We start from the raw sequence: 144,179 nt of genomic DNA, 5'->3' as shown, positions 1-144,179 counted from the left end.
TCTACTCCTGTGGGGGCGAGGGGAGAATTCCACACGTGAGAGATTCTGTCTTGATTTACTTTTGAGTTACCTGTGCAATGTAAAATTGCTACTTCAAAATACTAGATGAGTATTGCAACGATGACCTGCATGTAATGGAAATTTGCAGAGGCAGGTATAAATATGCAGGGGACAATCAGTCTGGAGATAACGAGGTTAGTTCAATCAGGGAGGGTGAGGCCCTCTTCTAGATGAGGTGTTCCTCCTGGAAGCATGTCTTCCATTTTTTCAGTAAAAAATGTCCTCCCACCCTATCAGTGCCAAACAATCAATAGGAATAAAATGATGACCTGTAGAGATTGAGAATAGCACAGGCAGACCTGGCTGATTAAGAGAAAAAGAGAAGAAAATAGAATCTGATATCTCAATATTGTTTAGAAAACTGTTACTTTGATGAAACGTATATGCTTTGTACTTACATTTTCATGGTAAATTAGGGATGCTAATTTACTGTGTTTATAATTTCAATCCACTATTCCTTCCACATGATGCTGGGGCTCATTAATGGGCCCAGTTACTTTCAGTCATCATTAAGCAGAATACTTTCAGTGAAATGCCTCCTTAAGAAATCATATTATATATATGAAAAAAATAAATGTAAAGGCCTCTTATTGTCACTCTTTAAAATAGTCTTCCATTTTGAAATGTTCTTCTGGTCTGAATATCTCCTGCAGCTAAAATAAGGAATACCACTGGAATTGGTAAGATTTCACAAAACAGAAGTCACTTAGTAGGTGTGAGTTTTTGTCATGATCAAAGAAATTGTGCTAGTGCTCTAGCACTCTCTTGCTATGGTGTACAGTTACTCTTTGTGCATGTGTTTCTCACCCTCTTTTGTTAAACACAAAAAATTCCAACATAGATTCCAGCACATAGACTATTAGACAACCAGATTATGCCCTCTCCTTTAATGTGGGAAGCAAGAAAGGATGATACCATAGGTAAGACACAGGAATGAGAGTCAGGAGCCAACTCCTTGCTCTGCCACTTACTTTGTGACCTTGGGTAAGTAACTAGGCAACCTCTGTGCTTGAGTTTCCTCATCTGTAAAAGGGGGGGTAATAATACCCAGCATACAGGATGGGTTTCAGGATAAATTGGGGTTTCTTGTTCTTTGAGATCCCCTGATGGAAGCAGCTACAGAAGTGCAAAGTATTATTATTACTACTAATACTGAGGTGAAGAGAATAGAAAATGGGCATGCATAGTGGAAACCCTACAAAAAAATGGCAGAACTTTCTTCAGAAAGAAAAGTGTGTCGGGGAGGTTGAATCAAAGTAACATCAACAACCATCCTTCCCTGTTTCTCTAGACTTTGTGCAATATCTAAGAACTTGGGGCACTGCCATTACAAGAGGCATAGCTAGGCCAGGTGGGCAAGAGTTGCTGTCAACAGTAACTCATCACTACATATGGGAATTATCCCATGTAAGCTAATGCTGAGACTGTCTTACGTGGACTCTTGCTGTGTATTCCCCAACAATTCACCAGCTCCAAAGGAGAAAGGGGCGTTCACAGAGAGAGTAAACCCATGGGAGCACAGTTCATGAAAGAAACATGCTGTCATGGGTGATGGGGCCCCAGGCAGTATGGAAACACTTTGAACTCTTGGTGCTTTCAGAATGTCTACATGTTAGGAGGGCCATATTCCCTCACAGTTCTACAAAGTGACAAACTTCAGGATCAGAGGGGTAGCCGTGTTAGTCTGGATCTGTAAAAAGCAACAAAGAGTCCTGTGGCACCTTATAGACTAACAGATGTATTGGAGCATAAGCTTTCATGGGTGAATACCGACTTCGTCAGATGCATGTAATGGAAATTTGCAGAGGCAGGTATAAATATGCAGGGGACAATCAGTCTGGAGATAACGAGGTTAGTTCAATCAGGGAGGGTGAGACCCTCTTCTAGCAGTTGAGGTGTGAACACCAAGGGAGGAGAAACTGCTTTTGTAGTTGGCTAGCCATTCACAACTTCAGGATGATTCAAAAGAAACTCTACAGCCCCAAGGCATGGGAAATTCTGCCTTACTTTTGCCCACCACAAGAGAGCATGATTTGGCCCAGAGGTATGATTAGATTATGATTATGATTAGAGATGGTTGGGGAATTTTTTGGTGAAATGGATTTTTGTCTGAAAATGCTGATTCGTCAAAACCAAAACTTTTTAGTCTCAAAGAAACTTTTGTTGGGAAGATTTCTCAGTCCAGGATGAAATTTCTGTTAAAAAAAAATAAGAGAGATCAGAATAACCAGGATCCCAGAGGTTAGGAAAGTGGGAGACCCAGGTTTTGAGTGCTTGCTTTGCCTTATTCTTAAGGACTTATCACTAAGGCACTAGCTATTATGGGGTTGGTCTCTCTAACTTCAGAAAAAGCTTCAAGAGGTCTCAGTTTCATTCCAATATAGGACAGGATAATTTTTGAAATCACAAAAATTTTTGCAGAAGAGGAAAAATGTTTCCCGCACAGCTCTAGTTGTGAGATCTGTTTTTACAAACACAGGAATGCTCAGCATGCTAAGAGGCTGGGGAGTTTTTGATGGATGAACCTACTATAAAAGCATGATAACATTCTGCGAGTGGGCACATGGGGTTAAGCAAGATATCAGCCCACTTCGGTAAGGTCAGGCTGTGCTTGGAATCCAAAAGGATATAATATTAATGTCTATCTAATTGGTGGATTTATCAATGCAGAATGCCAGTAAACAGCCAGGCCATCTGGACCCAGAGGTTTATGTGATCACATCTGATTGTCAAAACAATGGCATTTCACTGACCTTAAGAAATTTAATTAAAATGTTGTATTGTATGCCACACAGGTGTACAGACTGTTAGCAAAGACTAAGATTCCTGCACAGGCAAAGGCTGCAATCTAAAATAATTCTGCATAGACATAAATTCCAAGTAAATGTGAAATGACACAGGCAAGTGCACACTTAGAACACTTCACATTTTCTCTCTCTCTCAAAAAAAATAATCTATTAAGTGTTTTTTCTGGGAAGTAACATTTGATAGGTTTTGTTGTTGTTGTTCTTTTTACTTTACTTTTTCTCTAGTACTTTAGTTATTGGATACAGCACTGAAGCCTGAATTTTTCTATTAATCCAGACAATAGACAATGCATAAATAACAGCAGTGCCACCTTCCTTAATAGCTCTCTGCCAAATGTGCCATGAACTGGAAGGAATCATCTCGAAAGGTGAGAGGAACAGAAGTACTTGTGGCATCTTAGAGACTAACAAATTTATTTGAGCATAAGCTTTCGTGGGCTACAGCCCACTTCATCGGATGCATGTAGTGGAAAGTACAGTAGGAAGGTATATATATATACACAGAGAACATGAAACAATGCGTGTTACCATATACACTATAAGGAGAGTGATCAGTGATAGTGTTATCCTGCTGATAAAAGCTCACCTTGACTGATCACTCTCCTTATAGTGTGTATGGTAACACCCATTGTTTTATGTTCTCTGTGTATCTATATATCTTCCTACTGTACTTTCCACTACATGCATCCGATGAAGTGGGCTGTAGTCCACGAAAGCTTATGCTCAAATAAATTTGTTAGTCTCTAAGGTGCCACAAGTACTCCTGTTCTTTTTGCAGATACAGACTAGCATGACTGCTACTGTGAAAGGTGAGAGGGTAATTCATATCCATTCTGTCGTTAGTCACTCTGCTGTCTAGGGTGTTAGTTACTATAAACTGTGGTGGTGGGTTTTGTGATAGGGACAGCTATCCCTTAGGAACTGGTCTGAGACCACATACTCTTCACAGAGGACTTAAAACATACTACTGACTACTTGGATTAGTTCATATTTTAACTGGTGATCTGGTTGTGAAAGGCTCTGTATCCCACAAGACAGCAAGTCCTCCTAATGGTGGGCCAGAAAATGGCTGCCCTCAGTCTGTGGGGGACTGAGAGGCCACAAGGAGCTTTCCCTGTCTTGCAGAGGCTACAAAAGAGCCAACCACAGTTACAGCCCCTGAGCTCAGGGCAGGTCAGGAACTGCTCTCTCCATATGTCATATGTAGCACAATACATTCCAAAGGGGCGGGGAGGCTCTGGTAGGATGTGGAATCAGGGCTTGCTCCTCTCCCTTGCACTCACCTAATGAATGGTTCAATCTACACCCCACATGAAAACCAGAAAGCCCAATGAGGAATTGTGACAGTTGTTGGGGAATTCAGGACTGTGAGTTACCTTGTTACCTCCTGGCTCCCATGTGAGGGAGTTTGTTTGTAGTAACTGGGTATTAGCTCCTTAATACCACCAGCCTTTCAGCCACTCAAGCCCCCTCCTCCAGGCTATGCCAGCCCTATCTTTGCCTAGTAGATTAACAAAAGGTACCCCCAGTCCTCAAGCCCCATTGAAGCATTTCCCTGTGATATCCAACTCCTAACGCAGGCTACTCACAGAAACTCCATACTCAAGTTTACCAGTTTCACCTTAAACCACTGCTCCTGTATAACTCACGGCACTCATAATGAAACAAAGGAGGGTTTATTTAAGAAAGAATAGAGATTCCACTAGAAACAAGACAAAGTGATGGAAACAAGTGGTTACAATACAAAACAAAATCATAAAATGCACACAAGGGCCTAAACTTATGTATAGGTTACCTTTCCTAGTTAATAAAGTAGGACTTCCCTGCAGCATTCTGGCTGGCTTCACGAGATGGATCAACTCTTTCATGAAAACCCCCTGCTCAACAAGGTATCTCCTCAGTGAGTGGCTACAGAGTGCCTATCCCCACTCAGTTATACTGACACAGTCTTTTGTCTTTATTCACACACAGGGTGATTTTCTGCCTGTTTTAATGTTCCTTTTCTACCTCCGGGTGGTTTTGATTTGTTTACAGTTGTTGTTGATGGTTTCCATTGACTATTCCGTGATGGGGCAATGGCAGATGTATCATCCTCCTGCCTGAATAAGCCATCACTGAGTAATAGCACTCCCTGATGATTCTTTTTAGCCTTAAAACCATCAGGGAATAAACTTCAATATAGTTACATTATTCCTTAAATATACCCCTAAATACATTATGCCATGATTGTGAACTTTGATAAATTGCACACTTTCAGTAGAGACCTGACATGTTGCTCTTTATGGACAAATACCCTGTAAATAATGTATTTGATGTAGTAAGTTTATCAGGTTTGAGACAAGAGTTGTTTGCAAAGGATGGTGGACTCTTTGCAAAGGAGCCTTTTTGTCACAGGGGTTACACATTGTTAAGGCACAATGCCCCTGGGCATTTCCCTATGGGTGGGTAGTCCCACACTGCTCCTTAGTGAGGCCAGTACCTGTTAGACATAATTTGTCCCATACTTGTCCCAAATGTTTTCCATGATATGGTAAGAGCTGAGAGTTCTCTTATTCAGACATTTTCCCTCTTCTTTCACTAGAGTGAATTGACATCAACTAAATAATTATGAATTGATGGACAGAGATTCACTTCATTCACCTAATTTCACTTCATGTTTCAGAAGGCTTATGAATTTATCCCTTTAGGACTTACGTAGGAAAAGCAATGACTGCATGCCAACAGGAGATGCATTAGATAGATATTTATTGTGTGAGAACTAGTATGTTCCACTATTACAAAATTCAAGGCAAGGTTAAAAATGTATGAGGGAACAAAACTTTTTTAAATCCTTTGGTGTTTAGATTGCATCAAGACTTAATAAAACTGCACTTAAAAAAATATGGAGCTGGCACAAATTTCTACAGAATGTGTCACAAGCATGACACATGTGTTAATGCTACTGTAAAGTTTGCAGTAACAGAGAGTCTTTTTGCAACTACTGTTGCAGACATTGGGATTGTCACATTATGTATGACGTACTGAAGCCAAGAGCCGCTTATGCAGGTTTTGTAATGTATGTGGCATATAGAGAAAGCATGATGGTGTGGTTTTATTGGCAGTCATTTGTAATGATCTTCATGACTTACTTGTTGCTTTACTACTTGTGATTTGAGCTAGATAGTGATTGGATTTTGTTGTTCACTGGAAATTCTGAAAAATCAAAAATAAATCATTTGGGGTCAAACCAAACATGAAATCTTTCAAAAATTTTGGCAATTTAAAAAGTTTAAAAAAAAATCATTTTGGGCTGAACTCAATGCTTTGTTTGATCTAAAACAAAACTTTTCATTTTTATTCCAAACTTTTCAAAAATATTTAAATAAAAAAGACATTTTGAATAAAAAATTGAAATGTTTCATTTAGAAAGTGTCAAAACAAAACATTTCATTTTTTAAATGTTTTATGTTTGTTTACCAAAACCATTTTTTGTTTGTTTGGCAAAATCAACACACATTCACAGTATTCTTCAGTGTCATTGAATCTGCATTTTTCACTCCAAAAAGTTTGGGTCAAAATGTTTCACCCAGCTCTATTTGTGAGTAAAGATCCATCTAAAACTTATAATGATAATAGCTTCATTCCACTGAGTGCTGATCTTTCAAAGACAAAGCAGTTGCAGCAAAATGAATCTTCAAGATTTTGTCTTTACCTGTCCTTTAGTTACTACCCATATTGCACTATCAATATGTGCATCTACTGTATGTATTAGAAAGAATCCTTCTTCATACTGTATCTTAACAAGGTATTAGACATGCTCACCTTTTAAATATTGTTAAATACTCTCCTGGTTACAAAATGTCAGCATTGTTTCAATCCAGTAGTTCATTCCTGCACATTTATAATCTGCAATTGTTAGAATGTGACAAAGCAAATTGAAGTCAGACACTAATTACAATTCCTGACCACACACTGGAAATGTTATTAGTGAGCACAAACTTCCCTCTACTAATAATCCTTCTGCAAAGCTGAATACCTGAAGGTCGGTTGCATTGTATTTTTTTTTTATCCTGGACCACCAAGAATGAATTACAGACACACTTCTCATCTGCAAACTAATTACCCTGTGAAGACCAGTCAGTGATTACCAGAACATGCCATTTAACAGCCTTTGGGGAATTGGAACCTTTCTACATTCACATGGGCTCTTTGTTAAAATGGAGATAGGGTGGGGGTGGTTTTCTGCTAAAGGTCAGAATTGCTCATTAGAAAGGTAAACAAGACATGGTAACATGGACAGTTCTTACTTGATAACAACACACTAAATGAAAAATACCCACATATTTATATTTTGCATAATGCTGAAAGAGGAGAAAAAGTGTATGATGTTGTGAATGTATGTAACTCTCAAAAGAATAATATTATCAGAATATCTTGGGCTAAGTCCTCCAGTACCATATGGCCAGCCCATTTTGCACCACCCTGCTTATATGATCTGGCTCTAAAACTGGTTTAACTAGCCAAAGGAGGATTTTAAAAATAATTAACAAAAAGAGGGGACACAATTTTAATGAAAATGTTCACACATAAAAAATGTGTCCTGGTTTCCTAGTAGCCAGCTTTGAGTGCTGGGAAAGGGTAATAACACTGCTGACTTTCATGAAATGAGGGGTATGCAGATGGGGAGCCTGGGTTCTTCAGTTCCTCTGCTGGTAGATAGGTCACACAAGACAGGAAATAACAAATGATTAAGGACTTGTCCTTTAAGCGTATGCTAAGTCTAAGATATTTTATTCTTGCTCTTATTGGCATAACCTAGTATAGAATCTTGGAAACACCCAAATCTCACAGTGATCTTGGTCTGGACTCAGGCTGCTGAATGCAAGGTCAGTGGGTTATACAGTTGCCACTGTTCATGATTTGATTAAAGATGAAACCCTTGACTTTGTCTAGCTGAGTCTCAATTACACATGCAAAGTGCTAGCAATGATGGTTGGGGCCAGACTAGTTCTCACTGCGTACTAGACTCAGCATGAATATATAAGGGAGGACTACGTAACGTTTTGCTTTTTGCATCCAGTGTCAGATGCAGGAAAATACCTGCTCCAAAACTGAATCTAACTAAGTATGTCTATCTAAAGTATGAACCCTGGAATGAGGTAAAGTTGTGTTTAAGATAGGTGTCCAGGTCATGCTCCAACATCACATTGACCCTGAATGAGTTTCTCAGATTCCTCGTTGTGGTGGCATTGGATGGAGGCATTGAGGCTGATAATGCTCAGTGACTTCAGTGTCCATGCAAATGATGATTCTTTAGGATTGGCTAAGGAGTTCATGGCTATTGTGACAACTATGGGGCTTGCCAGGGTTTTTTTTTTTTACTTTACACGTACAGCTGGCAGCACTCTGGATATATGTTTGCAATAGGGTCAGAGGCTGACCTTACTAAGGGATTAATATGATTGGGGCTAAGGAGAGAATGAATCTAACACCTTGGGACCAGATGTTCAGCTGATGCAAACTGGGGTTATCACCATTAGTTTACCTCTACTGAAAATATGGACCTTAGCAACTAAACTCCTAAGAAAGAAATACCTTGCCAGTTTCAAAATCCAAGTACTAATGGGGATTCTGTCCAAGGGAATGCTGTCAGACCTGCTCCTTTACTGAACTCAGCCTTTAGGCAAGAGAGAGTTAAGCTTCCATTCCCTGAACTATCAAAAGTACAAACATTCTCATGCTAGAACTGTGTTTTAATAAAAGAAAAAAAAATTTGCAAAGGCCCAAAAGATGGACTCCTGAGTAAAGAAAGAGCCATTCAGACTAGAAGGATCTGTTTCATGGTATACTCCCAATCCTGCAACTCTTAGGCATGTGAGTAGACTTTACTTACATTAATAAATTCACTGACTTCAACTGAACTACTCAACTGAGGAAAATTTACTCACATGATCAAGGGTTGTTGGACGGAGTCCATTTCTCAGTACTATATCTTTATTCTAATTCTACATGGCAGCCCTTCAACATCTTCTCCCTTAAATTTGTATCAGCATTTGAGAATTCATTTGGAAAAAGAATCAGGTGACCAAAGCACTTAGTGTAAACAATAGAATGCAGTCTCTAATTGTGAATTATATTGAAATCTCAGCCAGAAGTGGAACTACAGGTCAGAAGACAGCCCATTTGTATGTTCATTAAAATGTATTAAAATGTATTAGATTTCTAAATACAGTAAAGCATAGAAAATGTGATTGGCATTGTAGAAGATTAAGTTGCCTAAGTCAACTGGCAAGTCTGAACAGATGATTGAATAATTTTTGCCTGGAGTTTTCTGGTGTCATTTTAATATCTTACACAGATCTTTGTATTCCATATACGCTCTCCCAATGAATAGGAGTCACTTGGGTCCATTGAGTTTCCTCTCATATCCAGAAAGTCATCTTCACTGAATATGAATATAAATGACTCACAATATAAGACAATGTTGCTCTGTTTCTGTGCAATATTAAAGACAAAACTTTTTTAAACATTCAAAATTTCAACCAATTTTTTTGCTTTATTCTTAGGGGGATTGGGGAGAGGGGGTTGTTTTGGGTTTGGGGGTTTTGGTGGTGGTAGTGGCTTTGTTTGTTTGTCTAGTCCACCTAAATTTAAGTTAGCAGGTTGGCTTTATGATTTTGAGGTAGGATTGGCAATTCTGTCCACGAGCTTCCATTCTCAAAGAGATTTCCTTTATCAAGGAAAATCTCTAGGTCTTCCTAATGTAACAGCTATGAGTCAAAAGTGTAGCTTTAAAGTTTCCCTGAAAGACCGTTGGGTCCTTATTCTCAAGACTTTTCCTGGTTTCTTTACAATGTTAGGTAACTAGGAAGCCAGAATGGTCTTGATTCAGAGAAATGTTCTCTTTGTTGTTGTTTTACAGTCTTCTTGAGCTTTTCATACATTTACAGCAATAGCAAAGCAAATACTCCAGAGTACTTCAATTAGGAGAGAAATTCAATAACACATAATGCTAACCTTTCATATCACCAGGTAAGAAATGCAGAAAGACAAGGCAAATCCACAGTTCATGGCCCAGGATTGATCCATTGCTCTTTGAAGTGGTTTCTGTAGTTGTGCATCTCCAAGTCAGGGAGTGGCCTAGATAAATTGCAGGAGCCAGGATCCCCCTGCACATTTTTGGGATTCCATACAGCTGGACATTCACTCTCTGCTTCTCCTCCCCTCCTCCATCCAGGTGCACTGTGCCACTGATTCAGTATCTGCCCACCCACTCCACATTTCACATGCATGCATTCTACAGGTGGCAGTCATTTATTACACTAGATGTAGTGGAAGTTAGGAGGTAGTTCCTGAGGAACAGTCAGGACTGACCAGTTGTTCTCCTCATCTTCCCCTTTACCATGCAGAGCTGTGAAGAGATGTGTGAGGTCCATTCAATAATGGAAGAGCAGGGCAATGGTGCAAGTGATCCTACTATACACCCAAAGAAAAAAGCTTGCCTCAGAAACTGCACATTCAGTGACAACTGGCTAAATGAAACAGACTACAAAGACGGGCTCACAAAATGTGCTGATAAAAAGAATGCCTATTTGTTAGCAATGATGTTATCAATCTTATTGAGATGTGTTATTTATCTCGCTACTATAAGCGGCTGTTGAAGGGGTGGAGGTTGTGGAGTTCCCTTGTGGTTAGGGGTTGGGGTTGTGGCAGGCTTGCCTTGGGGCAGGGGTGTGCCTTTTTTTTGCATTTCAAAGGTGGTAAACTCAGGGCAGGATCCCAAGGCTTACTGTCCCCCTAGAATGCCTCCTTGTCCCTAGTCACCTCCCTTTCTTCCTAGGAAGTGACTTCAGCGTTTCTCCCTGCAACCCCTTCCTGCTCTCTACTTCCTGGCTTTATACAAGCCCAACCTGCCTCTGACCAGCTGGGCTGCATCTCCAGTTAGTCTTTTTCAGTTCCTGGCTCTCCTCCAGTTACATCCTATAAGGTTAATTGGCCCTTTATAACCTGCTCGGGCCTTGTGTGGGGTGGGCGCAGGAAGGCTTGTGAGACTGATGTCTTGATATTATGATATAAAGTAATGGCCATCTAAGTAAGATGCCATCAGATGGAGAATCTCTACCCACTAAAAAATACTGTTTACCAGAAGAGCACCTGCATATGCAGAGCTGCTAGATATCTGCAGATTGAACTCAAAATAATGAGTTCAACATTGATAGCCACTTCCCCAAAAAAATCATCCTATACAATCAGTCCTGGTAATTTTCTGCAGGGAAGAGGAACTTTGGCCTCATTTTTCTTTTCAGCAACAGTGCCAGCTGAAACGTTCTTATTTTGAGATCTCTGGCCGACAGCTCTAGATAAGAGCTACATTTTATTGCTTCCTGAGCAATCCATCTTGTTGAATATTGGAGCACCCTATTACCCATCACAAATACACAACAAAATTCTTGTTTTCTTATGTCTTATTTTTAAGCCAATTGTATTTACATAAAAAAACCATTCACTGTAATGTGGGGGGGGGAACCTTTAAACTTTGTGTCCTTTGTCTAAAAGGATTAGGGTGCACAGTTTTCGACCTCTTGTTCAGCAGGACCATCACTAGAACATTGCCTTTTACAAGCCCTGGGTTGTAACTCCAGGCATTTGGCTGGGCAAAATCTCCATGTTCCATGTCAAAAACAATTATCTTTGTGCGTACATCAAAATATTGAACTGGAAATACTCATTAACTTTCAGCTGTGATAACAATTAACAGTATTTTAGGGCTGACGCAAAGCTCACTAAAGTCAAGGGAATCTTGCCTCTGACTTCAATGGGCTTTAGATCAGGCCCTTAAAGTTTGACAAGTCCAGAGCTAAAGAAAATATCATTTTAAAATGTCTTGACCCTGCACCCATTCTTTTCAAAAAGCCTTACTTCAGGCTTGCTCATGCTCCTCTTAGAATCTGATGTCCCTCTTGATGTTTTACTTCCATTCATTTTTGATAGCAGTAGCCTCCATTTCTGCATGTGCAACTTTGTAAACATCCTCTTTTGAGCACCACCACTTGTATGATCAGGTGATATATTAAAACGCCTCCACCATCACCTGAATGGGCAGATGCACGGGTATTTGCACATACAAAGCTATGAATGCACAAATGGAGAGTGCATTGAAGCCCCTTTGAAAACTTTCAGAAGTTCTGGTGATTAAAGAAATTTCTGTTCACTGATACAGAGTGTGTACAGAGTCATTGTGTTTTGTGAAGTATGTCTGAGGCTTCTTTTAGTACTAAAACTTATTCAGAATATGCCTGACTCAAAATAGCTTTATATCTAAGTGTTGTGCCCTTTACAATTCACTAGGATTTTAAGTTGTTGCGGAACAGTTATTACCATTCCTAGCATTTACGCAGAGCCTTTTATCATTTTGTTCCATTAATTGGAGTGACTGACTCCTTATCTGTAGCTTTCTCTGGCTATACTTCTTTTGCTTCCCAATTATATTCAGTCACTACGATGATCTCCCCTTTATATAAAATGCTCAGCTCAATGACATCCTTCAGACATGCTAAACTCTCACTCTTTGCAAGTGAAGCTTTTTCATGGAGGAGGAGGGCTAAGTGGATAGGACTGACTGGCGAGAGTTTTGTTTTGGAGGCTCAGGGAGGATTTTTAACTTGGAACATTGGCCTTAATGTACTTAGTGCATGGATTTGTTCTTAATTAATTTTAAATAGGACCAGAGCTTTTGTACACTTAGAAACCTTTAAAATAGGTCAGAATAAATATTAAAAGTTAAGGGAAAGTCTAAATAGCACAATTAGTATTAATTTAGAAAATACCTCAAACTGAAACTACAAAACTATAGGGAAAGGATAGCAAAAGATCATAATCAAAGGACAGAAACAAGAAGAACTACATAAAAAAAAAAGCAGAAAAACAATTACAGGTACAGAAATTAATAGAACTGGCTGAAAAGGGTTCAGAGTAAAAGCACTTTAATGATTTCAGAGCCCAAGTCACTTTTGAAAATGAGGCTTATGTTCCTAAGTCACTAGGCACTTCTGAACATTTTAACAATAGTGCTTAAGTGTGTTAATTCTATCCCTGCTGTGACTAGACAGCTGAAGATGTGAAATGGTATATACTCACCGATTAAAATCTACTCACCTGTCCTTTGGAGTATTAAACAAACACCTGACACTATAGTGGTTTCTATGCCTAACAGTATAGCAAGGCAATGTAATAACTCCCATTAACACAAAGAGAAAAATACAGTTCTATTCAGTCTCTCTTTTATACTTCTTGTCCACAACATATTATGAAGTAATTTAGACTCTGCCCCTTTTCCTCCTTCCACAAAACACACACACCGCAGGTATATGGTATATCTCAACTGTCCTTGGGACATCCTGAATTTGGGGCTGTTTTTCTGGAGGAGGAACTATTATTGATGGGAGGAAGGATTCCCAAGGGAGTGCCTTTATAAAAGTTCTGGCACCAGTGTGAAGGTAGTGTTGAGTACTTTCCTTCATTTTGATGGAATTCACTTCCTCTCTAGGTAGTGCTAAATCATTCTTGGTTTATTGCATTGTGTGAGGTGTTGTATTTTTCAAACACATGTGTCTTGTTGCCCATATATAGTCAGAGTCAGTTTCCTACAGTTGTTTCTTTGAGTCTTTCTCACAACAGGGGAGAGAATTATTTTTCTTTTGAAATGGGTAAATGTAATTACAAAACAATAAGAAATGGTAGAGGAACTCACAGGGGAGGTCTAGGACCTGAAACTAGTATTGTATTTTGTTTTACAAGTCTAGTTTTTAAATGGAAATTGTCCTTTTAATTTTCAAAACAAATGTCCTTTCGATATAAACAATAGCTGGTAGTATTTTGTGCAGCTCAGTGGGGATCAGTGGAATGGTGATGCGTCTGTATTTTTTATGCTTCTAACGTGATGTGCAAGTGACCTCACATCCCAAATCTGGATTGAATACAGGCCCCGATTCTCTGTTGAACCATTGTCTGGTAGATTTAGCAGACTTTATCTGTTCAGCCCCAAATAAGGTTAGAGCTCGCTGGGGACTGCTTTAACATGCACCACATGGGAATAGTCAGAGCACAGCATGTTCTAGCCTACCTGCTCCCCATCCTTCCTGATACATCCACACCCTTGAGCAAAGTAGTTAAGCCAACCTAACCCCTAGTGTAGACTGCTCTAAATCAATGGAGGAATTCTTTCATCAGCCTCGCTACCACCTCTCAGGGAGTGGATTACCTACGCCCACAGGAGAACCCCTCCCATCAGCATAGATAGTGACTACACTGAAGCACTACAGTTATGCAGTGACAGTGCTACCGCTGTGCTGCTGTAGCATTTCCAGTGTGGACAAGCCCGATGTTGTGCTTTCTCTATTTGCATCTCCTTGTTCCAGCCAGCTATTGCTCACTCTTTTGGCATGACTGCTGTACTTGCTGAATTCCATAGAGGAACCTAGATTGTTGTGGGGGAGGGGTCATCAGTAATGTTAAATCAAAGCTCTCTATTTAGATTTTGTCATAGAAAATCAAAGTTTAAAGAGGAGTAGACTCCCCTGAGAACTTACCAAAGTAGAAGGGGAGCCATTTGCAATCAGCATTTCCCTTTGAAATGTTCATGCCCAGGAACCATGTTCCAGGGTATTTTTAGAGCTGGTGAGGCTACTTTCAGATTTCAGCTTGTTCAAAAGCTCAGTCAAGATCAGTTTTGTTGTTTTAATTGAAACCGAATACAGAAAGGAGCCCAGCTACTTTCCATTGAGCATAGCAGCAGAGAGGATAAAAGAGCAAAGGAGTTGAGAAATAGCAATGCTGTTAAAAGGAAAAGTGCTTTAGGGATTTAGACTGCACTTGTTGCTGCTGCTAAGTATATCTTTTAAATGATCTGCCACCATAGATGAAAAGAGTTTTAAACTGACTTTTCCCACTATTTTTTTTTATCTATTTATATAGCGGGTATGTGGACTCTTATTATATAAATGAAATCTGGTAATAAGCTTGTCAATGTTGCCACTATTTATTATTAGACGTTTCCATGCCTTGTGACACATGAGTCAACCCAGTCTTTCCACCTCCGTCTGTCTCATGCCATGTTTCTTGCTCTGTTAGAATCTGTTTCCATGACAGCGGCATCTTTCTCAATGGTTTTCTTATATGTCATCTGTTGTCCTCCTCTTTTCCGTCTTCCACCAGGTGGTACCTAATGAAGAGCTTGTCTAAGAATACAGTTTTGTGATATCTGTACAACATGTCCAAACCACTTCACCCTTCCATCTTGAATCATCATGGATGGAGACACTAATGAGACCAAAGATAAGCCAAAACCTGGAACATCAAATACTAACTCTTTTGAACTTTGAAGTGATTTGGCACTGATGAACTAGAGAGGGCTTGTGGGGACACAAGAGAGTCTCTTATTAACAAAGACAGCCTTAGATCCCATGAAGGATATTCTGAACTTTCATTAAAACTGTAAGGTTTGAGTCTTTTTCCTTGCAAAGATGGCCTTGAAACTGATATTACCTAATTGCTAAGATTAAAAAAAAAAGTCCATTGGGTTCCTCTTCTGCAACAGGAGGCTGCGGGGGGAAGGGGGTTTAAAAACACCCTGCTACAAAAACACACTGTTTATGGGGGCTCATTCACCTGCACATCTACCAATGTGATATATGCCATCATGTGCCAGAAATACCCTTCTGCCATATACATTGGCCAAACTAGACAGTCTCTACGCAAAAGAATAAATGGACACAAATCTGACATCAGGAATCATTACATTCAAAAACCAATAGGAGAACACTTCAATCTCCCTGGTCACCCAATAACAGACCTAAAAGTGGCAATTCTTCAACAAAAATACTTCAAAAACTGACTCCAACGTGAAACTGCAGAACTGGAATTAATTTGCAAACTGGACACCATCAGTTTAGGTCTGAATAAAGACTGGGAATGGTTGGGTCGTTACAAAACCTAAACCTAATTTCCCCAATACTAATTTCCCCCTACTGTTACTCACACGTTCTTGTCAACTGTATGAAATGGGCCACTATCATTACCACTTCAAAAGTTATTTTTCCTCCCTTGGTATCCTGCTGTCAATTGAATCGTCTCATTAGACAGACCTCACACTTGGTAAGGCAACTCACGTCTTTTCATGTATTTATACCTACTCCTGTATTTTCCATTCCATGCATCTGATGAAGTGGATCCTAGCCCACGAAAGCTTATGCCCAAATAAATTTGTTAGTCTCTAAGGTGCCACAAGGACTCCTCGTTGTTTTTGCTGATACAGACTAACACTGCTCCCACTCTGAACCTTATTTATGTAAAGTGAATCCATTCAAAGAGGGGTTTATAACAAAAAATCCACTAACTAACCCTCCCCAGAAATCTTTAGGTCCACCCTGTGACATGGATATGACATTTTCTGTGTATGCAAATACATGATTAAGAATGGTAAAAACTGGAGAATAATAAATGGTTTGAAAAGACATAGTCTTGGATTGTGCTATGACATAGAAATTGAGAACTGAATGTTGTGATTAAGAAAATATTGAGATTAATAAGAAATATAGGCACAAATGCATTGCAATAACATAAGCATTAGGTAAGATACATTAGATATTAAAACAACTGCTGATTGATGACCTAAGATTTATATAGATTGGGCCAATGTATTCAACTTTGTATATATGTTGACTTACAACAATTGTCTCAAAATAAGTAACTTACAATAATTTAAGAGCAACATAGAGTCATCTGCATACTTACATCACATCAGTTGCCCACAACAAATTATAAATTATGAATTATATATTTTTTCTTTTATATACTGCTTTGTAAATCCAACTGATGTTTTCTTGAAGGCTTTCATGTCTCTGGTATGTGGAGTTGATTGTGCACAACAAGTTGTCAAACTTGCCTTGTTCTATGCCAGTAAAGCAAGGAGAACTGAGGACACAACTGTTTGCATCCTCATCAACTTCACTGCATACTTATTTAAATAAAAAACACTTCACCCTTCATTGTGTAAAGAAGTTAGATAGCATTTCACCATAGAAAAAGTGATCTTCAAAAAGTTAGTAGTTGTTTTAATGAATCATGGGAAAATATATAGTACTATTTAAGGGCTCACATTGTTCTTTTAAAACATAGGCTTGTGTTGGGAGCTGGGCAGAGGTGGTGCTGTAGATCTGTCTGTGGAACAGGGAGCTGAGGATTGTAGATCTGTCTCTTCAAGAAGTTTCTAGATGGATCCACACTCCTTTGCACACAGCCGATGTTCAGCCAAAAGATAACAAGCTAGAATTGGGCAGAAAATTGTCATCAAAACCCAACTTCAGTGAATATTGGAGGGGGAAAACTTCTGGCTTAAATTTTGAAGTAAACCTTTTTCTGCTTTACTACTAGCTCTATCCATCACTGTAGCTAGATTTAAGAATGGCTCTTGCTTCAGGGTTTACATTTCTCCTAGGATAAAGACTTTGCTCTTCATTTCTCCACCTAAATATATAGACTATCATCCTAACCCGGACTAATATTTTCTTAATTATATTGATGCCTCTGCTAAAACACCAGTTTCAAAACCATTTAAAAAATTGCCAAGTTACATCTTTTCTGGAAATGTTATATATCAGCGACCTCACACAAGCCAAAGATCATGTAAGTGCCATCAATTGTCAGGTTATGTTTACTATCACCAAGAGGATAAGTCACAAAATAAAGCAGTTTGGGGCTGTGGCATTTGTTTGCCATGTAACATACATACCAGTAAAATGAGAAGAATGTGACCCTCTTTGCGGGTATCTGCAATATGCCAGTCAGGCTCCTCCATGTTAGCTGCTCACAGTGAAGTTTTTGTGTTTAGAATCCTCACAATTCAGCTCTGTCCTATTCCTTTCAATTCACTGATATATATGCTCCATTTATCAAAAAAAAAAGGCTGGAAACTGTCATGCTTTGGAATTTGGATTGCTGGTGGCGTCTCAGTACCTCTGAGTTTTTTCATACTGAAATATTCTCTCTCTTGACTGATGATGTGAGGAGCATGGATGCAATTTCCTATCATTTCACATGAAACATGTTAAGCAAGAATGACATCTTCCATAAACTGTCTACCCAGTTTTGCAGGAATTTAGAAAACATATCCTTCAGGGAGTATCCATAACCAGCTAGAAATTACAGATTGCTATTATTTGCTATGTGACCTTTATATTAACAGATCTACTGTGTAGGTGGAGTTAGACATATGCCCATACTAGCTAGAAGTTACAGACTACTAATATCTGCTATGTGACCTTTATCTTAACCTATCTACAGTATAGGTGGAGTTAGACATATGCCCATCTATCAACACAGCGTTTCCAGATATAATGTGATTGCTTGAGCTATTATTCCATTTAAAAAAAAAATCTGTTCTACCAGAGAGAGTTCCACTGGAACAAATTTCCAGACACTGGGCCAAATTCTAATATCAGCCTCATTTCTAGTAAATGAGTGGCGTTCCAGGCTGAGAGCTTCCACTGATCATAATTGTGGTAATTGTTGTTCAATTTCTTTCAGCAAATTGAAACTGAGATTTCACTACTCCTCAGTGAGACTTTCTGACGCAAAGGAAATCTCAGATTGTCCTGATAGTCAGACAACATTTCTAAATTTAATATAGTTTCCTGTATTCATACCCTTGTGTGTTACCCTAAGTATACACAGACACACACTTTTGTCTTCTCTTAGCGGAGATAAGCTCAGCCTTTTCCCATCTTTCTTCATAAGTGATTGTAGCATTAGGTACACTACAGTCCATTGTTCAAGATTGCATTAGGGGCTTAGCTCAAAGACAATGGGAGTCTTTCCACTGAGTTGAGTGGGCTTTAGATCATGCCACTGTTGAAAAATATCAGGCTTTTCTTTAAAGAAAGTATTTTACTTTATATTTCTATTTTACTAAGTTTGTAGATAATTGATATATTTAAACTGTTCATGCTATTTTAGGCCCCAATTCAAGAAAACATCTCTAAGCAAGAAAGCATGTAAGTATGTGCTTTAATTTAAGTATGTGCTTAAGTGCTTTCCTGAACTGGAGATTTAGTTTGTGTGGGTTTAAAAATGTGAAGCTATCGAATCTTTTTTGACATTGTTGATATCTGTTATGGTGTCCATTTTCCTATAAATATCATCTAGAATATGATGGAAGCAATGGCATTCTTGTTACATCTTGTCCATGAGCTTCCCAATGAAATTACTTTGGGGTGGGGGAAGTATTCTACTTTAGATACCTACTATTAGTTGAAAAAGAGCATCATTCCAGAAGTTTGGCAGATTTCTAGCAAGTTAAATAATAAGTAATGCTTTCTTTCCAGTTTACTCATTTTAAAAAGTACATTCCATATGAATGGAAAATATTTAAAATGATATTTTTAATATTTTTCTATCATGTATTTTTAAATTTTATAAAGAGTGCATCCCTATTTGTACTGAGTAAGAAGTTCAGATGTTAAAGACTTTAGACTGATTCTGACCTTACTAATACCAGTTTTATACCCATGTAACTATATTTATTTCATTGCACTTACTCTTGGTTTCACACTGGTGTAAGAGAAAGCCAACTCAGACACATAGAATTCTAAGAAAGAAAGAGAAAACAGAGGTCTGAGAGAAGAGAGAAAAAATATTCTGCCCACTTTCAGAGAGTAGACTACAAGAATGAATTGTATATGCTTTGTTCTGTTACCTTCAGGTCTCCAGTGAAGAGCTGATCATATATCAGGAATGTTTTGGCCAATTTAGTCTGTGGATAGTTCATATTTTACTGTCTTTGGTGTTTTAAGACAAAATCATACTAGAGCACAGAGCAGACAATGTGAGCCTTAGACTAATGGGGAATTCACACAAGATATCAGAGAGGAGCTAAACTCACATAATTCAAATAGAATATTAAAGGGGAACCCCTAGAATTCTAGGGACACATAATCCTTTAATCTGCTCCATTTACCACAGATTTACACACACACACAACTCTTTTGGTGTTATGTGGAGCATATTTAATTTGTTCAAAATTCATTTCAGCTATTTTTATCCCTGTGATGGGGTGTCCATCCCACACAGGATAGGAAGGGGTTAAAGTGGCCAGTTAGGCCTATTAACCGCCCTGGCTGCACCTGGAGGAGAAGCCAGAGAGGGCTGAGACCTAATTGCTGACAGCCCCCAGCTAAGGAGGAAGAGGCGGGGCTTATAAAGCCAGGAGGCTGACAACAGACAAGGGTGGAAGCCACTCTCTGGAAAGAGGGTTTGGAGCTAGTACTCCCACAGAAGGGGGTGGGGAGAATCTGAAGAGTCAGAAGCAGTCCAGGAAGGAGCAGTGAGGGCTGGGAGAGTAAAGGCCAGGACTGCTGGGTTTGATGGTTCCTGGACTGGAATTGTGAGTAGAGGGTGGGCCTGAAGGAGTGGCACCAGAAGCAGTGAATGGGAAGACTGCCCAGGATTGCTGATGAAAAGGCTTTGAAATACCCTGGAAGGGGGCAACACTGAGTGACGTGGCCGGAGGGCTGAGTCACTAAGAGGACTCTGCGGTTCCTGGGCCAAGAGAGGAGCTGCAGACCCAAGAGAGATGGCATGATGGCATGTGAATCTACCATGGGATCTAGCATGGGAAGGTGCTTCAACCTCGAGAGCTAATCCACAGACAGAGACAAACACCTACAAGATCTTTATCAAGCATTCCTAAAACTACAATACCCACCTGGGGAAGTGAGGAAAAAGATTGACAGAGAGAGATGGGTACCCAGAAATCATCTATTACAGGACAGGCCCAACAAGGAAAATAACAGAACACCATTGGCCATCACGTACAGCCCCCAGCTAAAACCTCTCCAGCACATTATCAATGATCTACAACCTATCCTGGAAAATGATCCCTCACTCTCACAGACCTTGGGAGGCAGGCCAGTCCTCGCTTACAGACAGCCCTCCAACCTAAAGCAAATACTCACCAGCAACTACACACCACACCACAGAAACACTAACCCAGGAACCAATCCTTGTAGCAAACCTCGTTGCCTACTCTGTCCCCATATCTACTCTAGCGACACCATCAGAGGACCCAACCACATCAGCCACAGGTCATTCACCTGCACATCTACTAATGTTATATATGCCATCATGTGCCAGCAATGCCCCTCTGCCATGTACATTGGCCAAACCGGACAGTCCTTACGTAAAAGAATAAATGGACACAAATCGGACATCAGGAATGGTAACATACAAAAGCCAGTAGGAGAACACTTCAATCTCCCTGGACATTCTATAACAGATTTTAAAGTAGCTATACTTGAACAAAAAAATTTCAGAAACAGACTTCAAAGCGAAACAGCAGAACTGAAATTCATTTGCAAATTTAATACCGTTAATTTGGGCTTGAATAGGGACTGGGAGTGGCTGGCTCATTACAAAAGAAGCTTTGCCTCTCCTGGAATTGACACCTCCTCATCTATTATTGGGAGTGGACTACATCCACCCTGATCGAATTGGCCCTGTCAACACTGGTTCTCCACTTGTGAGGTAACTCCCTTCTCTTCATGTGTCATTATATAATACCTGCATCTGTAATTTTCACTCCATGCATCTTATGAAGTGTTTTTTTTTTATCCACAAAAGCTTATGCCCAAATAAATCTGTTAGTCTTTAAGGTGCCACCGGACTCCTGGTTCTTTTTGTGGATACAGACTAACATGACTACCCCCAATACTTACTCCCCAGAGTGACCAGGAGGAGGGGGCAGACAAGTGGTTAGTGGTGCACCCTGTGTAGCCACCTTATTAAGCCTTGCCTGGTAGATCAATCACTTAGAAGCTTTGACATTAGGATGAACTCTATGCATAAAACAGCTCCCTCAAGAGCTACCACCAAGGCCACTCAGCACTGATAAAAATGATGTGCATAAAAGAATTCCTTGAGCTATACCACTGCCTGTACTTACTGATGTATGTGCATTGTATGATGTATGTGGGCATAAGAGAGAGAGAGAGGGAGGGAGACTTTTGTTCTACTTTGCTTTCTCCTTTTATAAGATAAAAATGGAACTGCCAATGCTCAAGGTTCATTCTCTGCATATAATTTATGTTGATATTAGGACTGGCAGTGATTTTTTGAGTATTATGAACTATAAAGACTTTGACAATGATCAGCTGCCTTATTACAATAAAGTAATATGACGGAATTACAAGAGAATGTAGCAAGTAGGATGACTGCGCATCTCTTACCCACTGATAAATGAGCTTTGTTGAATCCATCCCCTTTGAACGCGTCATTCACAATCTCCTTTTCTTCCTACAAACTCTGTACCTATCTCTTGCTAACAGCATACACACTGTTTACCTGGTATATTAAAAGACAACCAGCAAAACGGAAAGAGGTAAAATTTTAGTTTGCATTGCCTGGAAAGCCAGTTTGCATAAATCTATCAGAAATACAGGGCCTGATCGAAAGCACATTGACTCCTATGAGAGTCTTTCCAGTGATTTTAGTGGACTATGGACCAAGCCCACAGATTGCAACCTCCATTAAAGAATCATACATACATCTTAATCCATCTTAATGTAAAATAAATTCAACCAGATTTATTTATTGTAAAAATGTAGTTTTATGTATAGTAAAGTTTGATTGTTGATTTCAAGTCAATAGAAAGAATTTGACTCATTCTGTGCATGGTCTCATAAAAAGATCTTCTGAACCCACACTAGTGTAGGGATAGAACAGGTTATTTAAGTAGTTCACCTTAGCAAAATATATTTAGCACATATCAATGTAGTTATGTTTATGTTTTACGTACTATGTAGCTTTATGAAAGAGATACTATGATGTATTTTAACAGTTTTGTCCTACATATTTAAGTTGTCTTAATGTTATGCATTGCAGTTTGTAAAGAGCCTTTGATATTAGGCATCCCTAGAAACTATGGAAAGTAGGAAGTGTTCCAATGAAGTCAAATGTATACATTACATAGCACATGTACTCCTACACACGTACAAAAATATGACTAACATGGGGAAAAGAAGACAGTACACATCTGAAATCTGAAATTATAATTAGATAAAAGTGGCCATTAACTTTTCCAGCAGCCACCATGATGGAATGAAAAGGGCAATTTTATTTAGAATCGAACTGATCATGAGCACTATTTCCATGGGATACATTTTCAATGTGTTATGCTGAATGTTCAGAATTCTAATAATCATCAAAGGAGTATCACCGACAAAACTGAGGAATCATTTGAAAGTTTAGGGAGTATACCAGCATGTCTAAATTATTTCTCTTTAACATACACTGATGTAAAGCACAGGCATAAAAGGCCAAGTCAACATTTTAATCCAGTATGAAGACTGTAAAGGAATAGCTGTATTGAGTATTGCAATTTTTGCTATATTAAATCAGGAAAGCAATTTAATTTGGAAAGATATTAAATAGACTCAATGTTATGCATTCTTTTCCTCTTCTTTATTTATTTTTTTATTCTATAGGTATGTAATCTATATTTCTCATCTATCTGTCTAATGTATCACCCATCACTCTGTATTACCCTCTCATCCCAAATAAACATTATATTGTTTTGTGTTTATGAATCTGTTGGTGATGTGAAATGGCAATATAGTAACTTTGCTTTTCCTGATCTAGGAAATGAAAACAAAAATAAAAATAATTTTCCAAGTTGAAAACATGCTTAAGCAATAACTTCTGAGGGTGCACTAATAAATAATATATATGTTGGACCTTATTCTCCCTTACACCAGTTTAAATCCTGAGTAACTCCACTGGCATTAACCAGTATGAATAAGAGGAGAATCAGGGCCCTTATGTGCATATGAATTCTTTATTACTTGTAAGCACGTTTTTAATATTTTGCACAACTCTGCACTGCTGAGTTCCAGCATGGACACGAATGAATAACAATGAGATATTACAAAACTGACTTCATTCTTTGGATAGAGATCAGAATTTTTTCGTGCCAGTCTGAACCAAACCTGAACTCTGAGGGGGCCAGATCATCAGCTCATATAAACTGGTATTGAAGTCAATCGGCCTACACCAGTTTGCACCAGCTGAGGATCTGACCATGATTTTTTAAGGTTTGTCCATTTAAGTGATTTGTATGAGCTGTGAGAATATTTGAATATTCACTTACCTATCCCATAAAGGAAAAACAGGAGGTTCAGCCTCCAAACTCTGCAGATATGGGGAGAGCCTCATGGATCTCTGGGGATCACATTATAGCACCTATGTGAAGTCATGTCCCTTAGCACTGCCTCCCTGCAGCTCTACCTGAGCTACTTGGCTGAGTGGCTTCATTGGAACCCCTGTAAAGGGATGTTCTGCAGCAGAGTGGAGCCAGTGGAGAGTTCAGAGTTAAACAGGGAGGCTGTATGAATTTTCCGAGTATGTGTTTTCTCTGGTATACGGTGAAGCAATGTATATTTCCCCTGTCCCAGTCCTCCTCCTGTGCAGACAGCTACACCTACAGGAAGTACTCTGTGGATCTCGAGACAAAGAGGGACAGTGGCACAGAGTTAAGAGCTGACACCCCTTTCCAGGGGGTGGTTCTGAGTCTGTCTCACAGCTAGTAGAATAGAGAATGGGTTCCAGAAGATTCTAAATCAACCATCTATCCACTGGATTGGGAGCTCTTTCCTAGCAATGATCAGTATCTTTGTTGATCTCCTTTAAATAATTAAAAATAGTTGATAATGAAATCCTATATGGATTGCACTGGAAATGATCTATCTTCTTTGCTGAGCTAACAAGTTTCTCAAAGTAAGAGGGGAGGGGAAATTAGCTGAGTTGCTTCCTGATGGAAAATCAGCTCAAACGAAAATTGTTCTTCATTAACCCTCTTCTTCATTTTGACTATAGCTAAATTGAATTATTAGTAAATTGAAAGTTAGGCTATTGATTGTCTCCATTGACAGTGGAGCATATCCAACAGCCTCTTGTTATGAAATATTATGGTTAGTATGAAGTACTTAGAAATTTAACTTGAAACTCATCAGTTTTAACAGTGCTATTATATCGTCTGATACAGTGTGAGATTTGTCCAATCCCCTGAGCAGACTAATTCAATTCAATTAACATATTTTTGCAGAGTCACTGTGTCAGATTCTGACCTGTGTAACAGCAGTGTGAATCTAGAATAAATCTGTGAATTCAGTAGAGTTCCTCCTAATTTATTTTGGTGTAAATCAATCCAAATTTGGGTCACTATGCATGTGATATGCACAATACTAGAATGAAGTGTTGGAGATTTTTAAGAACAGGTTAGACAAACATATGTCAGGGATAGTCTAGGTATACTTAATCCTGCCTCAGCATGAGGGGACTGGACTAGATGACCTCTCAAGGTCATTTCCAGATCTACATTTCTTATGGTCCTCAGAAATCAGTTTTATAGGTGAATAAATGGCAATCTTCCTTTGGTTAAACCAATAGGCGCTGGACTTTCTTGGGTGAAAGTTACTTTTGAATGCATTGCTGTGCTACCATTCATTATCTCCTTTTGTGCTTTCTAGGCAAAAAAATACTACTTTGAACAATTTTCACTGGGGGCAGAATCAAGGAAAAATTGCCAGTCACCCATCTATTTAACTGCTCATTGACTCATTTGTATGCAACTCCTAAGTTTCCATACTTTTCAGGGTAACTAATATAATTTACACAACCAAAGAGGTTTATTCAGAGTTGGCTTGATTATTTACAGACAAACCTTTCAAAAGTAAAAAGTGAGCATTTCATCAGAACACCCTCCCAATTCTCGATGACTTCTGTGAGACTCTACTTATTGAATCCAATCAGACTAATGAAAACGTAAAAAAAGGAATAGTGCTTTCAACATCAAAACGGAAACAATAAGAAGGCACCTGGGGTAGGTAGCATTTATGTTTACATAGAATCCAGTAATAATTAATAATAATGTAAAACACTGACTGCTCTTTTTTTAATTTTATAGATCAGAATTTGAATCTTAGCATAAACCATGTTTCTGATAATAATAGCTCTTATATGGTGGTTTTCATATGTAGAGCTCAAACCATTCGACAAAGGAAGGTAGGTATTATCTCCATTTTGCAGATGGGGAAACTGAGGCAAAGGGCAATGAAGTGGTGTACAAGAAGTTATACAACAGGTCAGTGGAAGACACAGGAATAAAATTTAAGTCTCCTGATTTCCAGTCAAGTGCCTTCTCAGCAGCACCACACTGATAATATGATGTCTTATAGACATCTCAGGTTTGGCCATATGTGTAGGTCTTTAGAACTAATTTAAGCAGTTTTATCCCAGATGAACTGAGAATGACCTATCATATACATTAGAGTGACATCAAGGAACCAGTTAAATATATTGTAAAGTACTGAAATATGAATAGGCATCGGAAGTTGGTTGGATAAACAGTTCAGATGATACTCCAAATCTGCCCAAAAAAGCTGCATATGAATTTGAGTTCAGCAAACAAAATTGCAAATGCCATCCTAAAAGCCTGTGCCCTGAGACCTCTTCTCTCAGGCACAGACAGCAGCACAAGGCTGGTTGCAGTAGTGAAGTGGCTAGCAAAGATCTTGATCTCTGAGAACAAGCACAGATAGAAAAGGCCAGATGCAGAAGAGCAGCTGGACAAGAACAGTTGACACTCCAGGATCCCGTCCTAAGGAGAAAACCAGCTGCCTGAGACTGGCTCAGCAACCCCATCAGTGCCACCTGGACAGCATTACCAAGCTATCTATGGGGAAGCACAGACTTTACAAAGCTGCAGGAGGCAGATCCAGCAGCACACAGTTCAAAACACTTGTGTGCAGATGAGTGGAAGGCACCCTTCCAAGCTTTATGTTTATTAATGCAAGGGGAAGGAGACGTGGGGGAAAAAGAGAGGTGAAGTAAGGAGTTGGAGATAGGAAAAGGAAAGAAAGAAGTGTTATTACACCTTTAAACATTATGTGGTGGCCACATTGCCACACCATTGTTAACATTAAGTAGAAGTGTCCTATTCAAAGGCGTTTTTTTCAAGTGCTATATTTCTGTTATTTTCAACAGTTCAGTTCAGGGCTTGTCAAGTTCTTATTTTTGAAGAACTTAATGGACTTTATATGTAAATCTATAAACAAGTCTCGTGTATAGGGGGAAGCGGTAGATGTGATTTATCTCACCTTCAGTAAGGCTTTTGATACTGTATCACATGACCTTCTCATAAACAAACCAGAGCACTATAGCCTAGATGAACCTGCTGTAAGGTGGGTGCACAAACTGGCAGGAAAAGTGTACTTGGAGAGTAGTTATCAATGGTTCACAATCGAGTTGGAAGGGCATATCGAATCTGGTCCAGCAGGAATCTGTCCACGTCCGGCTCTATTCAATATGTTCATAAACGATTTAGATAATGGCATAGAGAGTACACTTAAACAATTGGTAGATGATACCAAGCTGGGAGGGGTTACAAGCGCTTTGGAGGACAGGGTTAGAATTCAAAATTATCTTGACAAATGGGAGAAATAGTCTGAGGCCTTGGCTACACTTACCCGCTAGTTCGACGGCTGGAAATCGAACTTCTGGGTTCGACTTATCGCGTCTAGTCTGGACGCGATAAGTCGAACCCGGAAGTGCTCGCCGTCGACTGCGGTACTCCCGCTCGGCGAGAGGAGTACCGCGGAGTCGACGGGGGAGCCTGCCTGCCGAGTGTGGACCAAGGTAAGTTCGAACTAAGGTACTTCGACTTCAGCTACGTTATTCACGTAGCTGACGTTGCGTACCTTAGTTCGAATTAGGGGGGTAGTGTAGACCAAGCCTGAATTAAACAAGATGAAATTCAATAAGGACAAATGCAAAGTACTCCACGGAGGAAGGGATAATCAGTTGCACACATACAAAATGGGAATTGACTGCCTAGGAAGGAGTACTAAAGAAAAGGATCTGGAGGTTACAGTGGATCACAAACTAAATAGGGGTCAACAATGTTATACTGTTCCAAAACAAAGTGAACATCATTCTGGGATGTATTAGCAGAAGTGTTATAAGCAAGACACAAGAAGTAATTCTTCCACTGATAAGGCCTCAACTGAAATATTGTATCCAGTTCTGGCACTGCACTTCAAGAAAAATGTGTACAAATTGGAGAAAGTCCAGAGGAGAGGAACAAAAATGATTAAAGGTGACCTATGAGGAATGATTGAAAAAAACCTGGGTTTGTTCAGAAGACTGAGTGGGGGACATGATAACAATCTTCAAGTAAGTAAGAGGATATTATAAAGAGTAGAGTGATAAACTGTTCTTCTTAACCACTGAGGACAGAACAAGAAGTAATGGGCTTAAATTGCAGCAAGGGAGATTTCGATTAGACATTAGGAAAATCTTCCTAACTGTCAGGGTAGTTAAGCACTGGAACAAATGACCTAGGGAGGTTATGAAATTTCCCTCATTGGAGGTTTTCAAGAACAGATTAGACAAACACTTGTCAGGGATGATCTAGATAATACTTAAGTCTTGCCTCAGTGTAGGGGACTTGACTGGACTGTCGAGGTCCCTTCCAATCCTACATTTCTATGATTCCAAGACTCTATGATAACAACAGAACCTAATCCAGAACACAAATGACTTGTGGTTCTTCTACATCTTTCAGTGGATACCTTGATGGGCTAATGAAAGTGCAGCATATACCCGCATTTTCAACTCTTGTGATTTTAGCATGAGTATCACAATATTTAGTTTCAGAGTAGCAGCCGTGTTAGTCTGTATCTGCAAAAAGAACAGGAGTACTTGTGGCACCTTAGAGACTAACAAATTTAAAATTTAAAATTTAAAATTAAATTTAAAATTTAAAATTTCTTAGTCTCTAAGATGCCACAAGTACTCCTGTTCTTTTTACAATATTTAGTGTTTTTCTTATAAACCCCACCACCTGGAGTGAAGTGATTACATGACAATCTTATCTGTGTTTATTTTTTTTAAAAAGGGTTCTAGCCCCCATCATTTGGTAGAAAAGCTTGAAAACATGAGTTTCGATGACTCGTAATTTCTGAACACTCAGGGTTGGCAGTGTTGGAGATCTGATTTTGACTCCTAAGTTTGCTCCTGACCTTGCTGGATCAGCAGGGGTTGAGAGCAATGTGGAGGAAGCATTCTCACTCACGTAGCAGGTGGGAAAGCATCTCATGACATTCTCAGCTTTGCCCACTGCTGCTGCTATAATGACTTGAATTGATGAGCTTCTGGAAGGAGAAGCATGTCGGCTGCCTCAGAGAGGGGGCTGGTCAGCACAAGTGAGCCTTTAAAGGGGCAGGGGAAGTAAATAGGGGAAAACAGAGGGATCTTGTCATAATTACTTCCCTCTTTCTTAACCTTCTCCCTAACCCCCATGCCACCTCCCACTTGAAATAAAAAATAATCCAGTGTTCTTTGTATTTCATGTCTCAAGATATGTCTGCACAGCATTTTTGAGCAAACAGGGGTTAGCCTCCAATCCCAGGTCAACACACTTGGGCTCACACAGCACTCTAGAAATAGCAGTGTAGACACACTTTGAAGTTGCAGCTCAGGCTGGAGCTCAGACCCTGAAACCCAAACCCTTCTCTAGAGTTCAGAGCCCGAGTTTCAACCCGAGCCACAACTTCAAAGTACTGTCTATACAGCTATTTCGAGAATGCTGTGTGAACCCGACTAGCCCGAGTCTGTTGACACAGGCTCGGAGGCTTCCTCCCACAGGCTCCAAAATGCTGTGTAGACATACCTTCAAAGGCTGAGGGAGAGAAATGGTTTGTCTTTTAGAATAAAGGAAGAAAAGGAGTCTTGTGAATTTGCTTAAAGTCTCTGTTCTTCAAAGCTGCCCACACAAGCTCAGAATAATCCTAACTGAATAGCTTCAATTACAAATGAACTCTGCAGAAATGCTACATTTGTTCCAAACTAATTTAACCAGTAGGTTTCTACTCACATTCCAGTCTGATAGTAAAATAACACCAAGTATATGTGAAAAGTATGTGTCTCAAAACCATGCAGTCAATATAGTTAAAAAAACAAATTCCAGTAACTCTTCTTAGACATCGTCTTTGGGGAGAGTTCATTATTTCTGTTTTCATCACTTTAAGAAACAGGCTTTGGGAACTGTTGTTAGGGAGCTTACAAAACTGCCTTTAAGAAGAAACCGATAAACTCTGACAGTGTAATCACTGATAAAAGAGAGACTTTTCAACCTGTTCCCTTCATAACTTAGCTTATGAGACTTGCTGCCATTACAGAACCTGCTGAGGGATTAGTTAGCAGTGGCTTTATAGTAGCCTTTTCTTAGTCAACTAACAGGAATTCTTCATAGTGGTACATTTCTCCTTGTGTTATTTTAATGTCTCTCTCATTTACCTGCATGCACACTCACCACCAGATCAAATGAATTCTTAATCAGTTCAGTTTCTTAAGGACAGGCAAAACTGTCAGGTTCACATTTAAAATATATATATATAAAGACAGTATCTAGAGTGCTGCACTATGCTGCTTTGCAAGCCATTAAAAACAGATGGTTGAGCATTTTCTGTCAGAATGTTTTTCTGATGGGAAATGCAATTTCTTTGGGAAATTTTTGATTTTTCATCAGGACAATCAATATGAAATATTTAGTTCCAGGTCAGTTTGATCCAGATTGGAATATTTTGTTGTGTTGAACTGACCCAAATGTTTCATTTCACATCAGTTGAAAAAAAATATTAAACTGCATTTTCCTATCAGTTTATTGCCTTATGGGAGTTGTAGGTCAGGGCCCATTCTCTCCTATAGGCCAGGCTCCTGAGAGGATTACATCTCCCATAATGTAATATGGATTTCTCTCTAACACATCTGTGTGGTGTATTGTGGGAGTCCTGTGACTCGGGGTGCATCATGAGAACTATAGTCTGGCCAGAGAGCCTGGCCCATAGAGGATGGGCCATAGAAGCCCATCAACTCCATGAGATGATGTGCCACTATGGGAAAATGTGGTTTAATATTGAACTGACTTGAAGCAAATTGAAATGAAACATTTTGATATCAAAAGTACCAAAAAAATCATTTTGGAAATGTCAAAGTGAAACATTTTGGCTCAGTTCAACAATGAAACTGCATCCACTCGATCTGCCACAGAGCCTCATTGGAGTAATAGTTTGGGTGCCTCGTGCCACCATTTTTCTTTGTGGGCTGGGCTCTCTGGCCAGACTACATCTCCCATGCTTCACCACAGTCATGGAATTCCCATCTGCAAGCAATGGTTCAACCAGAGGGAAGTTGTAGTGAATGATGGGATATGTAGTCCAGCCATGGAGGATGGCCAGTAGAGGAGAATAGGGGCATGTGGCACCTAAACATGAACTCCCATGAGGCACCATAGCTGGTCAGGTGAACACAAATTAATGTCAAACTGACAAATGACCAAAATGAAACATTTAAATTCATTTCAATGAACTGAAGTGTTTCAATTTAGGTCAACCTGACCCAAAATAAAATATTTCATTTTGAGTATCCTGACAGAAAATCAAAGCATTTCAACAAAATTGAAATTGTCCCACAGAAAATTTTGATTTGTGGAAAGTGAATTTTCTGTCAGAAATAATTTGGAAGATAATTGCTAACCAACTGCTTCTTGGCCCTACTGACTTTCCATCTGCCCTGAGCAGTCTCTCTGGACCCACAGAGATGAGCTCCAGATGGCCCCCAGCAACAGCCACCCCTTTGGCCTATGGAAAGGAGGGCTGGGCTGGGAACCAAAAGAAAACCATAAGCTCTAGACTCAGCTCTTTCTCTGATTTCTGTGAATAACTCTGTGGACTTCACAGAGTAAAGCCTCATACCCATACCTTGGCAGGCAGACAAGTAACATTCACTCACTTTTATAGATGGGGTAACTGAAAGATTGCACAAGGTCACTTCAGGCAGAATCATGAATACAAGCCTGCTTCTAATGCCCCAGAACTAAATCTGATCCGCAGCCACACTGCCTTTCAGACTGAATGTGCCAAATCTACATGCTTGGTTGAGCTGTCTGTAATCACTGGACACCACTCTTTTCCAGTGCCAAGAATAGAAGCCAGAAATTGTAACTTCCCAACATTCCACTGCTGTATAACAAGTAGTTATGTAAGCCACTGGCAAAAGTGCGTCACATCCCCTCCCAGCAGCTGGTCCACTTTGACGATAACAGATTACTACTGCTAGGAATGAATCCTTTAGCTCAAATGGCCGTGTCGTCTGTCTAAAGTCCCTGGGTTCCAACCCTACATATAGGTGCATTACCTATATTGGTTACCTATATATAGGTGAATATGGTTCCATGTACTGAAATTTCTTTTTTCAGTATGATTTTTTTTTAAAACTAGAAAAGTATTTTTTATAAAAGAATGTTAAAAGAACATTAAGGCTACAAAGTCAAGCCCTCAAACAGTAGGAAATGCCAGAATTAAGGATGTCCACACAACCTTAATTCAGCCCCCTTGTGCATTATGATACAGTCTTTGGTGACATGAACGCATAGTATTTGTCATTCAGGTCATAGAATGGATAGAATGAAGAGGCAAAGGGTTGTAAGAAGAGCAAGGATGTTCTTTTGTTTCTAAGGCATTGAGCTGGAACCCAGCAGACTGAGGTTTATTCCTGTCTGCCACAGACATACAATGGGTTGCTGTGCAAGACTATCACAGTGCATAGGTACAAACCGCCAAATTAAGATTACACAGGCAATCTTCCATCTGACACTTCCTAACTTTTGAGTGCTTGACTTTGCATCTCCACATTTTTTAGTGTCATTATTTATTATGTTTGTTATCATAGTGCCTAGAGGGCCAGCCGAGAATAGGAACCCATTTTACTAGGCACTGAACAAACTTAATTTGTAGTATACAGTTGATGCAGGGTTTATTAGCTGAATGTTTTTCTGACTCACTTTTTCTTTTCTTTTAATTCTTTGCCTCTGTGGACTTTCCATTACAACTTTCCTGCCCTTTTCCATACTTTAGCTAGTCTTTGGCTCAGTTGGCAGATGACAGAGCTTTATTGTGGCTAGAATTGCATTTGTCATTGCTGTATCATCACTACCATGTCTCTTAGGACTGGTGTATCCTTGTTTCTAAGTGAAACTACCTGTCTTATGTTCCCCACTGAGTGAGATTTATGACTGCAAGCCTTAGAATTGCTTGTCTGTCTCTATTTCAATCACAGTGTCTGACTCCAAAAGATCTCATAACTTTTTCTCTGTGAGGCTCAGATCTTTTCTTCTGCTTATTCTTTCACTATTCTGGTCTCATACAACTAGCTGGAAGTGTCGTGGTATTGAAAGGTTTGGATTTGGATTTAAGGAGTAGCCACAAGCCTTCAACACGAAACTATCCAGAACCTAGATTTACATACAGAATATCTCATTATTCTCCAAGTAGCTTTTGAAAACATTTGGTAAATTACCCTCACTTCAGTAACATGGGCTCTGATTCAAAACCCTTTGAAGTCAACAGAAGTGGCCCTTCCCACCCTACAGCACTAAACTGGCATTTTTGAGAGCAGGAGAGCTCCTTTTAGTCATTTCAGGATGCCACAGCAGTCATTTCAAATGGTGCATTATGAACTCCCCTTCGTTCCAGGCCATCTCTGCTGTCCGGAAGGTGTGGCCCTGCCCTCACCCTAGATTCTTTTGGGTGACGAGCAACTACTAGGGTGGTTGTGCCTTTCCCCGACACAGAAGCACACAGGAAGGTGAAGACTCTTTGTGCACTTGGGCAAGGCTGGCTACAATAGAACCCTTAATGAACTTGATTCTGTTTTTAGAATTTGAATGTATGTCTACTCTACAGTGTACTTGTAGAGGGTAGTACTGATATACTGCATAGTATTTAGGGGAAACCACTGCACATGGTAACAGAGGTGCTGGAACAATTTGTGTAGTGGGGGTGCTGAGAACCATTGAACCAAACTGCAATCCCTGTATATGATGGAAATCATTTCAAGCCAGGGGGGTCAGCAGCATCCTCAGCACCCTTAGTTCAAGCATCTATGCATGGTAAATTATGCAACACATTCTTTGGAAACAATCACTACACAGCAATCTGCCTTACTGCTCTCATATTACCTCATTCTCCCTGTGCACATAATTCTTATCACATTGCAGAGTTCTCTCATGGCTGCAAGGAGAACAACACAGTCCAGAGAAAAGAGTGGGTGCTTAATGTACCTTGCCTCTACTTTACAGTTTATGGAACAAATAGCATTTGGAAACAAGGCTTCTGAATATTTAAAATGGAAGGGAATGCAGTGGAGACAGGGCCAAACCAGAATCTAGGATTGGAACTCTCTGAAACTGGGGGAAAATTCAGATCTGGGTCTGTTGGTGCTTTGCTGTAGGACTTCTTATCATGTGACTGCTTCATTGACTTCTTAGAGCATTGTGTAATTGACACTGCATGCTGAAATTGTTCTCCGAGAGAGAGTAACAGTTTTCATGTACATGTCCTGAGGTGAACTGGAGGCACCCCACAAAGACAACATGGACTAATGACATCCAGTCCTGTTGACAGTGAACAGACAACACCAAAGAAAAGGTCATTATCAGCCTGACTGAAGGATCCAGGGTCCTCCTACATGTTGCCCATCATCATCTAGTGGAACAAGGATTACAGCAGCAACACTGGTCTCATTTTCATAGTTTTGGTTGCTTTGGTGGAGTTATTGGTGAGGACATTTCTCAGCTGTGGCCTCCTTGTGGTCATGTGTTGTTGAGTAATTTCACTTAAAATGGTGGGATTTATGAACATTCTTACAGCACTTTCTCCGCCCTCTAAATATGACACACTTGTGTTGCAGCAGATTCATTACTTTGTGGTACAAAGCATTTCCCTGAAGGTTTTTTGTAGTAGACATTAATTATTTTATTCTCCCATGTGACATTCTCTGAGATAATAGAGGCCTCTAAAATGATTGTACAATACACTTGAAAACCACTGAGGACTGTATATTCTCCATTCAATCAGCAGGGCTTTAGCTTCATGTTCTTACCAGTTATAATGGGATTTATGAAGTTAAAGTCTCATACAATGCATTGAGAGTACTTCCCTGTGTTTTGCACTGTCCCGTATAATCAGCAGACCTAAGAAATAGAGTGATATGGATCACTGAGAATAACAAAGAAAAAAAGCTGATATACATTCCTCTCTGCATGGTTAAATGTATGTAGTCTGGATGCCATGTGGGAAATGTTGATGCATTGATCTACTCATATAAAATTTTGGATCTAGTTAAAGCTGCTCTGACATGCTCAGTGTTCTATTACTGTTTTAAAGTTTCATAAATATTTTTAAAGTGTAGAGCAAGCTTTCTGGCACCAGTTTCAGTTGAATTTGTGCAGTTTCATTCCACTTGCAAATGTCTTGCATTATTGATGCAACCATGATTTAAAATTCAGGTGTGATAAAATATTGTAGTAAACATCGCAATACTGGAGGGAGCTAGGGATGTGATGGTTCAGCATACAGCTGATTATGGGGACTTGAGCTTTTCAATCCCTGTGCTGGTTGGCACAGGAAGATATAGCAAAAGACTTTTTAAGAGAACCTACATCAAGATTCTTGTCTTCATTCCACTGTCTTTGCCTTATGTTTCCCCTGACTGGCTGTTCTCGGTGACATCCATGTCCATACTAATTCTTCTGGGATTAGCTCAGAATCTCTGAGCTGGCCACTATGACAATCATGGGACTATCCAAATGATTCATGGCTCATCTTCCAAAGGCAAATCTGTTATTTTGGTCTGGAATTGGAAGTGGAGATAGAGTATTGCCCTTGGCATAGACCAAACATATTTTGTTCAGTGTGAGGCATACCTTTTCCATCAGAACAAAAAACTTCTTCCAATGGTCTGTGAGTGACCATTGATGGAATCATTGCATGTTTGGATTAGTCTGAGGAGAATACTATTCAGACGAAAGCCCTCTCTACTAAATACTATTCAGCTATTAATATTCTGGCTATTAAGTATTCTCTCCCTCTTGCTTTTTCCCTGCAGTATACAGACATCCCTGGGATGGGCACAATCTAAATGTCTGGGTAGTTAGACTGAGACAGTTGGAGCTAAAGGGAAAAGAGCAAAAGCAACCATTGTAGAAGTCTCATTCCAAGACCATAAAAAGTTTTTAAAAAACCTTATGCCATTACTGTGCAAGCATAGTTTCTTCACCTTCCTCAAAGGCCAGAGAAATGCAGCTATTTTGGGTAGTATACAGGTTAATCCAGGTTGTTTCTGCTTGGCTGCAAGTTGGAGCTTTTCCTGCTGTGGTGAATTTTCATGTTATTTGGCAGACAACCTTATTCTAGTCTCAATTGACCTGCCTCCCTCAGCTGTGGTGCATCAGTGTCTTGGGGCAGGGAAGCAATACATGTGTCTTTTTGTTTGAGTTTTAGACACTGTAATTCACTGATGTTTTAGAGGTGTTGGCAGAACTTTAAGCTACAATTGGTGAGCCGAACCCATGTCCTCCCAGGCTGGCAAAGATCAGTGGAGAAGTGCAGAACCTGTTTTGATTAAGATTATCAATGGTTGTAGACAAAGGCATTTTCCTTGCTATGTTTGTTTTGTGTTTGATGTACAGTTTTGGCAGGCTTGAAACTTACTTTTGCTAGCTGTTTAACACTGCTTTAAAAAACAAAGACTGAAGTATGACTCACTGTTAGCACAGCAGAATAGATTTTGTCAGGAATGGTTATAAGGGACTGTGGTGCAGGCAGTCTTGCCTAGTAGCCACAGCTGGGCTGAGTCTGCCCATCAGGGATGGGAGTCACCAGGTCAGAGTTAGAGGAGTTGCAAGACCAGGTCCCATAAACCATAGTCAGGGTTAGAGTCAAGCTGGGGTCAGAGACCAGTGCCAGTGCCAGGCTAACATCCAGAGGCAGGAATTGGGGTCGAAGTCAGGCTAGAGTCAGAGACCAGAGATCAGGAGACAAGGCAAAGTCTGGCATTGCAGTAGGCCAAAGTCTTTCTGGCTACCCAGACAACCTCCTGGGCCAACCCCTGGGTTAAGGAGAGCCACTTGGCCAATCAGAGGGCTGCACAATACTGTCACTCTGTGGGACTGATTTCTTCAATACCAATCATGTGGTCATTAAAGCTGGGTGAGATTTGGCCACAAAGGTTGTGAAGGCTCCAAAAGAATATGTGAAATGTTATACAACCCCTCCACAAGGATTGCTTTAATAGGGGCCAGATTGTGCAAACTACACAGGGCCCTGAATAAGGCCAGTTGGCAGACACATCACCATAGCAAAACTCTAGTCAGGATTTTGCCTCAGCCTCTTAAAATGATTCAGCCTGCTACCTACTCCACAGGCTAGTGTGTGGGGTCAAGACCATGGCTCTGCCTCCAAGGGGTGGATTACCACCCACCCAGGGGAATCCCCTGTGCTCCTTCAAAGTAAGAGGCTGTCATTGTTTCTTTCCCTTGTCTGGAAAGCATGGGAGTGGAAATGGGAAAAGGTCTCCTTTTGCCTTCACCTCTTGCAAACCCACATGAGGGCAAAGGGCAACCTAGCCCTAGTAGTAATGCTATTATTTTGTCTTAGAGAAGATTTATGCCTGTCTGACTTCACTCCGTAAAATTCTGCACTTGAGAGTCTTAGCTACCGTATTTCCTTTAGCTACTGTACATCACGGATATAAGGCAATCCTATGTGTCTATGTCATACTAAAAAAAGATTTTCAAACTCCTATCTAGCATTTTCATTTTAGCCCACTGTTACCTGTTCCATTCTGCATTGTTTATATAAGAAGGATTTTAATCAATTCTGATCTATTGGTTTTCCTTTTAGGCAAAACAATTGTACTGTTATCCCTTCTAAAACAACATCCTGAAGCTTCTACGGTATGGAAAGTTACTCAAAGCACTTATGAAAGAGAGAACCAGAGAGCCTGTAAAAGCTGGAAACAGAAAATGCTAGATGTGTGCTCCGTTACACACCAAACATTCAGTTAACAGTTATTCTGTATTAGAAATAGCTTACTAAGTAAATCTATATTGAAATCTCGATATCCTGCTGACTGTGTTATAATGAAGTAAATGTTATCAAGAGGATGCAACACACAGATTGATAGGGAAAAGAAGTTTGCAGGGATGACAAGTAATTCTTAAGACTTTCATTCTTAACCTGCATTGTATGAGAATGTATTTAGAATAGCTCCTCTGTTGTTTGAAGATAACAGACCTCATTCATATCTGTAAAACTGCTGGGAAATCATCATTCTAACATCTCTACCATCTAGAATATAGATTTCCAAATAGCTTCTTCAGAATGGAAAATGTAAAACTAGGAGTTAACGACTAGAAAGCCAAGAACATTTAGGTCTTTCCGTGTCACATCAACCAGTGCCTCCTGCATTGCAACTTCTTCAATCTGCTTTTCTGCTTGCGTACGGAGTTAAAAACATGCATAAGCACTTCAGCACCTTCTGGGGCATTTTACTTGTCATTGTCTATTGCTCAAAGATGTGAGAACCCCCCTCAGAATGAAGTTACTATGACATTTCTGTAAATGTTAAGCTCCCAGATAAGGATATGTTCTTTCCACAAGTGCTAAAATCACTGAATGGGCAGCTTGAGGCTTCCCCTGGCATGAAGGAATCCCAGAGCGGCATAAAACAGCATAGCTAATTCTATGCCACCCCCTCTTCATTGCCCCCTACACACACACATAGAGCACAGGGGGTAGGCACAAAGGTTTGAATGTAGAGCTTTGGTGATCCCCAGCAGCAAAACATTCCCTAGGCAGCTATTACAAGCTATCATAAATTAGAGCAGCCCCAGAAAATAGAAGAGCATAAATGTTTACAGCCTTAGCTTCCCTGCCCTGAAAGCCAAGCAGAGGTCGTACAGCCTATATAGCTGAAATATGTCAGGATAGTATAGTTTTGTCAATGTAGTAAAACAATTGATTATAATTAAAGTATTGCTACACTTTATAAAACATTCATAAATAACTTGGACAAAATTCTTCTTCCATTGTGCACCTCCAGTTGACCTCATCAGGGATTACATGCAGCTATCTGAGGGCAGAAAATTTTGTTGTCTTTCATGAAAGCTGGCCAATTAGTACTATTTTTAGAATACTTTATATACGTTAAATATTACTGCAATGGAAATATGGTTTAATTTTCAAACATCCACTCTTTCACTGTTCCCATAAAATATGTACAAATAGGTAAATATGTGTGACTACTTGTGCATGCAATTGTCTCTTTTGCACATTCAGTTTCCTGTTTGCTTGTTTGAGTTTCTGCATTTTTGTGGGTCAGTCTTAAGAGTGAATGTTTGAAAATGTAATCCATATGGTATAGGTACATACAGAGCCTGAGCCTTCTCTCATGTACACCCATATAAATCAGGTGTCTGTGGATTTTTACTTAAGTGAGAGGAAAATCAGGTAGACTTGTAATTTTTCCACATAAGAAATCCCACTGAACAACAATCTCTGTTCTGCTGCTTTTACTCATATTGAGCAGGGACTACTCGTGGAGTAAGATGGTACTCAATACAGGTAAGGGTGATAGAATTTTCCCCATTGTGAATTAAAAGGACTGAGAAGAAAATATTCTGTAAAAGAAGAAATGATCCACTTCAGAGAGGCATAAAAGAGACTAATGTAATTTAAAACACAAATGCTTCACAAGAGGTTTTTTGTTTGTTTTACATATCATAGTTCTATTATGAATCCCAAGAAAAGATTTAGAGAATTTCAAGCACAAACTGGCTATAAATGTATACAGTGAGATTGTCTGGCTTTTACTTTAGTTGTTGTAGAAGTGTGAAAAATGGAAGCTGTTTTTTGTTTTCCAAATGGTAAAGGTCAGTATTGACTGGATGCAAACTTATTAATGCTCAAGTCGATACTTGATTCACCTCAGGATTTTCCTTGATTCTGTTCATTTGAAAGGATGTCAGTCATGGTTTAAACTGGGCAATTAGTTTAATAAATACCAGCAGTAACCTATGCAATATTCATGTTTATCTAGCAGCTGTAAGAAGTGTGGCATTTAGAGCAGTGGTCCTCAAACTTTTGAGGGTTGTGCTCCTCTTACCCCATCCGCATCTCCCCACACCCTCTCCAAGAGCCAGGACCAGGAGCGGGGACAAGGCTCTGAGGGTAGAGCGGGAGACACGGACAGGGGTGTCGGAGAATAACAGAGTTCTCACTCTTTTTGGTTGGGTACAGCAAAGTCAGATACTTTATTCTCTCAAGCAGCTGCGTAAAGGGAAAGAGTGCACTAGGACACAGGGTCTCCCCCTCCTAGGCAGGTCTCTCAACAGGTAAACAATTACAACAAGCATTTATACCTTTTGTTACAGACAATAAAAAGCAACAGCTGCATTTTGTTTATACATAGGTCATTCTGATATCTTGTTTTTCTCACTTATGTAGACTCTTAGTCTACATTCCATATTGTCTGCACATTATCTACACAAGGTCGCAACAACTTCTCACACAGTTCTTTCCCACTCGCCTCACACAATCCTCGCTTCTACAAATCTCGCGTTATTAGGGTTACAGTTAGCCTGACTCTTACAAACAAACTGTCATGCATTGCAATCCCCTTCCTGTCAGTTCTTTCTCTGTTTCCACAGGGGTAATGGGACCGAGGCTGGGGCCGCAGTTGGAAGTGGGGCTGGGAGCAGGAGCGGAGATGGAGCCACAGCCAGGGGCCAAGCCTAGGAGTGGGGATGGAGCCGGGAGCAGAGCCATGCCGAGTCTGGAAGTGGGACTGGGAGCAGAGCTGGGGGTGAGGAGGGGCTGGGTGGAGCTTCCTCCCTGCCCCCCCCCCCATAGGGGCTGGCACAGGCCCTGCTGTGCCCCACCACCAAACATTGTTCAGCACAGTTTGGGGACCTCTGCCTTAGAGGATGACCTGATCACAGGCACTTGAGCAAGTCTGACTTTCCTGCAGAGGGTGTTGGTACACAGCCACACTGTGGGAGAAGAGATAGACATATTGTTGTAGCACATCATGAAAAACCCTGATGTTGGTGGAATTGTGACATAAGAAGTATCTTGATGTCCTCCTTCTCTTCTTATTCCCTTCTTCCCTGGCTCATTTATCCCTATCTTCATACTCTCTTTTTTCTCCTTTTCATGTATCCCACCCCAATTCCTTTTTCTCCTGCTTATCCTTTTCTATTTATCTATCCTTACTCCTCCCTATATTTCTGTCCTCCTGTCCTTTTCTCTTCTATCTCTGTCTTTCTTATATTCTTCATTCACTGAAATGCAACATGATTAACCTTGACCAGATGTGACAATAACATTCCATCCAGTAGTGAGAACTGATTGGGAGAACAGTCCCATGTGCAAACTTATATTCATACAGTTATACACTGTATACAGAGAAAAGACAGAAAAGAAAGGGTATATGTTTGTTTGTTAAATACTTTACCATTCTAATTTATTATGTACAATTTAGGTACAGAAAAATCAAGTCAGACTCAGTCTTTCATAATGGAAGGAAAATTACTGCCCAGAAATTATTTTGATTCATTATTTGTAAATGCAATTTTTGAAAAGGTTGGACTGAGCACATTTTTAAATGCCTTAATATTTAGTATCATATAATCACTTATGTAAAATCAGGTGCATCATCCTGCAGACCAAAACAATGCAGACTTGAAGAAAAGCCCAGATTCACATGTTTAGAGAGCAAGCTTTTGAAAAAGACAGGTTTGTCTCATTAAGGGCTAGATGTTTAAGTCACATCACAATCTACCCTGAGTAAAGACCTCACACCACTGTACTACTCCTATAGAAGACAGGCTGCAATGAATATAGAAGTGGATCAATAGCCATTGCAGAACTTGAAATAGTCCTATGATGTGGTGCACTTTTGTCTGCCACTCCACATATAGCACTAATCAGGCTGCTGTGGTGGAACCATTTGTAATCTCTTTGGGTATGTCTGCACTGCGCAAAAAAACAAACAAAAAAAAAGCCACGGTGGCTGCATGTATCAAGGCCCAGGTCTACAGACTCAGACTCGCGGGGCTCTCACTATCGTGCTAAAAATAGCAGTGTAGACATTCATGCTTGGGCTAGTGCTCGGGCTCTGAAACATGGGTGGGGGGGTGGTCTGCCAGAGAGTTGAACATAGAGTGTGCTGCTGTTGTCTAGACATGAAATGTGGATAAGGCCAACATCTGAGAGGTAAGCTGCAGTTTCCTTGCCAACAGAGATGAAAAAAAGCATTTCCATCCACTGCTACTACATGTGAGCATCTATGAATAGTAATGAGTCCAAAAGGACTAGAGTGGCACACCTCCTTGAAAATTGGCAGGCAGATGTCGTCTGCTGAGGGTCGATCACGGCTCCTGCTAGTTTCTCAAAGTGCTTTCTTCTGACAACTACTATCACCTCAATCATATCTCAACTGAACTTGAGTCAGCTGTTTTACAATCTCAATTGATTGGCCTCTTACAGTTGGTATGGCTACTTCCACCTTTTCATGTTCTCTGTATGTATAAATATCTTCTGTCTGTGTGTTCCATTCTATGCATCTGATGAAATGGGCTGTAGCCCACGAAAGCTTATGCTCAAATAAATTTGTTAGTCTCTAAGGTGCCACAAGTACTCCTGTTTTTCACCGAGCTCCCCAACCAATTTCTCTCTGCAGGGAGACATCACTGGCAGTGCGCATGACAAAGGCATTTTGCATGTTCACATTAACTATATCAAAGAAGAATTGGCAAAAATACACTGATATCAGACCCTATCCATAATCATTCAGTATCCATAATTACAAATTACTAAAATATAGCTATCAGAGTTTTTAATTTCACCATTTAATAAGTCTTCATTTTTATAGGTCAATATGATGTTCAGTATGTGTAACCCTATTCTACCCTTTAATCTATTGGGAGGGAGGTGTTATCTTCTTTAAACAAAGGTTTTCAAAGTCCTTTTTCATTCAAAGTCCAGTTTCATTTGTGAGTCATGACAAAAAAAAGTCATCAGAAATTTTCCTTTATAGCATTTTGAGGGATTTCTCAATTTTAGGACCCTGATATTTAATTTTTTTAATGGTACCCAAACAGAGATCATCTTTTTTCCTCTTAAGATTCCTTTCCTTTACTGCAGCATTCTCCATCACACTGGGCAAATGGCAGACAAAGCTTAGGACCCTTCACTTGAATGAGCAGCAGAAGCCATGCATCTCTGCAATCCTTGTAGCCACATACAACTCCACTGACTCTTTGGCCCACATCACATGCACACACCTGGCCTGCAAACTACAGTGTAATTCTGGATTTCCTGTCTATTTTCCATCCTATTCCAGTTCTGTCAGACCAGAGCAGGGACAGAATTACCCAACTGCCTTTCTTCCCTCCCTATTTGGCAAGCTGGGCTTCAGTTCCACTTCCTGGCTTCAAGGTCGATGTGGTGAAGGATGTCAGAATAGACAATGGGCTAGTGGATAGGGCACTGCACAGGGACACGAGAGAGCCGGGGTCACGTCCTAGCTTAGTCACAGACTTCCTGTGCCACCTTCTGTAAATCACTCTAATCCATCTCTGATTCCCACATGTAAATAGGAACAATACTTCCTTACTTCATAGGGGTGTTGTAAGGATAAAATCCATTCGTGTATGTGAGACTGTGAGACAGTGAGACTCTACCATGATGTTACTAGTGTAACTAAGCAAACAAAATGGGAGCTGGTCAGTGCTTCAAGAAATAAGACCATTCGTTTTGATAAATTTATGAACAGGATTATATGACTGTTGCTGGCAACTGTGTGATCCACAAGGTCCCTTCATGTCCTGTGTCCTATGTTCCTATGTACAATAAAGGTTGGAACTATGTGCAGAGCAGGGTTTGCAAAATCCTGGGCAGGTTTACAAGGAGGCAGGAGGTAGTCTCAGTTTATGAGATTTGTCATGGTTGCAGAGAGGCAGAGCGGATCCATTCATAGATGTTGTTTATGCAGATTATGAAGAGTGAAGATCAGTTTATTCTATATTTGCTTACAGTGTATACTGTTTTTGAGGGGTGGGGAGAAGTGTAGAAATGAAAGCTCACATGAAACACTTTGATCAGGTAGGTCCCAAATAGTTGCCCTATTCTTCCATTTTATACTATCTATAATCTTCACATAGCATACAATGATGCTATTTATCAGCACATCCAAGGAATTTGGTCTGCCTCTCCCTTGCCCACCCAGTGGCATTTTTTATTTATTTCCTTGTTGTGAAATAATGAGCCAGATGAAGTTATGTCATTTGCACCAGACAGGAACATTGTTTGACACTCGGATAACCTCCAAGAAGGAAACAAATATTACTTTTTGATTTTTCTTGAGTCTTAGTAAGCAACTTCATTTGTAATCATATATGAAACTGTCTCAAGGCGTTATTTAGTATGAAGAAGTGGCTATACTGATTTATTAGTGAAAATTATTAATGAGCTTCCTCAGAGAACACTTAGTAGCCTACAGTTCATTTGTAAATATTTTGCCATGAATTTTGGCCGTTCATGCAGAGTTAAATGAAACCATATAATTTAATGATTATGTATTATCATAATACATAATTGGATGGCTTATGTAACTAACCATCAGACTGGAAATTGTGACACTTACATTCAAATCTATAGTTGGGTGCTCAAGTATTTGAGGAAAGTGAATACAAAAGAGTCCTGAATATGATTTAAATTGAATTTCCAGTATTTCCTCAAATCTAGACTTGGAAATCGTCATTAATGTCCATAAGACACAGACAACATCAAAGTGTATTTAGCTAACAATGATCATATATTTTCTTATGTTACATAAACTTAAAATGTATTTCTGAAATCAAGGTAAAAAAATAGAAGAAAGAAAAACATCCCTTGCAGCATAAATATAACCCGTTAATCTTCTACATACACAGAAGCCATAACTGTGCTTCCTCTTTTTTCAGTTACAAGTAGAAAAAGCTTGTTGTGTAGATATTTTCCAAGAGTTCTGTGAGCACCAGAGTTTTCAAGTGGATGGTAATTTAGCAGATTTCCTGTGAACAAAGGGATTTGGGGCAAAACCACTCACTTCCCTGCACTTTAAGCATGGGGGTGTTGTCTGGTTGGCCGGGAGAAGAAGGTGATGCTTTCTGGCTTGGGGGAGAAGGGGAGATGTAAAACTGCTGGAAGAGCTGTCAGCGTGGTGAATGACTCACCACCTAGGAATGAGGGGTTTAAAAAGGTCAGCCTAGGCCTGACCCCTCCCCTCATTCACTTGGAACAGGCTGGGCAGCACTCACCCGCCCTCCCTATTTAGGTCACAAATATGCTGGGTGTTTAGCTATATCTGCTGTGAGCATGACGCTAGCTGCCCCACTAAGGGGGACTGGGAAGGAATTTTTCCCTTACGACCATATTGGCCAGGTGCAGTGGGGGGATTTTCGCCTTCCACGCAGCAGGTTCAGGTGGGCTCTGTTCATGCATAGCATGACGGGCGGTAGACTATATGTCGCAACTCTTTATTTAACTGTATAGCGGATGTTCAGTGCAGGTACTCCATAAATTAAGGCACAAAAGAATGGATAAATGGCTTGGGAAAGGAATTAAGGAGAGGTGCTTGGTAATTGAGCAATCCGGGGGCAGTTGGGGACTCCTTTGATTGGTACAGCAGGGAGATCACCCCCCATCATTATAGTCCACCTTAACCCCTCCTACGGGGGGCGGGGGCGGTAAGGTCCCGGCAAGGGAATTGCTGGAGGGATCGAGATGAAAAGGTGGGGAGCTGGTGGAAGCCCCCCCCCAAAAAAAAATTGGCTGGAATTGGAGCATCCCGGCAGCGGATCTGCTGGAGGGACATACATTTTTCACCTGCACTGCACATTTTATCCGCCAGGTTAGTCCCAGACATCTATCTAATAATAAAGTTGTGGCCTGATTAAACCCCTATCTGTTTCCTGTTATTCTTTCGGCATAGGCAGACAATGCTTATTCTGTGTGGAAGCCCTCCCTGCCAGCCAACCCTTCAAAAGGAAGACTTGGGGAAAACTCTACACTGATACCTCACATTTTCTTTCCTCAAAAGTGGCTCAGTGTGCTGAGGGTTCTGCGTCGGGTCTGGGGAAGAAAATAAACAATAACAATGTATCACAAATAGAAAAAAGGGGAAGTTGATATCAATGAATATAAATTTAAACGCTAGGGATTGTGGAAAATTGATAAAGGAAGCAAAAGGACACAAGGAGAAATCTATGGCTATCAGAATTAAGGACAATAAGGAGCAAAAGAAATCCTAACCCTGGTATTGGTCTACTACTAGATAGAAATAGTAGAATTGCCAATAATAATGCAGAAGTGTTCAATAAATATTTCTGTTCTGTTTTTGGGAAAAAGCTAAATGATGTATTCCTAGCATATTATGAAGAAATACTTTCCACTTCAATAGTAACTCAGGAGGATGTTAAACAGCAGCTATTAAAGTTAGACAATTTAAAATCAGAAGATCTGATAACTTGTATACAATGGTTTTAAAACAGCTGGCCAAAAAGCTCCCTGGATCATTAATGGCAATTTAACAATAAGCCTTGGAACACTGGGGAAGTGCCAGAAATCTGGAAGAAAGCTAACATTGTGCCAATATTTAAAAAGGGTAAACATGATGATCCAGGTAATTATAGGCCTGTCAGTCTGACATAGATACCAGGAAAAAAATTGAATGACTGATATAGGATTCAATTAATGAAGAATTAAAGGAGGGTAATATCATTAATGTCAATCAACATGTGGTTTATGGAACACAGATCCTGTCAAACTAACTTGATATTTTTTGATGAGATTATAAATTTGGTTGATAAAGGTAGTAGTGTGGCTGGAATACACATATACTTCTGTAAGGCATTTGACTTGGTACAGCACGACATTTTGATTAAGAAACTAAAATTATACAAAATCAACATGGCACACATTAAATGGATTAAAACTGGGTAATTGATAAGTCCCAAATTTAATTGTAAATGGGGACTCATCATAAAGCTGATGTATTTCTTTTGAGGTTCTGCAGGGATCGATTCTTGGCACTACACTATTTAACATTTTTATCAGTTACCTGGAAGAAAAAATAAAATCATTACTGATAAAGTTTGTAGATGACACAAAGATTGGGAGAGTTGTGGGGGGGAGAGGAAAGGTCAGTGATACAGAGCTATCTGGATTGCTTGTTAAGCTGGGCTCAAACAAACAATATGCATTTCAATATAGCCAAATGTAAAGTCATACATCTAGGAACAAAGAATATAGGCCATACTTACAATATGGGGGATGCAGTGCTTCTGAAATAGACCTGGGGTCATAGTGGATAATCAGTTGAACATGAGATTCCAGTGGGACAAGATGTCCAAAAGGGTTAATGTGATTCTTGGATGTATATATGACAGATATGGCAAATTTCCTGCAGTATACTTGTATCTTTGGGGTCCATTGTACAAAATGCATAGTTTATGTATTATTGTGGGCCAGGATTGTAAGTAAAGTCTCTGGGGGGAGATGTGATGCAAGACCTGGATGATCAAAGGACTATATTGAACAATGTACCAGACAAGAATAGATATTTGGAAAAAAGTATTAAGTGGGTTTCCTGGGGAGGTGAATGCAAATTCTACACCCCAGATTACACAAAAACCCAGCCTTTTGAAGCTACGCCCTGAGGGTCTTTGTCTGCTGATTATCCGTTATCAGAGGCCAAGCTAAAAGGCCCAAGCTGTATAAAGAAACGGCTGCTCTGTCAAGCCTGTGTGGTATGTTAGTTCTGAGCTAAGGCTGTTGTGGACTTGTAACCACATGAAAAACCCTTGGTGGGGTTTGAAGGACTGACTCCTATCAGCACCCTTGTTGGAGTTGAGGGTGATCGCTGGTAAACTTATTAGCATGTGCGCAGGTTTTTTATTGTTTTTAATATATTTTCTCTGTAATGCTTTCACCTTAAGAATAAATGCACTTGCTTAGAAAGAGCTGTGTGGGAACTTGTAATGCTGGCAATTGCAGCCTAAAGCAGCCACATTACAACAAAGAATGGGCCCAAATACTTTGTCTCATTCAGCCTCTAAAGCCTGGTTGCATGATAGTTTTACAATGACAGCATAATGTATGCTAACACGAATGTGTCTTAATTGTCCTCTGCTTTACAGCCACTGTTAGATTGGACAGTTTACACTCAGATTGCTGCAAATGCTGATTTCAGTCTCTTCCCGTTTAGATAAGCTTTAAACCCTGGAGTCCGAATTTGTTTCTGCATTAACTATTACCCTAAGGCAAAATTCTACAGTCTGCAGCCCTGCTCCAGTTATAGACATACTCTGCAACCATATGACTATCCCCAGATCCAAATACAATACTGTGGTGGAGTTATGGAGGACCCTGTAGGGATTTCTAGAATACCTTGTTGTGACTAGTAAATGAAATAAAACACCACATTAATTCATTTGACCAAATGGAAAGGCCAGACTTGGTGGAAAACATTGACTCCGAGTACTTCTAATCAATAATGAAATAAATATATGTATGTTGTTGTGGTGCATTTGATTCAATAAAGCAAGCAAAACCATAGGCATCATGGCAGAGATATCCCTGATTATGTTCACTATACTAATGGTGATGTATATAGCAGTTCATGGCTATATAATATAGGGACCATTATTCTCACCTATCTGCATGCATAGAGTATGCTATAGGAATTCCTTTGCCCATAGAACAGAGGTTTCAGTTCTGAGGCATAGGTCAGCCAAGGGAAAAATGAACATCTGAACAGAACTGATACATATAATCCACTAGGTTTATTTGTTAATTCTAAAATGTTAAAACAGTAGTAAAAGCACTCTTCTGAAAAAGTGTTTTCTAAATGAACGTTCAATTACAATAGAATTTCCAAAGTGCTATATATTACACTGACATTAACACCGAATGAGTTCGTCCTGGTTAATGTTCTTATAGTGAATGCCAAAGCAATTCATCAGCAGCAGCTACATACAGTAAAGTGCTAACACATCTCATTAGCAAAACATCCTTTGAATGTCATGGCTCCAGTACTGTGGATCAGAGAGGAGTTCAGTGTGAATGTGACACAGACTAGAATCACACATTTTAGGACTCTCTGGCCTTGGCTACACTCGCGGATTCACAGCGCTGCCGCGGGGAAAAGCTTGCAGCGCTGCGAGCGAGCGTGCAGCGCTGCAGGCGCTGATTACACTGGCGCTTTACAGCGCTGCACTCGCTGCGCTCGGGGGGGGGTGTTTTTTCACACCCCTGAGCGCAGCAAGTGCAGCGCTGTGAATTGCCAGTGTAGCCAAGGCCTCTGTTACAAATAGGGAAGTAGTCTGGTGTCCATTAAATAGGCCTGTAAAGATATTCAGATATTATACATACCTCATTTGTAGTGATCAGTTAAATGACAAGTATACACAGGGCCGGCTCCAGGGTTTTGGCCGCCCCAAGCAGCCAAAACCAAAAAAAAAAAAAAAAAAGCCGCGGCCGCAATCACGATCACGATCTGCGGCGGCAATTCGGCGGGAGGTCCTTCACTCCGAGCCGGAGTGAGGGACCGTCCGCCGAATTGCCGCCGAATACCTGGACCTGCCGCCCCTCTCCCAAGCGGCTACCCCAAGCACCTGCTTGAGAAGCTGGTGCCTGGAGCCGGCCCTGAGTATACATCAGTAAATTGTACTAAAGAAATTAAGTAAATAGCCAAATTGTGGGGGCTCTGAGGCTTTTGGTTAAGAATCCACATACAGGGACCTTCTTTGGAACTAATTTCACTCTTCTCAAGGATGTAGGGGTGAGGGGAGGAAAGAAAGGGTCAAGCACCTATATAGTAACTACCCTGATCCCAGACCCCTGAAAGTGCCGATCCAGAACAATGATGCTCAGTGTTGTTTAAGAGTTCTAGGCTGGGGAATAATCCTTATGGAGCAGTTCCAGATGCACTAGCCCCACAGTTCCCTTGGTGCCTCAGGGAAGCCCCAGAGCCCTGTCATTGGCACAGACTATCCAGGTGGATGGTTATTTAGCAGATCTCCTGTAGACAAAGGGGTTTGCAGGCAAAAAGCCACTGAACATTCTGTGGGGGAGCCATACTTGCCAGTCAACCCTTCAACAGGACAACTTGGGGAAATCTCTACACTGATACCTCTCAATATTTTCTTCCCTCTAACATGGCTCAATGTGCAAATTGATGTCCCCATGGAGGGGTCTCCATGGAGCCTGGGGAAGAGAAGAAGGTACAATGGAGGTTACTGTTCCTCACCACTCACATTTCTGAAGAAGGTAATCAGCACATGGAGAGTCTCCAGGCATAGATCTTGGAGAAATGATCTCTTCTCCCCATGTTGCCTTATCAGAATATGCAATATCAGAAGCTCCTGGCAGCTTCTGATATTGGCTTCTTCTCTTGTAATGAAAAGGCACTAGACATCATGACAACTTATTCATGAGCAGAAAATTTAGGCTAACTAACAGGCCAACGGGTTACATCCAGTTGCTCCTGTTTAGTGGATTTGTGCTACACAAGGATAAGGGAGAATGCAAAGTAAACTCTTTGGATTAGACACAGGGGTCGGCAACCTTTCAGAAGTGGTGTGCCGAGTCTTCATTTATTCACTCTAATTTAAGGTTTCGTGTGCCAGTCATACATTTTCACGTTTTTAGAAGGTCTCTTTCTATAAGTCTATAATATATAACTAAACTATTGTTGCACGTAAAGTAAATAAGGTTTTTAAAATGTTTAAGAAGCTTCATTTAAAATTAAATTAAAATGCAGAGCCCCTCTGGACCAGTGGCCAGGACCTGGGCAGTGTGAGTGCCATTGAAAATCAGCTCGCGTGACGCGTGCCATAAGTTGCCTACCCCTGGATTAGAGTATCTGGCCCTAATCTTAGTGTATTTTTACCTAATAATTCTGAAAATCTAACTTCACTACAAATAGATAGGAACTTTGCTAATTTGTGTTTTTCTAATCTGCACACCCAAAAGACAAGCTTTCTCACAACATCTCAGCTGAGATTTAATGAGTGCTATATTCCTATGACTTCATTACTTCAAAAATTATACTAGGTAATAGATACTACTATGCTGTAATGTAGTTTCATAAGTAATTACTGCTTTTTATAAAAACAAATTATGATTTTGTAAGCACATCCGGCAATATAATATCCACACTGCACACAAATTTTCACTTATGTTTGAGTGCTGTAGTTTTCCACTTTCAGTATAAATCATTTTATAAACAAGTCATCAGCATAATGCAACAAAATCATTTAGCAGAAAATGTAAATTAAACTCCAATAACATTACACAAGTGAATGATTAGAGCAATTTAAAACCCAAAACATACAAAAAGCACTCCAGCTTTTGTTTGAAACTAATGTTCCCAGTGACAAGTCTGGGCTAAAAACTTTACAGCAATTAATTCCCCAAAATTTAGTATGTTTCCCAAAATTACTTTTGTTTTCTTGGTATTGGCATGTAAACCTCAATGCAGCAAACAAAAACCTGAGACTAAAAACCTGCACAGCTGATTGTACATGCACAGTTACAGATTTGCACTTATCAGACAAGCTCTAATTAGTTTGAAGACATTGAAGACAGCTAATCGTAGATTCACTGAAGGAGGGGCTCATCCTGCAGCCCTTAGGGCTGGTCTACACTGGGGGGGCGGGTGTCAATCTAAGATACGCAACTTCAGCTATGAGAATAGCGTAGCTGAAGTCGACGTATCTTAGATGGACTTACCTCACATCCTCACGGCGCGGGATCCATGGCCCTGTCAACTCCGCTTCCGCCTCTCGCCCTGGTGGAGTTCCAGAGTCGACGGGGAGTGCGTTCGGGGATCGATTTATCGCGTCTAGACAAGACACGATAAATCAATCCCCGATAGATCGATTACTACCCGCCGATTTGGCGGGTAGTGAAGACATACCCTTACTCAGGGAAAGCTCCCATCCAGTGTTACCAGATCTCACAATTTTATCATTCATCTCACTGATGTGCTTAGTTGAGAAACTCATGTTCCATGTTTATTAAAAATAAGTTTCTGTTCCTCATGGTTGCAAAGAAAAGCTTGAAAGTGTAAATCCTAAAGGCTCAAAAACCATAAAGCAAAGAAAACTAACCCAAAATGTATGTTGTTATTAATCTCATGATTTTAGGTATCTCTCATGATTCTGGCAGGGGGTGGGGGAGGCTGGAGGCTGACTCATAATTTTTGTTTGCACTGGTGTTGTAGCTGTATTAATCCCAGGCTATTAGGGAAACAAGGTGGGTGAGGAAATATGTTTTATTGGGCCAACTTCTGTGGGTGAAAAAGACAAGCTTTAACTGCTTACTTCATGTTGAATGTTTCTTGTGCATGTTAATTCATGCTAAACAATCTGTTCCACCTTGTATTTAGCTATGACACTCTGAGTATGTTTCCCAGCCATGATTGGTTAGAGAGCTGGCAGGAATCCTTATCCCTATTCCCTGCTGCCAGCTTTTCTCCCATTAGAAGATAAGGATGTTCTTTTGAGAAGAGATGGCAGTGCTGCAGTAGAGGCCACAGACTGCTACAGGGACATAGCAGGCCCAAAGCCTGAACTCAGGGGTGGGAGAGAGAGGCCACACAAACAGCCCCAAGCGTGGAAGAGGGGAATAAAGAGAGGAACAAAGCAAGAAGAGTGTTCGAGGGGTGAGATGGGGATCACGAGAATGAAAAAGGAGATGTAGGCGGGACAGAGCCTTAAAAGTCAGCATGTGATTGAACTGTGGTGAGGGCATTCATGCAGTGACCTCACTGCTCTGTCACCATAATGCTGTGAAATATAGCTCTATAGTGACATCATGCAATAGCTTTGACATATAACTCTTATAGGTCTTAAATCTTTCTCTGCATAGCTCTATGTTATAGGGCAAAGTTCTCTCCTTTACTCTCTCCACACACACACATATAAACACTTATAATGAATTATGTTGCAGACTACCAGGGAGACAGACTATGCAGAATAAAGTCTTCCTTGGAGTACAACATATATTTTGGAGAAGGATAGTGACTGAAGGTCCAGACCTCCAGTCCTTACTGAGGCAAACCTCCCATTGAATGTAATGAAGTTTTGCTCCTGCTCTTTCTCCATCACTATTGACAACTCCATTATCTTCTTCATCTTTCAAGCTCTCCATCTTGGGTATAAATAGCTTTGACTCCCTGTCCTTCTCTTCTCACATCAACACTATTGCCATATGTTTTTGCTTATCCCTCTCTAAGATGTATAAAATAGGTCCCCTTCCTATCTGTTGTCACAATCAAAACCTCCTCTCTCTTTTGGCATAAAGTTCTATGAAGTACCCACTTCCCACATCAGCAACAGGCCATGAAGGCTAGTTCTGCCCCTGGAGCCCTGACTGGATAGAGGATGAGCAGACAGAAGGAGCTGGCCTCTCTATCCCATCTGAGCCATGATTGGTTAGAGAGCTGGCAGGAACCCTTATCCCTATTTCCTGCTGCCAGCTTTTCTCCCATTAGAAGATAAAGATGTTCTTTTGAGAAGAGATGGCATTGCTGCAGTAGAGGCCACAGACTGCTACAGGGACATAGCAGGCCCAAAGCCTGAGCTCAGGGGTGGGAGAGAGAGGCCACACAAACAGCCCCTGGATGCATATCCACTAGAGCTTGCACTGCATACAAGGCTCAGTCACTGTTAAAAGAGAACGGGGTGCCCTGATTGGTGAGCAGGATTGGAGGGGCCATTGGGAGGACTGTTTGTTTGCTGATGGAGCCGAGTTCCTTTGTGAAGTGATGAATTTATTATATTCCCATTAAGTGTGCCATTCTTTGACACTGTGTTTCTGTGATAAAGGAGTTGAACTGGATCTGTGTATTGAAGTGATTCCTTGATGAATTCCATCCTGTCCAAAGGCTGTAGGAGGGTTCTTTAACCCAAGGCAAAGAGTAGGAGGAACAATCTACCAGCGGGGCTAGCCCTCACCACAGTTCAATCACATGCTGACTTTTAAGGCTCTGTCCCGCCTACATCTCCTTTTTCATTCTCGTGATCCCCATCTCACCCCTCGAACACTCTTCTTGCTTTGTTCCTCTCTTTATTCCCCTCTTCCACGCTTCATGGCCTGTTGCTGATGTGGGGAGTGGGTACTTCATAGAACTTTATGCCAAAAGAGAGAGGAGGCATGGAAGAAGGCCTGACAACATTAAGAGATCATTTTACCTGATGAATGCAGGGCAAATTGAAAAAAGGAGAGTCAGGCAGGTTGGAGAGGAGGTTGAAGTAGAAAGAGAACTAGGTTTTGATTGTGACAACAGATAGGAAGGGGACCTATTTTATACATCTTAGAGAGGGATAAGCAAAAACATATGGCAATAGTGTTGATGTGAGAAGAGAAGGACAGGGAGTCAAAGCTATTTATACCCAAGATGGAGAGCTTGAAAGATGAAGAAGATAATGGAGTTGTCAATAGTGATGGAGAAAGAGCAGGAGCAAAACTTCATTACATTCAATGGGAGGTTTGCCTCAGTAAGGACTGGAGGTCTGGACCTTCAGTCACTATCCTTCTCCAAAATATATGTTGTACTCCAAGGAAGACTTTATTCTGCATAGTCTGTCTCCCTGGTAGTCTGCAACATAATTCATTATAAGTGTTTATATGTGTGTGTGTGGAGAGAGTAAAGGAGAGAACTTTGCCCTATAACATAGAGCTATGCAGAGAAAGATTTAAGACCTATAAGAGTTATATGTCAAAGCTATTGCATGATGTCACTATAGAGCTATATTTCACAGCATTATGGTGACAGAGCAGTGAGGTCACTGCATGAATGCTACTTCCTAATGTGTAAGAAAAAGCTATAATTTTTGCAGGATTTAACTAACAGTCTTTCAATTTACAAATGAATTAAAGTTAACACCAGAATTTAGACAGTTTCCTTTGATGTCACAATTTTGATGCGATATAAATTCCTACATATGTGATATAATAAAAAAATTGTAGTTAAAATGATCACACAACAGTGAAATATCTGTAATTGTCTTGAAAATAAAATGATTGTATATATGTTTAAATATAAGCATTTCATATTTTCTGTTATCTTTGTTTCTCTTCAAAATAATTATTAAAAATATTAGAAGATTTGGGACATATGAACATTTTGTACTTGTACATTTTTAAACATTTTTCTTAATGAATGTCATGACCTTCATGTGAAGACCTCCAAACAAATAAAACCAAACAGAATAATTATAAGTAAGGTTTGCTCACATATGCCAGAAGTCTCATGACAGAGCAGCGGTTCAATCTTCTCTCTTATTGATACCAAGATGCTTTCAGAATCTGTGACGTGCAGGTACCCTTGCATTTTACACAAAGGCCTACATTTTCAACAGTGTTCCAAACTGGCCTCTCAAACTGGGTGTGTGATTTTGCACATGTACAAATTTGTGCATAACACAATTACAGGTGCAAATTTAGAGGTAGTGTCATACTGAGGCCCCAACTAACCAGAGCACTGCTCAGGATGATATGGTGATTTAGCAGATAGCTGTTAGTGCCAGTACATCTTCTTTTCCTCATATGTAGCAGCTACTTTAACAGGGATGATAGTTGTCAGGAAGAGAGGTGTTATCTTCCTAAATCTGTGCTTCTCATCCCCCCTTTACTAAAGGGCATTGTTCAAGATGCTGGTGCCATGTATCCAACAATTGCTTCTCCTCCCTTCCAGTTAACTACTGACCCCTTGGCTGCTCTACCTACCTCTATGTGGCCGAGTGCAGAGTATGGGTAAGAGTAGAGGATCAGTAGCAGATGGAGATAGTAAAGGTGCCACTTGCCTCACCCAGTAGTAGCGTCTCCCACCCTCCCTTCCATTATAGTGGCCGAAGATAAGGAGCATGATAGACGGGGAAAGAGAGTTGGTATTAATGAGTTCGCCTGTCACTCTCTTTTCACAGACTTCAAGAGATTCCATTTCCTTCAGAAGAGACTTCAAGAGAAATGGCTGTTATCTGGGGGCTGAGAAATTCCAAGAGGAAGGAAGAGGAGAGATCTAAAAAGAGGGGATTGAGAGAGTAAGAGGGACCTCAATGGAACAAGAAAAATAGGTAAAGCCTCAATGGAAGAAGAGAGACAAGAGACCCAGAAAGGTACAGAGATTCCCGGGGTAGAAATTAGAACTGTTCCCGTTGGTTCTCAAACTCACTCAAACTTAAGTTTGAAGTAAGATAGGTTCACAAGCCACAGTCCATGCTCAGAAAAGTTGGGCAAACATGGACTGCGTTTCTTCACACAATGGGGAAGCCAGGAAACCTGCTTTCCAAAAATGACTCTTCCCTTCCCTACAAGCAAGCTCCAGGCTTCTTAAAGTTATTTAAGACAAGAATGTGCCAAACCTGATAGGTTTGTATCCTGGGGTTACTGGATAAGGTACTGGGGCAAGATAGGTCGGCTGTGATAGTTCCCTTTGAAGGCTGAAGTTTGTTGATCATCTCTAGGCATACATTTAATGGTTGGTGCTATAACAATACTTGCAAGTTAAGCTGAAGGATTTGTAGAAGAACCTTCCAGGGCGCAATCAGAGTAAAGTCAATGGAATACAAGGGATATCCAACAGAGAATGGGGAAATGCGAGGATGGAGAGTATTCAGCTGCAAGGACTTGATCACGACTCTTTTTGTAGCCAAAATATTGACTGCAAACTGGGATGGTGATTGTTTAGTCACTACATTTTAAGTCGTTCAGATCTTTCCCAAATACACAATAGTTCTCCTGGCACTAGACCAATATAACACAGTTCTATTTATATAATAGTGATGTTTATAACTGGTTACTTACTCACGGAAACAATTAATTTCCATGTCCCTATTGAGCTAGCATCTTAGAATTTAGTGGCCTCATTCATTATGGGCCACTCACTACAACAGGGGGGGAAAAAACAACCAAATTTGACTCATCCATCTGCAGTCAAGAAAAGGTCAGTTTTTTTTCTTAGATTTCAACCACTGAAGTGCCCCTTACATGCATATTGGGAGGTAGCAAGTTACACAAAATGATATTAATGCCTTCCACAAGGCAGTTATGTGAGACATCCTATTTATATAAATACAAGTAATATGAGGTTTCCATTTCAGATTCGAGCCGTGAACATTTCTATAAATCATGCTAATCAGGTAGATAATTATGAAACTATCTGAATTTCAGTGTGTCAAGGTATAGTAGGATTATTTAATTCCTTTTTTATTATAAATCTAATAGTAGTAAATAATACCACTAGCAGGCTGAAAGTCTCCATATTTATGCATAAGGATTCAGTGATTAATATAAAACATCCCATTATTGAATATTGGCTGCTGTCTTAGACCAAATATTCTCGCAACACCTAAACATCATGGCTCACTGAAGGCACGTGAGTGCTCCACAGACACAGAAGTTGATAGCATCTGCCTCTTGGGAGGTTAAGTTATCAAGTATTGCACAGAGATATCGGCTTGATTCTTTACTCCTCTATACTCATATAGTCACCTACACCTGTGCAAAATGAGTATTTTACAAAATTTGGCAACATTTTACACCCACTTTGCACTAACTTTTGCGGAGATATAAATGACTATATATGGGTCAAGACAGTGGGTAATTAGGCCTGTAGTCTCTCCAGTCCCGATGGCACATACAATTCCTTTATGAAACGTGTGTTTTATCTTGTTAAATCCCTGCAGAACCTTCTTACCATTTAGGCTTTATGTCAGATTCTGGCTCCTCCTCCCATTAAAAAACAAAGACTGATTAATGTATGCACTATAATGTACTAATGTTCCTAAATAATAACAAACCATTTTCCAGTGATCTATATAATTTTTTATCTTCGGCCTCTACCACACGTTAACTGCACTAACTGTATAACTGTTAGGATAATATATGTGGATTACAAAGTCGCCTTGTTATTATGGTTCAGAAATAAAGTGATTATTATTATGTTTCTTTATAAGATTTTATAAAGTTAGTACTTAAAAGTTAAGTTCATTCGTTTTGTTCTTTTGGACTTGGTTGTGGGGAAGTTGAACCTGTGCAATCCTTGCTGAAAATCCTCAGTCACTGAATTCTGGATCTCCAAGTGCTTTTCTATGGGAGTTGGGTTTTCGTAGGCACTGGAGAAGGTCAGTGAAGTAAACTGTAGCCCACCCAAAGGCAGAGACTGTGGGCCTAGTTCTAGTTGAGCCATTGGGCACTATTGAAATAATGAATGATAACAGTAAACCGAGGATAAGTTCATTTAAAACTGCAACACTTGTTAATAATAGGAACTTTGTTCTTTTACTAAGGCTGTTCTTGGCTTCAGTGAGGCTGGAAGAACTGTGGTGGTCGTGATTTGCAAGTGAAGGGAAGCAAACAAAAGGAAAAAGCCCTGTGTGAACAACTTTATTTATAGCCCTTCAGAAAGCATCTGGGGACACTGGGCCTATGCTAGAAATTAACACCTCACATTTAGCAGTGACATTCAGGACTCTTCTATTTTCTTATCTGATTTTCATTTCCTTGCAGGTAAACATCCACCATTCACATTTATTTAAAAAAAGATCCCACACTCTTCCCCTCAGACTTTCATGACTTCTTGCCTTTTTTTTTTTTAAGCAGACTTGAACAAAGGATCAGGTAGGGCCATGAGGTGTCAGCTGAAAATAATGGATACAGTAGAATTGCAGTTAATCCTGCTGAGGTAGATGAGAGTTGACTGCTGAAGACAGCTGCTGTATCATAATAGGGCTGAATGAAACAGGGACTGAGTCCCTGGGAAGAGAGTTCAAGGCAAAAACTGTAGGGGGCAGAGGGTTTTGTTTTGAATAAAGGGACTGCAGAATGTGTATTTAGAAATAAATGTCTTCAGTCGCTATGATTTTAACTCATTAAAAGAAACCTGATATCTCATGAGTGGCACAACCACATGGAACTTCTCAGATCTCTTGGAATATGAGAAGATAAAAGTCATTAAAGACTTGTCATCACATCATTAAATATATTCTCATAGAAACACATTTGTACCATATCATGTTTTACGAAACAAGAACAAACTTTAAAATTACACCATATGCTGTGTGTATAACATTGTCAAAAGAAAATGCGTCAGGGAGTGGATAGCTCAGTGGTTTGAGCATTGGCCTGCTAAACCCAGGGTTGTGAGTCAATCCTTGAGAGAGCCATTTAGGGATCTAGGGCAAAAATCTGTCTGGGGATTAGTCCTGCTTTGAGCAGGGGGTTGGACTAGATGACCTCCTAAGGTCCCTTCCAACCCTGATATTCTATGATCAGGATATATTCAGAAACACAACATGTGTATAAAATATTCACACCGGTGTGTCTATGCTTATGTTTGTACTTCATGCAAAGTTTGAACAACCATGGGAAAATACCTATTAACATCAGCCATTTGTGTATGTACGATGCACAGAGATATGGAGGTGCCTATTACCTTGTCCTGCTCCCCCACCATCAGGAAGTCTAGTAGCACTTTTCATGCAAGTCTCCTGGTGTCCTTGCACTCCTTGAACACAAAGATTGTAATTGTGACTAACCCCTGTTTAAAGAAATAAGTGGAGGACGTTGACCTTCCTTTCACCCTCTTCTCACCATTGTGCATCTGTCCAGGGCTAGTTACAATCCAGCCCACAAGTTTCTGAGGGGAGTACTTCAGCTTGGACTGATTTTTTGTCTGTTGCAGCACTATACATTGACTCTGTCTATGTGAGAAATAAAGCCATAAGTTCTTAGGAGAAACTGTGCACAACATCTAACTATCTCCCCTGGGGCAAACCAGAAAGTGAGAAGCTTCCAGAAGAATCACAAGCAAAGAATGTAACAATCCTTAAACCAAAGCTCACGTTAAAGTGATTTGGAGTAGTGATTGCTTCGTTTTGCATTCTGGCTTTGTCGTGGGAAGGCAGATGAGAGACTTGAGTTTAGCAAACGTAACAGGTTTCATGAGCTTTCTAGCGGGTTAAACAAACTTAATATAAGTACTAATATATTGCAGCTTGTAGATATCAAATGTGAGGAGGACACCAAACCTCTGCAAAGCAGGCACTGGTGTAAAGTGTGTACATTTTCATATCTCAGCCCCATCTATACCCTCTGACAGACTGAGTACTTCTTAGGTGGTCTCCATGGAGCTAGTATGCAACTATACTGAGAAAATAAATCTCTCTCACTTACTTGCTCTCTGAGCAGTAGGAATTGCTAGCAAGTAATGAAGGCACTAGCATGAATATACAATTAATGACTGTGTAAGCAATTTATTTACATCAGATTTCAGCTTCTTCCAGATAGACAACATGAAGCAATCACAACGCTATCAATCACGGGTGACCACACTTCACTCCTATTTCTCTCTTATATTTGTACTCCTATACAAAGATTATTCTTCTTATATTGCACTGACTTTGCACTGCATTCGCAATTGATTGATTGATGATCAGTCCCTGCCTTTTTTATTTGGGGGGACAATGGTGGCTGGTTCAGACAATTATAAATTAAACATTGTTACACTGTTGTAAATTTGATTCAAATCAATGGCTTGTAAGCTAGCAGCCTAATGATATAATATGCTATTAAATATTCATGAAGCAAGCTGGGAGAATATGCAGTCCCCTTCTCATTAATGGATGTAAAAGCACCCAGTGCATTTCACTGATTTATCATGTGCATTTCCTTATTACAAGAGAATATTAGGAAACAGGTCTTTAATCACCAAATGCCTCTACATTTTGATGCTCTCATTCTGGTGCATCTATTTATTAGTAATGGAAAATCAGCAACATAACCTTTCATCTACTTTGTATACAGAAGCATAGACTCGAAATATACACACATATTCCTCATAGTAACTTTTCAGATGGCACCCTTTTAGAGCAAAAGCAATAAATAAAGAACACAAGGAGCTACAAACTGGCAAATCTGTGACATAAGTGAATTGTGTAGTTTATGATGATTTCTGGGTGAAGAGCCAAGGGAGTGCTTGCAAGAGGAAGTATATATACATACAAAAATAATGAGATCCCTACCGTGCTGAAAATCCAGGTGCAGTGAAATATATGGTCCTTTGGGAAAAGTCAGGTATTTTATTCCTGCTTTCTTGAATGGATGGAGGATGTAAGGAGGAAAGACTACATATTAAAAATGTGTAGTTTTCCCCATTTATTTTTTTCAGACAAACAAAAATAATTTAGCTTTCAAACTAAAATGAAATATTTAGAAATGTAGAGAAACTGCAAATCCTAGCAGCTAATCCTCACCACAAAAATGGTACTTGGCTCCCCTCTGGTAACTGACCGACAACTTCTCTTTCTCTGAAAAAGCTGAGCACATGCATTGTGTGAACAGTTAAATTTTGTTGTTTCTACTTTCTAAGCAAAACATTTTTGCCCAGTTGTCATTCAATTTATTCATCATGAATTATTACCATTTAAACATAAGTTCAGAAAAAACACCAAGCAACAAGGTTTGCAAGTAATAAAAATATACTCCCACTCCTTCTAAACTAATTAATATATAAACACACTAAATCTTAGAGGGTTAGAGTGACTAAGCGCTCATAACGGGCCTGATCCTGCAGTCATTATGCAAACAAGTCTCCCACAGAGACCAATAAGAGCATTGCCTGTGTATGTACTTCAGGATCAGGACTCAGCTATGACTCACAGCTATCATCATTCCTTGCTTTCTTTCCTACCTCAAAAAAAAAAAAACCCACAGAGTTTGCTGCAGCCATAATACTGATAGATTTTATACATTCCAGAATTCTTAACCAAAGTTAATTGTTCTCCATTTATGCTACTAAATTTTATCCTGACTGCAAACAATGGCTATCTCTATTTTTTATTCAGTCCTTGTGAGCAAGAAGCAAAAGGCTCAATTCTCAGGTCTAGCTAAGGTGTGCTTAGTGCAGTGGCATTGAGTGCCACTTTTACTTCCCCAAGGCTGCTGAGGGTTGGCTTAGCCAACAGCATAAATTAGAGCAGCCATCGCTATGGGCTAATCCAGAGTATACCATACTACTCTGCCTTCACTGTTTTTTAAGGCCGGCAGTGTTCAGGCACTTTAGGCATGTTCGCCACTTTATAAACATGTCCGCTGCCAGTGACACTTCAATAGAGCTATAGCAGGGATGAATTGGACTCAAGATTTACAGAGAGAACATTTTTCGGGATGTGTTTGTGGCAGATGTGGAGCTGCTATGTAATAATCTAAGAATTCTATAAATAATGAGTCTATGAACACTGTATGTGACCTTGACCTGAGGTAAAGTTATTGTGTATGGATGGGGTCATTAGACTTTCCTGTATGAATGAATTGAACTGACTTAATAGGGGACTATTGGAAAAACAAGCAGGGAAGCAACATAATAACTATAGATAAGCTCTCTCCCAACAAATACTTGGGGGGCTATGACAGGACCTCTGGCTCCACCACCAAGTTTCTCAGCTGTTTTACCAGTATTGAGAACTAACCGATCAAAGGGTATAAGCTGTTAGAGTGAGAAGAGATGTGATCAAAAGATTGGGCAAGACTTAAGGCAATGCTCTGCAAAGTAGGGTGAGAGAGAACTGGTCTGTAAGTTGAGAAAAGACTGGCACCCAGGCCCTAGTGGTCTTGAAAGGGGTCTATAGGAAGCTTAGACCTACCAGGATACCCATGTGGATTGTGGATAGACCCCTGTGTATACCCTGTTTATTGTTTTAAGATATTTTTTTATGAAATGTTTTTATTCTACATAAATAATACTTTGCTTTAAGAAGGCTGTTTGGTCACTGTATTAACCACTGGCCACTGCTGTCAGAGGCAACATAACTGCAAGTACTGAAGAAAAGTCAGGCCTTCTGAGGTAAGCGCAATTAGCACAGGGTGACTTCAACTCCAGGCCTGGTCTGAGAGTGAAAGAATCAGGTGAGTCCACTCCAAGAAAGGTGACAAGTCAAGAGCCAAGACTGCAGAGGGAGTGCATCCCAAGGAGACCAGAGGTGCAGTTAGCCAGGTAACTGTGACAGTGTTCTCTATGGTCTTGGCAAGGATAATTACCTATGCACATAGCATTGTATTCTGTATTCTCTGGGCAGTGGTCACAATGGTGGGGATTTTGTTACCACGTCATCAAGAATCTATTAATATTATCAACTGTTCCTTGCAATTTGTCACATGTTCTGTGTGTGTGTCTGCTGTCTCCCTCAAGTCTCATTTTCAAGTGCTGTTTCCATAAGCTCTCAAAGATAATGAAAATGATTAAATTATTATTGAAAGTTAATGGCCACAGCCAGTATGATAACTTTTAATCCTTAGCACTCTACATGTTCTATAATGTCAGCAAAGAGCTAACTAAAAGGGACATTCTCATGCTATCGCAATTTCTACTGCTGTTTCCAATGTCACTGTAGCATCACTTCATAAACAGCCTCATGTCAGTTCTAACTGTCAAAGAACTTGAACAGATAAAAATAACATAAAAGTTCCCTCTTGCCTTTTTCATAACTGTTAAGAGTCGAAGCTTCTCTAGAGAGTCACCAAGAACTAACAAATATACATCTATCATGTAACTATCCTTCTATCGGTTTTCCATAGCATCCACTGATTGAAGTCATCATTGAAGTCAGTGGGGTTCTACAAGGTGTCAGTCTTGGACAATTTGCCCCACTGATTGTTTCATTATTTCTGCCTATCTAATTTGAGCCAAAAAATAATCATCCACCCAGCAGGCACAGTAAAGACTGTGATAGTGACTCATAGTTGGGCTGAACTAATTTCAGAAGTAGAAGCAACAACATTTGACCTGAAGATGAAGGCACACTTTTCTTTGCTCTAGTCAAAGGGAATTTGTCTAGGGTTTCATTAGAGAGAAATAAGTCCACACGGCACAGCTGGCCTTGTCTACACAGGATGTCATACTGTTTTAACTATACCAGAATAGTTAAAGGGTTATAACCCCTCAGAGTGTGAACATGGTTATACTGCCATAAAAGTGATTATACCAGTAGAGCTTAATCCATATGGGTTGAAGAATAAGCTATTCAGCAAAAGGCACCTTTATGACAGTATATCTGCACCCATATTAGAAGTTTTGCCAATATAAACATTTTGTTTAAAAATCACCCTCCCCCGAACCAACATAATTACAGTGATACAAAACTGTACACAGACCAGGCCTTAGTTTCTTCTCAGTCCCCTTTGTTTACCTTTTCTTTCATGTAGTAATGTACACTTATGAGACAAAGCGTACTTGGCCCAACTCAAAATGAGACATATTTAGTGTGATTATGACATGTAGCAAACAAGCAATCCAAAGCAGGGGGTATTTAATAAGTCAAGTTCCCATCTCCGTTACCCAAAGCAATTTTTTAAAAATTCTGTTTCATCTGCAAAGATAAAATGTAAAGTAAATGGCTTTAATTCATTTACATTCAAAGCATGATTGTACAGAAGAGAAACAAGGTCCCTGATGTGCTGAAGAGTCTAATTAGGTTATATAATTTTAACAATGGACATTAACATAAAGGAAATCTCTCCCACCTCCCAAAAAAATCTGCTTTAAAAAAACTAACTTAAGGGTGTACAATATGCCTACATGTCATCTTTTCAATGTATGGGTTAAAGTAGCTATTTGAAAAAAATAACAAAATAGCAAATATGTTGATCTGCTGATAGTTCTTATATTTAGAGAAAAAAGGTGAAATGTGAAAGAAATCCTTGAATTATGAACATCGTTACATGACCTACCCGTAGAATAAACAATATGTCAAATCAAACTGTAAAGTCAGATCCAGATTCCAAACATTTCAGATTCATGTGATCACCCCATTATAAAGATAATTTTAATTTACTAAAATTAGATTTTGATTCAGATTGTACGAACTTATAAATTCTGGGACATTGAATGATCCTGAAGTTTGTTCTGAGCCCATCTCTACTTATGCACCCAACTGTGCAATATTATACCATAAGAGTTATTGTGGGTGGCTGTGTATGTAATTTATTCCTGACTTTCATGCCCTGAAGCATGAAGGTTGATAGTCTTTATGTTATGCTAGTTAGTTTAACTCCAAACGGCAGTCTTATATGTATATATGTCTAATCTTTTTATGACTATTTACTAACCATGTTGGAGAGTTTCACTCCATTCCTTGGGAGCTGCCACTGAATTCTATTGGTGTCTTTGCCTCAGTGCAAAATGAGATGCAGGTACTGTAGTGTACAATAATGTAGATTAATAGAACAGCACACTACAATAGCTGTACATGTTCCCCCATTGTCTTCATTTACCACAATATGGAAAGACTTGACAGGAAGCTTATCGTGCTCTTCTGTCCTATCCAACCTAAACCTCACTCTGGCTCCACACAACCCAGACTTTTTCTTGGGAGAATGTTTTTCACTCTGTTAAATAAATTCCTTTTCCTTGAAAATAGTACATTTGTTTAATAGACAAAATCAAATTCAGCTCTTCCCTTCATATTGCAAATGTGTTAATTTCATTGCTGTGGTACAATATCAATTTGTAATTTAAGTGTTATTCAATTTGAGACGCACAAAAGATCATTTTCAAGGCCAAATTCTCAGCTGATTACCACATTACAGTCAATGGAAATACACTGCTTTACACCAGTTGAGGATCTGGCCCTCAGTGCACAAAAGGTAACAACAGTAAGTGGAGAGGACCAAGAAGATTAGTATGTCAACTGTGTCAGCAAACATCTCTGGAGCTATACTTAACAAATGTTAGAAGAGCTGACAGACCTGATTCAGTGCTGGTAAAATGTTAGTTTAATTGTTTACCTTAAGTCATTACTGGACCTGGGGGTTAATACTACAAACAGATTCATAAACATTTCCTTGAATAAAAATTGTCAATTTCCTTCTGTAGTATTTGTGCCCCCCTTTTTTTTCCCCATGAACGTTCATCTGAGCTTCTTTTTGTTCACAGGGAAAGTTACCAAAAGAGAAACTGTCACAAATCTTTTTGTGAATCCATTGCAAGTATATTTGTCCTGGAATTGAACACTTGGACATTTTGAAAGGTATTTGTGGTTTTGGGAGTCTTCCCATCAGTGAAAATAAACAATAGAAAGTCAACTTAGGTGACCAATCACACAGTGCAAATAGCCAATGATGAATAGTGAATGCTCATAGAAGTAGTCTCTGACTTGTTACTGAGCAGTCTCATTGATGGAAACTGTTCAAATTAACAATTGGATGAATAATTAAAAAGAAGAAAGCAATTCATATAAAACTCATATGTGTTCACAGACAGTTAATGAACAGAATAAAGAAGATAATTCATCATATTGCTGCAGAAGGTACGCCCAGTCCTAGTTATTAACATTGTCACCATTTCTAGTGTGTCATTATTAAAGGAACTGCTGTCAACCTTGTGATGAATAAACTATTAAAATAATTGCCAGCCAGATAATGATTTAATGGGAAAGAAAAAGTCTGAAACTGATAAAACATTTACACTGAAATAAAGCAGTCAGACAGACCCTAGAGATATTTTGATTAATAGCCTGAAGAGGGTGATAACTGTTGATAACTCAGTGAATTTGATATGTTCGTTTCTTTTCATTCTGTCTTGAATATTGTCTTGTTTTGAAATCCAATACAAGTCTTGTAATTATAGGACTCATACCTCAGAGAAACCTATGTCAAGTGACACTGGAGTCATTTATCATGTCCAAGTCAATAGGCCATATAGGGTTTGTTTTAATCATCGTTATCCTCATAAGGGTTAAGACATAGTACAGTGGCTGATGTCTGACGCACTAGATACTTAGATGCTCAAAATGTTATTTTAAAATAAGTTCATAAAGTGACTATCTGATTCAGAACACATAAGCAAACAACAATAAAAAAGTTGAAGTCTTTGCATCAGATCTCCCTTTGCTGGAACTTTCAGCTTTACTTATGTGCTCTTTCCTAAGGATATTCCCTAGACATACGACTTTGGGAACTCAAAGATCTGTTCCTTCCCAAAAGGTGCGGTGATTTACTCCTTTCATTATTTTTAAGTGTTTGGGGCCAAACATTCAACTAATTACATTTCTTTTTTCAGTTGCCATTAGAGAATGACTTTAGGCGAGAAAAAGAAATAATTCTGGCTAAAAATACATTGGAATTTTGCCTGAACAGATTTCTAGTGCTCTGTTAAGTGGATAATCCATAATGCTATCTTTCATTGACATGGAGGATATAATCCCTTATCACCCAGATGAATATAAGTATTGAAAATCCTGGAGTAATGTTACCATTATTAAGTACACATAGGTCTTCATCCTGCTCCCTCTGAAGTCAGTGCAAAGCTTCCACTGATTTTAATGGTGCAGGATCAAGGCCATATAAGTTCTGAGAAGTTAGTATATTGATGATTGAGCCTAACAGTTAACCAGTAGGCTTTGTTATTCATAAAATGTAGCACATTTTCTATTGGACTGACTGTAAAGAATATAGTGAACAAAATATTTTGCTTTTGATTCATGTGGAACTATGCAACACCTCCTTACCTCTTAAAGTATAGTCACGCCTCTTGTGCTATTGCTCTCCTTTTTATTCCCCATTCCAAATGTGAAGAGTAAAGTATTGCAGAGAAGCCAACAGCTCAGGCTATGTCTACATCTAAACCATTGCACAACAGCAGCCCTGAAGCTGCTCCACTGTAGGCACAGCAGTGTAGCCATTCAGTTTAGTGACAAGAGGGGTTCTCCCATAGCTATAGATAATTCACCTCCCATAGAAGCAGTAGCAAGTGTCATGTTCTTCTGTACCGGATATGACTGGCTACAGAGTTTGCTTATACACACCACACGTGTTCATTCTGGGGTGGGGCCACAAATGAGGGGTTGAGGTTGTGGGAGGTGGCTCTGGGATGGGATTGAGGGGTTCAGAGTGCAGCAGGGGGCTCAGAGCTGGGGCAGAGGGTTGAGGTGAGGGGAGGGTGGGCTCCAGCTGGGGGTGCAGGCTCTGGGGTGGGGCTGAGGATGAGAGGTTTGGGGTGCAGGAGGGGGCTCAGGGCTGGGGAATGGGGTATGGGAGGGGATTCTGGGTGTAGGCTCAGGCCAGGCAGCGCTTACCTCAGGCGGCTCCCAGAAGTAGCTGGTATGTCCAGCTCCTAGGCAGAGAGGCGCCAGAGGGCTCTGCGCACTGTCTGCGCCTGCAGGTGCTGCACCCACAGTTCCCATTGGCCATAGTTCCCAGCCAATGGGAGCTGTGGAGCTGGTGCTCGGGGCAGGGAGCAGCATGATGAGCCCTCATGGCCACCCCTGCGCCTAGGACCTGGACATACTGGGAGCTGTGTTCCCTCTAAGCTGTGTGCTGGGGCGGCCGCCCAGGAATGTTTGAAGTGCTGTGCAATTGATTAACAGAGCTGCTCACATCCAGCCAGCAGCATGTATTCAGGTGTCCCTCCCTGCACTGCTGCATGTTGCTCCTGCCCTCTGCCTTGAAGCCCCTGGAGAGCAGTGTTCATGTCAGGGTGTCCCCCTCCTTCTGCCCCTGTACCCGAACAGGGGAGACAGACAGCCTGGCTCAAGAGGACTCCAAGAAGGAGGGGGTCCGAGGTCTGAATGCTGGGCAGTGAGTGAGTGCCTTTACCTTAAAGAGACAGCGCACGGTCTCTCAGAGACTTCCCCAGCACACACAATGTCTATCTGTCTGTCTCCTCTCTCTCTCATACACACACACACACACACATACAGAGTGTCTACCCACACACACACACACACACACACACACACAGTCTGTGTGTGTCTCCACACACACACACAGTATTCCACACTCACCTCCCAATACATATTGTTGTTACTTCTTGGTAGTTCCTGCAAAGCACATATATTCTCTGTAATTTTATTCTTTCAAAGTGTGCTATATTCGTTTTTTGACTGGTCTATGAATTTCATAATTCTTTTTCTCTCTTACACTTAACTTTAGTTCTTTGAGTAGTGAGTTTTAAAATGCTGACCCTGTCCTGGTTGGAGTAATTATCCCTATGGTAACTTTTTAAAAATATACATTATATCTATGGTTTTTGTTTCTACTGGTGGTGCACATGTACACATTACCTTGGTGCACATAACAAAATTTATTCTGCATGTGGATGGAAAAAAATGAGAGGGAACGTTGGTGTGGAGCCAGGGCAGGCAGGGAGCCTGCCTTACCCCACTGCGCCGCTGACCAGACTATTAATGGCCTGCTCAGCAGTGCTGACTGGAGCCCCCAGAGTCCCTTTTTGATCGGGCCTTTCGATCGAAAACCGGATGCCTGGCAACCCTTGGGTCAGCTTGTTCACTGGCTGCAATAGGGTGATCTGTCCCTTTAAAGGTCTGGGAGCCTGGGGAGACAGTGCCTTTGTTAGAACAGCTGTTTTGGCCTGAGAGAGAGAATTATCAGTCCCAGCTGGGAAGGAGTAAGGCGATTCCTATAAAGGGCTGAAAAAGCTGAGATGAGTGAGAAGCTGCAGGAGGTAGGGTGAATTTTATGGCAGACCCTGGAGCATGGGGAGAGATGCAAAGGGAAAGGGTTTGGGGGCACCAGCACCCTGTTATGGTCAGGGGAATGGCTTTGTTGGGGTATTATCTTGTTGGTCTTCTGCTGAGCCTAGGATGAAGGGCTACATGAAAATTTCACAAAAATTGTGTCCCTCAAAATACATACCAATCTTCAGAATAAAGTGAGTAAATATAGGAATAAGCTCAGGTAACTTATGACTGGAGGTCTCAATTTAAATTAAAAAAAAAAAAGCAAGAACATGAAAGTTTCCTACTACCACAAGAAAAAAAATCAGGCTCAGAACAACAGATTGCATTTAGTGGCATAGAATGGGTGAAGGCATAGTTACACTAATAGCATATACGGAGCAAGTCAATAGAGCCTTCCGCAAAGTATGCAGATGGAGGGAGTGTTGGAGTTGCATCACTTTTTGAAACATTAGAATTCTTACCAATGACAAAAGAGACAACTACTATTTTCACAAATTCTAAGGCCACAAGGGACCAATCGGATTGTGTAGTCTGACTTCCTGTATTGCACAGGCCACAGAACGTTACCAAAAGAATTTTGTCCTCAAAATAATTTGTCCCCACCCTTACCCTAGAACCTGAAAGGACCAGTTTGAGGGGCGAGAAAGGGTAGTTCTGCTTCCCTATTCATTTGGTCCTCAGTCTCTGCAGAAGTTGCCAACAAAGGCATCAATTATAACCAGTTGAAGTGGTGATTTCTGTGATGTGAATACTCTCCCCCTGAACTGACACCAACATAGCACCTCTTGGGGTAGGTCTATACTTACCTCCGGATCTGGCGGTAAGCAATCGATCCTCTGGGATCGATCCCGGAAGTGCTTGCCGTCGACGCCGGTACTCCTGCTCGGCGAGAGGAGTACGCGGCATCGACGAGGGAACCTGCTTGCCACGTCTGGACCCGCGGTAAGTTCGAACTAAGGTACTTCGACTTCAGCTACGTTATTCACGTAGCTGAAGCTGTGTATCTTAGTTTGAAGTGGGGGGTTAGTGTGGGCCAGGCCTTAGTGTGGGGAGGGGTGTTGTTGTTGTTGTTGTTCCCAGACAGGATTTTTCTGAATTTACAATTCACCTTCAATTTTTTTATGAAGGCAACTGATTTTTGGACTTGAATCAGCACACCTGGATTTACCTTTAATCCAAATTCTTTTGTTTAAATCTATATAATGATAAATGATATTTCAGGATAACTTACAAACATTTATCATGAACTTTCATCTATTAAATTCATTTTGGCTTGATATTATGTAAGCTCTGGGCCAAATTAGAACTCTGTCTTTTTCTTCAAATGAAGTAATTACTGAATTTGGATATGGATTTTATTGATTGAATAAAGAATTATTGTTCTTTTATGAGCTACACAGAGTACTTTTTAAAGCCTTTATTCAGATATATCCACTTGATTAATAATCCACAGATTTTGTATTTCATGAATTCTGAGAGCCGAGATCATTATCCAGATACTTAATACTATTGACATACAGACTTTTTTGCAGCTCTTAAATCCTATTAAACACTTAAATCAATTTAGCTGAAATATCCTTCCATCAGAAACAAATCAAATTATATCAATATCACTAGTTTTCTTCAACTCTTTTGTTACTGTTTTGTTCTCTAAAGCTCTGTTGGGCAGAGATGACACTTCATGTGCTATGTATTCCTTTCCTGTATTATTAAGGGCACAGAGAGCCTTTCACTTCTGGTTAATTGATTTGTATTTGGCTCAGGGTGATAGTATACAACCAAAAGTTGTTCCTTTACTTAAGTGGTGAGATCCACTAGATTTAGGGCAAGTTTGTTCCACCAAAGTAGTGCAAACCTGCCATCTTGCCAAGGATCTGGCCAATTTTATTCAGTTACTATGTAGTTTTTATTATCCTTACATACAATATAAAATATTTCACATGGGAAATAGGTGTCAGCCACACTGAGTCGAGATCTTATTTCACAAATTTAGAAAGTGTTCTAATGAGCTCTACTTTACATACACACACACACGCGCGCGCGCGCGTGGGATTTCAGTCACAGGTCAGCTAAGTGGCAGGAGATCACCACCTGGCCAATAGAAATGCACTGTGTGACTCAGCATACTATTTAAACTGTAGGGTGGAGTTAACAAGCTAAGAAATATGTGAAAGGAGGGGAGGCCAGGCAACAAGATCTGATATGCAGAAATAAAGGGAAGGATGCATAGACCTTCAATCAGTTACTGTGATTGGCAGAGTTAGTGGGAAGAGAAGGCAACCTAGAAAGGGGTCTGAGCAACCTCATAAGTTTTGGGAGAGCCAGGCAACAGCAGTAGGGAAAAACAACAGTTTGAGAAGACACCTTGCGTAGCCACTTCAGTCACAACTATGAAATAAGTCCAAGAGAGAAGAAGCCCCTGCAGATAAAACAGTGAGAGAAACTTAAAGAGAAGCCCCTGCAGAATGAACCATCCAGGGTGGCAGCAACATGGCTCTTTGGATGGACTAAGTCCTCCTTACAAGGCCAGTCACATGGAGGATCTAAGGGGCAACCATAAAGAGTTAAGTCAACAGTAGTCAAGCCAAGAAAGAGGGCAGACCATGTAATGTGGGTAGTGGTTCTTCCTTTCTCTTAAAGGAGCAGGGAGGCCTGAGGAGCCTTGATTTAGGGATTACTAGATATCAGATGAAAAGCAGGTCCCAAACTCAGTGAGGAGAAACAGTCAGACTGAACTACAAAGCTCAGAGTATGGGCTACAGGGAACAAAATTATAGAGGGCATTTTTGCAGGCATAAACAGGATATCTGGGCAATTTATGCACAATAATTATCATACTCCTCATCCTGCACTCCAACTTAACTCTTTTCTGAAGCACAGGCTAAAGTGGACTATCCTCTCTCACACAGGGCCATTGTCCTTCAGCCCTGAATATATGTCTAATTAACAGCTCCAAGTAACTGAAAAGAAAAACATCACACAAGTACTTAATAAACATTTACATGTAATATGATAAATAATTTTAAGCAGTGTTTGAAATACTTCTAAATAACTTTGTCAATAATCCTTCAATAAGACTTTCACATTCTTTCTGTTGCTTATACATGGAACATAAGCATGACCTGTAACATTTCATCAGGACATGCACCCTCCTTTGTTTTAGCCCAAACATACGCACACAGTCTTTTCCTATGATATTCTCTGGAGATGATTTTCTAGACTAGTATGGCCTAAAGTGTACATTTATCACCTGACTCCTGAAAAATTGAAATGAAACTATAGTGTCACTCAGTCCACAGCCAAACACTTCTGCCTTGTCAGTAAACAAGAAAATTCAGCACTGTGAATCCCTCAACCTGGCAGTCAGTCCTCTGCAACTGCATGACTCATTCACCTCAGCTTTTTTGGTGTGATAGGAATCATGCCGGTAGCAAAAGATGTCACAGGTTGTGAGACAACAGTGTACCAAATAACCCTTTGCCTGAATTTCAATAGGTCTCCTATAAGTCAGCCGAGTGAGTCAGATAAAGGATTTACAAACTTTCATCTATATAAGTTCTGTCTCTGTTCTTTCATTTATCAACTGAAACACGATCCTATTTAAAACAATTAGCTAATACCAAAATGTACGGTAACTTCCATATTCATTGCAGCCTGTTGGGGTAAAAATGTTTCTATCTGTATGCATGTGGGTGTGCTAAAACAGAGACATGTAGATATGGGTATCTAGCAGTGTAGTATCGCTTCTCGGCTCTCTGTGAGCTGAGGGGTGAAAACATTATCTACTAAAGACGCTCCCTGTTCCCAACAGAATGGCCAAGTAACTCCTGAACAAATGAGTATCATCCATGTCCAGACCTGTAAAACCAGGATCTAAAAAATTCATCTGTCCACCAAGAGAAAGCGATCAGAGCTGTGCAAATAGAGCTGGTTGAAAAGTTTTCAGGAGAAAACCTGAAATGTTTCAAAATTTTGGAAAAGATTTTATATTTTAATTGTGGGGTTTTCCCCAATTTCTGCATCGTTTCCAGCTTTTGCCAGTCGGAAAACTGTCAGAAAATATGCAAAAGTGGAGATAAAAAAAGACGTTTCTACATTTTATTACTGTTTTCTGAGTGTTGTCAGTTGGAAAACAGTAGCGAAGTTTTGAAAGTGCTGCTTTCAAAAAGAAAGTAGCCTTTACACTTTTAGGTGTTATGGTTACACTTGAAAGTGAAAGTGTTCCTCTTAAAAACTGAAACATTGGATTTTGCCCACTTTCAGGAAGTTGGGAACCCGAAAGAGAGGAAAAATACATTTTCACCTGTTTTCAAATTTTCCTGTGGGAAAACCAAAAATTCCTAATAGGAAAATTTCTAAAGGGGATTTTTTTCTCTGAAAATGTTAGGTTTTCTAGCCAATTTTTTACTTGTTTACCTCTTATTTGATTGACCACTAGCAGCTTAATGTACTTTGTTTCCATAATTAACTAAGACTTTATGCCTTTGACATTCACACATTTTCTTTTATACCAAACCTAGTAAAGACTCCTTTCTTATTGTCTAGACATATGTGAGCTCTTATTGGGAAAGCACAATTGTGAATCCTTGGTACCCCCTGCATACACTAACTTAATCCCGTGGGAGAGTCAGAGAACCACAACATTTATGATTGCTGAGTTAGCCCCTCTTAGGGAACGAGTACTAGTTGTAAAGATTTGTAGAACGTAAAATGTGTCTCCCAATGAACATTCTGATCAGTTAAATGTATGTGAAGAAGCATAACTTTGGGGATATGCCAGTACTTGACTCAGATCCGCTGTTTTCAGGATGATGAAAGGTTGCAGATGAGGCTCAGATTGGCACATGGTGTGGTTGTTATCTTACTGGATCCTGAAAACGTTCAAGGCTTCACAGCTTCCATATGATTTAACAGTAAACAGATGGCCAAATTTTGCCCTCATTTACACCTGCTAAATAGGATTCCATGCGCGAAACTGAGAGCATAATTCACCAGACTTGCACGGGTATAGCTTAAAGCAAAATTGGCCTACACACTGTAACATGAGAGGGAATGTCAGGCGTGCAGGTAGCTAGGGTTACCATATTTTGTGCCTCCAAATGGAGGACACTCCACGGGGCCCCGGCCCCAGCCCCGCCCACGCCCACGCCCCAACTCCGCCCCCTCCCCAAAGTCTCCGCCCCCTCCCCTGCTTCCCGCGAACATTTAATTCGCGGGAAGCCTGAAGCAGGTAAGGGGGAGTGTGGGGGGAGGAGGCGCGGCCCAGGCTGGCCCCCCGGCGGCTCCAGCCTGGGTCGGCTCGGGCCCTGGGGTGCCGGCCCCGGCCCCCGGCCGACCACCCCCGGCCCGCCCAGCACTGCCGGCCCCCGGCGGCCCGGCCCCGCGACCCCGGACCGGCTCCCGGCCCCGCGGCCTAGCGCACCCCCCGGCGGCCCAGACCAGCTCCCGGCCTCGCGGCCCCGCGGCCCAGCGCGCCCCCCCGCTACCCCGGACCGGCTCGCGGCCCCACGGCCCAGCGCACCCCCCGGCGGCCCGGACCGGCTTCCGGCCCCGCGGCCCAGCGCACCCCCCCACGACCCCAGCCCGGCACCGCGACCCCGGCCCCACGACCCCGGCCCCGCACCGGCCCCGGCCAAAGAGGCCCCGGCCGAGCCCTCCCTCCCGATTTTCCCGGACATGCCCGGCTTTTGGGGATTTCCCCCCGGACGGGGATTTGAGCCCCCAAAAGCCGGACATGTCCGGGAAAATCCGGACGTATGGTAACCCTAAGGTAGCCAAAAGAGCAAGTGGCACAGCAGAGTTTTCTGCTCAGTTAGCAAAGAACAAGTAGCAGTTGCTACAAAAATTCAGTTCCTGCTTTCCTCAGTGTTTCTCAGCAGTGGGAGTAGCAGCAGTTCCATGATTTAACAGCCATCAGCCTTTGGATAAATCTTGCACAGAGTAATCAATGTCACTTCAGCACATGCTGAATATTCCATTCCTGCAACAGTGTGCTGGTACCTTGGTAAATTTCTTAAAGATACCAAAAACCGGCCATTTGAGCACTGAAGGAGGACCCGGGGGAAGGAACAATCATACTGTCTTGATGCTGACAGTTTTGCTTTTGAGTTGCTAATTTGCCTACCAGCAAGTACTGATTCTGAATGGTTGTGTGTATGGTAGGAAGTATTGTAACAAACCAGAGCTCAAGAGTGTAGAACATGTAACATTTTCCAAAGCGAACCTTCCAAAATTGAATCACCTGGATATGTGGAATTCTTCTGGAGATACTTCACCCCAGTTTCTGCACTGCATGTATCCTACTGCCAATACAAAGTGACCCTAAAGTTGTTGCAGCCAGAGGACGACCACTCCAGTGTAGGGGGATTTTCCGGTGGTAGACAGCTGGCTTCATAGGTGCTGACTTTCTCTCTACCTGAGGGGTCCCTCCCCTCGCCCCTCCGCCTCAGCCCTCCCTTCCCCCACTCCACCCCTTCTTCCAAGCCCCCACCCCCGCCCTGCCTCTTCCCGCCCCTGCTCCACCCCACCCTGCCTCTTCCCACCACCTCCCCTGAGCACACCGCATCCACACTCGTCCCCATGCCTCCCAGTGCCTCCTGCACACTGCAGAACAGCTAATCGCAACATGCAGGAGGCGCTGGGAGGGAGGGAGAGGAGTTGATCAGCAGGGCCGCCAGCAGGCAGGAGGCGTTGGGGGAGGGGAGGAGCTTTGGCTGCTGTGGGTGCTAAGCACTCGCAAAACATTTTCTGTGGGTGTTCCAGCACCATGGAGTCGGCACCTATGGCTGGCTTAATGGTTCCTTTGAGAGCCCCCAGCATTGCTGACAGCACAGGGAAGTGGCCTGCATGAAGTGCACATGACTGGAACTTTCTTGCATCCCAGCTATCCTTAGTTGACATATTGGGCCTTCTCTCCATTAGGAACCAATGCAAGCTAGAGCAGCCTTCAGGCAGCTCTAGTTTATGCCAAGGGACTGGACCAGCACACAGCAGACTCAGAATCATAGAAGTACAAAGGTGGCTTAAAAATTATATTTGCAACCTGCCCTCCAGAGTTGCAGTATGTGTGCTCTTTGACCAAAGCCTTGGTTAAATAAGGTGATAAATATCACATGTTATATGGTATGTTAGTGCTTAAGGGCTCATGCTGTCTGTTCTTTGTTAATCTCATGTAGTTCACATTTTTACTTGCCACCATGCTATCACAATCTGTGGGACAAAGGACTTATGCCCTCCTGTTCGACAAGACTCTGCCTAAAGCTATTTTACAAGACTGATGATTATTCTACTATTCCCTGTCTATTGACAGATTAATAGTTTCTCCAGTATTACAACGAATTAAATGTCCTAAACGCAGATAATTCATTTAGCCTCTTTTCAATGTTAACCACACAGAAGCTTAGGTCACAAAAATGTATTAAATCACATACTATTATAACTGGCAACAAGATAGTGCCTCTCTAGTCAGACATGTTACAGAAGTTGGTTCCATCATGGCGTTGACTAACGTTGCTTGGGGACAAATCTTGCCACCTCCTCTGTGAATGTGGAGGGACTTCTTGTAGTGCAACCATCATGTTGCATTGGGAATAGGAGCAGGGTAGCAGAGCGCTGGCCTCTGAGCACTTGTACAGCCAGCCTCTCTGTTATGGGGCAGAAGCCCTTTGAGCCCAAAGGTGCTGGAAGTTGTAGACTCCAGACAGGGCATATAACCGAGAAGGGTCATAATCATGTGACTGCCTGCTGGAGACCATATAAAGGAACGCTTCTGGCTCAGTCTGGAGAAGATGAAGAAACCCCACAGGAAGGAAGTTCCTTCATAGGGATCTAATAGGAGGCCTAGTCAATAGCCAGGAAAGGCTACCCAGGAGGGAGGGTGTGTCCTCTCCCCTCCCCTTGATGAACCATGGAAAGTGGCTGGGACTAAGTGTTTTCAGTTGCTTTGCTCTTGTTTAAAATTCTTTTGTGATAAAAAGCTGCGGCCCCTGAGGAAAGAGCTTGGGCCTGAATGGTAGTTTGGGTTTTATTTTACCTTCCCCAGCTGGTGTCTCTGACCCCCAGCTTACAGTCAGGATTTGGGAAGGCTGTGCAGGGAGTGGGTATACCTTGTGAGATGCCAATCCTAGCCCTGCAAGTGCTCTCCTATGTGGTGTGGGGAAGTTGAGAATAAGGAAAGAGTGTGTTGGAGGAGGGACCCTATGGATACAGTGGCTGGAGCAGCAGCCACAGATTGGATCCACTGATACTTGATAGCCAGGGGAAGTTTGTTCTCCATCCTGCCCCCTCCACAACCCTTTTCACCCAGTCACTCCCAGCTTCCCATGTACATAAGGGCTTCAAACCCCAAAAGAACATCTCTCCAGCATCCAGCCCAAATGATTTTATCCAATACATTATATTTGTGGCACAATAATTCCCAGTGCATTCCAACTGGCATCCCGTTTCCAACGCAGGTGGACACTAGTCTGGGTTGCTTTATGTTGCTGGATAGAAGAACAGTAGTGCAAAAAAAAAATACTACATGGTTTTCTTTATTCTTTGTGTAATTCAGGTTTCCCATTGGAAAAACGTGATTTCATTGAATTTTCCTTGAAAACACCTTTGGCAGCTTGGCAGCTGGTGTATGTCCACGTAGCTCATTGATTTCAATGGTGCTATGCTGATTTACACTTTCTGGGAATCTAGCCTCTTGTATTTCATTTATGAAATAAAAAGTTTCATAAAACTCCACGTCTTGCAAACTTGCCAAATTTTTGTGAAGGTCACAACATCTTAAACTCCCTTAGATTTGCTAACTTATTAACGTTCGTTACAGATCGGAAGAAAAATCATTGCTGTGTCATTTGGCTTGTGTAAGCCTGGTTTAGCTCAATATTAAAAACATTTAAATTGGAAACAATCCAGGGAATGAATTGTTGTTTGAGATTTTAATATAAACTGGATTAGCCATGGGAATAATAAATAGAAGCGTGTTGTGGCTGTGCTGAATATTAAGTAGGTGATCATATGTCCTCTGAGAATTATTTTGAAAAAGCAGAATTATTGATTAGGATTTGTGACAAAGTAGGAAAGGTTTGGGGTTAAAGCAAACTCAGAGAGCAATCAGTCAGTCCAACCTATTCATAACTGTTACTGCTAAGAAGCTTCTCAAATGGGAATGCTGATGCCATTGCTTACCAGTGAATGCCGTTCAACTAGTCTACAACCAGTAAAATTACTAATCCCAAAGCTTCATGCCTATGCTGAATTCCACTTCTCATCAATGCTAGAGAACTTAAATATGAATATCAAAAAAGGCATTTCAGAATTGGAAAAGGTACAGAGAAGGGCAACCAAAATGATGAGAGGTCTGGAACAGCTTCCATATGAGGAGCGATTAAAAAGACTGGGACAATTCATTGTAGAAAAGAGACAGTTAAGGGGGGATATGATAGAGATCTATAAAATCAGGAATGGATGGAGACTGTGAATTGGAAAATGTTATTTATCCTTTCACATAATACAAGAACTAGAAGTTACCCAATAAACTTAATAGGCAGCAGGTTTAAAACAAACAAAAGGACGTCTTCTTCACACAACACATAGTCAACCTGTGGAACATCCCATCACGGGATGTTGTAAAGGTCAAAAGTATAACTGGGTTCAAAAAAGAATTAGATAAGTTCATGGAGGCTAGGTTCATTAATAGCTATTAGCCAAGATGGTCAGGGATGCAACCCCATGCTCCCAGGTGTCCCTAGATCTCCAACAGCCAGAAACTGGGACCGGACAACAGGAGATGGATCACCTCAACAATTGTCTGCATCTGTTCACTCCCTCTGAAGCATCTGGCACTGGCCATTGTCTGAAGATCTGATACCAGGCTAGATGGACCATAGGTCTGGCCTAATATAGCCATTTTTATGTTCCTATGTTCTTAATTGGCATGGTGCTTTGAAAATAACAAGTATTAAAATACAGACGTGTATGCAGAAACTTACCAGCAATGGGGATACTTTAACAGAGTCCTACAAATTATGTTATAATGGACAAACACTATGAACAAAAGATGGGAATGGAATATTAACAACAAATTCATGTACAGTAATTTTAAGGTTAAGCATTAATAGTTTAGGACAAAACCCAGCACCAAGATCCCAATGCTCAGCTCAAATAGCTAGCCTGGTATCTGGAAGAGAAACAGGGAGAAAACGAAGTTCGGGCATCTTCTTCCCAAGACCACAGAGTGGCTATGAAGCCACTTCACAGAAGTTACTTAAGTTTTATGGATGAAGTAGCCCTGATTATCACTAATTACCCTATCTATCATACATTTGTGGATCCTCAGTTTTGCCCTGTGCATGCTTTGGAGATGAGAACCATGCCATACAATATCCTCTGCATGTCTTCTTGAAATCCAATTGCCTCCCTTACATAACAGAACTTGCCTGTTGCCTGTGGGACTTGCGCTGCTATGGAGATGAGATTGGATTTGCCTTTAAGTGCATATGTGAAATGAGGCCATGTTACAGTTAATGTGGAAACCAGAACTCCAAATCTCGTCACTTCAGTGTGATTAAATCTCAACTTTGACATTCAAGACAGTATGAGAAATTTCAGTCCCACGGGTAATTTTCTAAGACAATTGAAGAGGTATCTCGACTTTAGCTAGCGAGCTAATGCTACAGTTGTGATGAATTTCCCTCCTCATTTTTGTCATTTGCAAAACATGGTGTGCAGCTGCTACACGCCAGCAATTTTGGGACTCTTTTGTATAACACATTCTTGTTTTCCACTTAGTCAGGCTTGTAATTATTCTTGGGGTAAGATGCATAATGTGTGTATCACTGCATGTAGATATAGGAACTAACATGACTGACATGCATGTCCCTATGTACCCATACCTGCCGCCTGTTCAAAGATGCAAAATTTAGTATTATTATATAAATATCCTAGTGTTGTGGCAGCAACTCTGGCTTATTTTATCTCCATCTGCCAATGTCATCAGGTGTCTGACTGTTTGTTAAGATAAGAGCTGCTGGCATTCATACATTAGTGAACATAGTCATTATGTCACATATTAGCATTTATAGATTCCATTGAAGTAATGGCAGCTCATTCTTAACTATAATATCACAAAAGTGAATCTGTATTTTCAAAATCACTAGGGTCTTATTCTGTAACTTTTGCTCACACTGTGTAGGACTTATTCCTGTGAGTAGTCCTATTAAAGTCAATGGGCCTACTCATGTAAGAGTTACTCAACATGAGTAAGAGTTGCAGAGTCAGGCCCAGAGTTAAAATAAATAAGAGAAAGTCAAAACTGATGGATCTGAACTGAGAGCATATTTCGGAAAAAGCTCTGGATGCACACTGGCTTTCGTTTGTCTTTGTTATAATTTCACTAGTAGTAACGGTTGTCCAAGTTCACCTGAGCTCCTGTTCTTCCTCCTCTTTTGAAATATTCTTTTGGACCCCCACCTTCCCCACAGCAGACTCAGAAGAGCTCTTCTGATAGCTCGAAGAGAATTAGAATAGTAGGGGTGAGGGGATTATTTGTCCTTTTTTCAGTACGTAGTGTTGTTGTAGCTGTGTTGGTCCCAGGATATTAGAGAAACAAGGTGGGTGAGGTAATATTTTTTATTGGACCAACTTCTGTCAGTGAGAGAGACAAGCTTCTCTCTCTCACTGAGAGAAGCTGGTCCACTAAAAGATATTACCTCACCCACCTAGGCTCTCTTTTTCTTCAGTGGCAGATACATATCAGCATCGCCATCACTCTCTAAACTGCTATCTTCCAGGGTTGTATTTAAAGGCCTTGACTCAGGAATGCACTTCATCATGTGCTTAACTCTAACATATACCCAGGTCCCATTGAAGTCAATGGACGATGTGCTTCTGAAAATTGAGGTTAACATAAAGCAAAAATGGGAAATAATACAAAATGTTTTGTTCTAACAAAACAAAGCAACAACAACAACAAAATGCACTTGTTTAATGACACTTTATAAAGATTAAAAAAAAAAACCTGTTCTGAACATAGAAAACACAGGAAAGAATTTAGTGCATGCACAGCCACAGTTAAGCCTCCTGGTGTTTTCTCAGAGTTCAGACACAAGCATTATCAGTTATGAAATAGTCATGAGTTAGAAGAATTCTGGCAGTCAAATGAGCCCAGCAAGGCTTCATCAGGTGATAAAGTAATGAACTACATACAATAAGCCAACTATCAGCCTGAAGTGAATTTTAATGGCTAAAATTTAAATCCTTTATCTATAAACAGAAAAGTGTTAAAGCTCTGTAGCGAGGGAGTCTCTAACTCTAAGGCTCACGCTACAAAGAATGGTTGAGGCGGAATCAAGGCTTGATGTGAAAAAATCACTCCATGCTCAAATCATGAGAAACTTAAAGGAAACAAACAAATGCCTAGGCAAAGATTTTCCATGGACTATGGGGCCTATCCTGCCCTCAGACCTTAGACAACTTGCCTTACATCAGTTAGCCAAATTCACTGCTAGCATAGGCAGGCATCATTTCAGTGAAGCCAATGGACTTATGCTTTCGTATGGTTTACACCAGTGTGAATTTGGACCATTGATTTCTAAGTGGTGTGAAGCATTGCAAGAGTTGTAGGTAAAGGCAGAATTTGGTCAAATAAGTTATCAAAATTAAAGCAACGAGCATCAGTGAGGGTCAAAGGCGACTGAATGAAAACAACGGTAATGAAGAGAAACGTTTAAATAATATATATTTGCCTTGACACCCGTTAAGTGTCACCTAGTAGGTATATTTAACCATGTGATCCTAGCACTTTTACTCTTGCCCTACTTTCTCCATCCCCTTCTTTCTTTATTCCTTCTTGCATATTTTTTCTTTCCTTGGGTTTTGTATTTTCCTTTCCTCAGCACAGGACTTGTAGCCCCGTTGCTGATTGAAATGGCCCATGCAAGTAAATCCAGGCACAGATTTAATGCTCTTTATTTGAAGAGCTCCAGCAGACTGCTCCACACTATAACAGCTCTTGCATTAGATTAACTTCCAGTAGAGCGGACATTCTCAGTTTAACAATATGGTAGCCTTAAAGGGATCCATCCGCATCAGGTTCACTAAACATGTTTCATCTTTACTCTATTGTATCTATTCCTGTTTTTACTACTCTACAACAAAAGATCATCCAGGCAAAGTCCTGGGAGTTCTTGGCAACTGCTCAAGCTTACACTGATAAATAGACTGTCAGTTACCCCCTGTAATAGCATAGATATAACTAAATTGAATGTTACACCTACGTACAGAATCCCCACCAAATCCTGCACACACCACTATTCTGTCCTATCTGTGGCCCCGTGGGCAAAGGAGAAAAGAGGGACCTTGAAGCATATCCAAAAGGCTAACAAACTTGGGCTGTTCCGGACCAATGAGGAAACAAGTTCCAAAGGAAGCTGTATGAATTTACTACAATGCTAAGTCACTGACACAGCAACTGCAATGTAAATTAAGTCAAAGCACTGTAATTACTGTTGCTAAAGATGATACAGTCTTTAAGTTGCTTATCAGCATTTTGAAAACGAAAATCACTTGAAAAAAGTGCCTCTCTGAATCTGAAAACCAACACGAAAAAAATCCAAATTCTGCAAAACTAGTGACATCAGTTATTCAAAAGGATATTCGTTTTGCATTGTGCTCTAAACAGCCCCTAAAAAGAACAGAATTTCAAAGCTAGCAACATTTCGAATAGGTGAGTGAGAGGGCCAAATCCTACATTTCTTTTTAGGATTGACTCTTCCCTCATTGCAAGTGTGTAATTCCCTTTAATCTTAATGAAAGTAGTTGCACACACAAGAGAATACAGCCATGGTAAACCTGCTGAAGCCTCATGGGAACATTCCTTGCGTGCCAGTACATCGTGATTGCTGAGAGGAAGGAAAAGGAGGATTTTACATTTAAAAAAGAAATCATCAGGGATACTCACATGTAAACAGAATCTTAGCTTTTTAGGAGATTATCTGTTCCTGCTATTCATATTCATGGTCCTCTCTTTGTGACCCTTAGTTGGTGGCTGGGGACATTATTATGATGTCACTAGCAGACACTTATTACTTAAAGGGAGAAATTAGCAGTAAGAAGAGAGGGTATGTTTAGAAACAAATGTTGCATTTCTATGCAAATATCTTTAGGATTATTTCTATACATAATGTTCAAAATTTTCAATAAAAATGTAGCTTCATTTGGTCTTTAAATGTCTGCAGCCTGTAAGCTTCCTCAGCACTGTTTACGACGCTATAATTGAACATCTATAGGTACTATTATCATCCCAATATCTAACAACTTGTTGAATCTTTGGGATTCCTCCCTATTGTTCCAATTCTCTCTTGAATATTGCTGCATCTGCTCTCATTGATTTTTCAACACAGCTATTTCGGTTGTTGCTTTATGAACAGTATCTAAATACTATATTGATTGATGCCATAGAAATATCTAAACTAGGTAGCCCAATTTAGAAGAGATAGATAAGATATACTATTAGCAATGTTGTAAACCCTTTGTAGAAGGATTTCAGAAGAAGCAAATATTATAGCAGGAAGTAGTGAGTTTTATTGATTTCTTTTTTTGTGCTGACAGGGTATTTAGCATTATAACATGTTATGGGGTCGCTTCTTGTTCAGAAAGGCGCCTCTCGTTTTATAAATCTAAGCAAATAAAATAAATAAATCCTTAGGATTTATATTATTATGTACGGTACAAAAGTGTTATATGGAGTACAAATGCCTCAAGACAAGTGGTCTTATTAACAACATGCATTTCACCCATACTTATACCCCAAAGAATCTGCACGGTTGCAAATGTATTTATATCCTTTCTTTCTCCTTAAATTCCATCTGTATGAGTTACCTAGGTTGGTGTGGTGTCTGATCTGCAGCAATAACCCCTTCCTTTGCATCTTAATAAGGAAATAAATCCAAGGCATAAAAAGCCAGTTTTGAGGCCTGGCTTAGCCCAGACAATTTAATCAAAGTCTTGAATTAGCATTTTTTAGTTGCTAGGAAATGGCAACTCTGAGTTACATCCAACAAGTTGATGCACTAAGACTTGCTGTCTGAGACAAAGACATATTAGAGAGAGGTTAATTTGATTCCAAACACTTTTCAATAAAAATGTGTAACTCTTTGTACTACCATGGCCAGCAACAGCAACACAGACATTCCTCCTCTTAGTGTTTCTTTCAGTGCTTCATTGTCTCTAACTACATAGTAAATGCATATGTAATTAGTATCCAGCTGCAGTTCCACCGCCTTTAAAGCCAAATATAACATGGTCTCAGACTGGGTTATCATTAATCTATATATCACAATGGCTCAGCTCTCAGTGATTACATTTTTTGGATGTAAATGTACTGATTGATTTTCCTCGATATTTGATTTAAATTATATCATTACAATACCTTAAATAATTACCCAAGCATAACATAAGATGGTACATTATTATTTGTTAAATTATATTCAATAATTGTTAGTTTATTATGAAATTGTTTAAAAATTATCATCATTCCTGTATGGTAAAGAAAATAATAGTTGAGGCTTTTGAGAAATGAAACCCAGTCTGGTGGTATCTAATGAATTAACCTCAGGCAGTACAATTTCCCAAAAAATTTATTTTCAAAAATGAGACTGGATGTTAATAAATCAAGACATTGATGCAATAAAGTCACCTGTTAAATTGCCTCTAGAGGCAAACTGTATATAGCCTCTATGAAAAATATTCCAAGACTTGGCTAGATATGTATTGAATGTGTTTGTTAAAGTCAGAAAACCTCCAATAATTTCCTACAGACTTCTATTTGGACTTCAAAGAGCAAGCAATAAATTTGCCCCAGAAAAAAAACCCAAGTAAAATGTATAAAGGAAAGAGAGAACATTTTGAAAGAAAATTGCTTCAGTTCATCCTACAAAAGACTCGATTTTAGAGTTTAGTCTAAAGGGACACTACACAAAGAAAACTTATTTTTATTCCTGAATTAAGAGATGAAACTCAGCTCCATAAATATATAATGAAAATCTAATGAGGGTATGATTTATTGATAAACTTACTGGCTTTTGCCTTTCTGTTTGAAAATAAAAACTTTTAAAAAATTAGAGATTGCCCATAAATACGGCGGCCCTTGGCTGTGTTTAATCTAATACATTTGTGTCCTTTTCACAGTTTAATTACACATTACCACCATGGTGTGGCTACTGTAAATATACGGTACAACATCATGAGAACACCTTCTCATATGAAAAGGAACTCAAACTCTAATTCCTGTGTCCAATTTTTTTTAAACGCAGTAATATATCATTTAAATTCATTTGCCGGAGTTTGCTCATTCCTGCAGATTGTTAGCCAAAAACCAACTGAAAATAACCAGGATGTGTGAGTAAAATAATTTTCATGAAACAATAGGAAAACAATTACAAATGTATTGATACCCCAAATGGAGAATTCCAGTATCCCAGTGTAAAAGTAGAATGAATTATATTGTAAAAATAGAATGGGTTAAAGAAATGCTTTATGTACCTTTAAGCAAAAATAAGAAATGTTGAAATACAGGTGTCAGAAAAAGGAACATTAAGGCATAAACAATAAGTCCACTTAAGCTAATGGTGGAACATTAGCTGGAGATCTGTAAAAGTTAGTAAGAAAATTTAATATGTATGTCTAGCCTCAGGTAAACTTGTTAGTTCTGCTTTCTTTGTCCTCTTGTTAAGTTCGCGCTCTTTTTATCTGTATAAAATAAGGTAGTGTGGGTCTTGCATGGTGCTCACATTATCTAAATGTGTTAGCAGAGCGCTGTGCTAATAAACAGAGTGGTCTAACAAATTGTAAGTCCTGAATCTAACTTTGACACCAGCTACAGCCCAGTCATACTTTTGATTGTTGATTGGTGACTTCAGTGACCACTGTTATCCTTAATGAATTTTTGTGCTTCTAAAAAAAATACAGTAATAAATGCACTGAAGTCAGTGGCAAAACTCACAATGACTTTAAAAAAAAACCTGGCATCATGTGCTGTACTGTCCTAAGCATCACTTGTCTGCTCCCTTGCACTCAGCTCAGCCTTGCGGATGGAAAATACCAATGCATGTCCTATGCATGCTATCAGTAAGTATCGTCTGATGAGTGGGAGAGAGAGAGAGTGTGCAGAGGGAGCCACCAGGAGAGAGGGAGCAAGAGATTAGAGAGAATAATGAATACAAAATAGACAGAAAAAAACTGTGGAAGAGGACAATCAGAAGAGACTAAGAAGAGAAGACTAAGAAGAGAAGGACAGGAGCAGGAGGTATATGTGGAAAAAGAGAGAAATGGACAGGAAGATGGGACAGTAGCAACTGTGCCAGAGCATGGCAAAGAGGACAAAGGAGGGAATCCATTCACTAATTCATCAGTAAGGGAAAAGGGGATCAGTACTGTTAAAGAGTAAGGGACAGATACTCACTCGGAGCAAATCAACACAGCTCCATTGGTTTAGAACAGCTGAGGACCTGGCCTTAGCCCTTTTTAAAATGCCATGCTTGGAGAATAAGACACTGCCAAAAATTAGCCATTGTCCTTGCACATTTCAGAAATACAAAGTGGGTATGAGTAATGTGATTCACATTTTGCCAAAAACACATGCCAGTGACACACCAAAAGAGCAGCAAGTGAAGAGGGCAATGTTAAATTAAATCCCTCAGCAATACATACTGCACAGGAGAAGGTAAAGATCTTCATTATTTTTGTAAATGACCGTTTTGTTTGGCATGGCAGGCAGATCAAGAGGGACAAAGAGTGTCTGGAATGAATTGCACTTGCTCTGAGAAGAAAATATAATTTTATCTGTAGCTATGAGAATTTGATTATGCCCAAGAGGTTGCGGAGAAAGGTATTAATTTCTCATATTCACAAAAGAAAAGGCTGTTTTACCCTGTGAAATAGTTTCCTGCTGTCTATCGACCCTGTGAGGGCTGTCTCAGGCAATTAATGCAGGCGATGGATAGACAGCCTGAATGTTTATTACAAATAATTAAAGTGTGACTTTTTTTTTAATACCTGTAGGTAGAAGCAGATTCCGTAGCATTAGTTCTTTTCATTGCCCTCCTGCTCTCCTGAAAATAACTCTCCAAGGCAATCTTCCTTATAAATCAACTGTCTCTTCAGCAGAAGTCACTGAGGGTATGTCTACACTGCAAAAAAACACCTGCAGCTGGCCCAGGTCTGCTGACTTGTGCTCACAGGGTTTGGTCTGTGGGGCTGTACAACTGGGGTGTAGACAGTTGGGCTTGAGCTGGAGCCTGAGCTCTGAGATTCTGCAAGGGCAGGAGGATCCTAGAGCATGGGCTCCAGCCCAAGCTTGAAAGCCTACACCTCACATTTACAGCCCCGCAGCCCAAACACCATGAGCCTGAGGCAGCTGACATGTGCCAAAGGCAGGTGTTTTATTGCAATGCAGACATCCCATAGGCGTTTAAGGCTTAACTTCCGCAAGCAGAGGGGTTCTACTTCTAACGCATGAGGAAGTGGAGTAGGAAAGCGGTCCAATAACACGATGTGGTGCTTCCTGTCCCCTTTGCTCACTGCAGCTCTTATAGATGAATGGCACAGATTGAAGGCTCCATAGGTATCAGGAGTGTGGAAGTAACAGTTCTATAGAGTATGTTCCCTGGAATGAGGTAGGCAAAATACATGGCAAATTGCAATGGGTGTCGATTGAATATTGGTTTCACCCATCTTACTAGTACCTCCCCCACTAACTTCTTTGTATGCTCATCAGAGACCACATTGAGTTTAGTGGAGTTCCCTACATTGGCCCTAAATAAAGATACCATTATATTGGTAGAGTAGGACAAACATAGCACATAGCCCATTACTAAAAAGGGAAAAATCCCAAGGAGAGGAATTCTCTGAAAAATGGGCATGCTTAACTTTCAGCAGCATCGGTAAGTAGACTTGTGTTCCCACAGTTCACTAATTTGCTCTGGCTTGACTCTGCTGCTGGCTGCTATCAATCCACCTGGCGTGATCTATAGAGAGGTACAACATGTGTACAGAGTCCTTTAAAAGCATAAACCTCAATACAAAAGTGATGCTGAGAGGGAGAAAGGGAGGAGAACTACAGTAGTACTAAAAAAAGAACAGGAGTACTTGTGGCACCTTAGAGACTTACAAATTTATTAGAGCCTAAGCTTTCGTGGGCTACAGCCCACTTCTTCGGATGCATATATTTGTTAGTCTCTAAGGTGCCACAAGTACTCCTGTTCTTTTTGCGGATACAGACTAACACGGCTGCTCCTCTGAAACCTACAGTAGTACTATTTATTCAATCTGTTTTTTTTAAATCTTTTCAGCTTAGTTGTGCCGCCAGTTGGACTAAGTACAATTAAACTGTCCTTGAGACAAGGTCATGACCTCACTGAGCCAGGTCCATGCTAGAGTATATCAGGCCAGATTCACTGGAACTGATACAGGAAGGTCCTTTGCGACCAGCGGTGTTTTCCCAAGGGAAGGGCAGGTGGTGTTTCTACCATCGCCTATCATTGGAGTCTCTGCCAGGAATGGAGTCACCCAAATTCCCTTTGGGAGCTCCATTGCTGGTCAGATATCAGGGAGGCATTCAGACATGATGGTGATAATCCCAGTATAGAAGCCCAGACAGACTAATAGGCACTCTGTACTCAGGAACCACAGATGGGAGGTGTTCATTGCACCACCACCCCCAGCCAATGCCACTCTCTGTCTGGGTTGCCCTAGCCCAGCACATCATTCACTCCCAGGTTTAGACAGCAACCAGCCTAAATCTGGAAGTGTTGGGGTTTTTTTGTTTGTTTTTTAAATTGAATTAAGCACAGGCTCACAGTAAAAAAAATTGTCATATTTTTCAGCGTGTACAAATGGCAGTTTCTGTAGTGTACACAGGACCCTGACACTATATTGTTATGTTGAAAGGGTCTAATGGCTTCTTCATTTGTGGTTAGTAATGTATAAGCACCCAGAATGAAATGCCATAGAATATCCAGACCCAGAGTGTCATTAAAATATACTGTGCAGATTAAAATACTCTTCTTTGTCTGGGCCATTAAACCTTTGTGAGTTTTCTTTGTATCACCAAGCAGCTACACAAAAGGAAAGCAAATCTGTATGCTCATCTTTTTCCAGGCCATGTGATCTGAGAGAGGAGATGTGGATTAGAGGTTTCCAGAAAGAAAAGTTCATGATCTGAGGAAGGAAAAGGAGTACAGAGTTTGTTTATGCAATTAGACCTGTGTGAGGCTCTGGACAGAGGTGCAAGACAGATGCTTCTAGGAACAGGGCAGAGATATCTTGCCTGAAGTTTCTGCAGGGAGTTACTCAGGCCCCATTTGTCACCACCCGTGTTCAAGGGGACAGGACTTGTCTACATTTTGTAAATAAAGAAATTACTCTAAGAAAATACCTGACTCCACATCACTGATTCTTGCTCCAAATGAAAAACTGACTTGAAAAGCATCTGCACTGGGCCTGTATAGACACATTGTGTCCTTCCATACTGAAATGCAAACTACAGAAACACCAGATTGTTTCAGCCAGTACTTATTTCTGGAATACTGACTACAGTCAGATCAATGCCCCTTGTGCGTCCCTGCCTGATGAAACTGAACGATTTTAATTGCTTTCAAAATCACCTTTTGTAACTCCTGTTTATTAAAGTACAATGGTGAGGCAATTGAACCTTTTCATTTGATTTCTTGCTAACTTTTTGCTGCTGGTGTTCTTGCAATATTTTCAGTGATCTAATGATCACCAGCTTTTCCTTAAGCATTAGTTTATCTTCTTTATATTATATTTAATTTGTAGAAAGCTGAATATATCAGTTACAACACCCTGAAGCAGGGCTGTCTCTCATTTGCTAGTCATAAACAATCCGAATTCAAAATATCCTTATACCAGCTTTAGCAACTTCACTGATTGTCAGAGGAAGCTAAGGATTCCTTCATATTAAGGGCTTGATTAAATGCTGCTGTCACACCAGCAGAGCCATTCACCTCTGAGGTATTTCCATCACCACTTTGGTTGCTTGGAAAGGATAGCTACAACTTGTGGCCAATTTCCATGGGAGCTACAACTTGTGGCCAATTTCCATGGGAGCCCAAAGAGCAGAAACTGCCGTGGGGCTGAAATGATTCCCAGTATCTCCCAAACTCTAGCCACACAGGTGACATTCTGGGGATCATCCAGACCAGTAAGGGGTTCTGTCACTGCCCGACTTGTAACATTGGGTGGCCTTAATGCTGTGCTGTTGTGGCTCAGGGCCCTGACACCAGTAGCCAGCCCACAAGCATAAAGGTCTCACCCTGGCTTTCACCAGCCTAGTCACTCCTTCCAGGAACCCCAACAGTCCGTCCAGTCCCAAGTCTCCCCAAATCTATCTACCCCGAGTTCTTAATTATCAGACACTCAGAGTTTTCCCCTTCAGTCCACCACTCCCAAAGACATGAAAACTGCCCCTGGAACACACACAGTTTGCACAACAGAGACCAGCCTGGGGTAAAAATAAACAAAAAGTGTATTTAATAGAAAACTCATAGGCTCACAGGTGAAATAGCAAGGGAAGCAAACAAATATAAGTGACACAGAAAATAAACATAAAGATGCAACTTCAGGCTTCACACTCCAAAATTCCCTTTTGTAATACAAGTTACCTGTTGCCTCTGAGCAGTTTCCCACCTTGCCCCTGCCATAGAGGGGATCCAGCATTCACAGACAGTCCCCCATCTCCAAGACTGTCCTTCAGCTCTGGAGGAAGACTTCAGTTTCAAGCCTCCTTTTAATAAAAGGGCTTTTTTACTTCCCCCACCCCACTCCACTCCATGGGTGGGGAAATTATAGCTGCGATGTCTCAATGTTTTCCCATTACCCTAATGGCCCATCATTTGTCTTTTTCTGGATTGTACAATGCTAGATGCTTGGAGCTAGTCTCTGGTTGGGGAGGCGGCCCCTTCCTGCCGGACTGCTTCACCACCCTCTCATCATAGAAATCATAAAAACGTCAGACTGGAAGGCACCTCGATAGGTTATCTAGTCCAGTCCTCTGCTCTGAGGCAGGACTAAGTATTACACAGACTATCCCTGGCAGGTGTTTGTCTCACTTGTTCTTAAATACCTCCAGGGATGGAGATTCTACAACCTCCCTATGTAATTTGTTCCAGTACTTAACTACCTTACCGTTGAGAAGATTTTCCTAATGTCTAACCTAAATCTCCCTTGTGGCAATTTAAGCCCATTACTTCTTGTCCTGTCCTCAGTAGTTAAGGAGAAAAATTTATCACCCTTCTCTTTATAACAACCTTTTATGTACTTGAAGACTGTGATCATGTCCCCCCTCCGTTTTCTCTTATCCAGACTAAACAAACCCATTTTTTTTCACTCTTGCCTCATGTTTTCTAGGCCTTTAATCATTTTTGTTGCTCTCCACTCGACTTTCTCCAATTTGTCCACATCTTTCCTGAAACGTGGTGCCTAGAACTGGACATAATACTCCAGCTGAGGTTTTATTGGAGTTGTGAGGTAATGCTGAAGTTACACCAGTGTTACAATTACAATTTTCTACATATATGCATATCTTCTTGACCATAACCTGTATACATATGCCAGAATGATTATCAAGTTCAGAACATTACAAGCATTCATAAAAGGCCTTACCTGACTTATCTTTATACACAGTTTGTATACAATCCGTTGATTCAATTGCTTATTTGTTAGAGTTCATACCTTCTGTTCTCCCTCTGGGGATGCCTGGACCCTGATTTTCACAACACCCTCACCCCAACCAGTGTCAGTCACTTATGAGGTTATGCTGACCAGCCATGGCCTGTCTAATGGAGAGGATTGGCCGGTATCTACACCACTGTAGTCTGTACCTGGACATACTTTGGAGATGTTTTATGGCCTGTGTTATACACGAGCCCAGACTAGATCATCACAATGGTCCCTTCTAGCCTTGAAATCTATGAATCATCGCTTGTGGCCTTCATCCTGGGTTAACCTGGTGGAAGGTGGCTGAACTATCTCCAAGAAATAGTTAGAAGGTTTCAATCTTAATTTATATAGAAGCCTTCCCCAATGCTGTATATTATATCCACATGCCATTAAAGCAACACAAACATAGTTAACATGTTTCTGTGTTGTAATACAGTATATTAACTTGAGAATTGCAGCAGTAGTCAGAAAATTCAATTTTGCATACCATCAGCTCAATTTCTTGCCCCTTTCCCATACATAAATATTACCATCAATCTTCTGAGAGGTCTGGCCTTTAAAAACGGTTAGTAATTGAACTGTGGCCAATGTAAGTATAATTTGATTAGCCACACTTGAACCACCTCCAATTTCCTGCTCTCGCTGCAAAAACTGCCTTACAATCTTTAGTCTGAGTTCTGGAAAGGAGATAAGCAAAGAAGGAGAGAGGAAAAGGAAGGGGCAACATTTATCCTGAAATAGAATCCAATAAACTTGCTCCTGAAAAAAGAGGCTCCCTCTAAGCTGTGCTCCTTATTCTGTCCCATTTCATTAGCACAGTTACTAAGGGACAGTATCCTGCTGGTAAAAGCAAAGGTTAGGGCTCAGTGAGCTACAAGGGCCCAGCAGGAGGTAAGGTGTCAAAATCAGTGTTCGGGCAGACACATAAAGAGGGAGATAGTCCTGTTTTGTCAATATCCTCTGGGGGATGCAAGAATCCAAGAGTTTAACCCAGGGCTTTTCTTATTTTGTATTTGCTTCAGGGATATGGGATTTAAAAGATATATGTGGAAGCACAGTTCTGACACACGGAGGTAAACAATCCTACAGTGCTTAATCTCCTCTGAAAAATTTATGGCTCATTCACTTTTAACATGTCTAATATTTACTCCTCATATCTATGAAGTTCACACTGATTTTTTTTTTTTTGAAAGAAGAGGTATTTTATATAAATCTGGTATCACCTCAATAGTATTGAGAGCCTTAATAGCTGCAGTAAGAGCTTTCTGAGGTAGAGGCATTACCTGTATTGGTAGTGAAAAAAATCTTGTCAGTTTTTCTAATAATAAGTACCATGTAAAGGACAAAAAGGAAATCTAAGTATTTCTAACAACCCCATTGCCATACTACCTGAGAACAAGAGTTAGACCTAGAACTTAAAGAAACTGAAATAATGTATTTGTTATATTTTCTGATATATTTTTGCAGAGATTGCTCTGAAAAAGGAGTCCAGAATTAGGCTCTTTGTTTGTATCTTTATTCTTTAGCGGCCAAACAACATTATATATTACAGCAGGGGTAGGCAACCTATGTCAAGCATGCCAAAGTCCGCACGCGAGGTGATTTTCAGTGGCACTCACACTGCCCAGGTCCTGGCCACCTGTCCGGGGGATTCTGCGTTTTAATTTAATTTTAAATGAAGCTTCTTAAACATTTTTAAAACCTTATTTACTTTACAAACAACAATAGTTTAGTTATATATTATAGACTTATAGAAAAAGACCTTCTAAAAACGTTAAAATGTATTACTGGCATGCGAAACCTTAAATAGAGTGGATAAATGAAGGCTCGGCACATCACTTCTGAAAGGTTGCCAACCCCTGTATTACAGTATTAATAGTACCTCCACATATACCCCGGAGAAATGGATCAATAGCAGACATCTGGCAACAAGGGGAAAGGGAGGCTTAGGTAAACTCTTGTTGGTCATCTTGGTTTATCTTTCTGAGCATTTTCTTACCAAAAAAATTACATTGTACACTATTGCAATTTGTATGTAGAACAAGAATACTAGCACGACTGAAAAGTGTCCTATTCATTATTCAACAGAAATGTAGGTCTGGATTGTGGTGATACCATGAGCCCTAAGCAAGGAGCAGTGTGCAATTGGGCTGCCTTGGAGCAGAAAGAGCAGAGACTAGAGCTGGCTGAAATATTTGGGATGAAAAAAAATTTTCATTGAAAAAGGGGACTCACTTTGAAATTGTGGGGTGGAATCCCAGTTACACTGACTTTTTTATATTTTCCAACTATGAAAAAGAGGTGGGGTGAGAGGATTTTAAAGGTCAAAATTCTAGACTCCGGCTTAACATGCCAAGTATATCCTATGATTCCACTTGGACATCATCAGCAAAGCCCAGGCTGTAGAGAACCATCAATGAAAGAGATTTTTCTCTTCTCCACTTCATCATTACAGGATGGAAGACTCTATCCTGGGAAGCAGTGACTTGAAAAAGATTTGGGGATCATGGTGGATAATCCGCTGAAGGGCTCCCGCTGCAATGTTGTGGCCAAAAGGACTAATGCAATCCTGGGATACATAAACTGGGTAACCTTGAGTAGGAGCAGGGAGGTTATTTTACCTCTGTATTTGACACTGGTGTGACGACTGCTGGAATACTGTGTCCAGTTTGATGTCCACAATTCAAGAAGGATGTTGAAAAATTGGAGAAGGTTCAGAGATAAGCCACATGAACAATTAAAGGATTAGAAAACATGCTTTCTAGTAATTGAATTCCTTGAGTCTATCTATTTAGTTTAACAAAGAGACGGTTAAGGGAGTGACTTGATTACAGTCTATAAGTATCTACATGGGGAACAAATATTTAATCATTGGCTCTTTAATCTAGCAGAGAAAGTATAACATGATCCAATGGAAGCGGGAAATTGAATCTAGACAAATTCAGATTAGAAATAAGGCATAAATTATTAACAGTGAGAGTAGTTAACCATTGGAACAATTTTCCAAGGGTCGTGGTGGATTTTCCATCACTGACAATATTTAAATCAAGATTGGATGCTTTTCTAAAAGGTATGATGCAGGAATTATTTTGGAGAAATTCAATAGCCTGTGTTATGCAGATCAGACAAGATGATTACGATGGTCCCTTCAGGCCTTGGAACCTATGAATCAAGTCAGGAGGTAAACCTTATTGTAGCTTGTTGTACTTCACTCTATCCCCACTCAACTTCTTTTAAAGTGGATGCTGACAGGAATAGGCCAAAAAGGATAAAGAAATCATTAGAAGAAATGTTGTTGCTTCTCCTCAGTACAGAATTATATTCTTGAGCGAGAAAAGCCAATAAATAGGTCCTTCTGTCTTTAAATAGCAGTTAACACCATAATGTGTTAAAAACACAATATGGGCTTTCAAGTTATGCTAATGGCACTATTCTTTAAAAAGCCCCAGTACTGCATATAGCATGTATTGACTGTTACAAGCAGCACTGGTTGAAAAATAGAATTTCCATCTCTCGGGAAATTTTGAGATTTCAAAATTTGGTGTCATCCCAAATCCAGATGAAAAATCAAAATCTCCAAATTGTTAACAAAATGAAATATTTCTGTTTTGATCTTATTTAAATGTTTTATGGAAATTTTAATTTCAATAAGATTGAAAGGTTTTGTTTTGACTTTGGTGTTAATAGTATTATTCTAATGCAAGTAAAAATGATTGGCAAGCCAAAATGTTTTGCCCTGAACAAAGTGAAATATTTCAATAATTTCCTGTTGAAAATTTCAACAGATTTTATATTTTCCCATGAAATGTTTTGATTTCATCAGATCATTATTTTTCAACACAAAATTCTTCCATTAGATAACTATCAACAAGCTTTAGTTACAAGCATTTGAAATGTTTTTAAATTTTATTTTTAGATTATTTCAAATAACTTCATAATGTTTACATATTATTGGCACTTGTCAGTGAACATTCCTGTATATAGTGTGCACTGAAAAACATAATTATTTCATTAATAAAATGCACACCCAGAAAGCTAAAATATTATGAAAATATTCCTTTGTATTTTTCAAAGGAACTCCACATTTACCTATAATGAGGGAACATATTTCCTAGAAATACAATGGACTGATTAAAATAATATAATGAAGAAGTACAGGTACACTTATTGGATTGTACATGTATCAGTAATAAGTATGGTTCATTTTGTGCTATAACCTATTCCTGTTACAATCTTTGCCCCTACAATGAATCCACTGTGTGCTACATCTTGTTCTCACTATAGTCTTTGTGCAATAGCTGGACCTGACACAGAGTGTATAATTTAAACCCTGCCACTCTGCTGGATGGTATTACCAGCTGCTGCTATTAATGTAAAATCAATAAAGGAGACCATGCAATGATTAACAGAAGTTGTGGTTGAATTCTGCTGCTGCCTTTATAGGCTTTGAACTGCTCTAATAGAAAACACTCTGAGCTCATGGATTATTTATAACACTAGCATAGTAACAGATCCAAAAAGATACTCTGATAGCTGACCCCATGCAATATAAACTCTTTTTCTGCAGAAAGATAATCAAAATGATATCAACAAAATTATATCAACTGTGTTCTTGACAGTGTTGTACCCTCGATTAAAGAATTTGGATTGTTCCTTAGTAACTAGAGGAGAACTTGAAATCTATACCTATATTCATCACTATGGAAACTAATTTTGGTTAAGCTGCTTGCTTTCCCATTCTTCTTCAGACCAGCAAAACCAAGATACTCCACTGCAGTTAACCCTAACCTGACAAAACACTGTTTTTATTTATTATGGCAGGAGCAGTAGCAACAGTTCTAGTTAAGTTTCCAACTGCTTTCCTGCTTTCAGTTGCTTATAAATTACTAAAACTCTGGTGTGGGCTCTCTCCACAAGTGAACATTTAAAAAAAAATGGACTAAAAATAGTTAGCCATTATCTGAGTATGAGGCTGAAATAAATATACTTTTTCTGTCATAAACTCTGGTTATAAATTCAGTTCTACAGCCAAAACGGATAATGATTGAAAACTGGCATGGAAAAAGCATTAATTGAGACATGCCTCTAAGTCTTACAATGAAAACTGGATGTGGTTTCATCTGGCTATAATCTTTTTGAAAAGTACATACTGCACATGCATTGCACAGGTTTTTCACTATCTGCATAAAGGGTTGCAAGCTTTTTTTGTTCAGGGCTAAGCACAATGTGGTCCTAGTCCATGACTGAGGCATCTAGGTGTTACTGTAATGCCAGTAATAATAATAATTAATAATAATATCACAAAAGTAGACTGATGACATGAAGAAAAGTTTGGTGACGATATAGAGCTATGGTTTGGGGTAACTAAATGTGCATCAGGGTCCATAAAGAGGGGCAGTTAAACTGGCATACAAGTTAACAGAGGTATTATCCAAAATTTCTCTCAGCATGGCCCCTACCAACACCTTGAAATCAGGGAACTGTCACAGTTGCAAGATAAGGAAGCCAAAGAAGAAGTGAGGAAAGAATATCACAGATTAATAAGAAGTAGACTAAGGACAAAACTCAACTCAAAGAATTTGATCTGAGCCATTAATATGTGGGTGATATACCAGTAGTACAGTACACTGCCAGAATGATCAAGTGGTATCAAGAGGGAATGAAAAAAATTGATATCCCAACAAGAAAGTCCTAGCAATGCACAGAGTAATGAATATCCATCAAAATATGTACTGGATGTACATCTGATAATGTGATGAAGGAAAATATCTGCTATCTGTGAAGGAAGAACTTGACAATGAAGAATATAACATCAAAAAATATGAGGAGTCAGAATAAAACATCATCTGGTCATGATAACAAGTGAAGGACAAGCATGTGCCCCAACCCAAGAAAGTATAAATGAAAAGCAATAACAAATCACCAAAGAAAGACTCGAAAGATTTACACTGAAGTCGATTCACAGACAGTGGTGGAGAAAGATCAAATCCATTAGTGATCAGAGATTAATAAAATCATGGCTTGTAGAAAGTTACCTCAAAAGACAGATTATGAGGATACAAGAACAGTCCTTAGGAATTAATTATGTTTGAAACAAAATAGACAAACAGAATTGCTCCCTGAACTGCAGAATGTGTTCCAAAAAGGAAGAGATGGTGGACCATGTGCTCGGAGCCTGCAGGACCCTGGCTGGGAGATAATATATAAACTGACTCAGCAAGATTACCAAATGTCTGCATTGGATCCTCAATGGCATATACAGATTTTAATGAACTATACAGTATTAAGATCACCAAACTGAAAGAGCTCTAGAGAATGAAGAGGCTAAGATTTTATGGGATCTGGCAATTGTCACAGACTGAACAGGTTGGATATAGTTGCTGTGGAGAAGAAGACAAGCATGACCATGTTCATTGATATTGCCATACCAGAAGACAGAAACATAAAAAATAAGCAAGAACATGGTGAAGTATGAAGAACTCTCCATAATGTGGAACGTTTAAGGAAAACTAGAACAAAGACGATCCCAGCAATTATCGGAGGAATTGGAGTGATCCTTAAGGGTAGGAATGAGCAACTCGGGAACACATTAGTATACAAGACATCATGATCAATGACCTCCAGAAGACAGAACTTAGGCACTGTGAGAATTTTAAGGTAAGTCAAAGGAGAATGAGTGCATTTGGGCACCTAAAATGCAGGAATTCTGCAAAGGATTTAACAAAACTCCAGACTACCCAAACCTACGGAGTCGGGGTCAGGATTTATTGGTTACTCATGAATTTTAGACTGTAGCTTTCCCCTTTTTATGCTTAAAGATCTTACATGTTGTGAAGCTTTTTGTTTTTAAAAAGTCCCTATGCTATAATATGGAGGAATAATGCTATTAATAGTAATAAAATGATGCAAATCCCACCTCACAGCAGCTCCTCTGAAAGGTGACGTTCTAGCCCTAAGCTTTACTATATATATATATATATATTTTTTTTTTTTTTTTTTTTTGTAGTTCCGTTCTGTGCACTGGATCCCATTCCATGGGGAATCCTGGAAATAGCCACCAGTGGAAGAAGCACATTGCCAAGCTTTTGGGGGTTCTGAAGACAGTGTGCAGGCATGGACCCCGTCATAGGCAGAAAGCCTTGGCCTCTGGCATATCCCCCAAGATCCTTATAGATTTCAAGAGATATCCAAGGTTCAAGTGCCAGACCTGCTGCTACTTCCATGCAGAGGCAAACCGCACCTCACCAACAGATTAATCTGAAGGAGACGCTATTAAGAGATCCTGGCCTTCTCCTTTGCCCTCCACCTCGCGTGAGTTTGACTGTGGCTGGACAAAGTTTGTCCCCTCATTTTTGTTTGGCGTAGATGGTGATTATAAAGACTTTAGTTCCAAAACACATGCTGCATCTATGGAAATGTTCAGTTGGATTTATTTATTTAGGGCCTGAGACTGAAAACATCCTTTGTTAACTGTGATTTGTTCAGTGCATCAAAACCCAAACATTTCGCCAAGTATTTCAGTTTCCCATACATATAACTCTGCAAGCCATGAGCTGGATTAATTTGTCCCCTATAGGTTATTAATTAAGACTTCAGAGCATCCAGGGTGTTTCCAGCTGTATCATCACAATTTAATACATAGCTATGAAACTCAACATCAGAACAACTACTAGCCCTGACAGCTTGAATAGCAGCCTCTACCTGTTTGTGCTAAATTTCAGCAGGGCACTACAGGATGAGACAGCTGAGGGCTGTTAGTGTTCTCAATCATTTTTATATATATAAAAGATCTTACATTTACAGCTTGCTGCAAGCTCTCTCTGAGCAGATATTAAGTTTTCCATTGACATTCCCAGAATTTGACAGCATTGTCAAAAATGAAGCCATTCTGCTGGCATTTTATGTTTGTGTCTGAATTGCACTTGTGATTCATGAATAGCATCTGTAAAGGTGACAGCTGGGCAGGGGTAATAAAAATGCACTAATCTTCTACTGCATGCTGTGTAGGTGGACTGCCATGTTCTGAACATCCACGGTCTCTCATGAATAAGCAAGAACAACACAATGTACATTTGGTAAGTTGTAAACTTCTAGGGCCATGCTATACCTGGCTCCCCCGGTGACAGCAAAATCAGGGAGGAATGTATGACCTTTGCACTGAGCTATCCTGTTTTCATGTGATGATTGTTATGAGTGACTCACTACATGCACAGGCTGGTTGTCATTTATTGCATCAAAACTCCTCAAAATTCTTGTTGTCCTCACCAGTTTTATTTCTTCTGACTGCGGAGAGCAAACACATTGCAGTTGTTATGGCAGTGTTTAATTAAAGAACACAATAATGTCATTTGGGCTCAAGAGCTGTATAATTCCACTCTATATTTCCTTCACATATTCAAGAGAGCTGAAGTTATGCAAATTGTTGGAGGTTATTGGTGTAGTGAGGAGACAGAGTTTGAAACTTGTTATGATAGCAAAGACTAGCAAGAAGGATTTTATGTAGAATTAATTTTCCTAGGAATAAATAATGTGCCAATATTTTTAGTGTTCTTACTAAATGCTACCACGATCTAGAATTATTTCTGGAAAAAAGCTAGTCTGAGTCATCAAAACCAATTTACAATGTAGCAGTATTCTGCTTAACTTTGTTCTCTTCAGGCTTCTGCTTCCCATGTTTCAGCAATGTGACACTGCACCCCATATTCTTCATAGTGATATCATTATGATATGCTTATAGCATAATTATGGTGTACTTTATGCAAGATAAGTCATGTGAGGTGTCATTGGAAAAGTTATGATTCACTGAATATGATTATCCTATTTGTATGCATGTATCATTTTTGTATCTGAAGTTATGAATATTGACTATGTATCTGTACTTCAAATGTAGTTAGACCTTGGTAAGGCCCACTAGACAATATATGGAGATATACCGATCTCATAGAACTGGAAGAGACCTTGAAAGGTCATTGAGTCTAGCCCCCTGCCTTTACTAGCAGGACCAAGTACTGATTTTTGCCCCAGATCCCTAAGTGGCCCCTTCAAGGATTGAACTCACAACCCTGGGTTTAGCAGGCCAATACTCAAACCACTGAGATATCCCTCCCTCTCCCCTGATGCTTTCAGTCTAGATAGTGGACGGGGAAGGGCTATTCAGGGCAATGGGCCATTAGGAAAAACAATAGGCCTTAGGAGAAGTTTATCTCCCACCTGGGGAGCCTTCCTGAGAACACTACAGACAGCCTGTAAATAATGGCTGCTATGACTCTACGCGGACATGTGACAAGGCGACATGATGCTGGACTCCATCTTGGGATGTCAGTATTTTTCCACAAATTGGTCTGGGAACCAATTTTGAAACAAAGGGTTCCCGCCATATGCTAAAGCTATATAAGGCAGGGAGTGACGTCATATGTCACAGAAGGAGACTTCTGGAAACACCTGCGGACCAACAACTGAACTGGGGAAGTGCTGGACCCAGGCTAAAGGGATTTCTAGCCTGCGTATGAAACACCTGGGGATTTCAAGCTGCAAAGCAAGTGGTAGCTTGTGCCTTAAGAATCTACAAGTCTGCCTATACCATCAGTTAGGGTGAGAATCTGTTAATTCATATCCAGTCTATTTAGTATATTAAGATTAGTTTGCGTTTGTTGTTAACTTGCAAGGTAATCAGCTTTGATTGGTTTGCTATCACTTAAAATCTATCTTTTGTAGCTAATAAACTTGTTTTTGTTTTAATCTAAACCAGTGAGCTGTGACTGGGAAAAATCTCTGCTTGGTTACCACAAGTGTGCATTGTTCTCTTCACACTGAGGGAGAGGCAGACCAGGTATTAAACCCATATACTAACCAGATTTGACCAGGGCAGGCAGGTACTGCTCTGGGGTCCTAGCCTGGGAAGCTGGTGGTTATAGACCCTGCATGTAACCCTACCTGTGTGAATGCTGGTGAAAGTGCAGGCTGGAGGGCTTTGCAGCTTGTCACAGCAGTACAGTGTGAGAGGGAGCCCAGGCTGGTGGGCCAGGGGGTTCAGTGGTACCCCAGATCCAGAGGGCATCCCGGGGGTAACCCATCACAATAGTGTGCCAATATTTTTAGTGTTCTTACTAAATGCTACCATGATCTGGAATTATTTCTGGAAAAAAAGCTAGTCTGAGTCATCAAAACCAATTTACAATGTAGCAGTATTCTGCTTAATTTTGTTCTCTTCAGGCTCCTGCTCCCCATGTTTCAGCAAGAATAACAGACACTTGTGCGGGATGGAAGGAGGAATTGTAAGAACAAAGAAAGAACAATAACATCAATAAGAACCAGATGCTTCAGATGAGGGGGCAAGCTGTGGAGAACTGGGAAGTATTTGGATTTAAAAAAATAAAATATGCTCCTCAGTATATCTGTGCCATACTATCCTGCCTGAAAGCATAGTTAGATCAAAAGAGGTTAGTACAGAAACCACACAGAAAAGGTAAAGCCATAGCCTGTATAAGGAGCATCCCCTCAAACATAATAGCTGTGAATAAGGACAGTTAGCCCCAAACCTGGAGACAGGTCTGTTTGCCATGGCTGAGAAGAGGGAGCTCAAAAAAACACTGCTCTGTTAAAAGACTTCACCTACAAAGAAGGAGGGAGGGGAAAGGGTTGTCTACTACTACAGCCTGACACAGAGAGACTGACTGAGAATCAAGAGTCTGCAGCAAGGCTGTAACATGGTCCCCAAGAGAACGCCAGGGCTAGGTGCTGGAAAGGAATGGCAAGCATAGGTGACACCATATGTGTATAGGTGTCTGTTATTTTAAATCCATTTCTCTGAGTGCTGTGTACCTTTTGGCAACACAAATCATACTTTGTTTTGGAGAAACTGCTTCTGTGTCACCGCAAGCTGTTACTGTGCACAAGGGGCTGATGGGAATCTCAGCCAAGGTGCCAAGCCCACTGGGCCTGCTAGGTATCACAGATGGCAACCAGAGAGCCAGTCAGACTGACTGGATCATGGGGTCCACCACAGAGGGAAGTGGAAGCACTCAGAGGACTGGAAAAGGATGTTAGAAGGAGCAGCCTACCCAAGGACCAAGACACAAGCAACCTTGGAGTAGGCAGATGTTAGATAATATACCCCTCACTTTGGGACTCTTGCTAATCCCCTAGTAATAAACTAAAACCAAGGTTTTTAAATAAAGAATTGGGGCTAAATTTTCTGCTGGTGTAAGTGGGCATTGACTTCAATGGCGTTCCACCTCTCTACACCTCTCTACACCAACAGAGAATTTAGTCCTGGGATTTTACAAATTCTATTTAGTGTCAATGTATACTGTGAAGTTTAGGGGGAAATCAGACTTAGGCTTGACAATGTGACTACTACATTTTTGACTTCTTAAACTCTTCACATTTATTCTGAAATTTCAATTGTTAGGATGAGGCTCATCTTAGTTGGTTGATGGAGTACTTAAAACAAAAATCTAAATTAGCCAAACCCATAGGATGTGTCTAGACATCAGTGAGTAACTGTGATGTGATCCTGTTACTGTAACCATTCCTACATTTTGTTTGTCATCCTCACTTGTTATGGTATACCTGAAGCTAGATTGTAAGCACAGAGGTGCTATAAGGAAAAATACATTAAAGGGTGTGAGGCACTCATACTATATAATGGGAGTGACATGAGTACCTAAGACACATAGATGGAGGGACTGATCAGTAGTAAGACTCTAAGAAAAATAGGATAAAAACATAATGGAGGACTATGATTAGTAATGACAGGTTTCAGAGTAACAGCCGTGTTAGTCTGTATCCGCAAAAAGAAGAACAGGAGTACTTGTGGCACCTTAGAGACTAACAAATTTATTAGAGCATAAGCTTTCGTGGACTACAGCCCACTTCTTCGGATGCATATAGACTATATGCATCCGAAGAAGTGGGCTGTAGTCCACGAAAGCTTATGCTCTAATAAATTTGTTAGTCTCTAAGGTGCCACAAGTACTCCTGTTCTTCTTTTTATGATTAGTAAGGCATTTAAGGAATAAATATGTAAGTGCTGGTGTTCTTCTAGAATAATAAAAAATATTTACACACTAATAGTCGGATAGTTTAGTATGAGTCATTGGGACTGTGTCTGAATATGGCAAAATGCAGTGTGATCTTTTCCATAATTAAATATCAGGAAAACCTGGACAAATTGCCCTATGTAAAATAGAAACAAAACAAAACAAAATAGGTAACCTTTCATTATTTCCTGTTATAAAAAAAATCTTCATCCGATACATTGTTTTTATCTCTATTGAATAAGATCCTGTCCACCCTACAGTCCCTTTGCACATCCCTGACAGAGCAAAGAGTCAGTAAAGCTGTCCTGTATGGGCATCTGAGGATTCCCTCTGTGTGAAGGAATCCATGGCTGGAGTAAAGCTATCTATGTACCCCTCTTAGACTGCTTGTGGAAGAGAGGTTTGGGGAGTGTATGGGGAATGGAAGGACATGGCTACAGCATGTCACACTTCTTAGGTTCTTGGCTAACATACCACTTCCTAAGTGGCCTTTATAAACTGCCATAAATTAAAGCAGCCCTGAGATTGCTTTAATTTGTGTTGGGAGCCAAACCAGCTACCAGTTGCTCTTGGGACTGGGGAGCTCAAAGGTGTCATTCAATCAATTTACCCCACCCCACAGGTCCTGTTCCAAGCACAACTCCTCCCTTTCTATATTTTAAGACCAGAAAGGACCATATGATCATTCATTCTGAACCCCTACATAATACAGGCCATACGATTTCACCATGTAATGCCTGCATCAAGCCCATATGTACTAGTTCAGCCAGAAGTTATCTTTTTAAAAGATATCCAATCTTTTCAAGTGACAGAGAATGCACCAAGTTTCTTGGTAAATTGTTCCAGTGCTTAAGTCCCCTAGCTGTTAAAAATTCTAGTCTAAATTTGTCTAGCTTCAACTTCTAGCCACTGGATTTTATATTGTCTTTGTCTGCCATAGTAAAGACCCCTCAGCTATCAGTAATCTTTCACCCTCCCCATCTGCCCCATGTAGGAACTTGTGGACCATGTTCAAGTCACCTTAATCTTCTTTGGATAAGCTAAATAGGCTGAGCTTCTTTAGTCTCTCACTGTAAGGCAGGTTTTCCAGACCTTAGATCATTCATACAGTTCTTTTCTGAAACTTGTCCAATTTGTCAACATGCTTTTTAAAGTGTGGACACTAGAACACCAGTAATGGTCTGATCAATGCCATATATAGGGTTTCACCATTTCCCTATGTCTCCTCAATATTCCCCTGTTTATATGCTGCATTACACTGGAATATCCTGGGTGTCCTGCATGACCCCAAGCTCCAAGTTCCTTTCAGAGTTACTGCTTTCAAAAATACACTCCCCAATCCTATAAGTGTGACCCACGTCCTTTGTTTTGAGATGTATGACCTTACATTTGGCTGCACTGAAATTCATGTTGTTCAAATGAGCCTATCCTGCCAAACAATTCAGATCACTCTGCAGAACTGACCTGACTTTATCAGAAGTTACCACGCAACCAATTTTTATAACCTCTGCACACATTACCAACAATTACTTCATATTTTCTTGCAGATCATTGATAAAGATATTGAACCAAGAACAGATCTGTGGGGATCCCACTGTGAGGGATCACAGGACTTGAAAGCAGGTGTATGGCTTCCCAGGCAATGCTCAGGCCATGACCATCACCCAATAGCTCATCTAAGTGACCAGGGAAAGGTCTAGCAAATGGTTAGCTTGCAGAGGGCCACTCACTCAAAGCTCCCAGTTGCAGGAAACATCCAGCTTCTCCCTCCCCCGTAATTGGCTGAGGAGTGCTATATAAACCAGGAAGTAACAACAGGTATTTGTCTGAGCACTAGAAGAATTCCAGGCTGGCTGTTACCATGGACCCTTCCTGCTTACCTGTCTCCTGCTCCTATCTCAGACTCCCATCTACTTCCAGTTCCAGACGTCTTGCCCTACTCCAGGTCCCTGCTTTTCTACCGTACCTCTGATGCTGTCTCTGGCTCTGGACCTTGGCCTGATACCTGACTCTGTCTGAAGCTCTGACCATCAGCTTGGTACCTGATGCTGTCTTTGATTTTGACCTTTGGCTCAGGCCACTAGGCCTGACTCCTGCTCTGACCAGTAGGCCTGACCGTCCATGCCCCAGTCATTGCAGCCATTAGAAACATCCACTGGATGATTTTTCCCCATTTACAATTATTGTTGAGAACTATCAGTTAGCCAGTTTTTAATCCATTTAATATGTGTTAACTGATTTTTATATAGTGCTATTTTTTAATCAGCATATCATGTGGTACTAAGTCAAATGCCTTACAGCAGTCTAAATCTTTGTGTCAATACAGTTACCGTGTCAAAATTGTAATCTCATCAAAAAACAACTTTGTTAACTAAAACCTATTTTCCATAATAACATGTTTATTAATTAGCAATAATTATTTGATTTTTTTTATTATTAATCATAAACCATATCAGCCTTTCCATGGTTTTGCCCAGGGTCAATGGTCAAGGTAACCGGCCTGTCCTGGGCTATCCTGCTAACCCTTTTTAAATATTGGTAAATATTAGCTTTTTTCATATTCTCTAGAATTTCCCAACCATGCTAAGGTTTGTTAAATATCAACATCTTACTATTCAGAAAGCTCCTTGGCCAATTGTTTTAAAACTCTTGGGTGCAAGTTATCAGGTCCTGATGATGGTCTTGATTTCTGCATCAGGATACTGTTGCAGATCCCGGCACCTATAATAGAGATAGACACTTTTTTATAAGACAAAAGAAGTTAAATAAAGTCAACATTTTATCAACCTTCTTTACATATAAGACACTTTGAGAAAATGGGCAGCCAACAACCTGAGATATTCCTCCGGTAACTCTACCCAGAAGAAAGCTGATCAACAGCTTCCATAGAAATCAGTTATCAGTAAAGAACTCTTCAAAATCAACTGGTCTCCTGGAGCTGCATTTGGTCCAAGACATAAATATGCACTGCTTTTTTCTAAGCATTTACTGCAACAATTGCAGGGAGCAAGTCTTTACTGTGCTGAAAATGACACGTATCTAATCTATCAGTTTGTCAGTGGCTTCTAGCAGAGAATGTTGTCTCTTTTTTTATCGCCGTTGCAAAGGAAACCATGGAAATATGTACTAATTGTACTAGCATTTCAATTGTAATGTGTGAAATATAAGGACTCCCTGTCACACTGAAATCAGGTAAGGTCAGGGATAAAGGTATGAAAGCCTTCAATACCATTGGTGAAGTCCTGGCCTCCATGATGTCGATGGAAAAATTCCCCATCAACTTTAATGGGGCCAGAATTTCATCCCAGATTTCAGAATATTGAATACATATTGTTCCATTCAGATGCACTGAACCTTTATTCACCTACGATATTGTAGCAAGCATTGTAAAATGTGAACTTCAATCAACAGCTTTAAAACATGAGGAAACTGAACACGAAATAACAACAAATGTTAAGTCAGAGTGTGATTTCAAATTGGAAGTTAATGACAATGACTGTAATCCAATATAAAAAAAACTACAATTGCGGTTTGAATTCACCCATTTGGGGGCAGTATGCAGTACATGAACAGTTTAATGACAGGGTGAGTTCACATATAAGTTCCTTGGAGACAGAATTAACAGTCTATTTGTTTTTTTTTTCTGGGCCTCTGCTACCAAGAGAGCAAAGTTCACAAACCCAGTGGCAAATGAATGTCAATTTTTCCTACTTGGTTAACCTTGCATCCACTGATGTGGATTAGCTAGGCTAACTACAGCTAAAGATGTTTTTCATCCTGAGCTAATATAATACCAATTTTGAAAAAAGTCTCTAGAGGAGATCCTGGCAATTACAGGCCACTAAGCCTAACTTCAGTACCAGGTAAATTGATTGAAACTATACAAAAGAACAGAATTATCAAACATATAGATGAAAACTATATGTTAGTGAAGAGTCAATGTAGCTTTTGTAAAGGGAAACCATGCCCACCAGGGTGATCCAGTTGTTAGAGTGTACTTGGACTTTCAGAAAGCCATTAACAAGGTCTCACATCACAGGCTCTTAAGCAAAGTAGTCATGGGATAAGGGGGAAGGTCCTCTCATGGATAAATAACTGGTTAAAAGATAGGAAATAAGGGATAGGGATAAATGGTGAGTTTTCACAAGGGAGAGAGGTAAATAGCAGGTGCCCCAAGGATCTGTACTGGGATCAGAGCGGTTGAACATATTCATAAATGATCTGGAAAAGGGGGTAAACAGTGATGTGGCAAAGTTTGCAGATGATACAAAATTGCTCAGGATAGTTAAATCCAAAGCTGACTGTGAATAGTTACAAAGGGATCCCCCCAAACTGGGTGACTGGGTAACAGAATGGTAGATGAAATTCAGTGTTGATAAATGCAAAGTTATGCACATTGGCAAACATAATCCCAACTATGCTTACAAAACGGTGGGGTCTAAATTAGCTGTTACCACTCAAGAAAGAGATTGTGTGGTCATTGTTGATAGTGCTCTGAAAACATCTGCACAATGTGCAGCAGCAGTCAAAAAAGCTAACAATGTTAGGAACCATTAGGAAAGGGGTAGATAATAAGATAGAAAATATCATAGTGCCACTATATAAATCCATGGAATGTCCACACATTGCGTACCGCATACAGTCCTGGTCACCCCATCTAAAAATATACATATTAGAATTCAAAAAAGTACAGAGAAGGGCAACAAAAATTATTAGGAGGTTTAGATTAGGATGCAGAGGGGTTAAAAAGACTGAGAGGATTCAGCTTAGAAAAGAGACAACAAAGGGAGGATATAATAGAGGTCTATAAAGTCATGAATGGTTTAGAGAAACTGAATTATGAAGTGTTATTTACACCTTCGTATAACACAAGAATTTTGAGTCACTCAATGAAATTAACAGGCAGCAGGTTTAAAACTTCACACAATGCACAATCAACCTGTGGAACTTGTTGCCAGAAGATGTTGTGAAGGCCAAAAGTAAAACTGAGCTAAAAAAAGAATTAGATACATTTATGGAGGTTAAGACCAACAATGGCTATTAGCTAAGATGGTCAGGAATGCACCCCATTTTTGGATGTCCCTAAACCTCTAACTGCCAGAAGATGGAACAGAACAATAGGGGATAGATCATTTGACAATTGTTCTTTTCTGTGCATTCTCTCTGAGGCATCTAGGCAGTGACCACTGTTGAAAGACAGGATAGTGGGCTTGATGGACCATTAGTCTGACCTAGCATGGCCATTCTTATGGTCTTATGAGCATTACAGCAGCCTTTTGCCTTAGAATGTAAACTATCTTGTTTTCCTTCAAAATTAAATTCCCTAAATTCAACCTGCCACTCATTGAATTAATGTATTAATTTAAACTTAAAAGTAGATTTTCTAGTGTTGTATAAATGTATTGTTGGTAGCAAATACAATAACATATTAAATATAATGCATATGACTGTGTATTTATTGATCTGTCTGCTATTCAGCTTCCAAACAAAATTAGGCCAAAGGACATTTTTATGTATTAAGTAAACTATTAAATTTAGTCTTTCAAAACATCCTTGAAATACTGTAATATATCAACCCACTCAAAAATCCCAAATCTTCAGATAAAGCCATATCAACATAATAACAAAACTCTGAAGAACACAGGAGGAACAAATTGTTCAGGGTAATAAAATATGAAAAGGAAATAAAATATAAGCATTTCTAGGTCAAAGCGGTGCCTTGCAAAATTAGCACTGAAAACAAAATAACCTATGATGTTGCATTGTTCAAATTTTATGGCATTGTATGTTCATAATATATCAACCCACTCAAAAATCCCAAATCTTCAGATAAAGCCATATCAACATAATAACAAAACTCTGAAGAACACAGGAGGAACAAATTGTTCAGGGTAATAAAATATGAAAAGGAAATAAAATATAAGCATTTCTAGGTCAAAGCGGTGCCTTGCAAAATTAGCACTGAAAACAAAATAACCTATGATGTTGCATTGTTCAAATTTTATGGCATTGTATGTTCATACCAAAAAAGTGGTATTTATAGCTTAATAAAAACAGACTGCCATTGTTAAATATAATGGTATGCTTTTATAATAGCATTATCACCTGATAACCTGGCATTGTTAATCTATCTTTACACTTGTTACTTTTGCCTCAAATAATTACTTGTTTTTACTAAACAAAGACTTAATGGCGCCTCACATGGAGTTCCCAGTAAAAACATCCAAGACCACCCAAAAAAAAGGATTGATCCAAAGCCATTGAAGTCAAAGACTTCCATTGACTTCTGTGATTTTTGGATCAGGCCCTCAAAGCTTAATACTGTGCACACATACCACTCTTTGGGCAGGTCTACACTACCCGCCTGAATTGGTGGGTAGAAATCGATCTCTCAGGGATCGAATTATCGCGTCTCATCGGGACGCAACAATCGATCCCCGAATTGACGCTTCTACTCCACCAGCGGAGGTAGGAGTAAGCACCGTCGATGGGGGAGCTGCGGAGGTCAATTTGCCGCCGTCCTCACAGCAGGGTAAGTCGGCTCCGATACATCGAATTCAGCTACGCTATTTGCGTAGCTGAATTTGCGTATCTTAAATCGACACTCCTCCCCCCCTCCTCCGTAGTGAGGACGTAGCCTTTGTTAGGGTTTGCAGAGAAAATGTTCTTGAGATAAAACTCAGAGAGATGCATCCAGCCTAAAAAGCCAAGCTAGGCTAGAAGGATAAGTCTAAATTGATAGGTCTAAACATCGTGAGAAATACATTCAGTTTGGTAAGGAAAGTAATCAAAAGGGCTCAGTACTGCAGTGCTGTCATCTTTTATCTTAATAAGTCCTTAAAAAGAGTAAATAAAAGGAGAAGGATGAAAGTAATTGTTGGCTCTGTGTTGAGTAAGTAGCGAGTAATCAGTGGCTTTTCATTTTGTGTAATCCCTCCGTCTCCAGCTGGCTTCAATTACTGGACATGGAATCTCTGAGGGTCCACAATAAACATAATAAATAATAGTATTTCTGAGTTTTCACACAGGAAGGGGAAAAAAGCACAAACTCGTTGTATGTGTGGGTAAAAATGTGTGGGCAGGCATACGAGGTCTGAGGTGGCATCGAATCATGCCTTTGAGTGTGGATTGAAAGCGAGCCTCTGTGAACTTTTTCCTCTAAGTGGCAGTGCTTTAGTACATTTGTTGGGTTTAGTGCTATTTGTTAGAGTAAAGAGAGATTATCAGGACCTGCAAATCAATGCCTTCTGGCCATGCTGACTTGGTCTGATGTGCTCCTGCCCTGGTAGGGCAGGCAGTCTCCTTGGCAGTGGAAATAAAATGAGCCAGGAAAACCATGAGATGCTTTAGTTTACCTAGAAGTATGGAAGGGAGGCCCTTAGGTGTATGGGAATTTCTTGTTCCTCTTTTGGAAGATACTCAACAAATACAGAGTCTTCAGTCTGATTATTTAAATCTGTTTAGACTGAGGGATGGCTGTTAGTGACTTGTTTGACAGGATGGCAGCCAAGGCATCTAGTAGCATAACTAGGGCCAGATCTTCAGCTGGTCTATGTTGGTGTAGCTCTAAGGAAGTAAATAGAGCTAGGCCATTTTTTGCCAGCTGAGGACTTAGCCCTAGTTCTTAAAGGTGGCAAGTTTGCTGAATCATCTGGCTGCTTTCCTTCATGGAGGTGCATGGGGTGGGGGTTAATGTTTTCACAGGACTGTAAACTCACAATCGGAGACTATAGGATGTTAGCCTAGTAGCACCTCCACTGCACTGCTGAACTGGTTGGGGTGTTCTATGTGGTTGTTTTGCAGTCTAAAGACCATATAGTTTACAATGGAATTTAAATTGATAAAAAGGGATGGCCTCTGATCAAATGATCATCTGTATCCACTTGTTGGGTATTGTTTATTGTTTGTTTTGTATTTAATGAAAGTTGCAACCTATGTGCCATAACCTGTTCTGACTGTAAACCTCTTTCTTTCGGGTACCCTCAGCAAGGGCACCATAAAATCTTTTTACATGTAACAATGACCTTTAAAATTGACAACAAGGCAAGCTGCACACCATTTACACAAGAACTCTTTAGAATTTACTCTACCTATGCCATCTGCTTTCTCTGGTATCTAGAGGGTTGTGTTCATTCGAGAAAGGGTAGAGTTGATAGAAAATGTTTTTCCTCATTCAAAAGAGCAGGCAAGATGCAGTGTATTCATAGAAACAAGCTGAGACATCTTTTCAAACTCCTGATGCACGATTTCTGTTTTAAAGTGTGCACTCGGTTCTTTGGTTAGAGCTGGGTGGGAAATGGAATTTTCATCCCATGGGAAATTTATGACATTTCAAATTTTCCTTTCAACCTAGATTGGAACAAAAAGCCAAAATTCACCACAAAACATTTCCAAATATTTGTTTCATAAACAACCTTATCATGATGTTTCATTTCAACTTTATCATCTCAACTTTTATGTTATAACATAACATAGTTGAAATGTTATAAATTATAATACAAATACAAAATGAAAGATGTTGATCTTATCAAAGTGAATCATTTTGATCATTTCCCATCAAAGATGTTGACATAATCAACACATTCCCACAGAACATTTCGATTTTATCCAATCAGCATTTTCTGATAGAAAACTGTTTTGTTGGAAAATTTTCAGCCAGCTGTAGCTGAAATCTTCATTTTGTTCTAACTGTCTGTTATCTCTTCCCCAGTCTGGCAAGAGAAGCAGTCTGGTGACATTGCAAAAAAGCAAAAAGAATGAGAAGGACTTGCAGCACCTTAGAGACTAACAAATTTATTTGGGCATAAGCTTTCGTGGGCTAAAACTCACTTCATCGGATGCATTCAGTGGAAAATACAGTAGGAAGATATATATACACAGAAAACATGCATTCCCTTCTCCCACTATCACCTCTGAGTTTTTCTCCTCCTACACTACCTATTCTGCATGGAACAACTTTTTAATTTCATTGGACTGGGCCTCCTTCTTCTCATTCAAATCCCTGCCAAAACCCACTTCTTCCAAGACTACCACAACTACAAATCAAGTCAGTGAATCAGCCTAGTATCTTTTCCACAACAACTTCTAAGAAGGGGGATTAAGAAACTGTAAAGCAGGAAAGGGGAAAAAAGCAACCTCCCTCTGGATTTCGCAGGGCATCTTGTTTTAGCTGTAACTTAATTTATTATAATCTCCCCATGGTGAGGAATGTCTTTATTTGTGCCTTATGCAATACTAAGCACATCATCTGACCTTAACAAACAATATGTAATAGTAATTTTGTAAACAGAGCCCGCACACATTTTGAAATACGAGAAAGCTCACCATCTAACAGGAGTTTGATTTTATTCCAACTGAAAGATTGTTCTATTTTTTTATTATTTTTTTTAGTGCACCTTCAGAGTCTGATATTGCTATTTGACCCTCCCACATAGCACAGGTGCAGAATGTTGCCTGCATAAGCACCAGCTTAAAAAATGATGAGGAAGAGAGAGAACAAAGGAAAACCTAATCTTGTACTGATAAGAGCATAGTCACCAAGTTACCATGGTGAGTCCAAAGTTAAACACCACTGTCTCTTCAGATACAGCCATTTCCATCCACAACCCATCACTTTTTACCCTGTGTTTCTTGAGAGTAAGGGTGTAGGTATACACAGGGTTTGCTCCTCAATTTTCCCATCTATCAAATGAGAATAATACTTACCCTACTTCCTAGAAGTGCTCTGAGAATACACTTAATGATTTTCTCTCCATGTCCTCATATTCAAAAACTGATAAACCATTCTTGCTCAACCTTTTAAAAGCAAGCAGACAAAAATCCAATCTCAATTAGACACCAGAAGTCTGGAAGACTTCATTGTGAAAGGTGAAAGTTTGAGAAAAGTATGACAAACTGAAAAAGGCCTTTAGAATGGATATGTTTAGGCAACCTAAACCTCTGATGAACTGGTCTGGGTGGGTAATATGGTTGTTTTGCAATCTAAAGGATATATAGGGGGTCACTACATGCCACACACACACACCTCTTAAGGGTCCACAACTGAATTCTGGCTCTTTAATTCTGAAAACGCAGATGTTTACCACGTAAGCTAAAGTCCTTGGTTAATGGTTGTAGTACTAGGCCCTTTGTCTTTCCTTTGGGACAGCCACTAAGGATATGTCTATACGGCAGCTGGGAGCGAGCCTACCAGCCCGGGTAGACAGACTTGTCCTACCGGGGCTTGAACTAGTGCACTAAAAGTAGCTGTGTAAAGGTTGTGGCACTGACAGAGGTGCAGACTAGCCACCCGAGCTTGGACCCAGGGGGTAGAGTGAGAAGTTCACTCCCACTTGCCATGTAGACATAGCAGAGGACACATCATACACAGACATAGAATCATAGAAGATTAGGGTTGGAAGAGACCTCAAGAAGTCATTTAGTCCAACCCCCTGCTCAAAGCAGGACCAACCCCAACTAAATCATCCCAGCCAGGGCTTTGTCAAGCCGTGCCTTAAAAACCTCTAAGGATGTAGATTCCACTACCTCCCACCTGGTAACCCATTCCAGTGCTTCACCACCCTCTGAGTGAAATATTTTTTCCTAACATGTTTATGCGAAGCCTGTTCATTTTACCATGAGAATAGGATTAGTAATAGGGATAGCTTCTGGAAAAGTAGGGGGATGCTGGCTAGATTTTGGAGGCCATTCACAGGTATCTGTTAGGAGAAGTGTTTTGTAATACTGCCTGCTTTACAGAACAGTGAAATCACTGAACTAAGAACTGGCTCAGTTTTGTGATTACTGAGAATTGAAAGAATGTTGCTGAAGTGTATTGATGTGAAGGTACAGCTGCTTGTCTAGGTCATTCCAGTCAAAACAGTACAAATACAAGATGCAGTTTACCATATTTGTTTAGCACCAGATAAAATAAGGAATTCATGTGAACTGTACTATTTGAGTGAGTTCTATGAGTAAAACAATTGTATCTTGCAGTATAAAGCTGCTGATACAAACCTCTGTGAAACAAAAGACCTCTTGGAATTTGATGACAGAGGCAAATAAAAAAAAACTATATGATAAAAATATCCTAAATAGCCAAACTTCAACAAAAAATTTTGTTGGCCCTGGTTTATCAATAAAAATAGATGTGTGTATGGCAATGCCAATCATATACTGTATAAACCATATCTGAAGCATGTATTTAGGGAAATGTAGCAGATTCAATGCTAACCTCAGGGTACAACACACACTCTTATAATGAAGTCCTAATGCTTCACTGAATTATATCCACCTTAATTCCAGCTATTTTCCTTCAGCTGAATAATTCTTTAAATACATATCTGAAGCCAAATAGGATGAGATGCCACTATCAACAAACTTTGCTTTGACGTGGTCTATATGATTATGATCATGTCAATTTACCTTTTACACTGAGCCAGTAAGAGCTTCAGGGGATTAGCATACCTGAAAATCTCACACTGAAATAAAGACTTAAATGCTTTATTTTAGGCATTAAAGTTTGAAAATTTTGGCCTCTAGGTTAATAGTATGAGCAAAAGAGCAATCGTAGTAAAGTGTTTAGCCTTTCCACAGTTCATTAATCTACTTAATTTTTTTTAAAGAATCAAAAGAATTAATTATTTTGGGCTACATTGTGAGACTTACTTTACCATCTTACTCTACAAGTAGCTACTTGGATTTTAATGGGACTATTAGTGTTGTAAGGTACTATTGAATGTGAGTAATGGTATCACAGTCTGGCCTTTCATAAAGAAAAAGTCATTCTTCTCTGAGTAAATGTAATCAACATCACTTTATACAAGAAAAATGGCAATAACAACCTTTAATTACAATTAGAGGCTTCATCCTGTAATTCATATATTTTTAATCTAAAGTAGATATTCTCTAGGCAATAAAGTTCGTTTATAATGTGTAATGACAGATAACAAGAGCAAGTTATTAACCAAACAATCTAGTAAAGGGAACATGGAATTAATATGCTGATTTTTGTGAGGTGAGAAGTGACTTGTTATTGGTTTTGCTTCTTATAACATTCAGCTGTAAATAAATGATCCAATATAATACATGTAACTATATCATTTATTCTTCTCACCATTATTTGGTCATCCAAATACCATTTCCATTTATTCAGTGTTTTACTGAAACCTAAAATTGGATATTTGCTACTAGTTCCTGCTGGATTTTTTGTTTGCTTGCTTGCTTATTTGTGAGTCAAAAATGTGTGTTGTACTAATTTCTTCCTTGGAAATAGTACCTCCATTAACTGTAGACTTTTTTAGATCCCAAGGATGGAGCTTGCTCTTTGCAGATTCTCCCAGTCTGACCTGTGTCTTGACTCATATAACCATCTGTCCCTAACATCTAATTGTCTTGCAGTTTGTCAAGGTGAAATTTTACAATGTCAAACTAATTTCTGGAAACGTATACTATCTCCTTTGATACTCCTAGTTTGTGAGATTGGGATGAATTCCATATCAGCTGCTAGCTTTTCTCTGAGTGAAAGAATATTAGACACTCGGCTTGGCTTGCTGACTCCACTAATAATGCCTGTGACTCCAACCCAGCAAAGCACATAAGCATGTGTGTAAATTAAGCACCTGAGTAGATCCACTGAAATCAGTGGGACTACTCACATGCTTAAGTACTTTGTTGGATTGGAGCCTTTATCCTTACTTACATTTATTGCATCCTGAATATATGTGCTACACAGGCAAGTGGAGAAGACTTAGATTTGGAGTACCTGGGTTTACTTGAGATAGAATTGTTATCAAACTAACACTATAAGGGATTTTAAATACTTTAATTGTTAGTAGTTGTAGATAGCTTTCGTTGTCTGTCTCTCAACACATTTCTGAGCAGTCTGAAATATCTTTGTCCAGTAAAACCTCAGGTTTGAAGCATTCATTTCGGTATCATAGTCAAGGTCAATTAACGTATGTTATTTATGTTTTTCTGTCATCCATACACTTGCTCTAATGTACCTTTCAATTGTCCATCTTGTTTTGATATCAGCATCTTTATTTCCAATATCATAATCTTAATGGATTTGCAATGACGTTATCATGAGTTTGCTTAGATAACACTAACCAAACCTTTGGGAAATTTGAGGAGTGTCCCTTTCCATCAACTGTTTTATATCCTTAGTACAGAAACAAACAGGCTTTATCAGGAGCTTATTTTACATCAATATAATTTATGACATTCTTAGAGACCCATAAGAAGCAATCATTATTCCTTAGAGCTTCATTTGTTTGTACTCTCATGAGTATTTTCTCAGTTAAGGCCTTTTTATAAATACAATTTCTGTGGTAGGATCTTCTTGGCTCTCTGTACAGCTCCCTCAGCCTGTCCATTCACTCTTGGGTAATGTGAGCGACCAGTAATAACATCAAAAGCGTATTTCATTCAGAATGACTTAAATTCTGCTGCAATGAATTGTGGTCCGTTGTCTGTCGGTAGTTGTTCTAGAATACCAAAATGAGCAAAAGTGCATTTCAGTTTCTAGATAACATTGTGTCGTGTTATGTCTTTTAACTACACTATTTCTATATACCTGGAAAAATAATCCACTACAACCAGGTAATAATGTTCTCTGAATTTGCATAAATCTGCAGCTAGTCTCTTCAGGTAGGGGTATTTGTCCACTGCATGGTTCAGCATTGTCTCTTATGTTGTTTTGTACTGGATCTCCTTTCAAAAGACCAATAACATCAAATCCTCCATCAAGTTCTTCCACCTTTCTCACTAGGCCAAGGGTGGCCAAACTGTGGCTTGCAGGCCACATATGGTTCTTTTACCATTAAAGTCTGGCTTGTGGAGCCCCCCGCACACACCCATTCTTCACCTACCAGACTGGGGGCTGGGAAGCTCAGGACCTCTGCCTTGCAGCAGGGTGGTGTGGTAGGGGCTTCTGCCCAGCAGGGAGGGGGGTCTTGGGGCTTCAGCCCTGCAGGGTGCACCTGCCAGGGCTAGGGGCTTCAGGAGGAACAGGGCTGAAACCCCAACCCCCAGCTCCCAGCAGGTGTGCCCAGGCTCTCGAACTTATGAAGATTGTTGTTTGTGGCTTGGAGGGCCAGTAAGTTTGGCCACCCCTGCACTAGGCCCATCATGGATGGCATACTGTGGCTGAAAACCTTATTGGTCTTTGATATTTTGATAACATGCACTCTGAATGCATAGCTTTTGTCTTTGTAAATAGTTTCTGTGGTGAACTGGCCCATGCAGTTCAGGATAACTACAAGGCTAGTCAGAACTATGTCAAGTGACTTCTGGTCTGGGAGGGGTTGAAGGTTATTGTAAATAACTTCTGAGACGACTGTGACTTGAGCTTCTGGGTCAATTTTAAAGTCAATAGTCTTGCCATAAATATTCAATTTCACTCTCCAGGCAGGTTCTGCATTGTCATGAGTGATAGATCCCAGAAGCAATTATTCTTCAATGTCTGTGATATGAGTCAACTCTCTGACTGCTTTGGTGCCTAAAACAACTGCAAAATGTCCATATTTTGTGCAGGTATTACAGCTTGAACCTCTGGCTGGACATGCATCATCTCTTTGGATATGCCTTTTGCAACATCTTGTGCACTCAATTTGTCCCTCTTAGCCTGGGAGTAATTTCTCCTTGCCTTGGGGATTTTGTGGTAATGACTTTTAACACTCAAGTGTCTGTTTACAGCTTCCAAGCTACTTTCAGGCTCTTCACGTTGCTCCTGCCTTTTGTTCTGCTGTTTGACTAGTTCAGACTGCTTTGCTATCTGTATAGCTGTGGCCAAGCTTAACTCTGTCTTCAGTTGTAGCTGCTGTGAAAGATTTTTATCTGTTAAGCCAATAACCAGCCTGTCTGATATTTTCATGGATTGCAGTTCGAAAATCACAGTTTTCAGCCAATGCATGCAGAGCGCTATAAAACATTCAATGTTTTCCCCTGGTTCTTGAATTTGCTGGTGAAAACATGCTTTTTAATAAACCATATTTCTCTGAGGCATAAAGTATGCATCAAATATTGCCGGAACCTTTTCATGGTCATCTTTGTGACTGTCTTCAGGAAAGTCAAAGGATTTAAAGATACGCCCTGCCTGCTGCCCCACAACATAAATTAAAGAAGATACCTGAATATCTACAGTTTCCTGGTGGAGCTTAGTGGCAATTTGAAATCTTGAAAATACTGCTTTCAATCTTTCCATTGTGAAGGTTTGGCAAAGCTGAAGTTCTCTGGGGAATTGAAGAGTTGCATGTTGATGAGATCCTGCAACCTTTGTTGTTGTTGTTTTCCTTCTGTCTGCAACCTTTTGCTTTGGTGCTTGTGTTTTTCTCTTCTGTCACTAATTTACTTCTGACATTATGTCATGTACTTCTTGTACACAGTAGCTTGCCGGGCTACTAGCACATCAGGCTTCTGTATCAGATATAGACTGACTACAGAGCCAACTTCCCAGAGAGATACTCACGAGATGTGTTCAGTATAAGATCCTTTAATGCTCTGCCAGGCATGGCTAAGTTTAGTTTAAAGTACAGTAGAACCCCAGAGTTACAAATATCTTGGAAATGGAGGTTGTTCATAACTTCAAATGTTCGTAACTCTGAACAAAGTGTTCTGGTTGTTCTTTCAAAAGTTTACAACTGAACTTGTAACCAATTCACCTTTGCAACATTACTCTGCACAAGAAAAATGCTGCTTTCCCTTTATTTATTTTAGTATTTTATGTTTAACACAGTACTGTACTGTGCTTTTTTTTTTTTTTGTCTCTACTGCTGCCTGATTGTGTACTTCTGGTTCCAAATGAAGTGTATAGTTAACTGGTCAGTTCAGAACTCTGGTGTTTGGAACTCTGAGATTCTACAGTATTTCACACAAAGTGCTACCTAGTGGCTTAACAATGAAATATAGTTTAGCATTCCATTATAGGTATAATGCCCAGTGGCTGAAAGGTGAAACTAGACCAAGTCATACTAGAAATAAGGTGCAAATTTTAACAGTGAAGGTAATTAATCATTGGAAAAACTTACTCAGGATTGTGGCCTACTCCCCCATCAGTGAAAATCTTTAAAACAAGATTACATGTTTTTCTAAAAGACATACTTTATTTTAACCTTTTGGATGTGAAGCAGTAGTTAATTCAAGGAAGTCCTATAGTTTGTGATATGCAGGAGGTCAGACTAGATGACCACAGTTGTCTCTTCTGGCCTTCCAATCTATTAATAGATAAACATTTTGTGAAAGCCCCTTGTTAAAATATTGGCAGCACGTCACCTTGTTTGATAATATATTCCATCTGTTATGATGCAGAAAGATTTGCTCCCAAGAACAACTTTAAAGGACACATGGTTTACATTTTGTTTAACTTGTTTAATTTGACCTAATCAGTATGTCTGAGTTGTTAACTCAGGCATCAGCGCTGTCTGCATCCAGAGAAAGGTGATCCATATTTAACATAGGCAAATAAAAGCAAAGTATTGATCTATGACAATTAGTTCCTTACACCAGGACCAGTTGTACTATCAGTACTGGGAAAGGGCCAGTTAAACGTTTATCTGCAAAAGTGATCAGTGTGGTTCTGCCCTAAAAGCGGATTTGTTAAAATGACATCAAGTGATTTCATTTGAATTGTCTCTTGATGATTTCCAGATAAAATCTGCTCAACTTACACTTTTAAAAAATGTTTTTCTAACTCTCAACCCCACAAACTTAGCCTGGGATCAGGACGCCACTTATCACTAACAATAAAGATTCTGGGTGAAATTTTCAAAATAACCTATCAGCTAGATTTTGTAAAAGTCTTTAGACTCCTAAAGCTGCAGATAAGTACCTAGTGGGATTTTCAAAGTACCTAAATGATTTAAGCCCCTAACTCTCATTGAAATCAATGGGATTTAAGCACCTAACCTGCTTAGCGTTACTGAAGATTGCACTAGATGCCTATCTGTCTGTTTAGGCATCTAAAAAACTTTGAAAATCTGGCCCTTAGGAGCCTAAATCCCATTGACTTTCAAGCAGTTCAGTGCCCTTGTTCAAGCTGAAGCCCCAGAGTCCCCAAAGCAGGATTTTTAAAGGAGGTGGGGGAACTCATCGCTCACCTAACACCTATGCTCAGAGCACACCTCACACCTGTCAGACCCTGCAACAGGGAGAGGGGATGCCGGGGGGCAGCACAGCACCTGCACAAAAGACAGAGAGGGGCACAGGGAAACGCAAGGCAAATGAGAGAGAATTATTAAGCATGAGCAGGAGACACAGACTGTTTCAACTGCTGGAGCATTTGGTACATAAGCAGCTGTCCTGGCTTAGGTGCCTAACTCTAGAAGAGGGTTCATGGCTGAGGATTCTGAGCAGAAGGAGGCACATATCTCTCTCCCGTCAGCCAGGAGTACGAGGTAGGGTGACCAGATGACCCGATTTTATAGGGACAGTCCCTTTTTGGGGTCTTTTTCTTATATAGGCTCCTATTACCCCCCTCCTCCGTTCTGATTTTTCACATTTGCTGTCTGGACACCCTAGTAGCAGGTCAGCTGCTTAGACGCCTAAGACCCTTTCCTTTCACCACACCTCTCCTCAGCATTTCACTCCTGGCTAATATGGTGGCTCCTCGCTCTGCTGGCTGGCTTCCCTTAAGAAAATCCCTTTCTTAAGCACTTAACTATCTCTATAGTTACAAGGGGCTGAAAATTCCACCAGGCAGTGGGCCTTCTAAAGGTTAGATGTTGTTCCACTTAGCTAAGCAACACCTAAAATCTCTTTAAAAAGATGGCTCCAACTGCCCAAGTCTCTTTTCAAAATGGGACTTAGGCTGGAAAATCAGTTCGGTGCTTTCGAAAATTTTACCCTCTTCATTAGAACTACTCTTGTGTTGGTGATGTGTGAGCTAGAATAGAATTCAGCTCACTCTCCTGTAGCTGCGTTGTCTCTACAGAACTAACAGGAATAAAAAATAATGAAAAAAAAATTAGTCAGTATAGTAAGATGACACACGAGGAGCGGTTGAGGTGAATCCAGTGGAGCCATTTTCACACAGTCAAATGTCAAAGTATTGTATTGAGATCACATGGACCCAGGCTATTAGGAATACACTACGTCTGATTTCTGCACTCAATTCATAAGAATCGAGAACTGCAGATACATGCCCTGTCCCCCAGCATGACTCATTTCTGTTGTCTCTGACAATGATAATGGTGAGACCACACAAAGGATTTGAAGGTTATAACTCTCAGTGACTTCTGTTGTCAGAGCAAGCCATGTAATTGTTTTCAGCAAAAGAGATCATTTACTGGTGGTCATGACAGCTCTTGTTTGTCAATTAACTGTGCAGCTATGCTGCTGTAAAAGGTAAACAATTTGTATTTGTCAATTGATTAATAGCGCTACAGACAATTAAAATTAGAGCTGAAAGAAACATTTCTAATAGGATTAGAATAAGCTGGAGATAGCATCATTTTCTGATAAAAGAATGCAATAGAGATAGTTATATTCAAGTTTTGCTGATGCCTCACCGAAAGGGACATACACACATGTTTATTACAGGTCTTGGATTGCTCTGGTACGTGGGGTTCAGCATACTAGTGCCTCTCTCAAACTGTTGTCTTGTCCTCTGGATTCTCAGCTTTCTTTATTTTTTTAACAAAGTTAATCTTTTGGTGTTATGGTGAAGAAAACCTCAGAATGTTGACCAAGTGTAGCCAATGCAGAGACGTCCATGTGAGTCTGCAGAGAACTTGGAACAATAGTTCTGAGAGGTATGGATTGCTGCATTCATTTTAGTGAGAGCTTAAAGATGCCTAATGATAATTTAAATGTCAACAATGTTAATTATTTCATTCTACATGTAAGAACAGAGAGGGAGGGTTACAGATGTGCACAATTCACTGTGTCTGACATATCATTTTGGTGCAATGAGTGGAACCCAGACGGCATGCACAATCATATTTTGAACATGTGCACAATTTACTGTGCGCAGAACCTCATTTTGCTGACTAACATGGGTGGAGCGTATGTTGTGGGTGGAGCTTGGAAGAGTATAAATACCTTTTTCCCTTCACTTTGACCCCAGTTTAGTAGGGTCTTATTCAGTTCTCATGAAAAAACATTGATGAAGGTGGACTGGCTCCTATTTACCTAGAAAAAGGCAGAGACCTACCATGATCTGCTGGATAGGCCAGTTGATTGGGGAGACCTGGGTTCTATACCTGTCTGACTGATCTGTTCCTGGTCACAGTCTTTCTGTATGACCAAAGGCAAGCCACTTCTCTGTCACTTTGTTTTCCTTCCCACCCTTTGTCTGTCTCGTTTGTTTAGACTGTAAGCTTTTGAGGGGCATGAACTGTCTCTTACTTTGTGTCTGTACAGTCCTTAATATAATGGGATCTCTATCTTTGTTGGTACCTCTAATCTCTATTTTAATCCAAATAAATAATAATCGAAAAAATAATTATCTTGTGCCAGTTGCAATAGATTGTATTGCACAAATGGAAATGAATTTTTGTTTATTCAATTTATAGCATGACATATACCAAATTCTCTTGTTCAGATTCCCTGCTATGGCACTACAGTTGTTAGTAGGGTTATATCCAGGATAAAAGTCCCCCCGTGTTTCTAGTTACTACACAGCTTTAGTCCTCGGCATGTGTTTACAAGATTTGGCATGTGGAACTAGCATGGATGAGATATGTGCAAGTCTCATCATCTTTTGTTGTTGTTTTTTATGCATAGCAGAATTTGAACTACTTTAGACCTAGCTATAAAATGAATATTTTCCCCTGTTTCCAAACCATTGCATGTCCTCAAGATTTCTCTGAATGATGTACAGAATTGCATCGTTTCTTTCAAAATCTTGTGTTGTGCTTAAACTTCTCTCCATAATAATTTTGCAATTAACACGTATTTTTGTTTCTTTTTTATTCTTTTGCAAGATGTTGAGTCCCAACAATTGCAATAAAATCTATTAAACTGAAGCTGAATGGGTCTCCTTTTGTTGAAGGTCATCTTTTTAATCTATAGTCAACAATTGCTGAATATTTCTTATCTCTATTCAGTGATGGCATCAGGCATCTGATTTGCAACACTGCCAGTGCAAGATGAATTATTATTCTGCTTGGCAAAGCACAGACATTAGGTGCATTGATAAGCAAGGTCAATAGTTTGTTCTGAGTCACAAGAATTAAACATTAAAATTTCAGTATTTTAATGTCAAGGGTAATTAAAAGAGATACGTGTCTCTGAAAACATCTGGAAAAGACAAAGAAAATAGCCCTAGACAATAACCTATGATCTGAATTGCAACGGTTAGAGCAGTACATTGACTAACTAGCTTCTCTTAGGCTTTTGCTATCATTGTTTAAATCTGATTCATGAATTGTATGTTAAAGGAGGTGAGTTTTTTAATGTAGAGCCCACATTTCAAAATGGAGGTATTTCTTATATATAATCCTAAACCCACTGAAACCTAAACCAACGGTGGCAGCCCATTTGTATTTTAAACCACAAGTAATTATAGACTTTGACGCATGTAAAATCACATATCCTTAATGCCTTCCAAAATGACTGGAGAAATCAAAAGCTCTTTAAGAAGAGACACTGAAAAGTAGTGTTTAGAGAGGAGGCAAATACGAGGAGATATGACAGGCATGCAAAATGAATGATGTAGAGATTGGTGTAGAGCACTCCTGTGTACCATTTCTTACACTACCAAAGCCAGATGACATTCAATGAAATTGAAAGATAACAAGTTTATATCTATTAACATAAATACTTTTTACACAATGCATAACTGACCTGTGGAGCTCATTGCTACAAGTTTTCACTAAGACGAGGATTTACCAAGCTAATTGAGAATATGTTGATAATGAGCATGCCTTTAGTTACATTAAAAGAATAAAAATAATTGTAAGGGATATAAACATTCATGTTTCAGTGCATAAATTGATTGGGATAAGGAAAAACTTCCCCTATTGGCAGGCTATTCCTTTATGAAGTTTCTTTTTGCTTCCTCTGAAACACCTGGCACTGGTCACCGTTGGAAACAGGAATCTGCACTAGATGGACCTCTGTTACAGAGTTTAAGATCAGATGGGACCACTAAATCATCTACTTTGACCTCCTGTATATCACAGACCTCCAACACCATCCAGCACTGTCCAGAGCCAGTGTGATTGATTTGAAAATTGTTTAATTTGATTTGAGCTCTATGTCGGCTTCTGTGAAAAATGATATTTGTATATTTGTTAATATTTTTCACAGCCTCCCAGCTAGCTACTAAGTCTGCTGTGAAAAGTGATATTAACAAACATACAAGTTTCACTTTTCACAACCAACTTACTCAGCCCTGGCAAGCCCAGGGACAAATTACGCTCCAGGATGGGGAGACGGATAGGGAGGCAGCAGAGGCCAGGAGCAATAGAAGGGTTAGGGGAGGCAGCAGGGAGCTGAAGCCCGGGAAATGAGGCCCTGAGATGGAGCTTGAAGCCCCAGGGCTGTAGCCTAAAGCCCCACAGTTGGGGACCAGGGCTAGAACCGAGGGTCAGGGGACGGATCCTGAAGCCGGATAGCCAGAGCCTGTTGCCCCACCACCCCATGGCTGAAGCCTGAACCTCACTGCTTCCAGGAAAGTGGAGAACTCACAGGCTGCTAGCTCCTCTAGGGTTGTGCCCCAGGTGTCTCTAGAGGGAGAGTCAGGGCCCAACCCCTTCTGGCAGTCCCAGGGACCAACACCCAGGCAGCACATCCAGGAGCAACGTAGAGGGGGATGGACTGCACTGTACATTACTCAGAGTAGTGAGTAACATTGCTAAATAATACTACTTTCAGCTCTTAACTATCCTTATAAAGATGATTTTTATTGTAATCAGCCCAAATGCTGCAGCCCTTACTCAGGCAAAACTCCCATTGGGAGTCAGGAGAATTTGGCCCATCATGTTTTATCTACACATAGTTAATAAAATTAACCCCAATGATAAAGGTTTTAGTGGATATTAGCTAAATTAACTTTTTGATTCTGAGGAAAGAGGAGGGCCAACGTTTAAGGGCCACTCCAGTAGCAAGGAAAACGTCAGAGATATTTCCAAGCGGTTTTTTGTTTTATTTACATTACAAATGCCAACTGCTGGCAATATCCACATTTGGCTGGAAGCCAGTTCCAGAGCAGAGCAAGCCATGAATCAAAAAGTGCTGTGTACTTTGAGCAGAGTGTTATTGCAATGATAAAAAGCCTGATAGCCTTGCATGCTAAATAATAACAGGTTTCCCTAAACCCTGCAAAACAAGAACTTAAAAATGGTTAAAGCGAGTGTAGCTAATGGCTAGAAAAGGGAGACATGGCAGCTGAGTTCTATTCTTTGCTCAGCCACTTGCTATGTGTTCCTGAGCAAGTCAGTTAAGCCCTCTTTTCTTCAGTTGATCCATCTCTAGAATGGTTATAGCAACACCCTGAAGGGGTGCTGTAAAGCTCCATTAATACTGGTAAAAGCGGTAACCTCTTGGGCTGAAGTGTTCTGTATCTGTGAAAAGTACAATTAATTAACTACTGTTATTGAGCATGGCACATTTGGACGCCAATAACAGTTTGCCTGTATAATTACTGTAGTGTAACCTTTAACCCAATCATGTCAAAGGCAGAGTATGTATTTGTGATGTTGGCCGGCCAGATGCCAGTTCTTGCCAAGGCCTCAGACATTACCTCTTACCTGATAACCTTGTAGCTGGATACCAAACCAGGTCACCTGTATGTTAGTTTTGTTTACAGTGGGTATTAGTCTTATAAGAATGTAGTTAGTGTTGAGTAGCTATGAAATGCTTGTAAGTTGCTGTGTGCATTAAGCTCACTTGCAATGTCTGTATGCCGTGCTATAAGAAAATATCTACGTTTTGCTTTGTAACTTAGAAAATGTTTGCCCTGAACTTGTGAACACAGGCAGGGGAATCATCCTGTCTTCCTCTGCCCATCCAGAAGGACTATCAAAAATCATCGCAATACAAAAGCTTGGCTAATAGCCCTATCGCACCTGGGAAATGCTACCTGCAGGGAAGAAGCTCATCCTGTGGGCTTGGAAGCTGAATGAAGGAAATAAAACAAAGCCGCAGGAAAATTTTCCATCTTTTTGGCTGTTTGAACTCTGACAGTACCAGAGACTCTAAACTGAGCCCAGAGATCCCCAGAGACTGCCTCCTGGGTGCTCCCTGAAAGGTACTTTGAATTGACAGATCACTAAAACTCTGCCACTCTCAGGATTTAGTTGATAACTCATTTGTGTGTATATGTTTGTTTCCTTTAACTTGTAAATAACTCTCATTTCTTTTTCTAGTTAAAAACCTTTAAATAGTTTATTATAGGATTGGCTATAGGGATTGTCTTTGGTGTAAGATCTACTGTACCAGACTGATCTGGGTTGTAAGTAACTGGTCTCTTGGTACTGGTAGCAACCTGAATGTGGTTTGATTTTTGGTATAAATGACCAGTTATCACTAAGTCCAGTTTATCTGGGTGGCAAGATAGACTGGAGAGTCTAAGAGGACTTTCTGTGATTCCATGGTAAGGCTATTACAGTGATCCAGGAGTTCGCATTTGTTACTGGCTTGGGGAAATCTAATTATAGAGCACACCACCAGTTTGGGATGTCTGCTCTGTTTTTAAGTATCAAGGGGTAGCCGTATTAGTCTGTATCTACAAAAACAACAAGGAGTCTGGTGGCACCTTAAAGACTAACAGATTTATTTGGGCATAAGCTTTCATGGGTAAAAACCTCCGAAGAAGTGAGGTTTTTACCCACGAAAGCTTATGCCCAAATAAATCTGTTAGTCTTTAAGGTGCCACCAGACTCCTTGTTGTTTTTGCTCTGTTTTTGACAGTCTGCTCTGAGGTCGGCACTCATGGTCATGAGCCGCTCTAGAGAGCGTGACAGTATTTACAGCTATTATACACACCAAACTGCCTTACAGATCCACTTCCAGCATTAATTTAGACTCAGTGCCTGCAGCTCCTTCAGGGAGGATATTTTCGCTTAGGCATTGGGTGGTTGTCTAGTGGCAGCAGAGTCTCTGAAAGAGTCATGCTACCAGAGGAAGGAGGGAACAAGTATTTATATTAATATTGGTATGAGAGTGGAGATCAGGGCTTTTATGATGCTATTGGATGACATTCTAGGGTGCTATCTGGACCAGTGAGGGGATGTGTCACCCCTACCCTGCAAACTTCGGTACCTCACAATGCTTTGCTACTGTAGCTCCAATCTGGGCCGCTCACAAACAGCCAAACAGCCTGCAGATAACAGCCTGAGTGTCTGTGCATAGCTGCAGCCTGCCAGCCACACACCAGTCACATTCCGGCTTCTACTCATCTTGGTTCCAACTTACAAGGTGACCCCAACACACTCCCAGTCCTGGATTTTTCCCCCACAACATGTGTTCTGCACTGTCCAGTCCTCTCCTGGACAGTCCAGCTATATTAGGTCCATTGCCCCCCAAAGGGATTGATATACAGCAGTTTGCAACCATAAATGGAGTTACCCTCCACAATTCACAACACTCGATTACTTTTAATTTAAAGAATAAAACAAATTTATTTAATTACAAAGAAATAGGTTTTAAGTGAGTACATGGATAAGGCATTAAAGTCAGAAATGGTTACAAGAGAAATAAAGATAAAATGCTTCCTAGCACTAGACTTCAAGGTTAAGTTCCTCACCACAGGTTTCCATTAACACTGCTGACCAAACTCTTAAGCCAGGATCTGCTCCCAAAGTCCAACAGCTGTTTCTTTTGTCTTTTTAGGAGATGGATAGGAAGACATAACATGGGATGATTTTGCCCCTCACTTTTATAGTTCAGTCCCCCTTTGAAATGCATTTTCCTGAGTGTTGCCTCTAGATAAAGTTCATTCCCACTGTGGGGATGGAGACAATGAGTCTGGTCATGAAAGAGGTTCCATGCTGTTTTTTGCTAAGATGCAGATGTTTGTTCCTGCCACCCTTGCCAAAGAATGGCCACTTGATAGGTGATGATAGCCTATCAGCTTTAATGACGTCAGGCTAGAGGCATCAATATGTCTTTTGTCTTTGAGAAACAGGTTTACCCATTCCCCTGATTAGTCTGGTAAACACACTTCAGTTATGACTACATACTTTTCACTGTGATATGATTGTCCAGTAAGTTATTAGTTTTCAAGTGATACCTCACAAGGCATATTTTGTACAAAGAGTATTACAATAATGTGTAGCATATGAATACAGGGGTGCATTTGATTGCTTACTGCTTCTGCTATTTGTTTCTGTGGCTGGATGGATGGATGGAGGGATGGATTGCTTTAAACTGAGACCAGTAGACAAATAGGGCCTGATTCTGTAATTCAGCAGTCTTTGATAAAGTTGCTCCTGATTTACATCAGTTTTGATAACAGAAGAATCAGGCCTATACTGTTTTGTGCAGGCACACCTTGTTAAACTAGCCTAGACTGTATATCATGTAGGTTACTTGAAATATTTTCAAAAAAGTAATAACCAATTTTATAACATGGGCCAGAGCTTCATTTGGTGAGGTCAGTGCAGCAAGACTGATTGACAGCAGCTGAAGATCTGGTTGTGCATGTATAGTTTTAATTTGCTAGCATGAAGTTGTTAGGAATTTTTTTAATTAATTAAATATAGAATTTGTATACTAAGCGGATAATACTATATACTGTACTTGTGTCATTTTAAAAGGATTCTGTTATCCTCAGTGCAGTAAATAAGTCGCTCACACCAGTCATCCCAGGAGACAGTGTGGTCATACTCCAAGCTGCGGGAAGCCTTTTCCCTTTACTAGCAATAATGAGATACAGCAATTAAATAGGCTCTCTCTTGCTAGATATCAAGTGTGTCAGGAAGATGAAGAGGAAAATGAGATCTTGCAGAAAATTGTGACGAATAAGGAAGTTTTACACTTAGAAGAAAAATTATTTGACAGTCTTGTCCAGTAAGGTTGGATTTAATGAAAATGCCAGCAAGACTGGATATGGTCTCTTATAAGCATCTCTTTAGAGGCAATAGGTATATATCCTTTGCAAATGAGGGCATTAGCCTGAAAAATGCTCAAGACCTACACTTGCTTCCGAATTTCTTCATAAATGATGGATCCTTAGTAGCTCTAATAATAAAGAATTTATGAGTATATATCCTAAGTACATAAACTCAGGTTGAGAAAGGTTAACTTTATTACAAATTCAAAGCAGCTTCACTTATTCTCTCTGTTGTGCAGAGAGAAAAGGAGGACAGCACACGTATAAATATTTTATTCTTCTAGAGTATTTGTAATTAAAACAAAGATATAGAACTGTAATGTGTGCTTTAAATCACCAGAGTTATGGCAACATGAGATGATATTTTTGCATGAGGATATTGGATTTGAATGAACAGGATGGGAGAAATTAGATTCTTAAGTAAAATTAGATATTTTTGCACCAGACTGCAACTGTATGTGCAAAGGGAGCAGGAACTTACTGAAGTATCTCTAAATGCAAGAAACCATCATTATGTCTTTTATTTAGAGATGTTACCATTAGAGTTGGCAGGAAAACAACAATTCTGTTCTGCAAATTTTGAAGTTTCAAAATTTGTTTTTGTTCCTATAAGACTTTCTGAAGTTTTTCACAGAAAAACCTATAGAGGCCAATCCCAGAATAGCTCTGTGGTTAAGGCCCTTACTCCCAATATGGGAGATGTAGGTTCATGATCTTCTGAATCAGGTAAAGTAGGATCTTGAACTGCAGTCCCACGTGTCTCAGCCAAGTGATCTACCCACCAGGCTATTAACTCAGCCTTTCTATTTGGCCCAATGAATATTTAATTTTTCAAAGTGGAATAGCTCCAACTGGAGAGAGCGAGAGAGAGAGAGGGAGACTGTTGGCTGTTCTGGTATGGGTTGCTGTCTCTCTCTCTCTCTCTCTCTCTCTCTCATTTTGACCAGATGCCAATCTGGACCTGAGAAATATTTCAATGGAAAAAGATTTGTCTTTTTTTTTACTAGTACCAAAGAACACACAGCTACTTCTGATGTTGGGAATTGTTGCTTGGTGCAGAAGTAAGGGGGAACTACCAACGTGTCAGGTACAGGAACCAGGAGCTAATATATGTATCTGTGTAATAAAGACTGAGGGGATCGGTGCAGCATTTTATGGGCATGTGCAGATGTCACACCCAGTGCATGTGGTGACATCTACTTCCACAATACATTTGGGTGAGTTTTAGGGTGTGGCTGGTATGTAGATGTAACACTCTCTCTCCTCTCGACCCATCTAAAGTAACTACAGAGACAGCTTCAGTTCTTTCAAGTGCCATTCTTGAAGAATACAAATGCCTCATCCACTCCAGATGTGAAAGACCAGGAGTTACTTAAAAGAATGAGCCCTGGTGACATCATAACTATGCATGAAGCCACTGAGTCAGGGGACAAAGTCCTCTCCTAATCTATGTTAATAGAGACAAATTTACTGACTGCTTAAAGGACAAATTATTTCATCTCACCAGAACAGACTGGCACAAGCTAAGAGCAACTATCAGCCAATATGTCAGGCAGTGACTGTGCTGTTCCTTCAATGGCACCATCGACTCCCCCTCCTTGTCCTATGCAGGAAGCAAATACCCTGAGAACAGATTTGAACAAAGATCCTAGTTTCATTTTTAATCTATTGGCACAATTACAAATAAATAGTTACCCTTGGCTTGCACTTTAAAATCCTCTCCTGGTGGTAACTAGACTTCATAGCAGGGAAGGTCTCAGCTTCTGTCTTCATCTGAGCCTTCTGCTTCTGCCTATTCTGGGTCTGCGCAACCTCCAGGAAATGACGTGCCTTTTAGAGAACAAACTTCAGGGAAGGATCAGCACTAGAGTGCTATGAGGAGATTGTATTGACATTACAAGAAGTGAGAGGAAAGTGCATAACCTGGCAACAGGCCAACTGGCACTCTCCCAGCATCTCCTGGTTTTGACCCCCATCTTAACTAGGGAGCAGAACAGTGACTGAATGTCCACACCATAAAACTCTGCCTGCCCCCGACTTAGAGCAAACTTTCAGAGCAGAAACCCCTGTCTCCTATACACCTTTGAGCATTCCCCTGTCTAAGTGCCCAGACTGGCTTCTCCAAACTTGTTCTCCACACCCAAGCCTGAGCCTTTGAAAATTCTCCTTTAACCTCATTTTGTCCATCTGCAAAATGTTGAGAACTTGCTTTATGAATATCTGTAAAGCACTCTGAGATCCTCTGATTAAAGGGGCAATAGAAATGCAGAAAGATTATTTTAATTATCTGCTGTTTTTCCTCCTAGCTTTCAGTGGCTGATGGTCTAATTCCCCCACTGAGAATTCAGCATTGTTAGACCCCGGCAGGTACATAACTCGCAATGACAGGTTTTACACAACTGGCATATCTCAAATAAGCAATTGTCTCCTTGAAATGAGATTTTTTTTTCTTTTGCTTCACTATCACACTGTACAGCTTTCACATTGCCAGAAACATTGCTTGTACCACAGCTTGTCTGGGCTGTGTGGGGTGGTTTTGTTCCCCTACCCTTTTAAAAAATAAAAATGAATGAGGCACAAATAACCAGCAATATGCCTAGCGTGAATGACCAGCAATCCTGCCAGCATGTGTCAGCTCAAATTGCAGGTGAGTTCTGCCAATGAATGAAGGTAAATAACTATGGCAAGGGGATTTGTTTCAGGTTCACTACTGGACTGCCTTGCTCAGCTTGTTAATTAATATTTTACGTGACTTGTGTCCCCTCTCTGTCTAAGGACTCATTAGCAGCATTCCTTTGCAGACTTGCTAGAGGCAGGGCTGGAACAATCATGAATTCTCTGCTGGCCCCCGTCTATCAAAAGCTCACTCTTACGTCAGGAGCACGGAGTTGGTGAATGTAATGCAAGATAAGTTGAATTCAGATTTTTTTCCCTGCATCATTCTTCTCAACAAGGAAGATGACCTGTATATCAGCAAAGCAAATCTAAAAACCTACTGCTCTCTCATCATCCATTTGAACTAAGTGCTAAACTAGAAAAGCCAACATTGCCACTTTTCAGGATAACTTTTCAAAATTATGGGCCAGATTCACGACCCCACTGAGTCTGCTTTGTCCCTCTGCAGCAGCACAAAGCAGACTCAAAGCTATCTAGGGATTTTCCTGGCATAGTAGAATCTCTCAGTGGTGCAGAACTGGCATAGAATTCCTAGACCACCCCCAGGACCGGATTTAGGGGCAGGCAACCCAGACGACCAGAGGCAGATTACTGTTTTGTGGGGCCCTGGGCCAGAGCAAGCACCCCTATGTCCTGGACCCCAACCCTGCTTCCCATGCCCTGACCCCACTCCTCAGAGCAAGCGCCAGGCAAGCAGGCAGAGTGGGTTGGGGTTCAGGGTCATCCATTTTTCCAGGCCCACCCAATTGGCCGGGGGCCCTGGACACAGGCTCCCTTGGCCCAGCGGCTAATCCGCTGGGTGCCAATCTTGGGGGGTGCCGGGCTCAGGGTGCCGTGCATGAATAAATTCAGATTTACCGATCCTAGCATGCAAATGTATCATTTTATATGATCGAGATACATCATGCAGGCAAATCGTCCATCAAAATCGTGAAAATAAAAAATAAGTTATACAAAAGTTTAACAAATGGAGGGGGGAGCGCCGAAGATGTTCCTCACCTAGGGCACCATTTGGTCTAGGGCCGGCCCTGGCTACCCCATCCCAACCTCTAGCATAGGGAGCATGGTTGGGCAAAAGGGGGGTGCAAGGTGCCTTGGGAGCTGCTACATCCATTTGATCCTCAGGTGCCATGACAACCCGTTAGAGCCATAGGCACCCAGCCTAAGATAGAGTAATCTCAGGATTGTTTTACCTTATGTCCAGGAACCGGGCCAGGTGCATGCCAGGGAATACAGAGCTGCCATTATATCTCTTTTGCTCTCCCACCATCACCCCATCCCAATGATTCTGGGCCATTGTGTCTGTGCTGCATACTTAAACCAAGTGATTGTGCATCTAACTGAGCAAGCAATGACATCTGGAATGCTCTTTAACGTATTCAACAGGTGGCAGTAATAAACTGCTGAGCATTTCAATGAGAGCATAAAAATAAGATAATAACGGCGTAGATAAATAGAGGACCCCAGAAGAAAACATTCACTATAGCCAACTGAAGTGAATACTTCAACAAAAAGCCTTACCAACTTGCCTTAGTCCTGAGCACTACTGGGGGTAGGCGTGACAACTCAGCCACCATGCTCACTCAGTTCTTGGGCACTTGCTGAGATTGCCAATGGGTGGTTTTGTAAGGTGAACACGTCCCTCCTGAGAACTAGACTGAGACCACCAAGCTCGTTTCAAATAACACACCAAACAACTATTAGAACTTGATCCAAATTCAATAGGAGTCTTGCTGCTGACTTCAGTGGACTCTGGATCAGGCCTTTAGACGGGAAACACTGGTCAGCACTGACTTGAGCTGGATTTGAATCAATAGCCTAGATATGAAATATTCTATGTCTCATTACCAATTGTTCTCCATTCCTATAAGTCAACTTACCAAAGAAAACATGTCCTGTATTTTATTTCTTTTGTATTAAAGTTTTACAGACCTACAGAAGTCTACCAAACTTGACAAAACACATAAAAGATAATAAAAATGAAAGCCAGCATAAAACAACTAGATCTGACTAAACGACTCATAATAATATATTAGACTAATTTAGTCCCTCTTTCCACATGATTTGTTATGAATTTGTTTGTTATTTGAAATTATCTGGTGATTTTTTTATGGAGACATATTTCATTCCTATTAATTACCTGCAAATTATTTGCTGTGACTATTTATCTCAGATTTAGCTATTCATAATGTGCCATTCATACTGCATAATTAATGACTTAAGTTATATGGCACAATGTTTCTGCTTCCCAGTTAGATGACTTGAACCATTTATAAATAGGAGGACTAGACTAAGTTCCTTGGGCTGCTATGTCAGTTTGGAGCTGGCAATGTAAACTCTTCCATTGTGAACTCTCATAAAACGACAGTGGCACAGGTATTTGTGAAACTTTCATTTTCCATAAACAGTTTTGAAAACACATGCCTGAAAATAAAGGGCCAATGTTACCATCAACATGAATTCAGTTTATATTCAAATCAATATTCTTGAATAATAGTTTGCAGTATTTTCCATGCTCTGGAGGCAATGTAGAAAAGTGATTCTCAAGATTTTCCACATCAAAATCCCAAGTGACAACAAAAAAATTGGCCCCCATCCCACCTAGCTATAAAGTAAGGAAGGGTTGTTACATCTCCCCTGAACCTGACTGTGACCCCAGCTTGAGTGCCTATGATTTAGAACAGTGTGAATCATACACATTGTGCAAAGTGAAAATAAAACATGCCTTATCCAATAACATATATTGGGCCTTCTGCTGCTCCCATCAAATCCAATAGTCATGTGTGCAGGGTTGGACTCTCTGTAATTATTAAAAAAAAAAAAAGATCCTTAGAGAAAGACCTATATGTAGGTCTATCCCTGTCCATGTAAAGCAGGAAAAGACTGCCAAATCTGCCAGTATAAATCCCAACAGTGTGATCTGTATTCATCACTGATTAAAGACTAGCAGTCAAATGCCACAGACCCACCAACACTCCCCTGGTCAGGAGCAACCAGTCTACCACAACCTGGCTCTCAGCACCAGGCTATACCATCTGCTTGTATCCTGAGTCCTTTAAAATAGGATCCTCATGTACCATTGATCTTGGAGAGAGGTAACAGAGGAATTAATCTTGTATTTTTGTCCCCTTGCGAGATGAAATATTAATAATCGTGATATCTAGTCCTTTGGGGCCCTTCATATACACTCAGTGGGTTGCTATTTATCAGCAATATTTTTCATCATTATATTCCTTGCTCACGGTTAATGGCTTCTGTTCTTCTTTCATGGTTAACAAAATAATATTTTTATATAAAATGGAGAGAACAACATCAGCAAAGATATAGATATATCAATTTATAATATGTGGTCTGATGGTAACACCACAGGCCTAAGTCAGTATTTTCGTGTTCTAGTCCCAGCTTTGCTAATGACTTGGTATGAGATCTTGGGCTAGCCAACAAGTGACTGGGGCCATGTCTACATTATGGGGGACTTTAGAGGCATAGCTATGGTGCTGTAGCTATGCCAGCATAGTCCCGTAATGGAGACACAGTCTACAGTGACAGAAGAAGTATTTCCATTTCCAAAGAAATTCCACGTCCCCTGACAACAAAGGCTTTCTTCTGTAGACTTAGCTGCATCTACACTGGGGGTTAGGTCTCCATAGCAACAGCATGGGTGTGGATTTTTCACACCCCTAAGTACCACAGCTATGTCAACCTATGTTTGAAGTGTTTACTCGGCCTTAAACTCTCTGCTTCTGTTTCTCTATCTCTGAAATGGGACTGGATAGTGAAAGGGTTAATTACTTAATCTTATTTAGGTGTCTGAATAGGAGTTCTTTTGAAAATCTGGCCCCACTTGCCAGTGCTAAGCACCAGAAAATCTGGCCCCAAGTATCTTGCCCAAAGTCACACAGGGAGTGTTTGGCACAGACAGTAAATGAATCAGATCTTCCAAGCCCCAATCCAGTGCCTTTCACCCATCCTTCCTCTCATCAGGAACATAGGAAAAATGCCATATGGATTTTCCCAATAAATGTGTCAAGTATCAGAGGGGTAGCCGTGTTAGTCTGAATCTGTAAAAAGCAACAGAGGGTCCTGTGGCACCTTTAAGACTAACAGAAGTATTGGGAGCATAAGTTTTCGTGGGTAAGAACCTCACTTCTTCAGATGCAAGTCTTGCATCTGAAGAAGTGAGGTTCTTACCCACGAAAACTTATGCTCCCAATACTTCTGTTAGTCTTAAAGGTGCCACAGGACCCTCTGTTGCCCAATAAATGTGGTTCTATCTCAATATGAACCAGTGAACATCTGCCACAGAATATTCTGAGATAGAGTAACAGAGTTTACATCCCATGTCTCATGCAAAGTTTCATGGATACAACAAATTCAAGCACAGCACTCATGAACAGAGGCAAAAATCGAACAGAGATGAGAGCATCATGAACCTTGTACTTAATAATGTAACAGGAGGAGCATTTTAAACAGCTGCAGCTAACTTTCTATTTGCATGTTTGGGTAGTCTCAAGTGTTATAGAATGATGTAACGTATTTGTTTCTCTAATTATCAAGTTTCAATAATTATCAAATGTTCAAGGTAACATTTGAAATGGAAACTGAAGTCCTTTCTAAAAATTCAGAAGAATGTAGTGTGAACTTCAGTGACCTGGATGTGAGAAAATTAAATTTAGTACTAGCTAATTTATGGTTCTCACTTGATCAGAGAGTGTCCATAGTGCAAAATTATCTATGGTGATTTTACTCCTGTAGCCTGGGGGGTTTAGCAGAGACCACCAATCCCATTCACTCAAAATCTTTGCTTTGTCCCAGAAGTAAAATAAATAAATAAATAAATAATCCACCAGTACATCTAGCTCCACAAATTTTTGCCCTCCCTTATCCTCATATGTTTCACTAACAGCAAAGGTCCAGATCCTCAAAAGCTCCTAACATTGATCCCATGGTAGGTGATGGCAAACCTGTGATTGACTCCAGGATTTGACTCTCATTTCAGTGTTTCCTAGTATGGTGTCCTGGAAGTATCTTATCTTTTCATTGACATGTGTCCCCTTGTATCTTCCTTTAAAGCAGTGCATATGCTGTGCTTAATATTTTATAGCCCTGATGGTCTGAAAAGCTATGTTCCTGTAAAACACAACACCAAAAAACAAAAGGAACCCCTCTTATCGAGTTGGCAGAGTAATACCTTCACTTCCATAGTAGAGCCACTTATCTGTCAAGAGATAGCATTGTATCTATCACCCATATATCCCCATAATGGCTGGCACATCTAGCATTTCTGTACAGGAATTGTCACAATTATTTATAATTTATTTCATTGTTAAAGTCTTATTTTATGCTGACTTCCATTTATTCAATGAATCATTTCTTACCTTTTATAGTAGGATGAAAAACAAGCTACGTAGCCACAATTTCAGTCTTTTTTATTTTTTACTCTTTGATGCTAGAAACTTTAGCCATTATCACAGGGAAACTTTGCTTTTCCTGCCTCCGGAGCTCACAGGTCAAATTGTTTGGTGTTTTTTTAAAACTAGGATATCTACCTGGCTCAGTATCCAAGGCAACAAATCTCTGCTTAATGATTCACTAGAAATTCACTGTGAAGGTGGTTTATTAGTTTTTATTAGTTTTTCCAAGAGCTGGTGCAAGAAGCTGCCTTTTAAAAAAATCCCCTTAAACTTATGAGCCAAGCAAAGTATAGAAAGTTTAATTACAAATAGAGGAGAACAACAATTAAAGCTTTTAAAGTGTTGTTATTTTTGTGGGGGGAGGGTGGAACTCACAAAACTTAAAGTCAAAACAAGAAATACTTGTAGTCATTGGAATTGTTTTGGAATGCTGGCTAAGAGGTAAAAAATAAATAGTAGGAGCAAATTTTCAATTTCAATTTTCTGCATGTCAAAAGGTGAGCAGATGGGGTGTTGCAAGGTTTTGTACTAAGACTGGTGTTATTTAATATATATATTCATTAGTGGTCTCTAGAAAAAAGGTGAGCAGTGAGCTAGCAACATTTGCAGATAATGACACAAACTTAGGTTACTCAAGTCGAGAGATATTGGAACTTCAAAGTGATCTAATGAAGCTACATGATAGGCAACACAATGGCAGATGAAATTCAGTGTTGATAAATGGCAAGGTAATGCACATTGGAGGAGAAATATTGAACTACTTGTGATGGGTTGGATCACTGAAACCCCCTGGGAGCTGCCACCTGATGTGCCAAGACTACTTCTACCCCTGCCTTCCCTGCCAGCTCGGGGCCCCAGCACCCTGTCTTGAGCCAGACACTCCCGTCTGCTCCAACAAAGACCCAGGGTCTGAATTGCTTGCCCCAAAGCTGCAGGTTTAGCTGAAAGCAGCTCACAGAAGTGTTCCTGTCTTTAACACTCAGATGCCCAACTCCCAATGGGGTCTAAACCCAAATAAATCCGTTTTACCCTGTATAAAGCTTATGCAGGGTAAACTCATAAATTGTTCACCCTCTATAACACTGATAGAGAGATATGCACAGCTGTTTGCTCCCCCAGGTATTAATACATACTCTGAGTTAATTAATAAGTAAAAAGTGATTTTATTAAATACAGAAATAGGATTTAAGTGGTTCCAAGTAGTAACAGACAGAACAAAGTAAGTCACCAAGCAAAATAAAATAAAGTGTGCAAATCTATGTCTAATCAAACTGAATACAGATAAGATCCTCACCAGTTCCAGAATGCTCCCTTTTACAGATTAATCTCCTTTTAGCCTGCGTCCAGCAATCACTCACACCCCTTGCACACTATCCTTTGTTCCAGTTTCTTTCAAGTATCCTGGGGGGGTGGAGAGGCTATCTCTTGAGCCAGCTGAAGACAAAATGGAAGGGTCTCCCAGGGGTTTAAATAGACTTTCTCTTGTGGGTGGAGACCCCGCTCCTCACTCCTATGCAAAGTCCAGCTCCAAGATGGAGTTTAGGAGTCATCTGGGCAAGTCACATGTCCATGCATGACTCACAGTTTTTACAGGTAGCATCCATTGTTTACATGCTACCTTGAACGTCCTCAAGTAGACTTCTTATGTGGATTGGAGCATTCCAAGATCCATTGTCCTTTAAGTGTTTCTTGATTAGGTACTTAACTTCAACATTCCTTTCTCCAGGAACTGACCAAATGCTCTACTAAGTTATTTAGAAATCAAGCCAGTACACAGCCAACATTCATAACATTCATAACTTCGAATACAAAAATGATACATGCATACAAATAGGATTAATACATTTAGTAGATCATAACCTTTACGGAGATATGTTACATGGCATATGTAGCATAAAACACACTCTAAGTATATTTCCATAAAGTCTTATGGGAGATATCGTCACACTACTTACACATCTTACAAGTTTAAATTAACTATAATGGCTCAGGAATAGGACCTGGGCATTACTGTGTAGAGCTCAATGAAGCTCTAGTCTCTGTTCAACATTTAATTGCAATCTAAAAGGCAAACAAAATGCTAGCGGACTTAAGGAATGGGATGGAGAATAATATGGAAAATATAATAATGATGATAGCCACATATGCTGTCAGAAGGTGGCGACAAGCACTGTGTCGAGCAATTGACTAGAAGCAGCAGCCATCTTTGCCAAAGGAAGCCTGTGGCTTCAATCCCATTAAGAATAACAGGGGATAGTGGCTGTTTGGGGATTGGGCAGTTCTTCGTGGAGCTCTCTGAAGTAGAACATTTTCCTTCAGCTTCTGCTGAAGGAGAAACTTTCATTTCTGGATGATAGCAGCAAAATATAACCTTTTTTTTTAAAAGTTCTCACGTGTGGTTTTTGCTCAAGATTGTGGGAAGTTTAAAAAGTCTATTATTTTGTTACTCAGAGCATTCAGTAGCAAACAAGAGGTCTGATATAGCGTGCTACATTTCTTAAAGGATCTCTAAGGACCTATTTTTTCTTAATCATAAACAAAATTAACAGATTAACATCTACATTTTCAGAAAATTAATTCCATATTCACAGAGTAACTAGTGTAATTTTGGGGAGGATATGCTGTTTTCATCATACATAACAAAGTGGAACCTTGTAGCATTCCAGTATTAACCTTTTCCCATGTCTGTATCTAATCCATGACAGTACTTCACTTTTCACCACCCTATACTTACTTAGTGTCCTTAATAACCTCTTATCGGGGACTTTGTCAGTGGCTTTTTGAAAATCTAATGTCAACCTATTCTCCTTTATCCATTACTTTCCTGAGATGCTCAAATAATTCAAATAGGTTAGAAAACCATGAATTTTATCACACAAGCCCTGCTGGTTTGGCCCTATCATAATAGCTGGGTGAAATGTTTCAGCTGAATTTTTTTTTTTGGCAGAAATGCAGAATCGGCAATACCAAAACATTTTGTGCATTCATGTCTGTTTCAGCCCAAAAGACTCAATATATTTTGTTTAAAGTCAGAACATTTTATCTCTAAAAATATTTTTTAAATCATTTTTAAATCCTCAAAATCTAAACAAAATTTTTTGGGCCCAAAACATGTTTTTTTCTACTTTTCAATTCCCTGAACATTTCTAAAAATTTCATTTTGGGGTCAACCCAAAATAAGTTTTTTCAGAATTGCCAGCAAATTGAAAAATCAGATATTTGCACTGCTCTACCTATAATATTATGTTCATTTAGATGTTTTATAATTGTATTTTTAATTATCATTTCAACTTATTTACTTAGTACTCACATCAGTGTCACCGACCTGTAATTCCTAGGATCACCCCAACAACTTCCTTAAAGATGGTACATCATTCGTTACCTTTCCAGTTCCCTGGTGTAGTAGCTCATTTTAATGAGCTAAGACAGAAAGTGTCTTTGACTATTTGACGACAGGGCAGGTAGTCATATGTCCTGCACTGTCTACATTGAGCTACATTGCTTCCGTCAACATGCAAAGGCTGAAATTGTGGAAAAGCAACATCACTTGCCCCATAACCTCAGCCATGCTGAACACAACGCCATCTACAGCCTCAGAAACAACTCTGACATCATAATCAAAAAGGCTGACAAAGGAGGTGCTGTCGCCATCATGAATAAATTGGAATATGACCAAGAGGCTGCTAGACAGCTCTCTAACACCACATTCTACAGGCCATTATCCTCTGATCCCACTGAGGATTACCTAAAGAAACTACACCATCTGCTAAAAAAAGCTCCCTGACAAAGCACAGGAACAAATCTGTACAGACACATGCCTAGAACCCCGACCAGGGGTATTCTATTTGCTACCCAAGATCCATAAACCTGGAAATCCTGGACGCCCCATCATCTCAGGCATTGGCACTCTAACATCAGGATTGTCTGGCTATGTGGACTCTCTCCTCAGGCCCTACGCTACCAGCACTCCCAGCTAGCTTCGAGACACCACTGACTTCCTGAGGAAACTACAATCCATTGGTGATCTTCCAGAAAACACCATCCTGGCCACTATGGATGTAGAAGCCCTCTACACCAATATTCCACACAAAGATGGACTACAAGCTATCAGGGAACAGTATCCCCGATAATGTCACAGCTAACCTGGTGGCTGAACTTTGTGACTTTGTCCTCACCCATAACTATTTCACATTTGGGGACAATATATACCTTCGAGTCAGCGGCACTGCTATGGGAACCCGCATGGCCCCCCAGTATGCCAACATTTTTATGGCTGACTTAGAACAACTTTTCCTTAGCTCTCGTCCCCTAACGCCCCTACTCTTCTTGCACTACATTGATGACATCTTCATCATCTGGACCCATGGAAAAGAAGCCCTTGAGGAATTCCACCATGATTTCAATAATTTCCATCCCACCATCAACCTCAGCCTAGATCAATCCTCACAAGCGGTCCATTTCCTGGACACTACTGTGCTAATAAGCGATAGCCACATAAATACCACCCTATACCAGAAACCTACTGACCGCTATACTTACCTACATGCCTTCAGCTTCCATCCAGGACACACCACACGATCCATTGTCTACAGCCAAGCTCTAAGATACAACTGCATTTGCTCCAATCCCTCAGACAGAGACAAGCACCTACAAGATCTCTATCAAGCCTTCTTAAAACTACAATACCCACCTGCTGAAGTGAAAAAACAGATTGACAGAGCCAGACAAGTACCCAGAAGTCGCCTCCTACAAGACAGGCCCAACAAAGAAAATAACAGAACACCACTAGCTGTCACCTTCAGCCCCCAACTAAAACCTCTCCAGCGCATCATCAAAGATCTACAACCTATCCTGAAAGATGATCCCTCACTCTCACAGATCTTGGGAGACAGACCTGTCCTCGCTTACAGACAACCCCCCAACCTGAAGCAAATACTCACCAGCAACCACACATCACTGAACAAAAACACTGACCCAGGAACCTATCCTTGCAACAAAGCCCGATGCCAACTCTGTCCACATATCTATTCAAGTGACATCATCATAGGACCTAATCACATCAGACATACCATCAGGGGCTCGTTCATCTGCACATCTACCAATGTGATATATGCCATCATGTGCCAGCAATTCCTCTCTGCCATGTACATTGGCCAAACCGGACAGTCTCTATGCAAAAGAATAAATGGACACAAATCTGACATCAGGAATCATAACATTCAAAAACCAGTAGAACACTTTAACCTGTCTGGTCATTCAATGACAGACCTGCGGGTGGCAATTTTTCAACAGAAAAGCTTCAAAAACAGAGTCCAGTGAGAAACTGCTGAGCTGGAATTGATATGCAAACTAGATACAATCAACTTAGGCCTGAATAGGGACCGGGAATGGCTGAGCCATTACAAACATTGAATCTATCTCCCCTTTTAAGTATTCTCACACTTCTTATCAAACTGTCTGTACTGGGCTATCTTGATTATCACTTCAAAAGTTTTTTTCTCTTACTTAATTGGCCTCTCAGAGTTGATAAGACAACTCCCACCTTTTCATGCTCTCTGTATGTGTATATATATCTCCTCAATATATGTTCCATTCTATGCATCCGAAGAACTGGGCTGTAGCCCACGAAAGCTCATGCTCAAATAAATTTGTTAGTCTTTAAGGTGCCACAAGTACTCCTGTTCTTATTGAGCTAGGGTGGCTCACCCCTCCCAAAGTAATTTTCCTTCATATTTTAACTCTGTAATTGGACACTAGGTTTTATTTTTACCTTTAATTTAGAAATTGGGAGGGCTTAAGTATTTGTTTATTTAACATATTTTCTTAGCCCATTTACTAACACTCAATCCAAACTCCACTGTGCTCACTGCCAAGGCCTTCCTCTGTCTGGGATCTTTCAGCTCAGCTACTGATAAGCTCATTGTCCCTCTCGCTAGTCTCTTCCTCTGTTAGTTTCTGGTGCATTTAGAGAAA

At 40.2% G+C, this 144,179-nt stretch overlaps 2 long non-coding RNA genes across 2 annotated transcripts; both read right to left on the bottom strand.

Moving 5' to 3' along the window:
- Positions 1-4,522: 4,522 nt before the first annotated feature.
- On the bottom strand, positions 4,523-10,827 carry LOC135981691 (uncharacterized). The gene is made up of 3 exons (XR_010598827.1): positions 9,864-10,827; positions 6,669-6,752; positions 4,523-6,059 (listed from the first exon to the last, which is right to left on the bottom strand). It is a non-coding gene; the product is annotated as an uncharacterized LOC135981691 (long non-coding RNA).
- Positions 10,828-40,073: 29,246 nt separating this feature from the next.
- On the bottom strand, positions 40,074-138,318 carry LOC103306676 (uncharacterized). The gene is made up of 4 exons (XR_509613.4): positions 138,171-138,318; positions 106,754-106,862; positions 45,913-45,967; positions 40,074-40,842 (listed from the first exon to the last, which is right to left on the bottom strand). It is a non-coding gene; the product is annotated as an uncharacterized LOC103306676 (long non-coding RNA).
- Positions 138,319-144,179: the final 5,861 nt, after the last annotated feature.

This window comes from Chrysemys picta, chromosome 2, assembly GCF_011386835.1.
Source record: "Chrysemys picta bellii isolate R12L10 chromosome 2, ASM1138683v2, whole genome shotgun sequence".
NCBI classification, from domain to species: domain Eukaryota; kingdom Metazoa; phylum Chordata; order Testudines; family Emydidae; genus Chrysemys; species Chrysemys picta.
Note: the sequence above shows the minus strand (reverse complement) of the source record. Positions and strands in the feature narration are given on the sequence as shown.